Consider the following 136,471-nt stretch of genomic DNA (forward strand, 5'->3'; position numbering starts at 1 on the left):
GCCGCAATACTAGCAGGACGGTCTTTCCGGACACTGATGGCGGTTGCTGCACGTTTCGACCTCGAACTAATCCAGTATGATGCCGTTAACGCGTTTGTAAACGCAAAGCTAGACAAGGACATATTCATGCGCATGCCTCCAGGCTATCGGAAACCAGGAATCATCCTGATGCTCCAGAAAGCGTTGTATGGCCTAAGAGAGTCACCACTCCTGTGGCAAAAGGACCTTATGGCTACGCTGAAAGACCTCGGGTTTGAAACCGTTCCACATAAGCCCTGCTGCATGATCAAAGGAGCTATCATTATCTTCTTCTATATGGATGATATAGTCCTGGCATATGAAAGGAAGAAAGAGAATGAAATCAAAGAAGTAACAGGAAAGTTACAGAGACGATATAAATTAACGGGGGGAAAACCACTACAGTGGTTCCTTGGAATCGAAATCATTCGAGACCGAGACAAGAAACTTATCTGGCTATCACAGTCAGACTATATTGACAAGATTGCTAACCTATCTGAAGATAGAGATCAGCGACATAACATTCCCATGAGACGCGAAGAGCTAAGACCGTATGAAAAACAAGCTAGCATAGCGTCCATAAGGCGATACCAACGCAAGATTGGATCAATTCTATATGCTGCCGTTATTACTAGACCTGACATAGCTTTCGCAGCATCAAAACTAGCCAGGTTCAACGCAAACCCAGGTCCAGAACACCACAAAGCAGCAGACCAGGTTCTGCTTTATCTAAAGAAAACCAAATCGCTTGCCTTGCAATTCGGCGGAGACGATGAGTTCTTCGTAGCAAGCGATGCCTCGTTTGCAGACAATACAGAGGACCGCAAGAGTTCCCAAGCCTATGTAATGCGATTGTTTAGAGGCACTATCGGTTGGAGAGCTAATAAGCAAGCAACCGTTACTACTTCAACAACAGAAGCTAAGCTACTTGCTCTTGCTCAGGCAGCCAAAGAAGCTATATTCGTATCGCGACTACTTAAGGAACTTGGACTTCAATTGGATGAATCACGGATACGAATACAATGCAATAACATCCAGACAATACAACTGATCAACAAGGACATCACCAAGTTGCAGACAAAACTCCGACACGTTGATATACACAACCACTGGTTGAGACAGGAAGCTCAATTGAATAGAATCAAAGTGGAATACAGACCTACTGCAGATATGGTTGCAGACGGACTGACTAAACCGATGAGCCATACGCCATTCAAGACGTTTATCAAACAAATCGGCCTAGTGGACATCTCCAACCACCTAGAGAAGAGAAAGCTGCCCACACTGGGAGAAATAGAACTTCTAGGTGAAATGGAAAAACTGGAAAACTAAGTAACCCAGCGGATCAGTCTCTGCCTAAGCGGCCTCAACTGGGGGGGTGTGTTAGATTGACGCCTGCGTCCGGATAAAATGCTAGGAAATCTAGCTTAGTTGCATTCTTGCAATATGCTGAAACCGGGAAGAACGGGTAGATACAAAACAGAACCCCGCTTCAACCGGAATGGGTAGAATCACTCAATCAACAACATGAATCACTCTTTGCTCAATGAACCCCAGGTGTATTGCATCAAACTAATATCGTTTATCTAACAGTTGAATGCATGCCCCGATATATGCAGTGGTCCGTGTGACAAAAACCTTCAAATCGGTAATTACCGAATAGACGGTTATATAATCAACCCAATAACCCCTAGACAGTCTCTAATGAATGGAAGCATCTTTTTTTACCCCATAAGTGGTGGGCAAATTGACTGCGTGACATAGTTCCGGGGAACCGAGGACAGAAATAGCAATAGATCAATGACTGGTGGCCATTCGCTATGGCATTGGGAGTCAAATGAATTAAAAAAGCCTTTCCAGAGTTGACCAAGCTATCGTGATATTATCTTTGGTGAATTGCATAGTCGTAGCCATAACAAGTGGATTTGCGTTTTGCGAATTAGATAAATTATTAAACGACTTGTCTATTCCTGAGAATAGCAGAGCGCCTCTGTTTCTGTTTGTCGCTGCGATACACCATTAAGCTGGGAATATAGCCCGTTAAAGTACACTCACTCTTGACCATAACCTCCTATTCTCCTTTCCCTAGCCCTCTCAAAGCCTCCCATTCATTCTCTAGCATAGAAAAGAGAAGCACGTCCCACCATTTCCTCTCGTGGAAATGTGACTGCCGGTAACGGCCTTCGAGTACAAAGCCTAGTTTTTCATACAAGTGCCTCCCACGTTCGTTGAATTCCACACATCCGAGGCTGATGCAGTGGATGTTTGCTCTTTGAAAAGCCCAATCAGCAGCCCAGTTGATTGCTTCTGCGCCGTAGCCCTTATCCCGATGCGCTGCTGCAATGCAAATGGTGAGAACTGCAAGGCGATGGTGATGGCGATAATTATCCCCAGCTTCGTCATTGAGTCCAAGTACGCCGATCGGTCGCGGCTTTCCGTTATCATCCGTTTCTGGCAAACAGATAATGACGCCTAACAGGGCGTTCTGCAGTTCGAGAAGCAACGCATCGTTGCGCTTCCTGGATTGTGGCCGTAGGACGTTGGAGTCTACAAAGGCGAAACCGACTGGGTCATTTTTGATTTGCTCGTGGAACCAAGTCTTTTCCTCGTCGCTGTCGTCGATGGCACGGAAAATGAGACGCTTTGAGCGGAAAGCATTGGCTAAACCGTCCTCCATGTCGCTAAAATTGGAAGTATACTGAGATGATGGTGGCTAGACGAACTGTCGCGTTGCGAATGTTCAAATACCCTCAGACTAACTTCGAGTGTCTCCCAACCGTCAAAAATTGCAAAACAGCGACCAACAATCCATTTTATACCAATCGTGATCTGCGAACTGTCGATGACCATATTGACTCAGTAACACGAAGAGTAATGCCAAGACTGGAGCTGAACCAGCCGGAACGCCCGACACCACACGGTAAGATTTTTCAATTGAGTCACACCGAAGGTGCATGTCGACTGCAGACAATACCGTATGCAGTTCTAGCTCTGTGCTCCAACAAAAGGTGCAATGTCTTTAAGTTTCGCATCTAGCCGAGGAGATGACGGCCGTACAATGTGTGCGGTTGTGCGTATATCGATCGTTAATCGTCAACTTCACGGTAGTCGGCCTTCCTCGTCGTAATTGACTATTATTTTACTATTAATTATAATTTTATAGAGCACATTATTTACGATCCTCACTGAGCGAGAATGTCCGCACCACGACTATGTTGTCTCCCCTTTCGCTCCCCAACGAGTTTTTGGAGGAGGCTTCGAACGTCAGTTCAGTTTCGCTCTCGTTGTCGCGCTTCCCCTGCGAACCCCAAGCACGAGAACGCTTACTAGAGGCAAACTTGTCCTGCTTGTTTCCTTCATGGTCACTGTTGCTTCCCAATTCATGAGCCTCGACGTCGTCTTTGGCCATGAAAGTAGTAAGACTAAAAGGACCGCGCCGTGGTCGGTTACTACTACTGTTGCTGGCGTTGAGCTTTCCGCCCATGGCTGATGGGGCGCCGCGCTCAGAGTCGTTGATGGAAGGGCCCATTGAGGTGAACCCGAGCGAGTGCACGACCATGCGGAACAGTGGACGGAGTGTTGCTAGACTGCCAGCGGTAATAGCTAGACCCTGCTCGGTGGTGGACCAGATTGCAATATCTACGGTTGCATCTGCGGGAGCGCGAGTCAGTGTCTTGACCAACCTTAATTTGATCGTGGGGTGGATAGTGGGACTTACATAGGAAGTCTTTGTTCTTAAAATCCTTGACGAACGGCATGCGGACAACGACTGCAGCGCTGGCACTATATCGAGCATGTTAGAATCGAGTTCCTTGATGAGGGTTTGTTTGGGGAGGTCCACGAACATGCAGGCCATGGCCATAATGGGAACCAGTGCAACTTTGGTCTTGCGATCCATCTTCAGCTTCCAAATGAGGATTATGGGGAGAATGGCAAAGGTAAAGTCGCAGATGACGCTGAAGGCGCTGTAAAGGTAGGTGAGGGCGATGATAACGTCCATCTCAACGCAGTGCCCTTTGATGCTCTTGTCCCAAAAGAAGGGGATTGGTAGGCATTGCAATAACGTGACAAAGAAAAACACGACGCCGGTGCAGACCGTGCAGAACATTACGGTGTAGATGATCCAGACATCGATTTTGCGAACTGTTATTCGGAGTAGGAACCAGCCGATGGAGATTTTGGAGCAAATCATCGAAAGACAATACCACAGGTAGCAGAACCACCAGTACTATTCACTGTCAGTTTTGCCGTATGATAAAGGTCAGTATACATATGCCTTACCTTCATTGCCATTGATTGATCAGCCGGGTCGAGGTCATAGTAATGTCGTCCAGTTCCATAATGAATACCAGCAATTGCGCATGCCACGAACAGGGAGAAGAAAACCTAATAATCTCGCCAGTCAGCCCGGTTCTCAGAGACTTTGCGTACCACGAGAGCTGCAATGGAAGTTATGTATGTCGTACCATTGCCCCAACCATACAGTAATCATCGAATCCAAAGTTCTTGACGAGGAAGATTCGTGCATAGCATCGGAGGATAATCGAAATGCCGGCCGTCGTGACGAGCGTCACCCCGACGGCGAACAGCTCTGGGCCACGGTTCTCAATCTCCTCCGCCATTAGAATCGAAAATAAGCACAACTCTATTAGACCGATACGATGGTGCTGGAATCGAAAAAAATGGTTGAATGAGCGAGTCGTGTCCAACGAGTGGCTTGGCTGAGAAGAGCCGCAGAAATCCGGGCGGTTCGTTCTACTAGGTCTCCATTTCGAGAGGGACTGGACGAGAAGAGAGATGGAGGGACCTGTTGAAGATATGGCCCCCCCCATATTAGGCGTGGCAACATGAAATTGAGTACCGCAGTGCGTTTGCGGGTGCGAGTAGTCTGGCCTAGCCCTGCTGCCCGCCCTGTCATTCCTGTTAGCCATGCCGTGAGCAATACTAGCAGGCGTAGGGAGTATGGCTACCCCTGACCATCACACGCAGGTGTGTGCAGACCTGCATCATGCAGCAGGTACAATCCTTGGCAGGCTCCATTTGCCCTTGAGCAGACCTATGCCTTATTGGAGTCAGATCTTCATTGTTGGGCTGCTGTGGTGAAAGCGGGATATGAATCCTTCTGGGCCCCTTCTGTGTGACTTTGGGGCCGCGGCTGTCAGCAAATGTCGGCATATGGGTCGAACCACATATCGGGTATTGTAGCATCCCACCACCAGCTGATTTGGTCTTAGTAGCTGAACTTAGTGTCCGGTCAATAGGCCTTGTTTGGTTACTCTCCGAACGACCCACCGCCTGGAACCCCCTTCCCCGCATTAGTCCTGAAAATTGAACCTCGGGGGTTCGGTCGAGGGGTTCAACATGCTCAAAGTTGGATCCCACGATAGGGTCACAATGGGTCACCTCCTCAAACACAAGAATTTTTCCGATCCTTTTTTTACTGTTTGCTTGCCAGCTTCCCACGAGGTTAATGACAGGGAATAAGATCCATTGCCACAAGTCGATGAGAGATTTTGATATATGGGGTTGATTTGGGGGCCAATCTCACTGTCAATCGACCGCATGCGGGTAAGTGTCTTGCCTTTTGCGTGTGCATAGTGTTGCAATGACCCAACGTTGACGATATCATTTGTTTTCTGTAGGGGTTTCGATGCTAAAATCGGGTAAGAGGAGTTTTCTTGATAAGTCGTATTGGGGCAAAAGCGAAAAGGTTTCAACAACGCTTCCATAAGCCCTTGAGGGGGGGGTTCATCACGAATGGTCCCTTATAGCTGAACAACCCACGCGTGTCACACAGACATTTAGGCGAAAATCTCACTATCGTGGTGCCACATGTCGTTGCAAACATGCCAAATAGGAAACTCCAACTACCCTATAAGGGACCCCATTGAGGTTAAACATCCAGCCTTTTGTTCTCCAGTCGCCTGTCAAACTTGCGCCACCCACATAATCTGTCAGACTACAGAACAGCAACTATCTACTAAAGTAGTAAGCAGCACGCCAGCGGATGGAGACAAAACTGCTTGCGCACGGTTGTTGCTAACGCAGACCCAGTAATAAGACTGCACTGGAAAATCTTGCTTGGTGCGGACGTTATATCTGCTGGCAGGCAACAGAATATGAACCAGGGCAACGATAAGCTAAGGGGAACTGTTGAGGAGTGAGGAGTTCATGACGTTTAGTAAGATGGAACTCATGGGGAAGAACCAGAAAAAAGTGAATACCGACTACTCTCGAATCAGCAACTGATTGTCTCATCACTTCTCCACTCTTCGTTGCGGTGTATTGCAGTTCCATTTAGGGAAATCCGTCCGAACCTAGCCCATCAGCCTGTCATATCCGCCAAATTTTGTACAGGAATCAAACTTCTAATAAGATGAGATGCACAGTTAAACCTTCTCGAGCTTTTCACAAAACAGTCCTGGTAGTGCTGTGTTGCCGTTGGGCCGTCAGCTTGGTAAGACACCATGAGAAGCATTCGACTTAAAAAATTCCTGAGTGACATACCGTCTCAGTGCTGAAGAATGTCTTAGCGTACGGATTGGGAATAAATGTTTAGGTCTATGTTGAAAAAGAATCTATGGCCCAGGCCCGATCTTCGGAGCGGCCGCCGCTTCATTGGCGCCAAGGTTTCAACACAAAGAAAGACGTTCACTTTTCTCAGTACGTAAGGGCATCTTATTATCACGATTATTACTGTCAGTCAACTCCCTACGCACCAAATTCCCCCCCATGCCGCCGGAATTCATCGGACAAATACCCAACATCGCGGGTTCCCTCTGTCCGTTCCCACTTGCAGCTATGATTGCGTCAGACGTCCCCCTGTTCATGAGTACGAGCAGCGAACGGCTCTCACGGATGCATGCTTGCTGGTCCCAATTAAACCAACACTGCCTGCCTGTGCGCAGTGTCATTTGAGGGTAGCCCCCCTTTGCCTCCTAGTGGAGCAGGGCGACAGGAACCCCCCTGTATCGGATCTTCCAGCAGCAGCACCCCCTCCTACTGTTAAACCCGGACCTAGCATAGTTTCCATAAAGCAGAAATTCAGCTCGCGAATCGAAAGTCCAGCCTCTTGCTACCCTTGTCCGTGGTTGTGTCCATGTATCGTTGACGCTCCTCTGGTGACATGGCCTCCCAGATCCGGTCTCGCTGTTTGTTCCTCCATACATAATAGAGCTTAGCGCTCACGTAGATCGCGATGTTGAGACTGGCAATCCCGACCAGCACCCTGTTACCGCGGCGATATTCCGGACGGTCGTCTCGTCGGTAGATGTTAGCGCTAATGATGGACTGAAGCTGAACCGACATGTTGTAGAGAGCGGCCGACACCGTCCTCGTTCTGACAGTGTTGGAGTTCCTGCTTGCCCAACCCACTTGCCTTGAAGGAATAATTAACCTCCATAAATACTTTAGTGGATGTGCGGCACTTACATCGGATGAGGGGAAGGATAAGACAATAGGACGGTAACCAAGGCGTACGAAGCCCATCTGCTTATGTCGGACGGTATTACTGCAAGGGCAATTACACAGGGAAGTAGCCAAAGTTCGACAAAAATGCCTAGTAATGCTCGCTGGTTGATTCTTTCCGAGATCCATGTCAAAAGCAGCATCTGATTTACCAGAAGTCAGCACAATGCAATGCAGATCAGGATAGGACTGCGTACATTGATGGTTGTGGCAACTTGGCAAGGAATGCTAAGCAGGTTGGTATCAAAAGTGTCGAACCCTAGTTGTCTTAGGGTGAGAGTGAGATACTGGTCGGGGGGGCCGGCGGGAATCGAGAAGGTGAGGCCGATCGCATAGATGGGCCACAAGTCGAAGTCACAAAGCGACGCCCAAAGCATTTTCAAGGTGATAGCTTGGCGGTTGTGCATATCGCTTTTCGAGGGGTCATCTCGCAGGATTCTATTGACCATGATTTTCTCCTCATGCTCGGTAAACCAACCGTTAGGCCGCCATGGTGCTTTTGTCTGAGTAGGAGATGGCACCATGGCAAAATCAGACCATATGCCAATGACTAATGTTAGTATTCCCTCCAAAAGAAATAGCCTGTTGCCGGTCAAAAACTGTAGAATCAAAGGGGAAATGTAACTAACTTACCATCGCCATCCTTCGTAACCTTGGTAGCCTCGAAGTCGGAGAAGTCCATAGGCCAGTAGTGGTGCAATGACATCGGTGAGTCGATTCGCCATCCAGAACAGTGCTAGGCGAAAGGGAAGCTCGGTGCCTTTGAAGAAGTACGACATGTACTGAGATAGAGACGCGACGGTTAGAATTGAAAACGGAAACAGTAAAAGATCGTATGGGGAGCGTACCAGGATGACGTCGGGGATAAACCCTCCTTGAAGCATGCCAATCAAGGCGCGGGTTGCAAGGAACGAAGATCTACCATTGAGCCAGAATTGAGAGGCGCTGACAAGACTCCAAAGAATCATTTGCGCAGGAATCCAACGATCGCTAGTCTTTGATATCAGCAGAACATCTAGTCGGTAATTTTTCTTGGGATAACACTCACGGTCCAATCTTCTTACTTATTAACTGACTGGGTAGCTCGGCCAAGAGAAAAGTAACTCGAAATACTGTCTGACCAAGGTTGTAGTCATTTGTGTCCAACCCCAAGTCGTCCAAGAAATTGTCCGAGTTGGCCTGGCTGATGTTGGATCGGTCAAGATCAAGAGCGAAGAATGCAATACAAGACCAAGCTGTTACTTTCCAATCAATTCTCTTGACTAAAGGGATCTCTTCTGCCCAGGTCCAGCGGAAGTTGGGATCGAAACGATGTCGGTTCTCATACTTCTCAGATGGTTGAAAGTAAATTGCCAAGTCGGGGTCATCAAAGACAGAAGGCTGGGTAGCTATGTCATCTGGTTTGTGGGAGTTCTTCTGACGACGCCACAAACTGGCTAAATTTGAGTTTAGACGTTCAGAAGCTCGCGTCTCTGCTTGCTCTTCAAAGACACGTTGCCGAACCTCTTGAGTTGTCTCATAATCTAATGGAAGAACCGATTTTTCATCCACATTATGAGTGTTATAGTCGTGTGCAGACTTTGTGGATGACGTCGATGTATTGTTCACGTTGGCCATTGGAGTCACTGTGCGCAACGAAAGCAGTGCTGATATTTGAGCTTCACAAAAGCATGGCTGCATCTCTTTTGCATGCCGACCGCACAATTTATATCACCTTCATCTCTGAGGACGTCATGTATCTACGTGTCATTGTCGACACCGTCCTGGAGTGACCCTGCACTCCTCTGCACTCCGTTGACCATTTCCATACCTGTCGACTTGCGATATAATGCAGACATATTATGCCATCGCACCGTTTTTGAGATATGAGTTGTGGTTGGCCACCAAATGCCTGTAACAGATCTTGGCGAATGGCATAATAGCAGCTAAGGATCACTGTCAAGGAATGCCAAACGGCCTTCTCGCATTAAGTGGCATTTCTGCAACGATCTTAAAACTCAACGCAGTCGCCAAAGTCGCCAACAAATCATCTACCGAGGAACTGTCATCACAATCTCAAGGTCGCAAGCGACAATAGTGATGGCCCGTCGTGATCGTCAAGCTCAGTCCAGAGATGCAGGTTTATGCAGATAGCATTGAGTATGGCGCCCTCTCACCAATAAATAATAAGAACTCCAGGCTAGCTTGCTGATAACAGTGCCAAGAACGCATGTAAATGTTGATGGTGACATTGTGCGGGGATATGGCAAAACATCTTTCTCCGCAGCAGATGGCAGTAGATGCTTGATACTACGGATCACCCTCACACTGGCGTTAATGGCACAGGGACCTAAATTTCAATTCGAATGGGGATTTGTCATTATGAATTCTTGTCATAATTCTGGCCTGTGATAACAAGTAGGATGAGCCAGATGTATGTTAACTTGGCAGGGCTTCGTAGACATTGATGACGCTGTGATGAATTATGTCAGACAACATGCCTGTATAATAAGAATTGTATGCGTGGATTAGAAAATTCAATTTGCCAAGAAATCTTCCCGAGCTTTAGTTTCATGGACTGTCCTGTTCCTCTGTTTTTGTGGAATCAGGAATGGGAGGAATTTGTGAATCATAATCTCATTCAGTAACATATGGTTTCTACCTATGTTACCAGGCACTGACTGATATCTCACGAGTGGCAAGTGATCGTTGAGGTACTGAGCCAGCGCATAATTGCGCATTCTCGAAAGTGGCTAATAACGTGGTGTTAGAAGAGGATGTTACCTTAGCCATGACTTTCTTTGTGAGGGAAAAGGCCAAGAATCCAACAAGGGTTTGTTTTACCTAAGCAGACAAGATATGGAAATAGCAAAAAACATGGAATCGTCGAGGTTACTAGGTCGGCATGTAAGCAGCCACATCGGCACGGCATTAATTTCAAGAAAATGTTGCAAGTTTGTATGTGATCCCGGCTAGGATGGATAACGTCGAGGTAGAAACGATCTCAAACCCACGTACCCTACAGCATGACTTACAATGTCTGCCTAGTTGCATATTTTAATAGTACCTGATCACCAATATGTTCGCCTCTTTGGACATATTATAATAGATTTTTACATGGCTGAAGGTTTCCTTTTTGTATAACATCTCTGTAGCTCTTATAGTTCGATTAAAAACACTAAAAAATGAGTGGCTGTCTATGAACACACGCGTAATGTAAAGGCGGTGTCGTATGCATGTTCCAACAAATGCTATCAGCTGTCACTTGGGCACAACAACTAAACATGCAGAATGCTAACCGCTGAGGTTGTTGTCCTCTTCTATCTGCAGCAGGTGTGCTAGGGCCCAATCTTGGTCATTGGCGTACGGATCCTTGTAGTGTCCAGCTCGTCCGTTAACCGACGTGGGGTAAATCCAAGCACAGGAACCCCTACCTTCGGGAGTAAAGAGAGCCATGTTCGCCCGGATGATACCATCCGCCTGCCTCTCGAACGTAGGGTCGCCGGTCACCTTACTGTAATGGTGCAACGCGATAGCATTCAGCGTGCTCCAGTAATGGGGGAAAGTGTCACCCCACATGCGATCTTTTCCGAACCAGTGACCATCCCAATGCCGAATGGCAACATCGTGAACCCGGTAGTCGGGCTGTTTTCCGGCGAAGCGAAGGAGGACTTCAACTTGTGACTTTGCTGCCTCAAACCAAGTCTTGTCACCAGTGAATCGGTACAGCTCAATTAAGATGATGGCTGCAGGAGCCACGATGGACTGCTCAAAATTAACCTCAAAAGGAGGATAATTTGTACCTCGTTCAAGAATGTTCTCGCCATGCTTAACGAATAAGGCCTTTGCCCGTTCAAATGACTTCTTGTCACCAGACGATTCAAGAGTCCGAAGGCCCTCAAGGATAGGCAGACCAATAGCATAAAGTGATGCCCCGCCTTCAGCGTAGAAGCTCTCTAGAGTCAACATGAACCTTTCGAGCGGAGTTTTGCCAGACAGCGCGGGAACGCCGATGGATGAAGCCACCAAATGAAGTTGGAGAACCCAAGGCCAGTTATAAAGGCGTTTCCGACTACTGGTACCAGTTCCAACGGGTGCGTCATACACCCACCCATCTTTGCCCTGAAGCTTCGTGCAGACGAAGGAGTAGTAGGCTGAAAAGGACTCTTGCAAGCTACTGCTCGGGTTCTTTTTCAGCCATCTTCCAATGAGAACGCCCATACCAACACGCTCACGGCCCGCGTTACGATCCTGTTGCGTTTCATAAAAGGGCGGCGCTTCTGCTTGGTTGTCGTAGACGATGTAAGCGCCGTGGAGAAAGTCAGAAGGGTTTGTGACTTGTTGCTTGTCAACGATGAATTGTATTCGACTCTTGATTAGCTCGTCGTACTGTGGGACGGTGTTGAGAAAGACGAGGGATTCTCGGAGGTCGCTCCCCGTGCCGGTCGAAATGCGTAACGTCTTCTCGCCGAACTGCTCTGCATCATGAACATAACTGAACCCTTCGCTAAGCCGCCGAACCGGTTTTCCATTGACTTTGGTCGTCGAGTTGACGGCTTCAGGGCTGCCTCTCATTCGAATTGCTATACTTTCGCCGCTGACAAGGGTGTGTTTTGGGATGCTGAAGTGAATGAACTGACTGGAGCGGCGAGCACATTGTGAAAAGAAGTCGTTCCAGCCGGTGTGCCAGAAAAAGGTCCATTCAATGATGCTAGAGTCGCCGGGTTCAAGTATCGGGATCGACGGATGAAGAAGAAAAACGCCACGAGTATTTGAATGAGTAACCTCATCTCGGGACTCGATACTGTACCCCGATAATGAGCCCTTGGTCAGAACCAGGCCCAAATCACGGCCATGACCCCCCATTTGGCTCAGTTTCACCCATGATGAACTCCCGCCGTGCGCCCATACGTGGGCATGTGTCCGTGCTTGCAGAGCATCTGTCGTGTTGGTGTAATGATCGTTGAAAGGCGTATATATTGCTAAGGACGTCACTCCCTTCGCGGCCAGGTTCAAAGGTGAGGTTCCCCTGTTGGTAAACTCGTATGTCTCTGTGAAGGACCTAGTATGACTGTCAAGACGGCGGTTAACGCGGAGATCAAGCGGGCCGTAACAATATTCGGCCAGTGTAGCATCATGGCCGTTAGATGACTCGATGTGTGGATTGTTCCAGTGGACGCGATGGAGCAGATTGGGACCGAGGTCCGCGAACCCAAGACCCCAGCGGCTTCCCAGAGGCTGCCATGGGGCGTTTGCTGGAGAGCTGATCCAGTTGAGTGGATTATCTGAGGCAGGGTCCACAATCTCCAGGATGGCCCCGCTGGTTCTGTCGATGTGGACTGTAAAGTCACTGTTTAAAAGATCTATTGTTCGAACCATTTCTGATAGCTTCGAATGGGTGCGCAAAATAACAGGCAACGCCTTGCCGTGGTTAAACGAGAAGAATGAAAAATTGATGCTGAAGAGGACCTGTAACCATGTGACCGACAGAAAAAAATGATGAGACATCAAAATATGAGACGACTCGTGCATGCATCCGGTAAGACTCCGGTTGAATTCGGCGAGTGATGCCTGTACTACAGCTACAGAGGCTCAGGGGACAACCTTTAGGTAGCTATAGGAGGGGCGTGACTCGCTCTAGGGCGACCCCTCCAGTCCCAACACCGAAAGCCGCTTGGCTCGTACCTTACAAACTTCAATGATTCATGAGATTGACGTCCGAAGTCTCAACACCGGTGGGATGATATCCACACCTGGAACTTGAGACGGTTTTAGAGGCTTATGAGATTACCGAAACCGATGAATATAATCTTCGTCTCTTCATTGTCATGAAGTATGCATATTGTTGACCCGCCCCTGCACATCGCGACCAAGCATTCAGTAAAACCTCATGCTCTCATTGGACTCCCACACGGGTGGGAGAATCTTGAAAGCCATTCACAGCCGAATACACTTTAAGCTGATACAACGTCGAGATGAATGACTAGATGAACCTCATGGGTCCTGGAGAAGATACGATGAAAATGCAACAGGCCCATCATTTTGGTATCATAATCGTTGAACGAAGATACACTGGCTATGGAATCTGGTCCGAGTGCATCGTATTCTAAAACCAGGGACTTCTGAGTGGCTCCCAGAGAAATAATATTAAAGCCGATGATCGTCTTGCTTCGTAGCCAAAGAAAACCAGACTCATCTCATTATCGCTTCCTCATCTGATTCGGAATATCTATCAACTAAATCACTGCACTCACTTTCCTCAAAATGCATTTCTCTAACGCCTTTATTGTCTCTTGCGCCATGGCCCTGGCCAGCTTCAGCGTTGGCGTCCACGCGAGGTGTGGTCCACGCAACGGTCTCTGCAGTGGCGACTTGAGCTTCCGATGCTTCGACGTCAAGGCAAATACACCAGTGTGCTGCGATACCATCGACTGCATTGAGTGAGATGCTATTGCCAAGAAGCCAAACATCTGATGTATGTATCAAGCAAACTTTGGATGAGATTTTGCTTAACACAGCTAGGTGCTTTATTTCAACTACCTACGGACGCTTGAAGCGTCTTGTGTTCATAGCTCATCAATAAAAACCTTGTGGATTCCTTGGACTTTCTTATTCTGTGACTAGTGGCCATTCGGAATATGTCGAGATATATACATCTTCAGCACCTTTGCCACTCCAGGATGTCTTGGACTAAGCAGAGTACTCATAGGCCTGCAAAGATGGTGTTAGCAAGATAGCAAGCAAAATTTGAAGAATGTAGCAGAGATCACATACCAGATCATGCCATGCAACGCCGGCATATTCAGATTGGCTCTTGCCGTAATGCGTAAAGCCAAGCTTTTGATAGTAGGGCACAAGTCTGTCGTACGTGAGAATGGATATCCTCTCGGCTTGCCCATTCTGCTTCATGTACTCGATGTAAGACCCCATCAGCTTTTTGCCGAAGCCAGATCTTTGGTAGGACGGTGATACGGCCAGCGAGTGCAAAGCAATAGTCTTTCCGTCGGCTATATGACCAACGTCGTGCTGAGCAGTAGGGTCTGTCTTCCAAGTGGGCGGGAAAGACATGTCTTCATCCCTCACGACTCGGGAGGGTGACTTGGTGGAGATGACATGTGCAATAAGTTTGTCTTTAGCAGAACTGGGAGGGGCAGTATCCAGCACCGGTATTTCCCCTTCGAGTTTGACATCCGCATTGGTTGCAGTTTGCTCGGGAACAAAGAGACCAAGGCAGAGTTCAGGGCAGACACTAAGCCGATACTCAATCTATCAGAGGTTGAGTTAGAGATGTTGGCCACGGTGGAATACGTAAGGGGCGGCAGTGAGATTGTTACAACAAGGAAGCCACAGGAAGAGAAAGCGTCAATGTAAGTATAACTGCAAGCGTGGCTCGAGATGGCGTTGAGTCTAATCAGAGAAACAAGATAATTGCGATTCACACACCTTTTCTCGAGTTGCTGCCTCCGCTGGTGGGAACGCTGCTGTTTCAACAGCGAGGCACCGGTCGAGGTCCGCAATTGACAATGGTCGAATGTACGCCGCCATCATATAGGTGATGCTTGCAATATCTTGTTGAAGGAGTTTCTGAGTCGGATCTGAATCTTGCGGTAGCTGAGTTTTTAATTGCAGCCGAAATGGGGCCAATTGAGTTGGAAGGGAGCAAATGACATCTGACGCATCTCCTGGAAGAAAGGCGCGGAGCCCTGAGGGGTCCACCACAACCCCACACTGCGCTATCATTCAGGGCGCATCTGGGCACCAATCAGCACGTTGGGAAGCGAGTCAAGTGGCTTTAGAGTGGCTTGTTTAGTGAGGGGTAACCTTCACTTGGAGGAAGTAGAGGAGCCCAGAATACGCTGACAGCTCATGATCGTCTTAGAGTAACTGTCCTGTTGAAGACAAACTTGCCGAAGTAGACGATAAACGACCAATAACGCTTGGCCAAGAAGTCATCACATGTACGGATATTCAACAGCTATGCTCCCACGGTCATGTGCCTGGATGAGAGGCAAGGCAGGAATCAATGTGAATATATCTCTCATGAAAACTGAGAGAAATCTAATGAGTCTAGTCAAAATCTACAGACCTGTTCTAATGCTAAAATGATATGCTACACTATTCTTGCCTTGTTGAGCAATATGTCCTCTATAACTTGCTGCGCAAGTTCTTCCTCTCGTCCTTCTTGAACAGAACCTTGCTGTTGGGATAAGGGTCAAAAGTCACGCTGTTCAACGGGTTATCCTCGCTCGCTCGCTTGAACATGTCTTCGTAGACTTTGCCGTCGAAGCGGCCCAGACTGGAATCAAGCACCCAGTCATCAAACTTCCATGAGTCCACCAACCTCACCGCGTGGGGCCTGATCTCCTCCAACAATGTCATCACGGCCTTGGTCCTCGCCAGAGTGATCTGGCGCACCGTGACTGCCGCAGAGCTGTAGAACTCACTGGCCTCACGCTCGAGGGTGGTCAAGGCGTACAGTCTGAAGAGCTTGTGCAGCAAGCCGACGGTGTCCTTGTCAAGCTGCTCCGTCGTAGCCTTGTCGTTGAGCGCCTGGTGGAAGTTCTTGACCACCATGTACTGCGCATGCGCGGTGCTCAGGCGCCAGAAATCGACAAGCAGGCTGTTCCAAGACTGCTTGTCCTCGTCTCTGTGACGGAGAGCCTCGAACGTCAGGAAAGAAACACGCCAAGCAAACGCCGCGACGAGATCGTCATCGGATCCAAGCACGTCAAACGCAGCACCGATGTCGCGACGGCGGAGGAACTCGGACAGGATTCTGGTCGTGTCGTTGTTGCCGGCCTTGCCCTTCAAAACGGCACGGGCAGACTTGAGCAAATAACGAGACACCTGCTGGGTAAGCATGTAGTTATCGCCCTCCCATGTCAAGGTTGGCAGATAGTCGGCGTACCAGGAGCCGATTCCGCTGAACGAAGAGTAACCGTGGCCTCCGCAAGCACGTCGACAAACCTCAAGGCCCTCGCCAGCGACGGTTGAGCCATAAGCCTTCAGTGCACAGGATGTGGCGTGCAAATCAGCCAGCAAGTCGGTACCAGGGTTCAACTCCTCAGGTCCGGGGTTGCGGTTCGCATCACTGAGCTTGCCCGCGTTTGCCTTTGTCCGCTTCTGGTTCTCGTTGTACAGGTTGATCATACCGCGACCCGTGAAATGGAGGGCAAAGGTTGCCGCGAGCAAAGGCAGAAGTCGGATCTGCACCATGGTGTAGTTGAGCACTTGGTTCTCGCCAGGCTCATTGGCAGGCGCATCTCGGTCTTGGAACTGCCGACGCACCGCGCAGTATCGGGTTGCGATGGTGACACCCTTGGCGAGAACAGATCCTGCCTGGAGAACGATGTTTGAACGCACCCAAGTGAGAGTGCCGTAGACCAGAGAGGGGTTCGCGGGGCGACTGTATTTTCCTGTTTGCGGGTCGACGGATGAGAATCGGGCAAGCATGTGGTTGTGAGGAATCTTGACGTTGTTCAACAGCAAGAAGCCGTTGTCCATGGTGTTGTAACCAAACTTGGGGCCGATATCGCCTACGTGCACGTTGGGGAGCGGCTCGTGAGTCTGCTTGTCCCGGATCGGCACGACGAATGGATGAGGACCCAGCGCCTTGCCGTTGATGATGAGTTGGGCCATAACAACGGCGTGGGTGGCCATCTTGCCCAGGGAACCGATCCACCACTTCGACGCTGTCAAATGAGGCGAATGCATAACAAAGGTCTTATCTGAGGAATCCCATGTGGCGGTCGTCTCGAGACCTCGAACGTTGGAGCCATGGCCGAGCTCGGTTTGGGCGTAGCAACCGATAATTTCGTAATTCTCAGCAGGCTCGAGGAAGATCTTGTGCTGCTCCGGTGTACCTTGTTCCCGGAGTGTGACCAGGAACATACTGGCATGGAGGCCATATGGTGTCGGCTCACTAATGAGGTCATTCGCAACCTGGTATTCTTGCTGAGACCAGTTGTGCTCCTTGTTCAGTTGGAACAATCTCTTTCCTCTTGCCAACGCAGCCTCGATCCGGCCCTCGCGACCGCGGAAGTAGTTTTGTGTTTTATCAAAAACGGGCTCAGCCTTGAGAATGTTCAGTATCCTGTCATTGCGTTCAAGAGCCTCGTCTGTGAACATAAAGGTCGCAAGCTGGTCGACATTGAGATTGGATTTTGCCCTCTCCTGGGCGAGGAGCTCTGTTCCCTGAGGCCCAGATGGCTGGAGCTTCTTAACCCAATCCGGGGTAGTCGGCATCTTGACTGATTGATTAATTGATTGCGGAGGTGGAGCTCTGGAAAGAAGGAGAACAAGAATTTTCCGGGGGAATTGGATGTTTGTTGAATGGCACAAAATGCGATTTTGTAGAAACTCTCATCCTCGGCCGTTTCGGCTACTTTCAAAGCCTAAATGTCATCAGGGGCACCTGTCCGTCTCTCGGAGCGCTCCCATGACGCGCGCATAGGTGACGGTGCCTCGGCTGTTACCTCTTTGAGTTAGACGAAACTTGTGTCTGGACACGTAAACCGCCATTTTATCTGGGGATTCACTAAAAGTGACCCGCTAAATCTTTGGTCAAAGTCCCCCGATCATCGGACTTGCTCGGGACATCGCTACGAGCCGAGGTTTTGGTACCGTGTTTAACGCATCTACCGAGCGCTCGAGTCAAGCACTGCCCGCTGAAGAGACCAGTAATGATGGGCCGTGGGCATGGCTGTCACTGGCCATTGCTGTTCGAGACCTTGTCGTCTCTGCAGTACGGTATCCAGCCACTCCCAAGAGTCTAAATATTAGCTCACACACCCTGTTCATGAAAGTGGCAAACAGCCTCATATCCAGCTGCGCACCTAATACTTTGTCTTTATAATTACTGGTTGTTTGCATTACAGAGTCGTCTTTGTTGCCATTGAGCATTAAATGATATAAGCTGGCAGCCTCTCACCTTATAACGAAGCAACAGGTGTTCTATCAACTGCTACTAAGCCAAGGCTATATTTGCATTGGAAACTATCACTCATGGGATAGTCGAGCTCAAGCAGCTCTGATCCTCAGATACCCCACTTTATATTCAATGGGTCTCTTGCAAGGTAGCAGCTACAATTCGAATCACATGCTGCAACTTAGTTGTGTTTCTTCCAGAGCCCACGAACCATTGTGTAGGTGCATTTGACTATGAAAAGCTGATTGATCGAATTATGACTCAACTGCAGTCGATATCGGAATCGAGCTCTGCGACGTAGTCAAGAAGTTAATCGTCTTTTGGATAAGCGGCATTGAAACCATCCCTCTTCTTACCCAGCACATCGATTAAAGCCCTTGTTCGCGTGCTCTCCGGAATCAAGCGTAGCAAGGTATACTGCAACTCATGGAGCCAGTATGGCCGCATTTCCCGCCATCCTCTAGCAATGGCCCCATCGGTCCTCTCCACAATTAATCTGCCAAAGGTGTCGGAGTCCGGGGCCCCTTTGGTAGATTGAATACAATTGCCTTGGCTCCTCACATCCCCAGGTACAACGCACAAGGAGTCCACGTGCGAAGTTTCCTTGCTAGCCTCCAATTCTCTGGCTAGAGAGATACTGAAGGCCCAGTTAAAAGCTTTAGTTGCACAGTACATGACCAGCCATGGACTACCAATCATCCCACCCGAGCTGATGTTTAATATCAGCGAGCGTTGTCGTAGCCTTGGTTGCTTGGACGTGCCGCCTGTGTTGCAAAGGATCGGTAACATCAAGCTGGTCAGACGTGCCATGAACCTCGCGTTCAAATCAATGACCCCATCAATGTCTTCGTTGGAATAGGTTGACAAGGCGCGGAAAGGTGGACGAGCGACGGGGTTGGACCCCACGTTGTTGACGAGAATGGATACCTGCAACCCGGCATTTTCAATGGTGTTTTTGATGGTGGTCCGAATGTCTTCCATTGTAGCGGTCTGTGCATCCATGACGATAGTCTTGACAGGAATGTTCTCATCCATTGACTGAAGCTCCGAAGCGGCTTGAGTAACCTCTTCCGCCAGATGCCCAAGAAGGATGACACCAAATCCGTGCCTCACAAGTGTCTTTGCGATGCCATAGCCGATGCCAGCGCTAGCACCAGTCACGAGTGCGTAGGTGGGCTTAGGGCCTTTGCGTTTGTACGCAATTAAAGGAGAAGATGGAGTGTGAAAGTGAAATATAATCTGATCGACGAGTTGCACTGCAAAAAACAAAACAATCGTGAGACCAATCATGGCTAGAAGCCAGAGCCAAACAGGGATGCCCATCTGCAGTAGAAATTTCATGATATCGTGAGTTTTTCCCGATAACAATGCTGAAAAATTATGATGCAATACCGGATGAGGATGTTGAATCACGCCTGTCTGTTTAATGAACTGAATACGTGAGGAACGGCACCTTGGAAGAGGGGAAATCGATGTCAATTTTACGGCGCTAATAGATCTGCATATGCAAGGGAGAACAACAACCCACACGTGTGCACGTGATGTCAGCATCGAAAGGACCAACGGAAGTTCTCATAGGAGCTTGAGATACCACTTGGCTAAAAAAGGTCCAGAAACGAGGGATCTTACAGGGGTCGCCGATGTTCCCATTCAGCTGCCATTTCCCCCTTGGCGCCGGCTTGATGGATACTCGCGCGCTGTCAGCAAGTAGACTAGCCACGATTCGACTTGGCTACGGATTTACAAAACTTTCTCAGTTACATTTGTAATATTTACCAAGAATTCGTTTGCTCTTCGCCTACGTAGTAGACTTTTCAGAGCATAAATGCGTTCATATTTCCATGTAACTGGCGAGGAGGGCGACTTGATTATTAATTTTTCCGGGCGTTCACGATAATGGAGCTACCCGATACTTGATGGGAGGTTAGGGAAGGAATCTTCATGTCTGGGAAGACGACCAGCTTTAAAAGTTTAACAGACCAAATGAGGCATTAATATTTTCCTACGCCTGACGCATCCCACGCCAATCACCGCCTTTTTAAAGCTGTTTGATCGTGTGTGCGATAACAAAAGGAAGATAATATTGTGGTCATTCGGCATGTGGCAGTTTGATAGCTCTCCTCCCGAGGAGTTGTCAACCTGATAGAGCTAGTGGGGGAAACGAAAGATTTTTGTTCGCTATCTGCTTGTTTTTAGAAATTTTTCGGCGAAAACCTAATAGTGGACGATTGCTAGGGGGTCGCGGAAAAGGCAGGCGCCCCTGAAAAGTAGGTTGGTGATGTAGAAGGCTGGGCATTGATCTCGATGTTAGAGGTAGCCTCATTGAGATTGCCTACGCAACTCTAATAGAGATTCTGAACTCTCTATGAAAGTAGGGAAGTATAAACAGAACAATAGGTGTCCTGCATTCCACAATAGTCAGTCCGAGAACACAATTATCGTTGTTGTGGTGGTCCCCTTGAATTTTTGGGGTACGATCTTGATGATGAAAAGCAAGCCTTCAAAACAAAGGCTGTGCGCTGCTCAGCTGTAAGATCACTTTTGCCGCTATTTCTTTCCCTGCATTTTGCATAGAATCAAGGGCTTAGTATGAAGTTTGTTGGTTATTACAGTATGTGGTTGGTCACAAGCATTCGATTCATGTGGGCGAGAACCGGCACAGAACGCTCAGAATGGGAAAAGTGGTGTTGTTGGTGGAAGAACTAACTAACTGGCTAGAGGGCTGTGGAGGCTGGCTAAGACCAGTGGTGGCGGCCGTCAGCCCACGTGACGGGCCGGCGAGGCCTGCCACCCACACCCCCTCTCAGACTCCTTAGCGAAAAAGAATAATAGGAAAATACAGGAAAAGTCCTAATTCCTCTAAATCCGAGGAGTTCTTAACTATTAGAAAACTTAGTTAATTACCGGTTAGACCTAGCTAATAGGAGGCTATAAAATCCTCTAAATCCCGAAGTCTTAATATTAATAGTCTTATAGTCTCTAAACCCCCTTCTTAATCTAATCTTTCCGCTATGCTTAATAAATAAACGAATTCCTTATATTTAATCGTAACTAATAGCTTCATAAGTCTATTAATAGCTATATTAACGCTTTTAATAAGCTAGAGTTTAATACTTTTCGTAGTATAAACCTTTTATATAATCTATTTATATAAACGTCGATATAGTAGGTTTATACCTTGTTAAGTAGGTTTATAATATTATTATAGCTATTAGTATTATTAATAAATATAATAATAAGTATAGTAATAGGTTTGCTAAGTAGTTAGGAAAGATAATGTTTAATCTATTTTATAATATTATATAAATATAAGATTAATAAATTTAGCTTTATAGTATTTAAAATTATAAAAGTCTATTTCTTCGACTTTTAAGTAATTAGTATATTAATAAGGAAGATAATATAACTACTTATTAAGACTTATAATAGCTTATTATTAATAAAAAAGGTATTTATAATAATATAAAGCCTTAACTTATTAATTATAAAGATGCTTCTAAGTATAATACTAAGATAAATAGTATTTTTAAAATATCGAAATAAATACTTAATAGTATAAAGATAAGCCTTAGAAGGCTTTAAACTTACTTATAATAATTTATTAATAATATAAGCTGTTGGAATAACGATAATCACATGACCGTACGACAAGGCTGTCACAGGCAAAGGGGTGTATAGGTGGCATGACTAGCACCTGTAACACCTAAATGTCTGAGGAAGGGATCATGGTTTATTACCTGTCATGCACGACTCGTGTCTAGGTATGGACAGAGATATATCTGTTCGTACGGAAGGCAACATCTAGTTAGGAAAGGTAATCACGGAAAATAGAATCTTTGGTTCACCCTACATTTATGACAGTACGATCGTACAGAGAGCCCATTCAACACTGATCAGTGATTGCTTGGCAGTCACGAGTGATTGCATCGTGCGATCACAGATTAGCAAGAGTGAAGAGACAAGATCGAGGTTTTACGGCCGGGCTACCGGGTAGTCTCGTACGCAAGTACGAGGCGAGAAATTCGAAAGAATACCTAAGGGGTCACGCTAGGAAATCTCTTGTGCTAAGAGCCTTAGCCTAGTTGTTGTCGCTGCGGTGAGTCGTAACCGGACAACTAGCCTGAGAAGACGGTTTGTTATAATATCGTACGAGACAGATTCTTGTTGTCGCTGCGGTGAGTCGTAACCGGACAAGAATCCTATCGTGCAATACTTTAGCAAATAGTGTGCGCAACGGCACATTTCAACAACCATCCAACTAGATACCGTACGATACGAAACGGTTGCCAACATGACGACATCAGGAGAACCTGATATCGTACAGCAAGACCTCCTCCAGGAGGAGGAAAATGACTATGAGGTCACGTACGAAGACATGAGTGCAAAGAGTACTATCCCTATTAGTATATGGAAGAAGTCTACAGATCCGAAATACTGGGGAGACTTAGTCGATATCGAAACAGGACCTTCGGAGAAACAATTAACAACATACGTCGGCTACGTAATGATGGAAATCATACACCTAGACCCTCCACAGGAAGTACTTACTACGAAATTGTACGAGGACTTCCATCAATGGTCGCCATACCAATGGGACTTAGTTAACCGGACGTACAAAACCGAGTTCGCACGACTACTTAAACTAAAAGGCTTTTAACTACCTAAATCAAGGACGGTTTCAGAACAATTAGTCGATATAGTCTCAGACATAGCAAAAGGATTCGATTCTACGGACGACCGGGATAATTCCCAGACAAGAACATCAAGCCGTACGAACATTATTACACGCACACCGGTCCGAACCCCAGAGACAACTACACGTCAGACTTTAGCTGAACCAGCGATAGAGTCAATCGAACCTTCGTACGATACCGAACGAGCAAGCAGGAAGTCAAATACTCGAGATCAATCAAGCACACAGAATCTACCCCCAGGGGCAAGATATACCCAGGAGATCGAGAGCTTCCCACAGATACAGGATCGTACAACAAGTATCTATACAGCAAACAGTATTTACGATCTTCCACCACGACGCATAGTCCAGAATGGACCGTGCGAACCAAGCACGATTGCGGTCTTTCAGAAGGGATGGAAGAAAGAGAGGAACTATACTAGCAAACCGTACGATATCCTGTATGACAAGGCCAAGATTTTCATCAGCTTCTGCAGACGATTGCGAATAACAGAGGACCAATACCATGCCGTGTTTCCAGACATCTTAGCCGATCGTGCGGAGGAATTCTACCTCCACCATATCGGGCCAACAAAGAGGTGGGACGAGATTTACAAGATGCTAGATGCACATTTCAATACAGACATCAACCACAATCTCTACTATACAGATTGGACAACATTATCTTTCGTACGAGTTAAACGTGAGGAACTAGACAAGAAACCGATCGAGGTCCTCGAAGCATTATTTGATAAGTTATCTCTCGTACAACGAGCACTAGGTACAGGATTCCAAGGAGAAATTATGCTTCGCACGCAAGTTATCCAGGCATGCCGAGGCGTACCAGAGCTAGAGAACGCCCTCAGTAATCACAAGTCTGACCAGACATGTGAGGAGCTATTCTCTAACTTACGAGCCTCGCTACAAGTTGCAATCGATAGGAAGACAATATCGTACGACATTAACTTTGTCGATAGGCGGTATAATTCCAACCAGAGAAGCAGACATAAGCAACAACCCTACCGAAGACCTCAAGGACAGACGTACGAAAGACAAGACCAAGGGAACATATCCCAAGGAAAACCTACCCGTACGAACACAAGCAAAAGATGCTTCATCTGTAAGAAGACAGGCTGTTGGTCGACAAACCATTCTGATGAGGAACGCAAATATGCAAGAGACCAATACCTACAAGCATGTTATACACTCCACCAGGAGCCGTACGATGATTTTACAGCATATCTACAAGAAGTAGAGGGAGATAACCCTGTTGAAAATATTTCTGATGGTGACGATGATGATACTGGAGACGAGGAGGTTTCAATTTTCCTTACTTCAGCAGCATTCTTCCACCGTACGACAGGGGAAGACATTTTCTCAGCTCCAAAGACAGTAGAAGCAACTCAATTCGTACTACAAGACCCATATACATCAGTTTACCAAGGGGAACTTTGGGACACAGGTGCAGCGAAAGTTTCTACAGTCGGCAAGTCACAGGTCATAGCATACCTCAGGGAAAACCCACAAGCAAAAGTATCCTGGAAACCAGGGTCGGTCTACGTACGATTCGGAGACGGACGCTTAAACACATCAATCGGGACTATCATCATGGAGAATCCAATCGGACGAGTGAAGTACCATATCTTCGAGTCAGCTACGCCATTCTTATTCTCTTTAAAAGATGCAGATAGACTAAAGGCATACTTCAACAACATTGCGAATGTTATCGTACGACGAGATAGGAAACATATTCCAGTCGTACGCAAATGGGGCCATGCTTTTTTCAATCTCAGCAAAAGAGAGTCAAGTATTTTCTTTACGGAGGTACAACTAAGGCGTTTACATAGACGATTTGGACATCCTCGTACGGAACGACTATACCAACTTCTGAAAAACGCTGGACACGACGATATTAGCCAGTCGATTTTAGAAAAGGTCCAGAAGTTCTGTCACAACTGCCAGTCGCACGATCCAGCTCCAAGGAGATTTAAGTTCTCCCTTAAGGACGAGAGCTATTTCAATTACGAAATCGTGGTAGATGTCGTACGACTGAAGGACAAAAATGCCTTACATGTGATCGATACGGAAACAAGCTTTCAAGGAGCAACATTCCTAAAATCCCTTTCCGCACGAGACACATGGAATGCGTTAACCAAATGTTGGATTAACACCTATGTCGGTCCACCAGACTATATCGTACACGATCCGGGGACAAACTTCGCATCTACTGAATTCCGCAAACATGCCGAAATTATGGGTATTACGTGCGATGAGATGCCAGTAGAAGCACACTGGGCAGTCGGCAAAGTCGAGAGAGCTCACGCTCCCTTAAGGCAAGCGTACGATATCCTTCATACCGAACTCAGTCATAATACAGACGATAAGACAATCCTACAGATGGCTATCAAAGCGTTAAACGATACAGCTGGACCGTACGGAATCGTACCAACACTTCTGGTATTCGGTACTTATCCACGTATTAACAAGGATTCACCACCATCACCAGAAATCGTACAACGGGCAGAAGCCGCCCAGAAGGCAAGGAAGTTACTTCAAGGCATCCGCGCAGAGGTTGAGATCAACCGTGCGATCAATACAAGGAACGGTCCTAATATTCAACAAGTCTTATCCCTCCCTATCCAGAGCGAAGTCATGGTATGGAGAGAAAACAAGGGATGGACCGGACCGTACGAAGTACAGGGGATTGAGGGACATAATGTAACTGTGAACATGATAAACGGACCTACACAGTTTCGGGCGACACACGTCAAACCATACTATAGGGACGATACACAACCCCAGGAAGAGTCTGAACCAGACGTCGCACGGCAAATCCCTCAACCACAACCAAGGAAAAGAGGACGGCCAAAGAAGGGTCAAAGAAGGGCCGTACGACAATCCCCAAGACATTTTCTCACTCAGAAAGAGAAAGACAACTACGAGTTAGCAGTAAAACTCCGACTTGACAACATAATCACAACACCAGGATTACCGTACGAAGAGTCGGATAGGATTGAGATCGACGCGTTAATCAACCAGGGAGTCTTTACCTTTATTCAGTACGACCCAGACAAACACTCCAACATACGGATCTTTCATACACGAATGGTTAGAGAAATCAAAAACAAAACCACGAAGCCGTACGAAAAGTCAAGACTAGTAATCCAAGGATATGGTGACCAGGAAAAGGAGGAAATCCTTACACAGGCACCAACGATCCAGAGGATGAGTCAGAGACTACTCCTCGCCCTTGGACCTACCCTCGTACGAGACTTCAAGTGTCAAGGAGAACTCAGGGATATTACGCAGGCATATACCCAATCGGACGATCCATTAAAAAGAACAATTATCGCACGACTTCCCAGGGAACTCGAGGGTAAATACCCAGAAAGAACACTCCTACATATCGTGAAGCCGCTCTACGGATTAGCAGAATCAGGTCTTTACTGGTATAAGACGTACGCTACACACCACAAGGAGGACCTTGGAATGATAGAGTCAACGTACGACCCATGCCTCCTTTATACTACGACAGGAGCAGACGACTTTGGTATCACGGCAATGCAAACAGACGATACAATGAGTTTCGCAACAGCAAGTTTCTCCGTACGGGAAGAGGAACAATTGGAGAAGAAGGGCCTTCGTGCGAAGCCGAAAACAATCCTATCACATAACCAAGAAGTAGATTTCAATGGCGGCAGGATTCAGTCGTACGAAGACTACTTTACTTTCTTACAGAAAGGACAAGTTAAGCAGCTCAATACTATAGAGATAGATGCACTTGATGCACGACAACAGTACGTTTCGCAGCGGGCAAGGGGCGCATACCTTGCTTCAATATGCCAGCCAGAGGCATCGTACGATTTAGCAGTCGCAGCTCAGATCAAAGAACCAAGTAAAGAGGACATTGAAGCTCTGAACGTACGACTTCAATGGCAAATAGACAACCCTGATCGAGGTCTTAAATATATTCCACTCGACTTCGTACGAACAAAGATGTATATCTTCACAGACGGATCATTTGCAAATAATACAGACCTTTCATCACAGCTTGGATTTGTTATCGTACTTGCAGAGGAAACAGCTCGTACGACGACAGACTTTGAGATCAATGGAAATATTATCCACTGGAGCTCAACGAAATGCAAACGAGTGACTCGAAGCGTACTAGCTAGCGAACTATACGGAATGACTACAGGCTTTGACAGTGGCATATCGTTAAGCAGTACCTTGAACCGGATTCTTCGTACGCTCAACCTCCCAGGAATTCCAGTCGTGATTTGTACAGACTCAAGATCTCTGTATGAATGCCTCGTACGACTAGGAACTACTGATGAGAAAAGACTTATGATCGATATCATGAGCCTGAGGGAGTCGTACGAGAAGAAAGAAATCTCAGAAGTGAGATGGATCGATGGCAAAGACAATCCAGCAGATGCTTTCACAAAGAAGTCATCAAATTCAGCGCTCGAGCAGTTAATTACGACAAGCAAGCTCAGGATAAGAATCGAAGCGTACGTGGATAGACTTGGGGGAAAAGACGAATGACAATCAACTCGTGCGATTTTACTATCGTACGAAAACCCCAATACCAAGATCCACCACCAGATGTTAGTCTATGAGAGCCGGACCCTTGAGATCATAGATAACCACCGTACGAATGAACCAATCCCCCAATTACTCCTTCTCAATCAGCTGCGGGTTGTGAGAAGAGCCAAGGAAGCTGCCAGAGGTGCCGACACCACGACCAAGCTTGCGACCAGGCGTACGGTCGGGCTGGCGAGCGCCACGGGCGTACGGCTTCCGATAGTTAGAGCGACGGGGAGACTCATCATCATCATCGTTGTCGGAATGGTTGCTACCACCAGACGAATCGGACGAACCATCCTCCTGACCACGGTGAGAGCAACGAGCGCCGTGCGACTGCTAGACGCATTCCGCACACGAGCCATCAGAGAGGGTCCTGAGACGAACACACTCCCGGAATCGAGGAGAGCCAGAGGTCGCACACTTGCTGGCGCAAGCAGGCATCGTACGACCTCGAGACTGAATGATGATCGCGATGAAGTAACTAGAGCGTCGTATGATAGAGGCGACGAACTCTTGAACGCTCATGTTGCCAGTCATACGCACTTCAATGTCGTGCGACGGCAGGGCAAGAGCATTACGTTCATCGTTCTAGACCATGGTTAGAAAACATAAAAGGAAAAAAAAAAAAAAGCGTTGAATGAGAATGATTGTTCAACGTACGAAGAGAAGAGAGAAGAAGTGGTGTACGAAGAGGAGAAAAGGTAAGTAAGAGGAAAAGAAGAAAAGACGCGTTTTTATCATTTCAATACGGAAAGTTCTGCCTAAGTAGGCAGGAAAAAAAAAAACAAGAAAAAGTGAGGTGAAGCAATAGAGGAAGGCACGTAGGACACGCGACTTACTCAACCGACAAGAGAGGAAGGCGTACGAGACGACTTCCTACATTCACCCTTACGACACATATTAATCAAGTAAAGCTATTACGAACTGGATGTTACGACCCGTAAACAAGGATAACAGCCGAACGACCCACTTGGGCGTCGGGCGGCTAGGACAGGACATTTGTACTACATGATTGATTGATTGATTTATTCCTACTCGGTTATGAAGCCGCTCTTATGCCAGCAGCTATGCCCGGAAAGCGGGGTTTGGCAGGTAGCCGAAGCGTCGACAATGAACAGCGACGCCCCACTTCGCCCTGATGTTGCATCAGGGCCAGCTATCCCCAAGCTCCCTACTATGTTCTCTATTCTGTGTGTTTGTGCCCTCTGTTGAAGAAGTGTGTTGCTCTCCTGTCTGCTTTCTCGCTTTTGTGTTGCTCTCTAGAATGCTTGTTTTGCGTCCTCCTGCTTCGGTTCAGTTGGTGCTGGTAGCACCGTATCTGGTTCTTTGTACCTACAGTCTCCCCCCAGCGCTCAGCTTTGTCTCTTTGTTTTGTCCGTATCCTCCCGGACTTGTATGTGCCGTTTTCTCAGTTGCATCTGTAAATTCTTTGTTGCCTCCTGCCGGGTTCCTATGTGGCCTCTTGTTTCTTGCCTGTTGACCACTATTGCCCTCCACCACATTGGCCCAAGGGTCTTCCACGAAGCACAATGCTCCACTGACTCCGACATGTTCGATTACTGGGTATGAGAGCTCCCGCACAGATTCCGCAGACATTGTCGCGCGTTGAAGGGACACCAATCCTTCTTCGCAAAAGGGGCGACAGGGGACCAGTCTGTCTGTGGTCTGTAGTATTGTGTGGCATCGATCGTAGCATGCCTAATGCCTGGTGCTTTCTCCGTGCGGAAGGTGATACTGTTCTGTCGGACTCATCTTCGTCGTTGTGGGACGTTGCAAACTTTGTCGGGGGTGACAGGTGACCCAAAACCTGTCGGCGGCTGTTGTGTTGAAGTTGATTGTTTGGGCGCAGTCTTAGTGCTTCGTGTAGCGGCTTGTGGCTCGCCTGTGGTGGTGGTAACAGTGTTGTCTATTGATATGTCGTATTTTGCGGCTTGCTCTCAAGTTTTTCATTGTAGTCGGGGCGTGCTCTGCGGCCATCTTGGGCCCCTTTGGGACGTAGAATCAAGGCCGAGGATGGCATTGCATCGAAGGGGGCTCTGTGGCCGCGAGCACGCGTATTTGGGGCCGTTTTTGCTCCGATTTTCAAAAATTTCGTTCTCGCTGTTGTTGATGTTTTTCACATTTGTACTACATTGATTGATTGATTGATTCCTACACGGTTATGAAGCCGCTCTTATGCTAGCAGCTATGCCCGGAAAGCGGGGTTTGGCAGACAGCCGAAGCATCGACGATAAACCGCGACGCCCCACTTCGCCCTGTTGTTGGATCAGGACCAGCTGTCCCCAAGCTCCCACTATGCTATCTATTCTTGTGTGTTTATGCCCTCTGTTGAAGATTGTTGTCCTCCTGCCTGCTCTCTCGCTTGGTGTTGCCTTCTAGAATCCTTCTTTCGCGTCCTCCTACTTCGGTTCTGTTGGTGCTAGGCACCATGTCTGGTTCTGTATACCTATAGTCTCCCCCCAGCCCTCAGCTTCGTCTCTTTATCTTGTCCGCATCCTCTCAGACTCGCATGTGCTATATCTCAGTTGAATCTGTAAATCTTTTTGTTGCCTCATGCTGGGTTCCTATGTGGCTCTATGTTTCCATCTTTCGACCACCACCTCCATCCACCGCCTGGAGTCGGACTCAATCCGCAAAACACAATGCTCCAACCGCTTCGATTCGTCCGATTACTAAGTATGAGAGCTCGTACACAGATTCCGCAGACATTGTCATACGTTGAAGGGGCGACAATCCTTCTTCGCGGAGGGGGCGACAGGGGACCAATCTGTCTGCAAACTGTAGTATTTTGTGGCATCGATCGTAGCATGCCTGGTGTCTGGTGCTTTCTCTATGCAGGAGGTGATACCGTTCTGTCGGGCTTGTCGTCGTTGTTGTCGCGGGACGTTGCAAACTTTGTCGGGGGTGATAGGCGACCCATAACCTATCGGTGGCTGTGGTGTTGATGTTTGTTTGGGCTTGGTCGTTGTGCTCACGTGATAGCCCGTGACTCAACCGCGGTGGTGTCGATGGTGTTGTCTATTGACGTGTCATACTTTGTGGCTTGCTCTCGAATTTTTCGTGGTCAGAGCCCGCCCGCGGCCACGAGCAGGCTCTTTGGGAGCAGAATCAATGCCGAGGATGACATTATGCCCAAAGTGACCTCTGAGAGCGCGAGCGGGCGTGGTTTGATCAATTTGATGCTGTTTTCAAAAATTTCGTTCTCGCTGTTGTTGATGTTTTTCACATTTGTACTACAGGATCACGGGAACAGCGGGAACTCACTCGGCACGGAAGAACTATGGTACAAGTCACGTGACGATAAGATAAGGAAACGATCAGTGGAGCACAGGACGGGACGCTCAGTGATCAGTTGGCATTGCCAACTGATCGAAAAACATCAACAACAGCGAGAACGAAATTTTTGAAAACAGCATCAAATTGATCAAACCACGCCCGCTCGCGCTCTCAGAGGTCACTTTGGGCATAATGTCATCCTCGGCATTGATTCTGCTCCCAAAGAGCCTGCTCGTGGCCGCGGGCGGGCTCTGACCACGAAAAATTCGAGAGCAAGCCACAAAGTATGACACGTCAATAGACAAGACCATCGACACCACCGCGGTTGAGTCACGGGCTATCACGTGAGCACAACGACCAAGCCCAAACAAACATCAACACCACAGCCACCGATAGGTTATAGGTCGCCTATCACCCCCGACAAAGTTTGCAACGTCCCGCGACAACAACGACGACAAGCCCGACAGAACGGTATCACCTCCTACATAGAGAAAGCACCAGACACCAGGCATGCTACGATCGATGCCACAAAATACTACAGTTTGCAGACAGATTGGTCCCCTGTCGCCCCCTCCGCGAAGAAGGATTGTCGCCCCTTCAACGTATGACAATGTCTGCGGAATCTGTGTACGAGCTCTCATACTTAGTAATCGGACGAATCGAAGCGGTTGGAGCATTGTGTTTTGCGGATTGAGTCCGACTCCAGGCGGTGGATGGAGGTGGTGGTCGAAAGATGGAAACATAGAGCCACATAGGAACCCAGCATGAGGCAACAAAAAGATTTACAGATTCAACTGAGATATAGCACATGCGAGTCTGAGAGGATGCGGACAAGATAAAGAGACGAAGCTGAGGGCTGGGGGGAGACTATAGGTATACAGAACCAGACATGGTGCCTAGCACCAACAGAACCGAAGTAGGAGGACGCGAAAGAAGGATTCTAGAAGGCAACACCAAGCGAGAGAGCAGGCAGGAGGACAACAATCTTCAACAGAGGGCATAAACACACAAGAATAGATAGCATAGTGGGAGCTTGGGGACAGCTGGTCCTGATCTAACAACAGGGCGAAGTGGGGCGTCGCGGTTTATCGTCGATGCTTCGGCTGTCTGCCAAACCCCGCTTTCCGGGCATAGCTGCTAGCATAAGAGCGGCTTCATAACCGTGTAGGAATCAATCAATCAATCATCATTGCCAACTGATCGCGATCACCTCATGCACCTAGGTGATCACCCCCAGGTAGACAAAAAACACTGTTCAGGACTTGTATATAGTATGACCTGAGCCTGGCTCAAGGTCAGACTTCCATAGCTCTTTAGCAATCAACTTTGTGATTACCCTAACCGGTACTTTCAGCTATACCTAAGTGACGACTACTCTACGACTCTTGTTGAGGCCTTGACTGATCACCAAGACCTTTGAAGATCTACGATCTATTCGACCAGGACCACGGAACGACTGTTACTACTCTCAATCCCTGGCTTACTGTTAACACAAACCCACTGTCAGTTAGCTAGCCGTAACACTTTGATTGCTCCTGTTCAGTAAGTCACCTTTTGAGAACTACTAAACAGTATAGACAAGATGTCTTCTCGCGCTTCTGCCAAATCACCCACTCCAGGATCCTCATCCTCTTCGCGCAACCAGCCTCAGAGCCTCGCGCAGGAGCCCGCCAACACTGAGGACTTCGACATGCCGGACCTCAAGTACGACTCCGATGGAGATGGCTCTTTCACCAAGGAAAGCTACGATAAGCTCCGACGCATAATCCAGAAACAAGAAGCCGAGACAAAAGACATGCAGAAAATCGTCAACGAAAACCGACAAGCAATAGAAAACCTCAACGAGCAACTCCAGCACGCTGGACAGGCCTACAAGAAGCTGGAAGAAGACATCAAGGGGGACGCCAACCTCCGGAAGATCCAGGAACTCCAGGGGGAAATCACCACCCTCCGGGCCGCCGCCAACATCGTCACCACGCCCGTCCACGGAGGACGACAAAAGCTCAAGCTTAGTGCGCCTGTCACTTACGACGGAACCCCCGGGACCCTTAAAGGATTCCTGATTCAGGTTAAAAACTACTAGAACTTTCACTATGGAGATTTTACTAACGAAACCGAAAAAGTAGTATACGCAGCCACCTACCTCCGAGGAAAGGCCCTCAAGTGGTTTGAACCAATCCAGGAAGAATACCTCAAATGCGAGACCCTCGACGAGTACACTACCGAGACCCGCGACATCTACGCCAATTTTAAAGGATTCGAGGATACGCTCAGGTCACTCTTCCAAGACCCCGACGAAAAGCGACAAGCCGAACGAGATCTAGCACAACTTAAGCAGACTAAGTCCGCTAAAGACTACTCCGCCAATTTCCGACAACTTAGCGTTCAACTCGACCTCACCGAGGAAACCAAGATCTTCATGTTCTATCAAGGACTAAAAGACGAAGTCAAGGACGAGATCATCAAGATTGATCGACCTGACGACTTTCTCCAGTACGCCGAACTCGCCATCAAAATCGACAACCGGCTTTTCGAACGACGAAAGGAAAGAGGCGAAAAACGACAAAACCCCAACTCAGGACGCAAGTACCAGTGGCAGCCTCAGCACCAGTTCAACAACCAGCGAAACGACAATAGACCCTGCAACAACTGGAACAACCCCCGACAAAGTACTGCCTATGGTTACTATAGTGGACCAATGGACCTTAGTGCTATATAGAGAAACGATAAAAAGAACGATAGTTGGAAGAAAGATAGACAGTGCTATAACTGCTAGAAGATTGGACACCTAGCATACGAATGCAGGTTACCTAAGAAGGAACGCTTCTAACCGGTACTAGAGAAACGACAAGCAAGTATCGCTACGAAGACGATCCCTCATGAATAACTTAACTAGACTACCTGCTTCGATGACAACTGCTATATCTACTCTAGTAGTAAGGAATACGCAGGATAGTACCCCTAGAAACCTCAAGAACGATCTGGTTACGACACTACCAACGCACCTAAACGGACCCTCGCTATGGGATATAGAAGCAATAGCAAAATCGAGCGCAAGACAATCGAACAGCTCGACAGTATGAACGACAACGAGGAATTAGAACAAGACAATCAGCGAAGACTAAACCTCCTCTACGCAGGACGACAAGCTAACCTGCAGCGGATTCAACAGGACTTACAAAACCCTATATAGCAACGACAACTCGGTGCGCTGGACGCACACATCGAACGACGACAACATGCACAAGGAGATCCCGCACGGATCCGCCAAATCAACCAAGAACTGGAAGAACAGGTCGAATCAGAAACGACTAAGAACACCCCCAACGACTCGGAAACACCTCGCGATGTTGCCCGCCAACATGCCCAACTGGAAGTCGCCTTTGAAGTCGCTTCAGTCAACGACACCAGCTCTGGAGAGGACTCTGACGAAGAAATACAGTGGTATCACTGCTACCAAGACCAGCGCCGAGTCCACTATATCAAGAAAGACGAAGCATGGAAGAAACAGCAAGAAAACGACGAACAAGGAACGGACGAGCAGTCAAAAAACTAGACTCGCCTACCGAAGACAAGGGACAACGACAGGCAGTCCAGACAAGGTCCCTATGTAGCGCAACGACGCCCACGACACAACGACACGAGCATGTACAAGTCCAAATACAGCTCAACGGAAGAACAGCTACCGCCATGATCGACAGCGGAGCCCAAGGAAACTTCATATCACTAAGAACGGTGAATGAAAGAAAGATAACCTGGAAAAGAAAAGCAGCCGAAGACTGCTACGAACTCAGCACCGTTGAAGGAGAACAAGTCCAGTACGGCGGAGGACGCATTGCTATAGAGACAGCGCAACTCCCTTTGCAGATCCATGGCCGGAATGAGCGACTGAACTTCGATATTACGGAGATAGGAGACAAGTACGATGTCATCCTTGGAAGACCATGGTTATACGACAGTAACCCACGGATAGATTGGAGAACAGGCCAACTCCATTGGGACCAGGATTCAGTCACTGAGAAGCAACCACGGAACGGTGCCTCAAACGAACCTCTCAAGACTCCTGAAGCGAAGAGATTTCTAGCATACCTACGGATAAAGGATGCAAACGCCAGGACGTTATCAGCAACAGACATCGGCAAGGAAGACCGACTTCTGTCTATCCCAGAAGAATACCGGCAATACCAGAAGCTATTCGCCGAAGAACTCGAGACCGGACTCCCGGAACACAGCAACTACGACCACGAGATACCCCTTAAGGAAGGGAAGGAGCCAAAGCTAAAAGCAATCTACGGACTCAACCAGAAAGAAATGGAAGCACTCGACGCTTACCTCAAAGAAAATCTACAGAAGGGATACATCAGACCCTCTACATCACCAGCGGGATACCCAATCCTGTTCGTACCAAAAAAGAACGGCAAACTACGACTCTGCGTCGACTACCGGAAACTCAACGACATTACGATCAAGAACTGCTACCCACTACCGCTCATCTCCGAACTACGAGACCTGTTGCACGGAGCACAGTGGTTTACAGCACTCGACCTAAAAGGAGCCTATAACCTGATCCGGATGAAATCAGGTGAAGAATGGAAGACAGCGTTTCGAACACGCCGAGGACATTACGAGTACCTTGTGATGCCCTTCGGACTCACCAACGCACCCGCGACATTCCAGACGATGATCAACCACGTCTTACGAGAATTTCTAGATGTGTTCGTCGTAGTTTACCTCGACGACATCCTAATCTTCTCCAAGACTCTGGAAGACCACAAAAAACACGTACACCAAGTACTGCGGAAACTGCAAGACGCCAAACTCCTAGTGGAACCCGAGAAGAGCAAGTTTCACGCCAAAGAAGTCGAATTCCTAGGTTTTACGATAGCCCCAGGAATCCTCAAAATGTCCAAAGACAAAATCGCAGCAGTACGAGACTGGCCTACACCACAGAACGTTAAGGACGTACAATCCTTTATTGGATATGTGAACTACTACCGACGGTTCCTAGAAGGGTACTCAGACAAAAACGACCCTCTCACGAGACTCTCGAAGAAAGATGTTCCCTGGCAATGGGAAGAAGAACAAGAACAAGCCTTCAACGAGATCAAACAACAAGTCACATCGGAACCAATACTTGTTATACCAAACCCCGAGAAACCATTCGAAGTCGAGACCGACTCCTCAGACTACGCTATAGGAGGACAACTAAGCCAACGAGACGACGAAGGACGACTACACCCTTGCGCCTTCTTCTCACGCAAGTTACACGGCCCAGAACTCAACTACCAGATACACGACAAGGAACTTATGGCAATTATCGAGGCATTCAAAGAATGGAGACCGCAACTCTCAGGGACCAAGTACGAGGTCAAAGTATACACCGACCACAAGAACCTCGCACACTTCACCACATCGAAAGATCTCAACAAACGACAAATTCGATGGTCCGAATTCTTGTCAGAATTCAATTTCAGAATCATCTACCGGAAGGGCAAGGAGAACGGCAGGGCCGACGCCCTCAGCCGACGACCGGACCACGAGGTCCAGGTACCTGAGGAAACCCGAGTTATCCTCAAAACAGACAAAAACGGAGACCTTGTGCCAGCAGCCAGACTCTTAATGATGGCCAGAAGAGACAGTACCAGCACGCCTGGAAGGATGTCTCCTGAAGCCATTAGGGAGATACACTCCGCACCCGCACATGGTCACCAAGGCGTAACCAAAACGTAGAAACGCATCCGTCAACACTACGACAAAACGGCTACACGACAAGAAGTATCTTTAGCGATTAAGGACTGTGAGGTTTGTACGAAAAGCAAACCCAGCCGACATCAGCCTTATGGAAAGATACAGCCGCTCCCAGTGCCGCAAACCGCATGGGAATCCATCTCGCTAGACTTCGTCACTAAGTTACCTAAGTCCCGTGAACCGATGACCAACGTCCACTACGACAGTGTCCTCGTCATCGTCGACAGACTCACAAAGTATTCGTACTTCATCCCGTACATGGAGTCTAGCACTGCAGAAGACCTCGCCTACAAGTTTCTGCAGGTGATCGTAAGCCAACACGGAATGCCGAAGGAAATCGTATCCGACAGAGACAAGCTGTTCACTTCCAAGTTTTGGAGATCCCTGATCTCGCAGCTAGGATCCGACCACAAGATGTCCACCGCTTTCCATCCGCAAACCGATGGCCAGACAGAACGAATCAATCAGATCATGGAAACCTACCTACGCTGCTACGTCAACTATCAGCAAGACAACTGGGTTCAACTGCTACCTATGGCCCAGTTCGCTTACAACAGCGCAGTAGGAGAAAGTACAAAAGAATCACCATTCTACTTAAACTACGGATTCAACCCGACAGCCTATGGACAACCCCGACAAGGCCCAACAGCTCTGAAAGCTGTGGCAGATATCAACAAACTCAAGGAAATCCAACGAGATCTTCCCAGAGACCTTGAATTTGTGCGCGAACGCATGCGCAAATACGCTGACAAGACAAGAGTTGAGGGACCAACTCTGAAGGAGGGGGATAGTGTATACCTTCTCCGCCGCAACATCAAAACAAAACGACCAAGCGATAAGTTAGACTTCAAGAAACTTAGACCCTTTGAAATTACGAAGAAGGTATCCAACGTCAACTTTAAACTCGCACTACCCGACAGCATAAAGTGTCATCCAGTCTTTCACATTTCACTACTCGAACCAGCCCCACAAGGATCACGAACAAGCAACGTCATCATTGTGGAAAACAACGAGCCAGAGTACGAAGTCGAACGTATCATCGACCACCTTAAAGAACCCGAAGGATATCAATACCTCGTCAAATGGAAAGGATACGGACATGAAGATAACACTTGGGAACCTGCGAAGAACCTCACCAACGCAACTGACGAACTCTCCGTCTATTGGCAACAACACCGAGAACGGGAAACCACACCAGCGCCAGTAACGCCTCCCAGTCAAACAAACACCAACGGCTACCAACGGATTAGACACCCACACAGACACGTCAGACCACCAGCAGAAGCAGACAGACCGCGACAAGGAAAACCGTTTATTCGGTTAGGAACACCAGAATGCGACTAGGACCCCCCCGATAAGAAGTTTAGAGTACCAGGATTCCAATCAAGGATTGAATCCAGGTCTATCACACCAAAGCCACCCATCGATTGAACCTCCGATACGGGAGACGCCACCGGCTCCTCCTCTGTAACTTCTCGACCTTTTCGGAAAACCATTCTTTTCTGCTTACGCAAACGATCCAACCGCGCCATGGACTCGTCCAACTCGGCCTGCGCGGCACGCAAAGCAGCGGCTTTCTTTCGCAACACCTCCTCCTCAGCTACCTCTGCGTCCTCCAAACGAGCCGCTTCATCCAGTAAACGATCAACTACGACAAGTTAGCAGCACGTACGAAACGCAGGGAGCGTAGAAACGTACGAGCACAAACAGCGTCCGCCGCCGCATCACAAGACTGCCCTAAGCGAGTACACTAGCCGCAAACCTCACCACCCGGAAGAAGCTTGCAACGCTTCCCCGCGGAACGACAGTAAGAACAAGGCATGTCGACGACAAGGCTAAACTTAGCAATACGCAATGCGCGATTACGACGACGAAGAGTAGAGGCAGAACTCGATTTCGATTTTTGAACGCGACCTGACATGGTGTCAGCATCATGAGTAGATCAGGAAGCACGATTGATGGATCCCCAACCTGGGACCAACGACCTACTTATGTTGGGTCTTGAGGACAAGACCTTTGGAGAGGGGACCTGATGTTACGACCCGTAAACAAGGATAACAGCCGAACGACCCACTTGGGCGTCGGGCGGCTAGGACAGGACATTTGTACTACATTGATTGATTGATTTATTCCTACTCGGTTATGAAGCCGCTCTTATGCCAGCAGCTATGCCCGGAAAGCGGGGTTTGGCAGGTAGCCGAAGCGTCGACAATGAACAGCGACGCCCCACTTCGCCCTGATGTTGCATCAGGGCCAGCTATCCCCAAGCTCCCCACTATGTTCTCTATTCTGTGTGTTTGTGCCCTCTGTTGAAGAAGTGTATTGCTCTCCTGTCTGCTTTCTCGCTTTTGTGTTGCTCTCTAGAATGCTTGTTTTGCGTCCTCCTGCTTCGGTTCAGTTGGTGCTGGTAGCACCGTATCTGGTTCTTTGTACCTACAGTCTCCCCCCAGCGCTCAGCTTTGTCTCTTTGTTTTGTCCGTATCCTCCCGGACTTGTATATGCCGTTTTCTCAGTTGCATCTGTAAATTCTTTGTTGCCTCCTGCCGGGTTCCTATATAGCCTCTTGTTTCTTGCCTGTTGACCACTATTGCCCTCCACCACATTGGCCCAAGGGTCTTCCACGAAGCACAATGCTCCACTGACTCCGACATGTTCGATTACTGGGTATGAGAGCTCCCGCACAGATTCCGCAGACATTGTCGCGCGTTGAAGGGACACCAATCCTTCTTCGCAAAAGGGGCGACAGGGGACCAGTCTGTCTATGGTCTGTAGTATTGTGTGGCATCGATCGTAGCATGCCTAATGCCTGGTGCTTTCTCCGTGCGGAAGGTGATACTGTTCTGTCGGACTCATCTTCGTCGTTGTGGGACGTTGCAAACTTTGTCGGGGGTGACAGGTAACCCAAAACCTGTCGGCGGCTGTTGTGTTGAAGTTGATTGTTTGGGCGCAGTCTTAGTGCTTCGTGTAGCGGCTTGTGGCTCGCCTGTGGTGGTGGTAACAGTGTTGTCTATTGATATGTCGTATTTTGCGGCTTGCTCTCAAGTTTTTCATTATAGTCGGGGCGTGCTCTGCGGCCATCTTGGGCCCCTTTGGGACGTAGAATCAAGGCCGAGGATGGCATTGCATCGAAGGGGGCTCTGTGGCCGCGAGCACGCGTATTTGGGGCCGTTTTTGCTCCGATTTTCAAAAATTTCGTTCTCGCTGTTGTTGATGTTTTTACATTTCCATTTGTACTACAGGATCACGGGAACAGCGGGAACTCACTCGGCACGGAAGAACTATGGTACAAGTCACGTGACGATAAGATAAGGAAACGATCAGTGGAGCACAGGACGGGACGCTCAGTGATCAGTTGGCATTGCCAACTGATCGCGATCACCTCATGCACCTAGGTGATCACCCCCAGGTAGACAAAAAACACTGTTCAGGACTTGTATATAGTATGACCTGAGCCTGGCTCAAGGTCAGACTTCCATAGCTCTTCAGCAATCAACTTTGTGATTACCCTAACCGGTACTTTCAGCTATACCTAAGTGACGACTACTCTACGACTCTTGTTGAGGCCTTGACTGATCACCAAGACCTTTGAAGATCTACGATCTATTCGACCAGGACCACGGAACGACTGTTACTACTCTCAATCCCTGGCTTACTGTTAACACAAACCCACTGTCAGTTAGCTGGCCGTAACACTGGAATAGCGCAACCTAATTGGACAAAGGATAGGCACGTACGGTCATAAAAAGAAAAGTTGTGAGTGTTGGAATAACGATAATCACATGACCGTACGACAAGGCTGTCACAGGCAAAGGGGTGTATAGGTGGCATGACTAGCACCTGTAACACCTAAATGTCTGAGGAAGGGATCATGGTTTATTACCTGTCATGCACGACTCGTGTCTAGGTATGGACAGAGATATATCTGTTCGTACGGAAGGCAACATCTAGTTAGGAAAGGTAATCACGGAAAATAGAATCTTTGGTTCACCCTACATTTATGACAGTACGATCGTACAGAGAGCCCATTCAACAATTATGTTTAATTTTATTAATATTAAGTATACTAATAGCTAGGGGTAATACTATCCTATACGGTTCCTTACGAAATCGAATATCTTTATAATAAATAACCTCCTTTCGATTAGGTAGGTAAATATAGTAAATATAGCTACGAAGAGAATTATAACTAATAAGGAATCCTTTAATTACTTATAGTTCTATCTTAGCAAAGCGTATAAAGCGTCGAAGGCTTTTCTTATATACGTAAATAGTATAGCTAAACGTTCGGAGATATTTAATATAAGGTGCTTTATATTTAGTAGCTAAATTTAGTTTTCTCGCTATAATCTCGTAAAGGCTTAAGTTACTTTTAAAAGGTATAAGTAAGAAGTTAAGAATCTAAGTTACTAAATTAATATTATAATCTTATAGCTTTTCTAGAAGGGATATATTAATTAGCTATATTTAAGCGCTTTCGACGATAGTATAATTAGCATACTTAATAATCCTATTTATAAAAGGTATATAGGTAATAGTCGTATTATAGTAAGTACCTTCGAAGTAGGAGTTATTAAAAACCTTAATTAGCTTAAGAGTATTATTAGAAACCTAAACCTTAAGCTTAAGGCTAGTAAGACTATAAAATTTAGTATCTTATTTCTTAATAGCTATTAAGATAGTAGCAAACTTATAATTAAGTAGAAAAATAACTTAGTAGTAACTACTAACGTACATGATAAGCGAGTGAGACAGACAAGCGAGTGAGACAGTAAACCGCGACCGTCGCACCTTGACGCGACCGGCACCTTTTCCTCTACAATAAATCATGGAATCAGCTAGTATTGAAAGAAGGTTACAAATTGCCCTTCAAGCAATGAGAAATGACCCAAAACTTAGTGCTCGGGCCGCAGGTGCACTCTATACAGTCAGTCACGCAACATTAAGCCGGCGACTAAAGGGAATAGTCTCACGACGCGACAGTATGCCTAATTCACGGAATTTATCAGATTTAGAAGAGAAGACAATAGTTGAGTATATTCTCGACCTAGATGCGCGATCATTTCCTCCCCGGCTGAGTGGTGTGGAAGAAATGGCTAATCGACTTCTCGCAGAGCGCGACGCGCCTCCAGTTGGGAAGCGCTGGGCTTCTAATTTCGTCAAGCGACAACCACAGCTTAGGACGCGTTTCTTTCGCAAGTATGACTATAAGAGAGCTTAATGCGAAGATCCAGAGGTGATTCGTGGCTGGTTTTCGCTTGTGAAGAATATAATTGCGAAGTATGGTATTGCTGATGCTGATATCTACAACTTTGATGAGACCGGCTTTATGATGGGCGTTATTGCTTCTGGAATGGTTGTTACAAGTGCTGAAAGGCGTTCAAATACGAAGATGACATAGCCTGGCAATAGGGAATGGGTTACAGTTATCCAGGCTATTAATTCCCAAGGGGAGAGCATCCCGCCATACATCATCGTTGCAGGCCAGTATCACCTCTCAAGCTGGTATACAGAAACCTCTCTTCCGGGCGATTGGGCTATTGCAACGTCTGAAAATGGATGGACAACAAACGAGAGAGGTATTGACTGGATCAGACACTTCGACATTTATACAAAACCACGTACGTCTGGGAAATATCGCCTCCTCGTTGTTGATGGTCATGAAAGTCACCACTCCGCAGCCTTCGAGCTCTTTTGTCAAGAAAACAACATTATTACACTGTGCATGCCGGCTCACTCGTCTCATCTACTTCAACCCTTAGATGTTGGTTGTTTTCAGCCGTTAAAGAATGCCTACGGTCGGCAAATTGAGAATAAGATGCGGCGAGGCACAACCTATATCTCGAAGGAAGATGTTACGACCCGTCAGATGCACTTAACAGACCCACTGGGTCGGGCGGCTACGACAGGACATATGTACGTAGGATCACGGGAACAAGGGTAAACCTCTCGGCAAGGAAGAACTACGTTACAAGTCACGCGACAATCGACCAATCAGGACAGAGTCGACAGAGTCGACGAGCGACTCTGTAGACTCCTGTAAAGGACCAATCAGAAGAGAGTCGATAGAGTCGACGAGCGACTCTATAGACTCTCTAAGACATTGGGAAACGGGACTTGTATATAGACCAGGACTTGAGCATCTGCTTAAGCCTTCTAGATAGTTCTTCAGCAATCAACTTGTGATTCATCCTCGAATGACTTTCAGCTTACCTCTCAGTATTGTGAATACTAAGAACCTCGTTACCATAGTGTAAGACTGATCACCTTACCCTAACCCTACGATCTACCAGAACGACCTCTACGAACCAGTGTTAGTCTCTTACTGCACCTTCTGTTAGCAGAACCCTACTGTCAGATAGCTGGCCGTAACAGAAGATTTCTTTGCAGCATTTCACGAAGCTTTTAAGCAGTCTTTTACGAGGAAAAATATCCAGGGAGGTTTCCGAGGAGCTGGACTTGTCCCTTTGAATGCAGAAAGTGTTCTCTCAAAGCTGGATGTAAAGTTCCGAACGCCAACGCCTGAGGAGGGGGTCCCTCAGACACCAGACCCTTGGATCTCTAGGACGCCGAGCAACCCAAGCGAAGCAAGATCACAGTCTACTTTTATTAAGAGTCGAATCTCACGCCACCGAAGCAGCTCTCCAGCATCAATTTATAGTGCTGTGAGTAAGCTAGCCAGAGGGACAGAAGGACTAGGGCATCGGGTAGCATTACTAGAGTCAGAGGTTCAAATCCTTCGAGAGGAGAATGCAATATTAAGTCGGCGTCGAAAGGCTAAGAAAACACGTCTACAGAAAGGAGGAAGTCTTACTATATCTACTGGAGAGGATATACAGTCGCAAAGAGAGGCAGACACGCAACTACAAGAGGAAACGCGACGGAGTAGTGGTCGCAAAGTGAGGTCTGAGACGACTCATCGTCGGTGTGGCGTATGCGGGAATACAGGCCACAACGCGAGAACATGTCAATTTATTGAGGAAACATCCGAAGAACAGGAATCCGAGTAGTATTAATCAATCTAAGATTTCTTGTTATAGATTTCGATATTATTGTCGCGAAGGTCTGGTTTACTGTCTCACTCGCTTGTCTGTCTCACTCGCTTATCATGTACGTTATACTTATTTATAAAGTATAAAACCTAATAGTTCCTTTTTATTAATAAGAGAAGAATATTAATAAGATTAAGGTAAATTTTATTACTAATACTTATAAGTAGAAATAGGTAGTCTCGACTAATCCGTTTAGTAGATTTACTAAGATAGTAAGACTTATAAAAGAAAGCGTTAATTTTTAATATTATAAACCGAATGCTAATATAGCGGCAAGCCTTTATAATACGTAATAAGTAGGTATAAACTAGCTAGTAGTATATTAGTTTAAAAAACGGTTGCTAGGTAGCTTAGAAGGCTGTAAAGCTAATAGTAATATCTTAAGGTATATAATTTCTAATATTATAAGTCTTAATAATATAAATATTAAAAACCTAATAAACTTTAGTAAAGGAAGTATGCTATATTATATATATAAGGCTTAAGGTCTACTAATTATATTTTATATAATTACGACGAAGTTTTCTAAGGCTAAGTAAGTTAGTGTTAGAAGTATAAGTATATTATACTTCTATTTTACTTATTTATCCTATTTAGTCTTATCTAAGACTTAGTAGGACTTACAAAAGTAACTAGCTAAGAATGGCTGCTTGCTAGTTTAAACATATGACATTCAGATCCCTATGGAATACTCTCTTTAACCTTATCTAAAAGTCTATTTAGTTAAAGAAGATTCTAGTCTGATTTATAAGCTGCTTTATAAGCTAGTTGACGTATATACTTACGTATACTAAACCTAGCTTATAGCTTCCTATATTAGCTATTATAGGCGACGTTATACTACTATATAACTAGCCTAATTCTCTCCCTTAGCTAGCTATTAGTTCCTCAACCAACTCAGCTTCAATATAAGCCTATACATTCTTTACTATTAAAGCCCTACTTCATAAGTACAAGTTCCCTTACTCTAATACCCTGTTATAAGGATATCGTACTATCTACGAGATTCCTACCTACCGTTCCAACAGTTAGCTAGGCTAGAAAGGTTATATTTAATATTATAAAGTATCTAATCGTAAATAACGTTAAGGTTAGTAAGGTCTAAGGTTTAAAAGAAGATAGTACTTATACTAAGTAACTAGACTAAGGCGTTAGAAGTAGAAGTAGAAGGTATTAAATCGCTCTTTTTAGTATACTTAACGAAATATTATAAGTTATTAAAGGTTAAAGTAATATAATTAGAATCGAGAACGATATCGTCTTAGGTAATAAGGTTATTATAAGTAATAGTAAAAACTATTAAGCTAGTAATAAAAGCAAAGGTAAACTAACCTAAGATAGTAAGTAATGCTTTAATAATAGTTTAGTAAGTATTATTAATAAAAGTAAGCTAATCTTAATAGTAGCGATCGCTATATATATACTTTCTTACTTTTTAATTAACTTATCTTAGTTAATATAGTATAGAGGAATAAGATTAAATGTTACGGCCAGCTAGTGACAGTAGGGTTTCTGCTAACAGAAGTTGAGGCTACGATACTAACAATAGGTCTTGCGTCGTATACAGGTATGTCGTACTGGTAGATCGAGGGTTAGGGTAAGGTGATCAGTCTTACACTAGGTAACGAGGTATAGTAATATCACAAACTGTGAGCTAAGCTGAAAGTCATCGAGGATGAATTACAAGTTGATTGCTGAAGAACTATCTAGAGGGCTTGAGCAGGTGCTCAAGTCCTGGTCTATATACAAGTCCCGTTTCCCAAGGCCGACGTCCGCGTCGTCGCTTGCCGATATCTCGATTGTCGGCAGCCGACATGCCAAGAGTCGTATCTCTTATTCCTTTCTTATCATCACGTGACTTGAACATAGTTCTTCCTTTTCCGGCGGGGCGACCCTTGTCCCTTCCGTCGCCTGCATATATCTTGTCTCTAGCCGCTGTCCTCGAGTGGGGCTAGTTTCTCTGTTAGGCATACTTAACGGGTCGTAACACTGGCTAAGACCAGTAGTGGCGGCCGTCAGCCCACGTGACGGGCCGGCGAGGCCTGCCACCTACAATTCATTTACTAGCTTTAAAACTCTGAGAGAAGAAGTTCCCTTTCAGAATCGAATTAGGCAGGTGGGACGATAAAGCGGCCACTATGATAGCACTAATCAGAAGCACGATTTAGCATGTTAGGGCAGTTGGACTCTAAATGTTAGTCTCTATTCGGCACCATCGGCTGGAGTGCCACCGAAGGTCAATCTAATAGTGCGAAATCTTGTGAAGCATTTGATTAATACGAGCAATGTTTGCTAATCAATATCATATGATTACTAACTTCCGCTAGCAAAGGTCTTCAAATGACAATAGTCTAACTAAACTTTAGTAATGTGGTTTGAATGATGGACTGTCAAAGTTGGTGTATAAAAGGAACGCCGTCCTTTAGGGCCTCACTCTTGTTGTACCTTTGAACACATCAAACACGCCTCCGTCATCAGAAAGAATAAAACAAACATACGAAAAATGAAGTTTACTCTCGTTGCTAGTGTTCTATCTTTGCCAGGTGCTCTTGCGGGAGTTTTGGGCAAGGACAACTCTCTGGAATCTCGGACAGAGCATCTCTGTAGCTGCAAGCTGTAAGAACCTTTTCTTTGATTAAATATATGCTACCTAGCCACCAGCACACAATGCTAACATCTTCAAGATACATTGGAAGTACTGTGCTCCAAGATACTTTTCCCACAGGATCTGGTTTAATCCAGCGGAACATGTTCGTCGTGAACAGCAACAGACAATACTGCAGCGTCAAGTTTGACCGTGGAAATGAAGGGGGATGTGACAAGATCAGACAGGTTGCGGGACCTACTGGCCCTGGTTGCCCACAAAGGTTCGGCACTTTACAATGTGTCCGCTTTGACCAGTAGAGTTAGACGATACAAGGCTATATGAATATCACTCCATTGTGTTTTTATATGTACGTGTAATCTTTGCGTTGACTCAGAGTTTCTGTGTTGAGTTAGACCGTAGCTTTACTACCCTTATACTCTTTGACTAAGCGACGATAGCTATCTGCCCTTTAGGTTTCCCATGAAAATAATTATCAGACCAGTTTCAACCACAAAGCACTGAGACATGGACTAAACAGCTAAATATGATTTGAGGCTATGTCACCACCATTCTTCTTTCCATCCTGGTCATCTCATCACATATGTGGGCACTCATTTAACAAACTCGAAATTCTTCCGGAAGGGCCATTATGTGCTCGCCATGGCATGTATCGCTGCTTGTTGTGGTCACTGGAAACGTTTAAAGGGGTTCAGTGATGATTGAATATCTCTTTTCAACCTGAAAACTCTTACTGAAAAAGCCCTATAATGGTTACTGGTCTCACCTCTAGTTGTTCGATCCTACCGCACGACCAATGTACCCATTTATCCTACGTAATCTTTATTTTTTGCAAGACCCATAGGACTTTTGACTTCACCCGCTAAGCTAACACTACTGATCGACAAGGCAAATTGCGTTTCACCTAGACAGTTCTCATTCACATAGCACTCGGACACCAGGGAAGCACTTCTGGCTCTGCTTCACCAATTTTAGTGTTTGGCAGTACCATCTTTCACGCCTTTAAATCTTCTAGTTGAGATGAATGGGCTCACTGAGCACGCCTACATTGGTGTTCCGAGCATTGAAGGGAGAGACCAAAAAACCTGGGCAGATGGCTGCTGCAGCAGCGACAGAGGTTACGGCACCAACCACACGTTGTCATACAGGAGCCGTATGGAGAAGATAAAGAGCTCTAATTTCGCTCTCAATTTTAATCTGCCATGAGTGGAATGGGCATTCCTTACGTCCTGCCTACTCTTCTGTGGCTAATTAGCCAGACACCAGCTCATGATCTTAGAATCTAGCTAGCGTGGGCCGTCCGCGCCGACAGGATATGTAATGGGCGAGGAAAAAGCTAGAAAATTTGTCAAAATCCAAACAACATGGTATCATCATCAATGTGTATATCGCACGCGGGCAGATCTGGGAGCCACTTTGGGCAAGTGCAAGAAGCCAGAAGGATAAAACCAGGAGTAAGAATGTATCAGTTTTGTCCAATGAGCTTTCGGTTGATGGAAGCTGGAATATAAATAAAAGCGGCCATTCCTATATATCTGCTGTCGTCCTCAGCCTCTTGAAAGGGGAATATACGTGAGAGAACAGTGTATTCCACCAGCGGTTCGGGAATCATGGCAACCGACCTCCGAGCGCATGTCATAATATCAAACCAGAGTGGTCAGGCGTGAAAGGAATAGAGAGGGCGGATGTTCAGATCGTCTGTGGTAACGTATTAGAGCGGCCTAGATTTAGTGTATCCAATAATCCGGTGATTCCATTACTTTTAAAGTACCTAATACACTGTAGGAAACAATCTCTCATGGTGTCTGCTTTACTCAAGAAAGGTTGGATTCCCTTTAGATTGGATAAATTATTGAAATCGCAGGTCTTTACAAAGTTTCAGGAGAGAGGCAGATCAGGGCTACTCTCTTCTTAAAGCTTATTTCATAGTAAGTAAAAAGATAGACTGTGTACTTGTGCCTTATTCGGGATACTTGTGGGAAACAATATTAGAATAGCCTTGAACGTTTGATCGTTAAACGCTGAAATAAACGCTTAGTCACTACTCGCGTTGTTCCATTCATTCTGTCAACCTTTTTAACAGCAAACCCTGCTGCGGCTACCTGTGACTGGAGGGGCTGTTGTCACGCAGTCAATTTGCCCACCACTTATGGGGTAAAAAAAGATGCTTCCATTCATTAGAGACTGTCTAGGGGTTATTGGGTTGATTATATAACCGTCTATTCGGTAATTACCGATTTGAAGGTTTTCATGCACAAAATGACATCCCCGTTAGTTTTATATGGGAAACAATAGCCGGGTGCATGGGTTGAATGCATGCCCCGATATATGCAGTGGTCCGTGTGACACACCCCCTCAGAGAGGCAACCTGTTGTAGGTTGATTCTCTGTATTCTCATTCAAATACAGAAATGATACTATTCAGAACTCCGTATACTTACTACCAAATTCCAGATTCATACTGCGTTCTTCTCGATCAAATGTTCAATATTCGCCATACCCAATTGGGCGATAAAGTGGTTGTGTTTTTGGGCTGGCATTGCTTTAGTCATACCGTCTGCCACCATTTCGTTGGTTGGAACCCATTGAAAGTCAATTGATCCCTTCTGTAATTCCTGGCGAAGCCATAAGTTGTTGATATTGATATGGCGTAATTTGCTAGTCGCTTGGGGTCTTTCAGCAATCAATAGTCGAAGAGTTTGCTTATTGTCGCATTGCATGATGTATTTATCATCTAATTGGAGATTCAATTGTTCCATGAGTCGAATGGTTGCTATATATTCTCTTGTGGCTGCTGTCAAAGCAGCAAGCTCAGCTTCTGTGCTTGAAGTGACTACTCTTCGTTGTTTGACTGCTTTCCAATGAATTGGACCTCCGAATAGCATCATCACATATCCTTGAGTGCTTTTTCGAGTGACAGAGTCATCAGCGAATGAAGCGTCTGAGGCGCAGTAGAGGACTCCTTTCCCTTTGCAGTTGAACTCGATAGCGAGGTATTTGTTGTCCTCAAGATATTGTAAGCATTCATATGCTGCTTTCTGGTGTTCAGAAGATGGATTTGATAGGAATTCTGCTAGTCTCGAGCTTGTTCGAGCTATATCTGGTCTGCCAATCACTCCAGCATAGTTGATTGATCCAACCTTCCGTTGATAGTAGTTGATTTCCTCTGGCGTAGCCTGACCAGGACTTGGGACCAGGTTATCTATTGCCATAGGTGTTTGGCGTCGCTTGGTTGAGGTTCTGATCTTGAATTCTTCAGTGACCTTAGATATATAGTTGTCGAGACTCATCCATAGTTGACGGGTTTTTCGTTCTCTTATTATTCTGACTCCTAGGAAGATACTCAATTCTCCCATATCTTTCATTTCATACTCCTTTTTGAGTTGTTGAACTGCTTCTTTTACTTTGGTTTCATGCTTTTTATGGTATATAACCCCAATATCGTCCACAAAGTGGAATACTATGAAGTATTGATTGGTGTAGATACAGTCATCTTCTTGGAGTGGGATAAGGCCAAGCTTCTTGAATGATCTCTCCAGATTCTTTTGCCATAGCAGTGGGCTTCGTCTCAATCCATATAGTGCTTTTCGCAGGGCAAGACAGTATCCCTCTTGTCTGAATCCTGGAGGAAACCAAACATAGACTTCCTCATCAATTGTGGCATGTGTAAATGCGTTGACTGCGTCCAATTGAAGAGTCTCTAAGTCAAATCTCGCCACAATTGCCATGAGACTTCGCAGCGATATACCAGCAAGCGTTGAGGCATAGGTCTCTAGTTCATTTGTCGGTTGGAGATCTCCTCGAACACAGATCCTCGCTTTGAACTTCTTGAGATATCCTTTGCTGCCCTTATATGTGAATACCCACTTCAATGGGATAATTCGCTGAGTGTCTTGATCAATATTGCCAAGATCAATCATTTCAAACGTGCCCATTTGCCATAGTGATCTGTTCTCAATATTCATTGCAGCAATCCATTTGTGACTGTATTGGTGTTTGATCGCTTCACTGTAATTCTTTGGAACTGGTGGAAGTGTCTTTTGGTGTGGATTGCCTAAATCATCTGCTGATGCATCCCATTGATCTCTTCCTTTTACTGTATCCGTAGATTGCAGTGTGAAGTGGGATTCTCTTGCTCTTCTCAGTCTTTGTGATGATCTTGTTGCTTCTGGTGGCTGTTGATTTGTTTGACCAAGAGGGGCTGATCGATTGTAGATGTTGTGATTTCTGCTGCCACGAGGTCTTCCCCTTCTCGCTATGTTTGGGATTACTGTGGAGGAATCTTGTGGTATGATTTCTTCTGGTTCCAATTCTATGACTGGTGTCTGTTGTAGTTCGAGTCGGTCTGTTGAGGTTTCCTCTATGGTCTCACTTTGATCCGATTGTTCTGGAGTTGGCGATACTTCTGGAGTTTCTGGAGTCTCCCTCACCCCCTCAGTTGTTTGAGAATCTGACAGCTGTACTGTTGGTGATAGAGAAGTGGGTGTAGGTAATTGAAAATCCCCTGATTCTTTCTCCTGCATCGGTGTTGCCGGTGTTGTTTCTTGAGCGGCTGGATTCGAGGCGGGTAGTGGCCCGGTAATATTATCGCTGAAATCTTCTCCATCCCAGCCAGCTGTGTCTAGGTCTTGTTCAATTGGATTTGTGAATGGGATATCCATTTCTGTGAACTGGAATTCAAGTTCCATTTGGCTTAACTTGCTGGTATCCTCAATCCTTGGATCATACAGCGTGTTTTCGTCGAAAGTAACGTCTCTAGTTCTCATGACTTTTCCTATTGCTGGGATCCAGATTCTGTAGATATTTGTGCTGTCATAACCACATAGATAGCCAATATGAGCTCTTGGCGCAGTTTTGTTTGACTTTTCTATTCCTCTCTTGTAGTTTTGTGTCAAGGGGTAAGCTCTGCAGCCATATCGCCTCAAGTGTGCTAGTTGTGGCTTTTCAGCCCTCTTGTGGGTAGACTGTTGATGAGAGTTCAGCCAAGTGTTGACCAACCCCAATGGTGTCTGCCACTTGTGGCGTCTTCGAGGCAATCTGTTTGACAGATAAACTGCTGCTTTTGCCAGCTCTGGTGCCATCAATTCAGGAAAGCGAGATTGAAATCGAAGTGCTCTCATGATCATAAACACAGCACCTCCAGCTCTTTCTGCTGGGTTTTGAGCACCAGTGTACTCAGCTGATCTTTCAATCATATATCCATTCACAGCTGCCCATAGTTCAAACGCATTGCGTAAAGCAACCTCCCAATCTAGGCGTAGAATAGAGATTTTGATAAAGCACTGTCTCTCGAGGTATGCTGCTAATTCTGTCATAGCTTGTAGTCCCTCCTTTCGAGTACGAAGAGTTCTTATCCAGAAGAACCCTGACCAGCCATCGCTGACCAGCAGGATCACCTTCTCCCCATTGTATGCTTTGCTAAGTGTAAAGAAGTCGAGAGATAGATAATCTCCTACAGCAGTTGGCCAATGGTCTGGGTTTCTGCGGGAAATTTGGCGAGTTGCCTTCCCAACAGCACAGGCATCACATTCCACTTTTGTGATTCCTTTTATCTGTATCCCAAGAGCTGTTTTAAGTAGCTGTTCCAGTCCCTCAGCGCCTGGATGACCAAGTCTCTCATGCCACAACTTGGCTTCTGCTGATGATGTTGGGAGTGGTTGTCTTGTTGACTGAAAACCTTTGGTTGGTTTCCTTTCTACGGTTGGGCTGAATCTCACAGTCTTCTCGGTATTGCTGAACGAGGTATTGTTCAGCAGAGCTGGGCCAGCTTCAATAATGTATTGACCATATCGGTTTGGTGTTTTGAATAGAAGTCTGCCTTTTGAGTCGATAAGACCCGGTATTCCTGTTGTAAAGATGATCCCTTTTTGCTTCAGCGGTTCTGTCCCAAGGAGCGATGTTGGGTATCCAGGCACAAGCCATACATTTCTGACTTTGATCTCCTTGTTGTTGGATTTGCCGCCTTGGTTTGGTTTGATGATCATTGTGCCTTTCGCAATTGCATGTACATCTCCTCCTCCAGAGGTGAAGTCTTTTGTGACTGTGTAGTCGAGATCATGAAGTCTTGAGGAGTCGTTGCAGATGTGGAATCCTGTTCCTGAGTCTACTATCACACTGTCTGACAGTGGGAATCCTGAATAGAGACTTGCTTCTCCTTGATTGACGATAGTGACGAAAGATGAGAGTGATCCTTCTCCATCAGACACTTCTTGAGTATAGTGGGATGATGATTGTGTAGTGTTTCTCCAGTTTGAGGAAGATGTTGCTCGATCTGGGGACTTTTGAGACTGCTGATCGCTTGCCCCTTTTCGTAGTTTTTCAACTATTCTCTTTAAGTGTGGTTTCTTCTGGAGATACTCATTCAATCTTTCCAGTGCTTTCTTATTTTCTGGATTATCTTCATGATAGTTTGGGCCTCGCTTCTTAGGGTTGGCATGTTTGCAATCAACAAATCGGTGACTTTCGTTTGGGCAAGCTGCACACTTTTGCTCTCGTTTTGCCCCCTGTTTTATTCCTTGTTCGTTTTCTCCTTGCCAAGTAGCGAAACTCGTGTCTTTTAATGGAGCAGCATTCAGCCAGTCTGGGTGGAAAGTTCTCACCCAACTGCGGAAATCGTTAGCTTGCTCAATTCCAGCAGTCTTGCTGATCGAACTGTAGGTTGGGTCATCCTTGTATCGCTTTGTGAAGTCGTAAGAGGCAGATGTGTAGTAATCTGGTGCAATTTGCTTGACTGCTTTCAAGAACTCAGAGACTTGAGTAACTGGATCGCTGAGAGCAGGGATTCCGATTGTTTGGGCTTCATCCATGATTTCTCGATAGATTATGAGCCATCCTCCAAGTTTTGCTCTTTTGATTGATAGCATATGCTTGTTATATCTTTCCAATACCATTTGTTGTCTCCCAAAGTTGTCTGGCGCTAGCTGTTTTTCAAGAGCTTTTATGATATCCCTGACTGTTTGCTCCTTGCTGACTTGGCTGATATAAGTGGCTGCTACAGTGTTCATGATCCAACTGTGAATTTCTAGAAGACTTCGCCGAACCTGGTTGTATTGGTCTTTTTCTTCTTGATAGATAGCTTTTCCATAGCTGATAACGTTGCTATAGTTTGCTCGTTCTTCTTGTCTGAGGTCTTTTGGGTCTGGGAATTCCAATCTTGGCTTAGTATTAATCTTGGTTCCTTTTGGATTCACATAGTCCCAGACTTCATGAACGTTTGCCAGCATCTGTAAGTTGTTGAACCAGTGGTTCCAGTCGCTGTCAGTCTGTAGCCGCTGTGTGTATTTTGCAGTTTCCGTAGTTGAATTCATGATCTCTCTTGAAAAGAGAACTGGTCTCTCTCTTCTGATCGTTGTGCAGTTGATTTTTCGCCGTGGCCAAGATTGAGTTCGTGACTAGACACTTCTTGTTTCAAGTTGGTGATTTTGTCGATTGTTGCCTAGAGGTTTGAGGGTATATAGCCAATCTCAACGCCTCAATTCTCAACAAAACGCAAGACGCCCCCCCTGTCTAATGAACCTGCCGTTTAGTGTAGTTGGTCTAGCCACCCAACTTGTAGCTATTCGCAAGGACCGTAAGACTGGCAAGCTCCCCTTCGTGGGTTCAATTCAGGGTTGTGGAGTTTTCGCAATTTGTAAAAAGTCTTATCGGTTCCGTTACACGAAGACTATAAAGTGAACCACCTGTTCGTCTTATCTGCCCGAAGCTTTCAGAGGCATAAAATGAGCAACTAGGTGTCTCTTCCGTTTCGTAATTCCAACCCTCCTGGCTGCGTATCAGTGGTATGGTCGAGCATGAACTTATATAAGGTTCAAGTTAAGAGTCCTGGGTTCAACTCCTCAGATGTGGTAAGTCCCCCTGAGTTGAGATGAACTTTTTGTGATTTTTTGATAAGTGTTGATGATATGAATTGATGACCAGAAGTTCTTTTGTGATTGAATGTTTCAACACTTCAACGTTCAGCCTTGTGTGATTGGAATTGATGTTTTGTTTGGTGGACTTGACTGCCAAAGTCTCATGGGTCGGTAACTTCGTCAATTGAGTGCCCTTGTCTATGGCATAAGTCTGAACTGCTCCCTTCTGGAAGTCGGTTTTTCAATTGGTAATTGTCACCATGAGGTACTGGGCTCATAACTGTCACGCAGTCAATTTGCCCACCACTTATGGGGTAAAAAAAGATGCTTCCATTCATTAGAGACTGTCTAGGGGTTATTGGGTTGATTATATAACCGTCTATTCGGTAATTACCGATTTGAAGGTTTTCATGCACAAAATGACATCCCCGTTAGTTTTATATGGGAAACAATAGCCGGGTGCATGGGTTGAATGCATGCCCCGATATATGCAGTGGTCCGTGTGACAGCTGTGTTGATAACTTAGAAAGCTTCTAAGACAATTCATGTTTTTTCAAATTCTCCATGACAATGTCAAAAGAAACTATCGATCAATGTGATAACTGCTGCTAAGCTCCAGTGTTCTGAGCCTCTGCCGCTGACACCGCTAGCATTTGCCTTTCAGCATTGTTCCCAGCAACACGTTCCTCACAACCAATAAGTTGATCCTGAGGGGTCATCCGTTCAGAAAAAGAGAAAAAAAGGTGACCCGTAGCATGTCTCAAAGTCAAAAGAAGTACAACTATGAGAAGCGTTGTAGATAACTCCCTAGGAGCATCAGAATATGCCAATGCCCAGCCGAGCAAAACCAGAAGCATAGCCATAAAGCCGGTGTGCGCCCGTATGATTATGCTTACAATTCGAAACGTCCAAGGTTTCCCGCCCTGAGCCCATTACGTAATCCAATCCAAGCTGGTACTTTGCTCGCAGGGTGGTTCATGTTGAGCTTCCGGGAGACTTTGGCCAATGAGACGTAATTCTGTATTTTCCATGGATGTCCCCGAACGCGCATTGGCTTTCGAGAGCCTCTGAAGTCTAGCCCGGTAATCTATTCCACAACCACGGTGGTGAGTAGTGTATTTCCCAATGAGGTAGCTATGCTACCTTGGAAGAAAGGTTACATACTCGACGTGCTTTGCAATGCAGCAATTATAGGCAACAGCAGTAAAGCTAAAGGAGCTACTTGCCCAAAGCCCATCTCGTTTGGATCTCCACTCATACCATCAGAGGTGGATCTTTTCGCTATGACCTCCGTAATGCCATACACATTCGCCATCAACAGCCATAAAATCCTTTGCGTGAAAGAACTTTGGAATTCATGAAAGGCCCAACTTTCGGCCAATGCTAAGCGTAAACCAAAGTGGCTTTTTCGCTGTTGCACCTTCGATAGTTTAGCAGCCTGTTTCTCGTACCACGTACGGCGTAGTCTTGATGGATTTGAATGCTGCCACGTCCTAATTGTGTCTCGGATTATCTGATACAACAGGCTAATATGACTTGTAGAGCTCGTAGGTCTGTCTCTGGATATAGATTCTGTTGCATGGTGATTGTTTTGATGACTCTCGTCGCTGTTTGAGATTGTGATTTGCGCTTCACGGCCGCTATCTGCTGCCGGATGCAGCGGTCTGTTATAGCTATTTTCTTCGTTGCCATAGTCTGCTGTGTCGGAGTCGTTGATCCCTTTCGAGTAAAGAAGGTAAATTACCTCACAGGTACCATTGAAAACTGTTACTGGCACTGTCGCTGAGGTCGCAAAGGTCAAAAAGTCGTTGCCTATTGGCTCCATATGAAAGTCTGCCAGCGCACATTTGAAAAATACATGGCTGCCGTTGGACCAAGAAACAGACATTTGGACGACGAGAAAGAAAATGAGAAGAATCGAACCTGTCGCCATCATAAAAACGGACGAGTTTGGCGATGAAGCGATCTCGCAGATGTTGAACCAACATCGGAAAAACTGTCAGATGTGTGGACGAAGCGAGGCATGCTAGGGCAACCAAAACGTTGACAGAATAGATAGTTATGGAGCTATGCCCTGCCAAGGCGGAAACTGAAATGGCGACCTGTGAAACCATTATCTGGTCGCTGACAGATAAGAGAAATGAAGTAATCGTGATGATACGGTCATCCCGAGCCTCCGTGTTGACTATTCGGCTAAGGCTAGAAATTCGGATGGCTTGACGCATGAAGACAAATAGTTGACGAAGCTGTCGGGCAACATATGCGTCCACTTCATTGACTAAGACAGCTGGGACTGAATATGTTGCGAGGGCGACAATGATAGTCAACAACGCAGTCACAGAGGTTGCAATAAAGGCAATAAGCACCTGCGAAACAGTTAAACTCAATTGTCCCTTAGGCCGACGTTGCCACATGAACTTACCCCCAAGCCAACGATGTCAGTGTCAAATTCCACCAAGCCATGTTGGACCTGCTCCTCTTGAAACTCACTTGAGCATTCCATTGTCATGCAGCATAAGCTTTTCGTTCTAATACAAGAGATGATATATGCAGAAATTCGACAAATCAATAAGGAAGTGCAGTGCGGAACAGAAAGCGGTGGCCGTTGGTGGTTATGTACCTAGTGGCACGGCTTTATGGCTTTCAAATTTTGTTTTTAAGAAAAGGCTCTGCGTAACACAAGCTTTGTCCAAATACGGATATCATAGTAAGCAGCATAAAATCAAGCCCTTGTTGCCTAAAATAGTAGATTATATGCGGCCCGGCAGGTTTTCAGCTCAGCCTGCTTCTTGGTGTCTTGCCTGATGTGGCTGCCCCCCGGGGGGGGGGGGGGGGGGGGGGGGGGGGGGCCGAAAAGCATTGTGAGTAAACCTCATGAGGTCATTCTTGGGATATGACTGACCGTCAGTGTATGATGAACTAGACACCAGATACCAGGGGATTAGAAGTTTAAAAGGGTACTTTGACATTGAATGATAAGTTATGCGCAGAAACAACTCTATAGATGTTTCGCGATTTACGCTTCAGAGGACTTACATGACTTCACTGAGCTGGGCAGATGAGCATGACCATTTTGCTATACAATGTTATGTTTTGAATAGTAAGTACTTATGTGGAAGTGTCTTGTCTATGTGTAGTCGAACTATCAAATGGCAATGAATTTTTAGCACTTGATGAGACAGTAAAAGGATTAGTGACCATCTGATTCACAACAAGAATGAGAGAATACTTCTCGAGAAAGCACGCAAATTCCTTTCAATCATATCATAATGACACTATTTTCTTTAATCAATTTTATCAGCGATGTTCCTAAGAGATGTTGCTATGATATTAGGGCGTGCAGAAAATTTCTGTACTTTTGCTCAGCCACGTTTCGCAAGGCAGTATGGCACAGAGTGAAGAGGTCTGGGAAAGAGGCCAGGCAGAGGGTCTTCAAGAGACTGCGTTCATCTTCAGCCCTTTTAATCCCTCATAGAATTGGGCATCCCATTGAATATGTGGCGAACTACTGAGTGAGGCAGTACGTGGTCTACCCCCTTACATTACCCGGCGATTTCTCCTTGTAAGGCTACCTCTAACCGCTTCGTCCTGTGACGATTCTGGTCAGTCAGACCAAGCACAAAGGCTCTCTGGAACATCATTATATCTTCTGGGCAAAATAAGGAGTTTTAGTAATATTAGTTTATCTGATTCACGAGGAAGATAGACGTCTGCCACATGTTTCTGTCATTCAGCATATCCCATCGACTCTAGCAAGACCTCACTTTTGGGGGACCATTATGCCTCCTATGTCTATTAGCTCTTTTGAACTTATGTATGATTCAGTTTCATCTAACATTCAAAACTTCGAGGTGTATCAAAAGTACTGGCGATCTCCCTTAGCATATCACGCCATCCCATGACATCAAGATCAATACGGATTGCATGGGGGAAGTGATAAACTGCTTGCACACCAGAAATAATGCGGGGTAAAAGTGGCTACTAAAGTGAGTCAAAGATATTGAAAGAACTCGAGAGACCTCATTGGGATTGCAAATTAAATAGTATTAAGTTACTCCGAGAACAAGTTTACAGTTTAGAGGTCTGGGGGATCAGAAAACGCCAACTAGTCATCATAGGTCGGTGTATTATCAGAAAATCAGGCATAAAAACATTACTGGAGGGTTGTTTGTGTGATAGTGCGTCGTTCTAATCTTTGTGAGGCCTTCAGTAGGCTCCAACAGAGCGTTTAGCGATCATTTGTAGATAGTGGGTTATTCCTAAACACTCGTAAGCGGGAGTGTACGAAGCTATCCCATCGACTGCGAGTTGGCTACAGGTACATTGTGAGCCACAAATCGGTCCACAATTTCTCCAAACTCCGTGGAAAATAGGTATGGGATTGGAACGAGGTTTACACTGTCTGTCCCTGAATGGCTACAACCCCGCAGGCTATGTACCTGTAGCCAACTCGCAGTCGATGGGATGGACTTACGGCTTTGTGTGATGCTATGTGGCTTGTTAATACATTTCAGGAACTGTGTTTGCGTTTCGTTGTGCAGTTTATTTGAATGAATTAGGTAAGATGAAGGCATATTAAGCCTAAGTGTAGATCCAAAGTACTTCAAAGAGTAATCCAGCCTCAAAAGCAGCCGATAAAGGAATTTTGCACTAAAATTGATAGAGATGTGGGATAACTTGAAATCTTCAGGCTCCATTCTACAATACCGGGTGTTTCGTCAGTTAATTTTGCTTTAATCTATGCATCTTAGCCACCATGATACTTATCCACACCAACTTTAATAGCAAAAAGCCAATTATTCTGTAAACGGGAAGTGTTTATCCATCCACGGCTATCAGTCGCTTGTCTCCCAGCAGGGGTTACCGGCTTGAGTCCCACATACCGACATCACGCATCTTTTGTCATCACTTACCAGCCAGTCCTTTTGCTTCACACCCCAGGTGATCGTCCAATATCTCTGATCCAGTGCGACGCTGAAAAGAAAGGCCACGGAAATGACGGATACCATGAACGGATAAGCTTGGCGGCGTGAAATTATCCGCCTCTACACCCGCAATCCCTACTTGCAACAAGATTTCCCCGCACCCCGCGTTTGCCAAGTCCGGGGGTTTCTGGGGTACGAGGACGTGTGTCGTAGTTAGACCCAATCTTCTCCGCGGCTTCTTGTTTTGTTATAAAGCGGTAGGCTGACCTCGATCAGATGGGCAAAGAGATATTGTTTTCCTCTCAAGCCCTTCGCGAGAGTAATGTTTGATGAGACCGAGAGGAGAGTCTGCTTCTCTCACTCGTATTCTTCCATCTTAGCGTCTTCGATCTAGTCCTCGCAAACACGTTTATTCACGATGGCGACTCACAGAAGCTCACTGAGCAAAAGCGACATTGGGGTAGTCGACCACCGGCCATCTACCGAAGCCCACCTTGAAAAGGTACCCGAAGCCATCGAGGTTGGTCCCTACCGAGTGTATGGACTCTCCCGTGAGGATGCCGACTTCTATAACAACTATCCAGAAGAGAAGAGAAAGAAAGTCTTCCGCAAGGTATGTAGGGGTCCGGACTCTTAGGAGTTAGAACTAATTAGTGTTGCATTAGGTCGACGTTCGTCTGATTCCGATGCTCGCTCTGCTGTACCTCATCTGCCATATCGATCGTGCAAACATTGGAAATGCCAAGATTGAAGGCATGGTTGAGGACTTGGGCATGACCGGTGTTCAATACAATACTGTCCTATCCATTTGTAAGGAATCTGGCGAGCAGGATGACTTGTCTTGCTTAAACCTACGCATTGTCGAATCTTTGCTAACATGTCAACTTAGTCTTTATTCCATACGTTCTTTTCGAGATTCCAAGCAACATTATTCTCAAGAAAGTCAAGCGCCCTTCCACATATCTCGGTAGCCTTACCCTAGCATGGGGCATCGTCATGACCTGCACAGGCTTGGTTAAGAACTTCGCCGGACTGATGGTTACCCGAATTCTTCTGGGAACCTTCGAGTTAGTCTTTTCGAACTGTATAACTGTGAATAATACTGACAGCCTTGGGTATTAGAGCTGGATTCTTTCCCGGTGCCATTTATCTTTGTTCCTACTGGTAAAGCCTTTCTAGTTCAGCATTTTGCAACTTCCTTTACTGACTTGAAGCAGGTATATGCCAAACGATCTGTCGACCCGTATTTCATACTTCTATTGCGCAAGTGCTCTGTCTGGTGCCTTCTCTGGTCTTCTAGCAGCCGCGATCGCTGAGATGGATGGAGTCGGCGGCCTTGAAGGATGGCGCTGGATTTTCATCCTTGAAGGCCTCGCTACCGTTGTTCTCGGTGTTAGCTGTTTCTTTTTGCTCATCGACACTCCAACACTCTCTACGCGCTGGCTCGAGCCCGAGGAGATTCGATACTTGGAACTTTCCATCTTCATCAAGCAAGGTGGTGGCTCAAAGGAGGAAGAGAGTGGGCGCAAGGTCAACTGGCACGACCTCAAGATGAACCTGACCAACTGGAGAATTTACGTCCAGGCATACTTCCTGCTATGCCAGTCGGCGCTATCATATGGCATCAAGTTCACGCTTCCGACTATTACAAAAGCCATGGGCTTCGCCAACACGGAAGCCCAATTGCTTTCAGCCCCACCATATGTCGCTGCTGCTATTTCGGCCATTACATTCGCCAAACTCTCTGATCGTTTCTTCTGGAGAATGCCGTTCCTCGTCATTCCCCTTGCGATCGTCGCTATTGGGTATTCCATTATTCTCTCCCTTAACGGAGCTCTCGAGGCAAAGAAGGGGGTTGCTTACTTCTCTGTCGTCCTCGCTGTCATTGGAATTTATCCCATCCAAGCAGCAGCCGCTTCATGGAACGCAAACAACATTGCACCTGCCTCGCGACGAGCGATTGGCATTGCGCTGATGAACTGCGTCGGAAATGTTGGTGGCATTGTCGGTAGCTTCATGTACCTGGAGAGTGAGAAGCCCAAGTACCACACTGGATTTGGATTGAGCTTGGCCTTTGGAGGCAGTGGCCTCATTGTAGCACTTTTGCTTGAGTGGAGCTACAAGATGGCGAATGCGCGCAAAGCTAAGATTGCCGACGAGGCAAAGGAGAAGTACACTGAACAAGAATTGTTCGCTTTGGGAGACAGGTCGCCTTTATTCAAGTATGTGCTGTAAAGCAATTGATAGAGGACGAGGGTTACGTTTTGAAGGAATGCCAGTTTGAAGGCACATTAGTTAAATTGTTATTGAGTCTATAGGAGGAGATGTACGGAGGCTTTGCAGCGTAAATCTCAAATACTATTTGTCGAATAGTTAAATGGTTGTATCAAGTTTGAAATGTGAGCTAACTAAGCGGCTTCATTCTGCCCCTCTACCATCCACATGATATAGTGGCATTGAAGTGAATTTGATAAGCAGTTCACTAATAATGATTTGAAAGGAGCAGTCACTATTTCTAGGAATGATGTATCCTACTTAAGTCAAACCTACCTGGGTAGGAAGTGTGCCTTGTGACTTGAAGACAGTTCCAGGGGCGAGGTTGCTGAATTTCGTTGTTGCCATATATCTCCTTTCCATCATATGATTTAATAAACATGTCAATAGTATCTTCCACTGGAAAACAACTTTGTTCAGTTTCGAGAGGTTATAGACTAGTTTTCAGTGCCCCGGGCATTAAGACACCAGCCAGTAGTGAGCAGTCGCTAGGCGCCTTCGTCAAACTTTTTCAGACAAAGCGATTTTACTGAGCTTTGATTCCCATAAGCTGGCTGCCGTTGACAGTGAGGATGCACCATCTATCGCCTAAACCAGGCTTGGTTGGCTCCCAGTCAGCCATCATCGGGATCGCTTCCAAAACCCTACCAAATCAGTCCATGCCAGGGGGGTTCTGGGGGTCGTATCTTGGGCCAATTAGAAGCTGGATTGAGAAGCTGGTGTGGAGACGTCAGGCCATGCATGGGGTTAGCTCATCTGCCATCAGAATGATTCATCCTGTGGCGTTTCTGACTAGCCAATAATACTGCTTGCTTTCATGCATTGCCCCGCTTAGGGGACCCACTTTCCGATGAGTAGCTTCCAGTCGACAACTCACTAACCCCCAAGCTGTCAGCACATGTTGGGGGCCTCTTGGCGGGTAGAGAAGCATAGGGACACGGCAGGTATATTAACTATCACAGGATGCTCACTTTGTTCCGCATCTATAATTCAAACCTACAACTTCAACTTACTACACTGCGCTTTATACCCCGTACGTTAAAAAAGTACAAGCACACTTACACATCTTTCTTCGAACCTAATTCTATAATGGTGGGCGGCACAACTACTACCAGCGGCACGACTAGCCCAGTAAGACTTTCAGACCAACCAAAAGAAACACCCGAAGAGATGCCCGTCTTTAATCACGAGCAATGTCTTTTTTGCAACAAGCTCTTTGATACCTTCGATTCCAACGTAGCACACATGCAAACAGCACACGGTCTATTCATACCCGATAAGAAGCATCTTATCGTAGACTTGGAAACGCTATTCTCCTACCTTCACCTCGTCATAGTCGGCTACAATGAGTGTATCTGTTGTGGGACTCAGAGAAACTCTACTCTCGCAGTACAGCAACGTAAGTCAACTTCACCTCTCATCTTGAAGAGAGGCAACCAATAATTTGTGGCTGACGCTAACATTTCGCAGATATGGTTGGCAAAGGCCACTGTAGGTTCGATATCTCTAGCCAAGACTCAGAGTATGCGGATTTCTACGATCTTTCCGGATCAGAAGCAGAAAGTGAAGAAGATGAAGACACCGACGACACCTCCAAGCCAAAGAAAGGCGAGATGGAGAACCCTATTGTGCAGCCAGATGAAAATTCTTTGAGACTTCCTTCTGGCCGGATTATATCAAACCGCTCTCAATCGAATAACAATATTCGGCGACAACTCCTTAGATCACGGTCTCCAAACGAGCCAGAGCTATTAGAAGGAGGATCAACCAGCAATGAGAACACTGAGAAGACGGAAACTTCAACGTCATTAGTAACCCGGTCGGGCAAGGGAGGGCTCGCTCTAACAAGGAGCGAAAAACAAGAGAGCAAATTTGCTAAACAGCGCGCCACCCTTAGTGCCAATGATGAGAGGAGTATCGCTCATCTCTCTTTGCCAGAGCAGAGATCGGTGCTTGCTATCAAGCAGAAGCAGGTGGAGAAGGCCCAGCGGATTAACGAACGATATCGTGGCCGATTGGAGGGGCTTGGAAATCAATTTTTGATGACGCATTTTGTGAAGGATGCGGCAGATAAAAGAACACTGTGGAAATGAATCACGAAAATAGATACCTAATACATCATGTGATATCGTCTCCCATACCAGTTCTCTACAACAAGGCAAAGTGACAGTGATTATGGATTTCATCGCCGCTTATCTTCTCCATCGCTTTCATTTCGTATTCATCACTTTCACTTGGGTACTCTATAAAGATTGAGAGACTGCAGACTGTGAAAAGAACCTTGGGGTCAAACCTCGATCTCATCCGGCCTACAATAGATAGGGCGTCTCTAAGCTAAGTGGGAAAGGCGGCTACGGCACATCGGCACTTCCTTGTAAAGCCACTCCACAGCCAAGACTAAAAGGAAAGCTTAATTCTACTAAACACAGAGACCCTGGAAAACCAAGCCCGGTGGCGTTCGGTTACTTATCCTTGCATGAAGTGTTTTGTTCACTGCCGGATATCCGTTGCTCATCAATCTGCATCCCAACCAATAAAATTAGCTTCTGCCTTCTTCGTACGTTTGCTCAATGTTACGGCCAGCTAGTGACAGTAGGGTTTCTGCTAACAGAAGTTAAGGCTACGTTTACTAACAATAGGTCTTGCGTCGTATACTAGTAGGTCATACTAGTAGATCGAGGGTTAGGGTAAGGTAATCAGTCTTACACTAGAGAACGAGGTAAAGTAATATCATAAACTATAAGCTAAGCTAAAAGTCATTAGGAATAAATCATAAGTTGATTACTAAAGAACTATCTAAAAAGCCTTAAGCAGGTACTTAAGTCCTAGTCTATTGTTACGGCCAGCTAACTGACAGTGGGTTTGTGTTAACAGTAAGCCAGGGATTGACAACAGTAACAGTCGTTCTGGGGTCTGGTCGATTGAATCGTAGATCTTCAAAGGTCTTGGTGATCAGTCAAGGCCTCAACAAGAGTCGTAGAGTAGTCGTCACTTAGGTATAGCTGAAAGTACCGGTTAGGGTAATCACAAAGTTGATTGCTGAAGAGCTATGGAAGTCTGACCATGGGCCGAGCTCAGGTCATACTATATACAAGTCCTGGACAGTCCCTGTGTCTTGTCGCTGATCACTGATCAGGTACCGGTGAGCGATCAGTGATCGTTGGTGAGCGCTCAGTAGCTCTGACTGAGCGCTCAGTGACCCATACTACCTGCTCAGTCTTATCTTATCATCACGTGACTTGTACCATAGTTCTTCCGTTCCCGAGTGAGTCCCTGTTGTTCCCGTGATCCTGCAGTACAAATGTCCTGTTCTAGCCGCCCGACGCCCAAGTGGGTCGTTCAGAAACATCAACAACAGCGAGAACGAAATTTTTGAAAATCGGAGCAAAAACGGCCCCAAATACGCGTGCTCGCGGCCACAGAGCCCCCTTCGATGCAATGCCATCCTCGGCCTTGATTCTACGTCCCAAAGGGGCCCAAGATGGCCGCAGAGCACGCCCCGACTACAATGAAAAACTTGAGAGCAAGCCGCAAAATACGACATATCAATAGACAACACTGTTACCACCACCACAGGCGAGCCACAAGCCGCTACACGAAGCACTAAGACTGCGCCCAAACAATCAACTTCAACACAACAGCCGCCGACAGGTTTTAGGTCACCTGTCACCCCCGACAAAGTTTGCAACGTCCCACAACGACGAAGATGAGTCCGACAGAACAGTATCACCTTCCGCACGGAGAAAGCACCAGGCATTAGGCATGCTACGATCGATGCCACACAATACTACAGACCATAGACAGACTGGTCCCCTGTCGCCCTTTTTGCAAAGAAGGATTAGTGTCCCTTCAACGCGCGACAATGTCTGCGGAATCTGTGCGGGAGCTCTCATACCCAGTAATCGAACATGTCGGAGTCAGTAGAGCATTGTGCTTCGTGGAAGACCCTTGGGCCAATGTGGTGGAGGGCAATAGTGGTTAACAGGCAAGAAACAAGAGGCCACATAGGAACCCGGCAGGAGGCAACAAAGAATTTATAGATGCAACTGAGAAAACGGCATATACAAGTCCGGGAGGATACGGACAAAACAAAGAGACAAAGCTAAGCGCTGGGGGGAGACTGTAGGTACAAAGAACCAGATACGGTGCTACCAGCACCAACTGAACCGAAGCAGGAGGACGCAAAACAAGCATTCTAGAGAGCAATACAAAAGCGAGAAAGCAGACAGGAGAGCAATACACTTCTTCAACAGAAGGCATAAACACACAGAATAGAGAACATAGTAGGGAGCTTAGGGATAGCTAGCCCTGATGCAACATCAGGGCGAAGTGGGGCGTCGCTGTTCATTGTCGACGCTTCGGCTACCTGCCAAACCCCGCTTTCCGGGCATAGCTGCTGGCATAAGAGCGGCTTCATAACCGAGTAGGAATAAATCAATCAATCAATCAATCAAGTGGGTCGTTCAGCTGTTATCCTTGTTTACGGGTCGTAACATCAGGTCTCCTCTCCAAGGGTCTTGTCCTCAAGACCAGCTTAAGTAGGTCGTCTGCCCTCAGGTGGGAGGGCGCCCAACTTGCTTCCTTTAATGATGCTCACATCATGTCAGGTCGCGTCAAAAAACGAAAGGTCGTACGAGCGTTCGATTCTCGTGCGGAAAAGACAAAGCAGCGCGATTCCCTCTTGAGTCTTATCTTGGGCAATCGTACCGTCATGCCTGTTTGTTCCTCCTGTGAGGTAAAGGGTTTTTCGTCGTGCGAAGCTTCTCTTTCTGATTCCTCTCGATGCGCCGAATGCGTTCGTGGCGGCAAGTCCTACTGCGACCTTCAGGGTCTCAGTGCCCAACAACTTCGTCGGATTGGTGATCAGCATCAGAAGCTTGAGGATGCTTTGGAGAAGGCAGAAGAGGAGCGTCGTGCTCTGGACGCCAAAGTAGAGCGTCTTCGAAAGCAGAAAAAGATGTGGTTTAAAAAGATGATGCGCGCGGTGCGCCGTGGTATCGACAGTGTGGAGGAGTTAGAGCGTGTTGAGAGAGAGGAGGCAGAGGCAGAGCAGCGTCGGGTAGAACCGGTTCGTCCTTCGGCTGATTCGCCTCGTCTGCCGGTAGAGTTCACAGCGGATTGGGGTACCCTGTACCCGGATGTCGCTTTGTCGCCATCCTTGTTGGCTGAGTTTAGTTTGTTGGATTCAGGGTCGGTTGTTGAGAGGCGGAGTACTCCTGAAGCGTCTCCTGGGGGTGTTGGAGGCCCTTAGTGGGTTCCTTTAGGCGGCTCTGGGGTTCCTAAACGAATGAGAGGGTGTTTATCCCGTGGCTTGTTTGATCGTGGTGGACGGATGATGGGTTATGGTTGTCGTAGTCGAAATTGACTTTTTGGCGTTTGTTTTTCGATTCGTACTAGTGCTTGTCTTTGTTGTTCTTGTTCTTGCTGTCTCCAGTAACGTCCGAGTTCTTCCTATGCGTTTTCGAGGCTCTGAGGTGGTTCCCATGTGTTGTCTTCGTGTCCGTATCCTTTCCACTTGACAAGGTAGCGGGTACTTTTTTGTTCTTCGATGTGATCGATTATCCGTTCGACTTCGTATTCTTGTTCTGGATCTACTTCGATATAGTCCGTAGTATACAATCCCTTTGGTGCTGATTCGAGAAGTGAAATGTGAAAGACTGGATGACACTTCATGCTGTCGGGTAGTGCGAGTTTAAAGTTGACGTTAGATACCTTCTTCGTAATTTCAAAGGGTCCAAGTTTCTTGAAGTCCAACTTATCGCTTGGTCGTTTTGTTTTGATGTTGCGGCGGAGAAGGTATACACTATCCCCCTCCTTTAGAGTTGGTCCCTCAACTCTTGATTTGTTGGCGTATTTGCGCATGCGTTCGCGCACAAATTCGAGGTCTCTGGGGAGTTCCTGCTGGATCTCCTTAAGTCTGTTGATGTCTGCCACAGCTTTCAGAGCTGCTAGGCCTTGTCGAGGTTGTCCGTAGGCTGTTGGGTTGAATCCATAGTTCAGATAGAATGGTGATTCTTTTGTACTTTCTCCTACTGCGCTATTATAGGCGAACTAGGCCATAGGTAGCAGTTGAACCCAGTTGTCTTGCTGATAGTTGACGTAGCAGCGTAGGTAGGTTTCCATGATCTGATTGATTCGTTCTGTCTGGCCATCGGTTTGCGGATGGAAAGCGGTAGACATCTTGTAGTCAGATCCTAGCTGCGAGATCAGGGATCTCCAAAACTTGGAAGTGAACAGCTTGTCTCTGTCGGATACGATTTCCTTCGGCATTCCGTGTTGGCTTACGATCACCTGCAGAAACTTGTAGGCGAGGTCTTCTGCAGTGCTTGACTCCATGTACGGGATGAAGTACGAATACTTTGTGAGTCTGTCGACGATGACGAGGACACTGTCGTAGTGGACGTTGGTCATCGGTTCTCGGGACTTAGGTAACTTAGTGACGAAGTCCAGCGAGATGGATTCCCATGCGGTTTGCGGCACTGGGAGCGGCTGTATCTTTCCATAAGGCTGATGTCGGCTGGGTTTGCTTTTCGCACAAACCTCACAGTCCTTAATCGCTAAAGATACTTCTTGTCGTATAGCCGTTTTGTCGTAGTGTTGACGGATGCGTTTCCACGTTTTGGTTACGCCTTGGTGACTATGTGCGGGTGCGGAGTGTATCTCCCTAATGGCTTCAGGAGACATCCTTCCAGGCGTGCTGGTACTGTCTCTTCTGGCCATCATTAAGAGTCTGGCTGCTGGCACAAGGTCTCCGTTTTTGTCTGTTTTGAGGATAACTCGGGTTTCCTCAGGTACCTAGACCTCGTGGTCCGGTCGTCGGCTAAGGGCGTCGGCCCTGCCGTTCTCTTTGCCTTTCCGGTAGACGATTCTGAAATTGAATTCTGACAAGAATTCGGACCATCGAATTTGTCGTTTGTTAAGATCTTTCGATGTAGTGAAGTATGCGAGATTCTTATGGTCGGTGTATACTTTGACCTCGTACTTGGTTCCTGAGAGTTGCGGTCTCCATTCTTTGAATGCTTCGATAATTGCCATGAGTTCCTTGTCGTGTATCTGGTAATTAAGTTCTGGGCCGTATAGTTTGCGTGAGAAGAAGGCACAAGGTCGTAGCTGTCCTTCTTCGTCTCGTTGACCTAGTTGTCCTCCTATGGCATAGTCTGAGGAGTCGGTCTCGACTTCGAATAGTTTCTCGGGGTTTGGTATGACGAGTATTGGTTCCGATGTGACTTGTTGTTTGATCTCGTCGAAGGCTTTTTTCTGTTCTTCTTCCCATTGCCAGGGGATGTCTTTCCTCGAAAGTCTCGTGAGGGGGTCGTTTCTGTCTGAGTATCCTTCCAGAAATCGTCGGTAGTAGTTCACAAATCCAATGAAGGATTGTACGTCCTTAACGTTCTTTGGTATAGGCCAGTCTCGTACTGCTGCGATTTTGTCTTTGGACATTTTGAGGATTCCTGGGGCTATCGTAAAACCTAGGAATTCGACTTCTTTAGCGTAAAACTTGCTCTTCTCGGGTTCCACTAGGAGTTTAGCGTCTTGCAGTTTCCGTAGTACTTGGTGTACATGTTTTTTGTGGTCTTTCAGAGTCTTGGAGAAGATTAGGATGTCGTCGAGGTAAACTACGACGAACACATCTAGAAATTCTCGTAAGACGTGGTTGATCATCGTCTGGAATGTCGCGGGTGCGTTGGTGAGTCCGAAGGGCATCACAAGGTACTCGTAATGTCCTCGGCGTGTTCGAAACGCTGTCTTCCATTCTTCACCTGATTTCATCCGGATCAGGTTATAGGCTCCTTTTAGGTCGAGTGCTGTAAACCACTGGGCTCCGTGCAGTAGATCTCGTAGTTCGGAGATAAGCGGTAGTGGGTAGCAGTTCTTGATCGTAATGTCGTTAAGTTTCCGGTAGTCGACGCAGAGTCGTAGTTTGCCGTTCTTTTTTGGTACGAACAGGATTGGGTATCCTGCTGGTGATGTGGAGGGTCTGATGTATCCCTTCTGTAGATTTTCTTCGAGGTAAGCGTCGAGTACTTCCATTTCTTTCTGGTTGAGTCCGTAGATTGCTTCTAGCTTTGGCTCCTTCCCTTCCTTAAGGGGTATCTCGTGGTCGTAGTTGCTATGTTCCGGGAGTCCGGTCTCGAGTTCTTCGGCGAATAGCTTCTGGTATTGCCGGTATTCTTCTGGGATAGACAGAAGTCGGTCTTCCTTGCCGATGTCTGTTGCTGATAACGTCCTGGCGTTTGCATCCTTTATCCGTAGGTATGCTAGAAATCTCTTCGCTTCAGGAGTCTTGAGAGGTTCGTTTAAGGCACCGTTCCGTGGTTGCTTCTCAGTGACTGAATCCTGGTCCCAATGGAGTTAGCCTGTTCTCCAATCTATCCGTAGGTTACTATCGTATAACCATGGTCTTCTAAGGATGATATCGTACTTGTCTCCTATCTCCGTAATATCGAAGTTGAGTCGCTCATTCTGGCCATGGATCTGCATTAGGAGTTGCGCTGTCTCCATAACAATGCGTCCTCCGCCGTACTAGACTTGTTCTCCTTCAACGGTGCTGAGTTCGTAGCAGTCTTCGGCTGCTTTTCTTTTCCAGGTTATCTTTCTTTCATTCACCGTTCTTGGTGATATGAAGTTTCCTTGGGCTCCGCTGTCGATCATGGCGGTAGCTGTTCTTCCGTTGAGCTGTATTTAGACTTGTACATGCTCGTGTCGTTGTGTCGTGGGCGTCGTTGCGCTACATAGGGACCTTGTCTAGACTGCCTGTCGTTGTCCCTTGTCTTCGGTAGGCAAGTCTAGTTTTTTGACTACTCGTCCGTTCCTTGTTCGTCGTTTTCTTGCTATTTCTTCCATGCTTCGTCTTTCTTGATATAGTGGACTCGGCGCTGGTCTTGGTAGCAGTGATACCACTGTATTTCTTCGTCAGAGTCCTCTCCAGAGCTGGTGTCGTCGACTGAAGCGACTTCAAAGGCGACTTCCAGTTGGGCATGTTGGCAGGCAACATCGCGAGGTGTTTCCGAGTCGTTGGGGGTGTTCTTGGTCGTTTCTGATTCGACCTGTTCTTCCAGTTCTTGGTTGATCTGGCGGATCCGTGCAGGATCTCCTTGTGCATGTTGTCGTCGTTCGATGTGTGCGTCCAGCGCACCGAGTTGTCGTTGCTACATAGGGTTTTGTGAGTCCTGTTGAATCCGCTGCAGGTTGGCTTGTCGTCCTGCGTAGAGGAGGTTCAGTCTTCGCTGATTGTCTTGTTCTAATTCCTCGTTGTCGTTCATACTATCGAGCTGTTCGATTGTCTTGCGCTCGATTTTGCTGTTGCTTCTATATCCCACAGCGAGGGTCCGTTTAGGTACGTTGGTAGTGTCGTAACCAGATCGTTCTTGAGGTTTCTGGGGGTACCATCCTGCGTGTTCCTTACTGCTAGAGTAGATATAGCAGTTGTCATCGAAGCAGGTAGTCCAGTTGAGTTGTTTATGAGGGATCGTCTTCGTGGCGATACTCGCTTGTCGTTTCTCTAGTACCGGTTGGAAGCGTTCCTTCTTAGGTGACCTGCATTCGTATGCTAGGTATCCAATCTTCTAGCAGTTATAGCACTGTCTATCTTTCTTCTAACTATCGTTCTTTTTGTCGTTTCTCTGTATAGCACTAAGGTCCATTAGTCTACTATAGTAACCATAGGCAGTACTTTGTCGGGGGTTGTTCTAGTTGTTGCGGGGTCTATTGTCGTTTCGCTGGTTGTTGAACTGGTGCTAAGGCTGCCACTGGTACTTGCGTCCTGAGTTAGGGTTTTGTCGTTTTTCGCCTCTTTCCTTTCGTCGTTCGAAAAGCCGGTTGTCGATTTTGATAGCGAGTTCGGCGTACTAGAGAAAGTCGTCAGGTCGATCAATCTTGATGATCTCGTCCTTGACTTCGTCTTTTAGTCCTTGATAGAACATGAAGATCTTGGTTTCCTCGGTGAGGTCGAGTTAAACGCTAAGTTGTCGGAAATTAGCGGAGTAGTCTTTGGCAGACTTAGTCTGCTTAAGTTATGCTAGATCTCGTTCGGCTTGTCGCTTTTCGTCGGGGTCTTGGAAGAGTGACCTGAGCGCGTCCTCGAATCCTTTAAAATTGGCGTAGATGTCGCGGGTCTCGGTAGTACACTCGTCGAGGGTCTCGTATTTTAGGTACTCTTCCTGGATTGGTTTAAACTACTTGAGGGCCTTTCCTCGGAGGTAGGTGGCTGCATGTACTACTTTTTCGGTCTTGTTGGTGAAATCTCTGTGGTGAAAGTTCTAGTAGTTTTTGACCTGAATCAGGAATCCTTTGAGGGTCCCGGGGGTTCCGTCGTAGGTGACAGGCGCACTGAGCTTGAGCTTTTGTCGTCCTCCGTGGACGGGCGTGGTGACGATGTTGGCGGCGGCCCGGAGGGTGGTGATTTCCCCCTGGAGTTCCTGGATCTTCCGGAGGTTGGCGTCCCCCTTGATATCTTCTTCCAGCTTCTTGTAGGCCTGTCCAGCGTGCTGGAGTTGCTCGTTAAGGTTTTCCATTGCTTGTCGGTTTTCGTTGACGATTTTCTGCATGTCTTTTGTCTCGGCTTCTTGTTTCTGGATTATGCGTCGGAGCTTATCGTAGCTTTCCTTGGTGAAAGAGCCATCTCCATCGGAGTCGTACTTGAGGTCCGGCATGTCGAAGTCCTCAGTGTTGGCAGGCTCCTGCGCGAGGCTCTGAGGCTGGTTGCGCGAAGAGGATGAGGATCCTGGAGTAGGTGATTTGGCAGAAGCGCGAGAAGACATCTTGTCTATACTGTTTAGTAGTTCTCAAAAGGTGACTTACTGAACAGGAGCAATCAAAGTGTTACGGCCAGCTAACTGACAGTGGGTTTGTGTTAACAGTAAGCCAGGGATTGACAACAGTAACAGTCGTTCTGGGGTCTGGTCGATTAAATCGTAGATCTTCAAAGGTCTTGGTAATCAGTCAAGGCCTCAACAAGAGTCGTAGAGTAGTCGTCACTTAGGTATAGCTGAAAGTACCGGTTAGGGTAATCACAAAGTTGATTGCTGAAGAGCTATGGAAGTCTAACCTTAAGCCAGGCTCAGGTCATACTATATACAAGTCCTGAATAGTGTTTTTTGTCTACCTGGGGGTGATCACCTAGGTGCATGAGGTGATCGCGATCAGTTGGCAATGCCAACTGATCACTAAGCGTCCCGTCCTATGCTCCACTGATCGTTTCCTTATCTTATCGTCACGTGACTTGTACCATAGTTCTTCCGTGCCGAGTGAGTTCCCGCTGTTCCCGTGATCCTGTAGTACAAATGGAAAAACATCAACAACAGCGAGAACGAAATTTTTGAAAATCGGAGCAAAAACGGCCCCAAATACGCGTGCTCGCGGCCACAGAGCCCCCTTCGATGCAATGCCATCCTCGGCCTTGATTCTACGTCCCAAAGGGGCCCAAGATGGCCGCAGAGCACGCCCCGACTACAATGAAAAACTTGAGAGCAAGCCGCAAAATACGACATATCAATAGACAACACTGTTACCACCACCACAGGCGAGCCACAAGCCGCTACACGAAGCACTAAGACTGCGCCCAAACAATCAACTTCAACACAACAGCCGCCGACAGGTTTTGGGTTACCTGTCACCCCCGACAAAGTTTGCAACGTCCCACAACGACGAAGATGAGTCCGACAGAACAGTATCACCTTCCGCACGGAGAAAGCACCAGGCATTAGGCATGCTACGATCGATGCCACACAATACTACAGACCATAGACAGACTGGTCCCCTGTCGCCCCTTTTGCGAAGAAGGATTGGTGTCCCTTCAACGCGCGACAATGTCTGCGGAATCTGTGCGGGAGCTCTCATACCCAGTAATCGAACATGTCGGAGTCAGTGGAGCATTGTGCTTCGTGGAAGACCCTTGGGCCAATGTGGTGGAGGGCAATAGTGGTCAACAGGCAAGAAACAAGAGGCCACATAGGAACCCGGCAGGAGGCAACAAAGAATTTACAGATGCAACTGAGAAAACGGCACATACAAGTCCGGGAGGATACGGACAAAACAAAGAGACAAAGCTGAGCGCTGGGGGGAGACTGTAGGTACAAAGAACCAGGTACGGTGCTACCAGCACCAACTGAACCGAAGCAGGAGGACGCAAAACAAGCATTCTAGAGAGCAACACAAAAGCGAGAAAGCAGACAGGAGAGCAACACACTTCTTCAACAGAGGGCACAAACACACAGAATAGAGAACATAGTGGGGAGCTTGGGGATAGCTGGCCCTGATGCAACATCAGGGCGAAGTGGGGCGTCGCTGTTCATTGTCGACGCTTCGGCTACCTGCCAAACCCCGCTTTCCGGGCATAGCTGCTGGCATAAGAGCGGCTTCATAACCGAGTAGGAATAAATCAATCAATCAATCATGTAGTACAAATGTCCTGTCCTAGCCGCCCGACGCCCAAGTGGGTCGTTCGGCTGTTATCCTTGTTTACGGGTCGTAACACACAAGTCGATAAGATGTATATTCTGTTACCTCTCTACGATTAAATGATCACATAATCAGTTTCAAAGTCTATAAGATGTGAATTCTATTGCTTCTTCACGATTAAGTGATCACATAATCAGTTTTAGTTATTTGAATAATGCGACACCAATTAGCTTCAAACGCTTTAAAAGTAAAAGTTCTAAAACAAAGGTAAATGCGGTACCTTTTCATTTTCAAAGGAAGTAACTTAAAAATACAGACAGAGTATGAGAACAGGAACATATCTAGACTTTTAGGCTATAATGGTATCCCGGCTTTACCTAGGAATTAGTAGCGGAGAAGCCAACGGCGCCAAGAATATTTACTTAACATGCGTCTAATTCTGTCATCAGTATTTCCTATCGTTTAGTAAATAGGCTGTCTTTACACAAACATGGATATTAAACATAAATAGCTGCAAATTTCCTACCTAACAAAATTGTCTTGTTGTGCTAAGAATTTTACTAACTATCTTCATTTTCCCAAGGAGTCAAAAGTTCATTCAATCATGGCCTCTACCACATCCTCCAAAGATATCAGACAGTCAATCAAGGCTACAACCGAGGCCTTTTTAGCATCATTCGAAGACAGCGCAACCCAGGGCGATGCTGCCATTATCAATCGCAACGTCACACCGGACTGTACCCGTAGTATACTTCCTTTAGCCGTGTCTGAGGTTTTTGGTCTACCAGCAGGCTTCAGCATCGACAATGCGACATTCCAAGAGATCTTTGCACAGCATATCAAAGCCCTCAAGTTCCGCAATGGCGTCATGTCAAACTTGGTCATCGACACTGAGGCCCGCTGCGCTGCGTTTACGGCTTACCATGATGTTGTCGTAGCCAAAAGCGAGGAGTCGTATTTCTATGAGTGCAGTTTTACCTTGTACTTCAATGAGAATGGGTCTAAGATTAGGAAGGTAGTCGAGTTTCTAGATAAGGATGGAACTGTGAGAATGGCAAATGATTCCAAGTAAGATCTTCCGTGTGTATGATTACAGCGCATCCGAGATAGTCTACTGTTAGTACATTAAAAATCTTATTTCGTGGCTTAGCTATCCAGCCTCTATCCAGTTCTGCTAACCATATAATTGACCCGAGCAAGGCTTATACGGTTGATAAGGCTGAAGAGCAGTTATATAAACTAAGGGGGTTACTGCTGATGAGGGCGAGGATAAAGATGTGAATTGTCAGACCCCGTCTACAGGGTTGCAGTGGCAGCCGCGCACCAGCCTCCGGCACGTATAAAAACAGAGGTACTACCACGTTGAGCTAAACGCCCAAAAGGGTACGTAAGAAAAAGTTTCCTACTTGTTTCTTTGGCTGTACTTAAGTAGGGATGATGCGTAGACACAGCTTACGCCACATCAACCGTGGCATCCGCTTGCTGCTATCCAACTTACCGTTTTCTAAACACACCCTCTAATATCGGTACTATTTCAAGTGGATCGACCTTGACTTCCGTTAGTGCACTTAGCGACCCCCTCTCAAAAAGAAGAAGATCGGGAAAAACTGCAATATGGTGGACTGCGTAGACGAAAATAAATACAGTACTTATGTCCTAGTCCTGGGGTTACCACATGAAGCTCCGTTAAGTTGTAGAAACGAAAATGTAGACTCCCTCTTATTATTAGCAGCGTACCATAGCGGCGTTCGACCAAAGCTGTCTTCGACATTGATGGACCCCCCATTTTTATGTAAAAAGGCTACCACGCCTGTATGTCCTTTGGCTGCAGCAAGCAACAATGCAGTTCGGCCATGTTCTTCTTTGGCATCAACGGATCCCCCGTTGTCACAAATGACTTCAACAATACCTTCGAAACCATTTGCAGCCGCAAACATTAACGGCGTACGGCCGTAATCGTCTGTGATATTTACAGACGCCTCCAGCTCACAGAGAGCTTGAACTACAGCCTTGTGGCCATTGGTTGCAGCAAGAAATAGTGGTGTCTGGGAATATAAATCTTGTGTATTAATTGTCGCCTCATACTGGCAGAGGGTGTGGACCACATTGTGGTGGCCGTTGGCGGCGGCAAACGATAGCGGTGTTTGATTTTTTGAGTCTTTTGAATTGACGTCAGCGCCGTGTTCTAGAAGACGTCGCACAATCGGGTCGAATCCATTTCCAGATGCCAATGACAATGGACTTCTATGTCCAGGATGAGACTCGAGATTTGCTCCCAACTCGAGCAACATTCGTACAAAATCCTCATGGCCATTCTCAGCAGCAAATGATAATGGTGTGGAATGCTTGGAATTTTCCAAGTTTATATATGTAGATTTGTCAATGCAAATGTTGAGTGACTGCAGACTGCTTGCCTGACTGGCTCTTCGTGTTGATGCTTTTGAGCCTTGTTGATAAGCCTCATCTACCTTGTGAAGCAGCAATGTAGCAGTAGCCACGTCACCGACAAGAGCCGCAGAATGAAGTGCTGTGCGTCCAAATGAGCCTTTCGTAGTCCAGTCAAACGTTTTGGAATTAATTAGAATGCCCGCAATAGCAGCGTGCTTTTCTTCGATCGCCCAATGAAGAAGTCCTTCTCCTTTTCGATAGGAACTTAGATTTATCCTGCTCAATATTTCATCCAAATCATATTCAGACTCGTGGTCAGACTGCCCAAGGATTAACTTGGCTGAACTGTTATGCTCATTAGCCAAGGCAGCAAAGAGCGCGAATTCATGTTGTCCGCCCCTAACGTGGGTATGAGGATGATGCTGCAAGTGTAACTCCAGTAGTTTGTTAAGACCCCTTTCCGCGAGGAGGTATGTAATGTCTAAGTTGGGTGGGTAGTGTAGGATTTTGCGGTCCTCAAACAGGTTAGTAAGGTAAATCCAGTCCTGAAGTGGAAATTGCTCTAGAAAGGGTTGTTGAGAAGTGATTTCTGCAGCGAAGTCGGCATGATGGAGTACATTTCGGATGGCGTATCGAATAAATGGAAAACGTTCTGAAGTGTTTTGCTGGAGCAGTTTCGCTTCCTCCGAATTGACTTCAGGAAGGACTCTGGAAGTGTGCAGTTCGCTTGAAATTGCGAACTGGATATATGATAGACAGCATTGCTTGAGCGTGTCGTGGCTCTGATTACCAAAACCCTGACCCAAGTGAGGCCAAAGCTCTTGTAGTCCTTTGTCTTTGACAAGGAAATCCCGTACAGACTCATGGATAAATTGAACGGTTCCATCGTCTGACTTGGTGATCTCTGCTAATCCTTTTGACGAGCTGACGACACACAAGTCTAGGTCCTCGACAGTAATCTTATCGGAATCGTATATTACAAGGTCCTCCTTTGGTCCAGAGAGCATTGCGAAGTAAAACTCTGTTGGTAGCAACGGTCGCTTTGCGTAGAGAATACACTGAATGCAGAGTAAAAGATCGTCCATGTTCTCTTTATCGCGCCTTAGGATATCCTTGAACAGTTCGCCTAATTGGCCGGGAATCTCCCCCAGTTTCTTTTTTGCTGCAGAGATGCGGCCTCGTCGATATTCCTTGTTAAGGATATCAACTACCAAGACAACCCACATAAAGACGCCGTTAGCCTTTTCTAGGACTCCGATCTTGATCTCCTCGGCATCTGAACGTTGGCCGACTTGCAGTCGGTCTCTGACGTATTTCTCCAAGTCTTTTCCATGGCCAATTTGGTACTCCAGAGTGAGCTTCAAGCCGTGTTTGATGTCTAGATGCGGATAATGACGGCTAGAGAAGCAGATTTGCAGACGCACCCCGATTGTTGTAGCGTCTTCTGCAAGGCCTTCTAAGTACTCCACCATTTCCCGCACCTGTTCTTCATCGCATTCGTCAAGAGCGTCAACAAAACAGATTAGACGACGCTGATCCAGGCACATTACAGCATTTTCGAACAACTTCCGAAGAACCTCGACAGTAGGACACACTGCCAGCTTTAGTGGAACAAGATTGGTGTCGTCAAAAACCGACTGTAAATCTGGGAAGTGCTCCAGAAGTTGAAACAACAAGGATCGATATAATCCCTCTGTCGACTTTTCTAACTCATCTCCCCTAGCATTGAAGAAGAACGACGTATGTGCGGTGGATGTGTCTGGGCTTTTGCTGATGTTCCCAAAGGCGAATTTCATCAAAGTCGACTTTCCAGCACCCGGTTTCCCGCTAATCCACAGAAAGCCATGGTGATAGGACGCCTTGGCAGGATCGAGCCAATCCTTATAAAAAGGATGTTCTAGAATCCATTCGCAAGTTTTTCTTTGCGCCGATTTGATTGTTGCATGACGGGAATCAATGTAGTGGAATCGTATTAATTTCATCAGTTCGGTTCGACGAATTTGCCGCATCCTTTCGTCTGTAAATCATGTAAGCTACGCCCGATCTTTCGAGATTGAACTTACCGTTTTTAGCAGTTGGTACTTGTGTTCTTTGTGTCCGCCTGCTCTGAACGGTCACTTCAGACTCTATTATCGGGTTTGGTGTAAAAATAGATAACAGTTCTTTGACGAAAGCTGCTGCTGTTGCCGCTGCATATGGTTGCCATTGCTTGTTCTTATGGGAATCTGCATAATCACAGATTCCCCGGATCACAAGACAAGGGAAGACATCCATCAGACCAGCTGCTTCCATCTCAAAACATATGATATCAAGTTCCTCAGCCAATCTGTCCCGGTCCCTGCCACTTTTCACAACCTGATTTCCAGACGCAATGCCGCCGTAATGAACCTTGGGATCGTGATTAGGGCGCGCGGGCCGGTTATGTAACTTGGAATAATCGCACTGGCTGCAGTCCGACTGCTGATTATGTTCGTATGTGGACCAAAACAGCCTATCATCGAGCAAGCTTGGGAAAGCGCATTTTGCCAGTTGGGGATAACGCCCAACCATGGCGTTGAGGATAGAAGGCACGTTGCTAACTGTCCTTTCGTGACGAGCCTGAAGCTGAGCAATGGCTTTCAGAAGAAGAGGAGGTGGCACTCTAAGCGTGCCTGTTCGTTGGATCCGACCACCAGAGACGATTTTCCCCATGTCGTACTGTATCACTTTAGTGCCGACCACAATATCACCGAGGCGAATATCCAAGTCACCTGGCACGCCACCGCCAATACCAACCATTAGTCGAATACGAATGGATGGGAAGCTTCGGTGCATGTTACTGGCTACAATTGCCGCATTGTTGGTGCCATATTGGCCGAATGGAAGGCATGCCATAACTATGTTATGTTTGCCTATACTCCCAAGAGTGTATACGTTATCGTCGTTATCTTTTGTTGGCAGGCTTTCGTGGACCTGATCTAGCATGGCCTCACTCACAGCCAGCTCAATAGGCAGGGCGCATATCCACCCTACAGTGTATTCAACATGCTGCAGTCTAGCTGGAGATCCCTTCTGCTCTTGATTTCGAACGATGTCTTCATCCTCCTGCCATATTCTCCTTCGTTTCGGTTCGTTGGATCTTGAGTCATAGTCGCTCAGCTCACCGTGATCGCTCCTGTTGCGGTAAGCCTCAGGCCCGTCGTGCCCGCTCGCCATTCCAATTCGTGAGGGCTGTGGTCAGTAGTGGCACATCGGTCGAGACATAATAGCCGAAACGAAGTCGATGGTAGGTAGAAGCCTCGGGCGATGGGTTGGGAGCATCTCGATTGTTGACCGCCGCAGCTACTCGTTCGCTATTCATTGACTAGAGACAAGATAGCGACCTGCCAGACCAGAGTTCTTCTCGCAAGGCTGTGATCCCCAACAATGAACTTGAAGACTACAAGCATAGCCACGGCTAAGTTTAGTCATCAATCCTATCTTAGCCACAAATGCATGCTGTGCCGTCAACATGCATACTGGACACTGATACGTACTCCTTACTTTATGTGATCGGTCAGCAATTACAAATCGCACCATCAAATAGGTAATGAGATGTAGCTGAATTTGAGTAGGAGTCTTCATTATTATAATCCTGATTCATGAAACCTACTTCTGACTTGCTATTTAGTCAAACAAGAGGGTTTCTGAGGCAGAACTTGCGCTGGCTGGCAGTCTGTCGTAAGGATGCCTGACGAAAGTGTACTAGCGGTGTGGCTGGGCCTAGTCTGAAAGAGTCATCACCGGGTTGCAGCTCACTGGTTGTAACCCTTCCTTGTCAGTAAAGATTCATATTAGTACTAGTGGGACTCGGCTAATCTTTTTATCTACCTAACCCTGGCGCTTTACCTCAGGTGGCTAGTGGATGTGAATCCCCTCAGACTGGCAACAATCCCTCGTTACCACAATAAGCCCGAGCCTCTGGTACCCGGTGATGAAACCGAGCTGCTAATACTGATTGATTTGTTCACTTCTTTACATCTTTATAGGTCTTTCTTACTCTTAATCTGCGGGGCATTGCGTCCCGAGCCCAGTGCTGAACGATGGATGGAGGCCCTGTTGTCCGCAAACAGACCCCGGGCATCCAATGTAGAAAGAAAGTCAAAACCGGTTGTGTGACTTGCAGGTTAGTATCCGAACGATTTCTCCCAATGGTACATCTCAGAATTGAGGCTTTACACAAGAGTTCAAACGCTGAAAATTGCCCATACTAACTGGACAATAGAATAAGAAGGGTTAAATGCGATGAGTCCAAGCCCTTCTGCCAGAAATGTGTTGACACTGGTCGCACTTGCGACGGCTACGAGTCACCCTTTCGACTCGTTTCTACCAACACAGCCCCTAACAACACTCGCGCTGGCGGTCGTAAATCAGTTGCCACTCGTTTTCAACCCATTCAGTCTGTCCTTGAGTTGACTGAGATTGAGATTACCCCTCAGGACATTGACCTCCTGGCTCGTTACTTCTCAACCAAAACCATGTTCGACGTAAAGTTGGGATGTAATGAGGAAGCGAGACAAATCCTTCAAGCCAGTTTGACCGACGCGCCAATCCGACATGCAGTGTCGTCTCTCAAAACTCTTAGAGAACACCTCGAGGCATCTACAAATATTGTTTCGCCAGTCGTGCGGCGGACCCCGAACCACAGTTACGACTACGGTCTCCAACAATACTGCGTGGCCTTAGGCGGTCTTGCTTCCAGGCTGTCTTCTCTTGGATCTGGTGGATTGAGGTCGGCGTTGCTTTGCTGTCAGACCTTCATCAGCATCGAGCAGGTGAGGGGAAACTTTGCTGCAATGGCCCAGCACATGGTTCAAGGGCTTAGCATCATGCGCGATTACCGACTAAGGCCAAGATTCGCTGCCAGCGACGCCGCAGTCAAATTTGAACCCGCCCACTATAGACAGATGCCTTTGATTGATATCTTCATCGTCAAACTCTTCGCTGCGCCATGCAAGTTTGCTGATCTACCACCCACGACTACTAGTGGCACGGACGAGACGATGGCTGCTGTATTGACAACACCACCTCAAATACAGCCTCTTGAGTCTAGTAAGCTTCGTCTTCGCACGATTGCGCCCGATATGGCAACTGGGCTTACTAGGATTGCTGTGACGACGTTGAAATTCCTCGACAGGGTGTCGGATGTCGCATCGGGGACGGACGCTCTTCAATTACTATCCGAAAAGGCAAACCTGTTGGAGTCGTTAGAATCGTGGCATATTGGTCTCGATATCGATCTCTCGGATGCCAAGCCTCATCAATCTGAGCCCCTTTCGGTGTCGTTCCTGCGCTTCCACCACCAGATACTGAAAATTGTTCTTTTGGGAGCACTTTACTCATCACCAGGTGATGATGCCGAGATCCAAGCCGGTGTTGACCAATTGCACCGCATTGCTGGCTTTGTAGAAGAGGGATCCAGGGCTTACAGAATGCGCAACGGGGTTTGAAACGACCAGCGGTAAATACCACTGGCATATATGCGGTAGTAAATGGTACGGCGAAGCGGCGCAATATTGCTCAATCGCACGTGTAATCCCATCGTTCTGGCGGCAAATAGAACAGACTGAAGCACCCTTTGGCAAAGATCACCCTCACTCGTAGATACCAAGCCCTTTCTTCTGAAACGAGGGTACAGAAATATTCAGCATTTCTTCTAAATTAATCCATATCGTACCTAACACACTATCTACTTGCCCCAGCCATGGCTTCTTTATCAGCTGCCAGCAAGTTATGTATGGCCGGCCGGTTGACGACGCGATTCCACCATGCATTAACTGATTTGCGGCTGAGAATGAGATCTCCATAACCACAGACGAAAAGCCTCTGAATCTGCGGGATATAGTAGATGTCTACTAGTGTAAAGTCATTCCCGCCCATGTACTCCCTGCGCTGTAGGACGTTGTCCGCCACGTCGAAGAACGCCTCGACTGACTTCAACGCACCTGAGACGACAGCCTCGTCGGGAGACAATCCCATGAGCTTTTTGACGAACTTCTCAAAGGTGATTTTACCTGCGGGGTCGGAGAAGTAGATCATTTCTTCGGAAACAGCCTGGTCAAACAGTGCGGAAGCTTCCATGTCGGAGTCTCGGGGTAAAAGAGGAAACGAGTACTTCTTGGCGAGGTATTTAGAGATCACGCGGCTCTCGTAGAGGGTGAATCCATCGGGAAAAGTGACGACGGGGACTTTGCCCCATGGATGACGCTTCATGTGTTCCTCAGACTGTACACAATGGTTAGTTAATGATACACTCAGCGTAGGAGAAATGGTTTTGTTCGCCCCTCACCTTTTGCTCTCCTTTGAATAGGTTGATCCATACGAGTTCGTAATCCGTAAAGCCACCTTCGGCGAGAGTCAGGCGCACACGGTCCGTATTGGTTGAACCGCGAGCGCCGTACAGAATGAAAGCTGGAGCCATTTTTGAGGGATACAATATTTTCGATACGAGTCTTGGGCCGTTGGTGGTGAGCTTTAACAAGAGATAAATACCAGTCTATCCTGATTGTTACTTCCGGAGAGAAGCTTAACTGTGGCAGTCAATCGTCGTTTTATATCAATCGCAACGGATGGACCAAGCCTCTCAATGGAGTTACATTGGTTTTGACTGACAATACACATACGAATAGATCAAGCCCCTGGTCATGGACAACGGCACATGTGGTTGGCTGGTTCGCTGTTGCTTCCTAATCGAGCTAGCGCCGACCCCTCGGCCAGCCGTCCGGGAGTGCCGTGCCGGGCGGGGACTCTTGCCCCGCGTGATTCGGGCGGTTCGCTAGTTCTACTGCGGGCTATGCCAAGAACGCTGTGCAAGCAGCCCACTCTGTACTTTTTATTACTTTTCATCCATGCGTCGGAGTCTGGTCTAGGAGATACACAGGATTTCGGACTAATGTTGCAGAAGACAAACGATAATCTCCATCTACCTACGAAATGGATTATCAATCCTTCTCCTCTTAAGACCTTATGCTAAGCCTCTTGGAGTCACTACGAGCTGGCGCATGCCGCTCTCTGATCCAGGCAGCCAGGTCAGCCTCTCATTTGTATCGGGGTCGGTTCTTCTGGCTTTTCCGACAGCCGATGAGGCGACTCTGCTTACGCATTCGAGGTCGTCTGCCGAGCTTTTTGTCACGTCGCAAACTAGGAACGCATTTGATACCGATTCCCGGGATCTAGATAAGCCTCCTTATTAGATTTCTTCCTGCCCCTCATGGCGTGTACAGCTTATCTATGACACATTGTGCATCTCCAAATAAAGAAACCTATAGTTCAACTGTTTATGGCCCTAACCTTAGATAGGTATTGTAAAATTGATGTCTAAGTGACGATCTAAGTAAGCCAGTGTACCTCTTGTGAAGAGTATTTAGACAATTTCATTAATATGAAGAAATACTTTCTTAATTGAAAGTATTCCTTTAAAAGCAATGTAAAAAGGTCAAGTCTGCTGAGTCTCTTTGCTGCCTCTCCCATTCTAATGACCTAAGTACCAAACCCAGGGCAAAGTTCTGCCTCTTGATTGTGGTTCGCAACAAAAACGCCCGGATCCACGTGCGCGACTAGGGGAATGGCATTTTATGATGGACATCGTAATTACGGAAAGTAGGGTAATCAGAGTGACAAAGCGTGACTTACCTAAAGTACGTTGCGTAATATTTAACCGCGTGCTCAGAGAACACATTCCGCATCCTCTCAATACTGAGGTATTTGGGGAGAGTGGGTCGACTGGCGTCCATTTACGGTATACGGAACGAACGAACCAATCAGCATCATGACAGGCAAGCGCACTAAGATATAATCTTCGCTTCAGCCATAAGGTAATGATATCAAACATCACCGGGTCAAGCTCCAAGTTTCTTCGTAATTTCATCGAATATAAGAAAACACACTCCCCCCTTTTGGCTGATTGCAAACTGTTTTACTTTCAAACGCATCTCTAATCTCATCCCGTCCTGTGAATCCAGCTTTTCTTTTCCCCTCCACAACCCACTTCGTATAAGTTCTGGCACACAGGCAAAACAGTACTAGAGACTGAATAACTTCAGCCATATCCCATCATCATGCATTTCTTCCTTCTCGGAGCCACTGGGCGGACGGGCAAGCACGTCGTGTCCGAGTTATTATCCCAAGGTCATACAGCTGTAGCCCTCGTCCGCGCGCCTGGCAGCCTTCCTTCTCACCCTGGCCTCACCATCGTCACGGGTTCGCCGTTGTCAAAATCGGATATCAAAGCCGCTCTCTCCGCGGCGCCTTCTCTGACACCTTCTGCGGCTATCGTCACCTTGAACACGGTCCGGGAGTCTGAAAGCCCTTTCGCGCCCCAGCTCTCTCCTCCTCGCTTCCTGGCCGACTCGTGTGCCAATCTTTGCGAGGTTCTTGAGCAGGAAGGCATTAGTAGGATTGTCTTCATGTCCACGGCGGGGGTCGGAGACTCCTGGGCCAACCTACCGTGGCTGTCTAAGGCGTTTATGGGATGGACTAACATCAAATACGCACTCGAGGATCACAACCTCGTAGATAAAGAGATTCGATGGACAAAAATGAATTGGACTCTTGTAAGGGCTTCAAGGCTGGAGTTCGATGACCTCGAGAAGTCGAAGGAAGCTGACACCGAAGCGGATGTGGAAACGCTGGGCAGCGCTGGCATCGGAATGCGCATGGCCGACAGCGTCAGTGTTTCCAGTGCCGCGAGGTTCCTGGTCAAGGTTGCAGTCGAAGGACTTTTTATCAAAAGCGCAGTAGTAATAAGGAAGTGATTCTGCAGAGGATGTCGCGGGATCAATTACTTTACTCTTGAGAAATTGTCAAAGCATCCACCTTTGCTGTTTAGGATCCTTGCACATTGGTAACAGCCATAAAAGCGGCGATAGTACGGCCAGGTTAAAATAGAAGCACGAAAGCACAATTTCATGGCAAGGTAATACACCTTGTAGCACAGCATAGACGAAGAGACTCGACGGGTGTTATTTCCGTTGCTTCTAAACAGAACGTTCTATCCAGGAGCATCAACTTATAAAAAGAAAAGGCAGTACTGAAATTTGAATAAATGAGTTTGTTGTTATAGTCTAGTAGAACCTGTATTGTAATAGAGATACTTTAAATGACAATCTAGCATATAGCCTCTTCGTTAATAGAAGGCTTCATCATCCTCATAATAATCCTTACTATATGTTATAATTACTCTTGAAGTGCCTTTAGCATTCCGTCAATTGCAAAAGCAGCAAGAGCCTCGAGGTTACCCATGCCAAGGAGTTCCAGCATACTAATATTAAAGCCAAAGGTCGCGCGCCACCAGCTACGCATCTCGATAGCAACGAGCGAGTCCATACCGAGATCAGCCAGCGCGACAGATGTCTGGATTTCGTCCTCGGGTCGGAGTACCAGGGTGAAAAGCTTCTTGCCGATTTCGCGAGCCAGGAAGTCGACAGCGCCTTCTTCCTTCAACAGCCCTTCGTCACCGCCTCGTGCTGATTTAAGCCAGATCTTGAGGGCCTCACTCGACGACGAGCCGCCCGGCCCAGATCCGTCCTCGCCAGTTGAAATATTGCGGTACACTGCCATGCGCATGTCCTTCTTCCAAAGGGACCGGTTGCTAGAGCTAGTGAGCGGCGTGGTCGAGGCCAGGCCAAGAACAAAGTTCGTTCCCGTAGCGGGGCCCTCCTTAAGCAGCACCGATGCGCCAATGGCCTCCATGAGCTCCGCCTCGTTGATCATGTACGCTCCGGTCGTCTTCATAGCGCGGCGGAGGGTCTCGTTGTTTGAGATGACGCCGATGTCGTCGACGGCTCCAATGTCCACTGAAGATGCCGGGAGGCCCTGGGTCAAACGCCACCTGGCGAAGGAATCAAGGAAGGTGTTGGCCGCGGCGTAGTTGGCCTGGCCCGGCTGGCCCACGATGCCGGAAATGGAGGAGAAGAGGACGAAGAAGTCCAGCGAGGTGCAGTCCTGTGTGGCGAGATGGAGGTTCCACGTGCCTTGGACCTTGGGCGCGACGGCCTGCTGCCACTCTTCGAGCGTCATGCCGTCCCAAGAGCGGTCGCGGAGGACCATAGACATCTGCATGACTCCGCGGAGGCACTCTTTGCCGCCCGCCGCCTCAACAGCGCGCCGGACGTCCGCACCCTCACATACATCGCCCTTGACCAGCGTCACACGGGCGCCCATGCTGCGCAGCTCTTCGATGAAAAGTTTGTCCTCATCCTTGGAGCCAGCGCTGCGTGAAAGGTATACGAGATGGCGCGCACCGCGTTCGACGAGCCAGCGCGACACGCCCTGGCCCAGACCTCCGAGACCGCCAACGAGTAGATACGAAGCGTCTGCCGAGCCGTTGTCTCCGCCGCTACCGCCGAGAGAGACCTCTCTCTTGCGTGTGGCAGCCACCAACTCCTCCTCGGGATCGGCATCGGGGGTTTCCCTGATCTTGATGACAATTTTACCCATGTGAAGTCCCTGCTGCATGAAGCGGAAGGCCTCGCGGACCTTTCCGGCGCTGAAGACGGTGACAGGCCGGACGGGTTGAATGTAGCCGTCGTTGTAGCACTCGACCACGCGTTGAAGAAGCCTAGGTAAGTCTTGTCAGATTCTGATTTAAGCTTGGGGGGTTGGAGGGGAATCAGGGACTTACTCTTTACAGATAGTCCGCCTCTTGAAGCAAAGTTGGTCAAGATCGACACAGCAGTATGATCGATTAGCCAGGAAGACGTCCATTTCCAGTCTACCAGAGCCAAGAAGATCTCGCTTGCCGATCTCTACCATGATACCGAACTCGGCGACACATCTCCATGTGGCATGCAGTAGCTCTCCGGACAGAGAGTTGAGGGCGAGGTCAACGCCGTTTCCATTGGTCACAGACTTGATCCCTTCAACAAAGGACTTGTCTCGCGAGTTAAAGATGTGTTCTCGGGGGATGTTGAAGGTATCCATTAGATACTTCACCTTCTCCTCGCTACCTACCGTCGTGTAGATGACCGCACCGGCCATGCGGGCAAGCTGGATGGCGGCGATACCGACGCCGCCGCAGGCACTGTGGATCAGGACGGACTATTGTGAGAAGTGTATGTCAGCTTACCCTAAGTCTATCCAGAATGGGTTGAGATAGAGTCAGTAACTTACCTGTCCTCGCTGCAGACGGCCTATGTTGAAAAGCGAGTAGATTGCAGTCGCATAGACGCAGGGCATCGTTGCGGCGTCCTCGAGAGACAGGCCATCGGGTATCTTCTCACAAAGTTCCTCAGGGATGGTGATGGATGTCGAAAATGAGCCCCGGTTCAACAGGAAGACGCGATCACCAGCGCGGAGGTGTTTGACGTCTGGGCCGACCGCGGAAACGACACCAGAAGCCTCGAGACCGAAACCTTCCTCAGGCATGTCAACGATGCCGTTGGCGCTCAGCACGTCCTAGGGAGAGATGTGTTAGTCATTACGGTCTTTCTCTCTCGTGTGTATATCATAGTCATAATGGCTGTGGCGCTTACCCTAAAGTTTAGTCCGGCAGCCGAAACCTTGACCTCGACGAGGTTTCCCTCGAGTGGCGTCGAAACGCGGCGGTTCCAGGTAAGGGCCGCAAGCAAGCCAGGCTTCTTCGTGTCAAGCACGACCCTGTCTCCCGCGTCGGCGCACTGCAGCTCGTCGGCGAGGGAGAAGGGATAGAAACGGCCAGTGTGTACTACGTTGTCGACGATGGCGTACTCATAGTCGGGATCCAAAGCAGTGGGGTCGTCCTTGGCTGTAGCCGCCTTGGCCTCTCGCGCCGTCGCAAAGTGTCTAAAGACGGTCGCAATGCTCCCGGCGGAGGCGCCGACGTCGTCGACCTCACATGTGGCGAAGGCGACATCCGCCTCGGACCGGAGTGTGCGTGCGGTGCCGATGACTTGCGCGTGCAACGGGCTCTCATAGGGCGCCACCTGGCAGAGCCGTGTGATCCAGAAGATGCCGGAGCCGCTGGCAGAGGCGGTCCTGACGAGGTTCTTGAATGCCTCGTACCGTTTCTCGTCGATGCCGTCGAAGAAGGCGTCCTGTTGATCGAGCAGGGCGATGACATCTTCGCCCTGGGGTACCTCGTCGCCCAGATTCCTCTGGGTCACGACAAACCCGACCCTGCCCAGCTCCTTCTTCAGCTCGTCCACAACCAGAGGGTTCTCAGAGCTAGTGCGGCAGAGGAGAGTGACCTCACGGCCAGACGGGGACTTGGCCACAGTTTCAGCGTGCCGAATGATCATTAGGTTATTCTGCTGGAGATCCTCGCGCGGCGAATCGGGCATGGAGACGGAGACGGCCAGGTCGGCACCGCTCAAGACTTTGTTCCAGGAGGCGAGATCGATGTAAGGCTCCTCGACCCTACCGTCAGTGACGCCGCTCCACCATCGGGGCACGGCACCCATGACAAAGTTCAGCCACTTGGACGAGCCGGACGAGAACTCCTGTAGAAGCACGCGACCGTCGGGGCGGAGAAGCCGGCGCAGGTTTGCCAGGCTTTCTGAGAGCTTGGGTGTGGCATGCATTACATTTGTTGCGATGATGACGTCGTACCCCGGTTCGTTGTCAGCCGCGAAGCCCTGCTCCTCGAGCGGCTGTGAGATGTCGAGCGTCTTGTATTGCATGTTGGCGGCTGCCTTGAAGCGCTCCTTGGCCGCCGTCACAACGCCCGAGGACAGGTCGGTAAAGGTGTAGGTAGAGTACATGATTGGGCCACCGTTTTCGTACACTAGGCTGCGGAGGGCCTCAGCGGTGTGCGTACCCATACCAGCTTCAAGTTCAAGGACGCGGAGGTCTGGTCGCGAGCGAGCGAGCTGGCGCAGGAGGCGAGACGTGTCAAAGGCAGTATCCCGGAGAGCCTTGACCTTGGCGAGGCTGTCATCGGCCAGAAGAACATTGGACGCGCTGTCACGGCCCTGGAAAATGCTGGTGATACTAGAGAGAATCTTGAAGACGGCCAGCGCCGCCCCGGCTGCCGCGGTATCATGGAGAGCTAGGAGCTTGGCTTTGATGGCCTCGAAGAGAGCCCAGTCCTCCATCTCAATCAGGGAGGCGTCTGCCCTCGAAGCCTGCTCGCGGATCCAAGCAGCGTATCTCTCCATGAAAGGGAGCATGGTTTGGAGGTTCGAGAGGCGTCGCTGAGCATAGACGAGGCAGAGCTGTGTCATCTCATCGAGAGCGGGCAAATAGAGCTCGCGATCCTCGGTCTTGGGCGTATCAACAAGCGAAAGCTCGTCGAGAAAGTCAACGTGGGGGCCCCAAGAGTAGCGGGCGGTTGAGTGAGAGTCCTTGGCGCGTTCTTCAGAACCCTCTCCTGGCAGCGGCGCAAGACGAGCGCCGGACATGTCGAGAACGACTTCGCCGCCGGCTGTGAAGCACCGACAGGACCCAGTGATGGCGCCGAGACTGCTTATCTCGGCCTCAGACGACAGCTCAACGTCGGACGTGCTGCGGTAGACCTTGAGCTCCTCTACGAGGGTGGGAATTGCCATGCTCATCTTCTGAGTGTAGCCCTTGGTCGCCGCAACGCTTAGGATTTGTAGGCAGGCGTCGAGCATGATAGGGTGCAGATGGTACGGCTGCTGGGCTGCACCACCCTCGAGCTTCGGGACTTCCACCTCAGCCGCCGCCGACCGATCCAGCGTGCCTGTTCGGATGTTCTGCAGAGCTTGGAAGAATGGCCCGTATCGGAGGCCGACCTCTTGCATGATGCCATACGCCTTGCGTGTTCCTAGCGTACGCGTCATGCTGTGACGGGCATCGTCGCCGGGAACAGCAGGGATGCCGCCGCCGTCACCGCCGTCGACAGTGCGGCTGAGGGACTGGACCTGTCCGGTGCAGTGCTTCGTCCATAGAACTCCGTTGTGCGAGGCAATACTGAACTCCCACCACTTGCTGTCGAGGGAATCCGTGAGGCGAACGGGGCGCAGCGTGGTGAGCAACTCGAGGGGTTTGCCGTCTGTGACGACGAGCGCCGTGCTGACGATGACATGACGGAGGGCATAGCCGTCCTCGAGGCCGGTGATCTGGCGAGCTGCCTCAGCCGCCATCGCCATGTAGCCGGCGAAAGGGAACACAACGTTTTCGGCAATAATGTGGTCACGGACCCAGGGGGACTGCTCGACGTGGAAGACGTTACGCCACGTTGGCTCAAGATCAGTGCTTTCGGTCGTACGAATACCCAAGAGCTCGTGGTAAGGGTGCTTGCGTAGCCGCCACTCCTTGGAAGTTCTCGACTCCCACCAAGCCGTCTCCTCATGGTCCCAAGCGTACCGGGGAAGGTCGGGGAGGAAAGGGTTTGTTCCTGAGCCTCTAGGCAACAGAGAGCCAAGATCAATCTTCACATTCAGCTGATGGAGCTTGCCGATGGCCGTGAGATAGCTCTCGACGCAGTTTCGGCTGCGGATCATGGCTGACACGTAGGGCAGCGTCACTGGGGGCACGGCGTTGGCCGTGATCTGCCTCAGCGGCCCGGCCATTGCAGAGTGCGGACCGACCTCGAGCAAGACGGAGCGATTGGGTTGCTGCTGCGCCAACTCCGGGTTCTGGAGTATCTGGGAAACAGCCGTCGAGAAGAGGACGGGGCTCTCGAGGTTGCTCTTCCAGTACTCAGGGCCGAGCGATTCACTGGGCTGAAGCAGCTTGCCGGTGACGCTGCTGTAGAAGAGACAGCTGCGGGCTCCGCCAGCAACGATGTTGTGGTCTTCCAAAGCCTTGCGGTACCATTCGCCCACCTCGGCCATGTGGTAGGAGTGGTAAGCCTTGTCGATTTTGAGGAGTCTGGCCAAGACGTCCTTGCCGCCAGGACGCGACTGCTTGATCTTGGCCAGGACGGCCTCGACGGCGGGCGTGTCTCCGGAGATGGTGACGCTGTGCGGAGAGTTCTCACAAGCGACAGCAGCCGTCGTGCCAGCCAAGTACAGCTTCACATCATCCCAGCCGAGACCGACGGCGGCCATGCTTCCAGCTCTCTGCTGCATCTTGGCCGCGACACCACGAAGCCAGGCCACAATGATGGCCTCCCGGGCCGTAAGGGCGCCGGCAGCATAGGCACCGGCGATCTCACCGCTAGAGTGGCCCACGACGGCAGTCGGTCGGATACCTACAGATGCCAACGTGTCGACGAGAGCGACTTGTACGGCCGTGCAGAGCGGCTGGGACACTTCAGCCAGGTCCATGCGGCTCTGCTTCCCGACCTTGAGCAGCTCTCGCTCGATGCTCCATTCAGGCTTCGTGAGTAGTGTCTCCTTGAGGGCGGCATCAAGGGAGCGGATGGTCGAGCGGAACACCGAGTTGTCCTGCTGGAGCAGCTCGGTACCCATAGCCGGCCACTGAGCGCCCTGGCCGGTGAAGACCATGACGACGTCCGGCGAGTTCTGCGGCGCCCGGACGAAAGCGGACACGACCGAGTCGCCGCTCTTGGTGGCAATGGCGAACGCGCGGTGGGAGAGGTGCTCTCTGCCGTTGGCCAGTGTGTACGCCAACCGGGAAAGTTTGTCGGGGTTACTCTCCACGAAGGACTGGAAGTTGTCGACTGTGGTCTTGAGGGAGCTTGACGAATTCGCCGAGTAGAGGAGCAACTGCGGCTCGTCGTCGGATGCTTGTGCTTCTTGCCCCAGAGTAGACAAGGGGGATGAGGTCGAATCCAGCGGCTCCACGCCATACGAGCGAGCAGACTCGAGAATGGCGTGTGCGTTGGTGCCGCCGATGCCGAAACTGTTGATACTCGCGCGCTCGTAGCGGTCCTTGGGCCAGGGGGTGGGGTCGACTGGCACGACGAGGTTGCTCTCCTTGAAGGGGATGTTGGGGTTGGGCTGTGAAAACTTGATGTTGGGCGGGATCACGCGGTTCTCGAGGGCCATGACGACCTTGATGATGGAGGTCAGGCCTGACGCGCCCTCGGAGTGACCTAGGTTCGGCTTGACGGAGCCGATATACAGCTCACGCTCCTTGGTGCCGAAGACACGGGCCACGGCGTTGGTCTCAATAGGATCGCCGGTGGGCGTGCCGGTGCCGTGGCACTCGACAAAGGTGGTCTTGGAGAAGTCATCGATGCCGGCCAATTCATAGGCCTTCCGGATCAAGGCTTCATGACTCTCAGTGCTGGGCATAGACACGCCTTGCGTTTTGCCGTCGGCCTTTTTGTCCAGAATCAGTACATACACATTATGTTTTGCAAGAATTAGTTTAGGTACTCACGTTTGTTGCCGTTTGTTTGATGATGGCGCGCACCGGGTTCCCATCCCTCAGTGCGGCGTCAAGAGGCTTGATGTACAGAGCCGAAACAGCTTCACCACGGCCGTAGCCGTCGGCATCAGCAGAGAAGGTCTTGCAGGAGCCCTCAGGCGAGAGTACGCCCTGTTCGCTCATGGCCTGCGTCATGCCTGGGGCAAGAATCAGGTTGGCGCCGCCGACGATGGCAGACGAGCAGTCACCACGACGGATGGCGCGGCACGCTTCGTGGAGGGCGACCATTGCTGCCGAACAGGCGGTGCGGACCGTCATGCTAGGATACAGTCAGTTAACTGTTATAAGAGAGTGATTATACTACACAGGAGACTTACCTAGGTCCCTTAATGTCCAGTTCATAAGACACGTGGTTGGACAGCATAAAGTCACCAGAGCCGGTAGTACGGTAAACACCGTACGGCTGGTTCTCCTTGGCGTTCATCTCGATCCAGTCTTCGCCGAAGCTGCCGACATAGCAGCCGATAAGGCTGCCACGCCAGCCAGTCACGCCGGCGTCCTCGAGACTCTCACGGGCGACCTCCATCATCTGGATGTGGTGGGGATCCATGCGCTCGAGCGAGCCGCGGACGAAGCTCGAGAAGGCGCCGTCGACCTTTGTCAGGTCAACGTCAAGGAAATATCCGTGCCGGGTCTTGACAGTGCCCGGTCGACCTGAGGGGTCATAAAAGGCCTCGACGTTATACCGGGACTCGGGCACCACCGACTTGGCGTCGCCTTTGGCGAGCAGAAACTCCCACAACTGCTGAGGAGTATGCAGCCCGCCGGGGAGGCGACATGCCATGCCGCAGATGGCTATTGGAATGTCGGGGTTGGATTCAGATAGGGCTGGTGTGGCCGCACCATTGCCGTTGGTTAGATCGTTGAGGATTTCTACTCCGTTGGATTTGCCGATACCGTTCAAGACATCACCAGCGGGCCGGTCACCATTCAGGTAACCGCTATGTCCGTTGGATGTGGCATGATTGTGGGTGCCGTTCAGATGGGTGCCTTTGCTGCCGTTTAACACAGAGTGGCCAACGGGAACTGGCAGGCTTTCGTCAAACGCGTCGCCATTGGTTGAGGAGATAATGCCGGGTGCCATTTCAAGACACTGAGAAAGCCGTTGACCTTTAGATTTTGCTTGTGTTTAGTTCTTTCTTGCTTTTGACGCGTTGTGGTATGATGCTCGTTCGACTTAATGTATTCGTCCTGACGGCAGTAGGGCACTGTCGAGCCTTTTTTAGATTCGTCGCTTACCTTCATCATGAGTCGCCATGGCGTGAATGTTGAAGAATGAGATAACGCCATCGGCTTCCCTTGAGCCTCAGCCTGCCCTTGGCGCCATCCACCATGTTTCCGATGGCGAGCTGACACGGCTTACACATCCCATGTAGAGTTCTAGACACACGAACGCCTCCGGAACCCGTGTCCCAGGATAATGCAGGCGGCCGTGGCTGGCCATGGCCACGGCGGAAGCGAACGGGTTCCGTGTCCGAAGGATCCATCAGAGCCCATCTGTGTAGAGGATCGAGAGGCACAGCAGGAACCAATTGTTTGGGGTGGTGGGTAAGATATTATATTCCGGTAAGCGGAGACTTCAGGCACAGCGACGCGAGGGATTTTTGGGTTTAACCCAAAGCACATATGTGCCAGGCGGTCACCTACTAGTTCGTGGGGTAGCAGCAACATGATCTGGGGTCTATCATAACTTGGATGATAGTTTAAATTTCTAAGTCACACTAAAGATACCAGCGTAGCAACAGCTACTTTTCCATTGACTGAGATTGGGAACACACACACCCATATGAGGAGAACTAGCTTCTCAGAAGATGGGCAAGGCACCTTCCAGCTGATCGAATAATGCAACCTTTGTGTTACAATTTATTATCTGTATACCCTGATTACATTAGATGTGCCGAGTCACATATCGGGTACTAACGTTGTGGGAAACACAAAGGTGTCCACAATGCACTACTGTGTATAACCCATCATGAGGGGTAAACTGGGAAGAACTGGGCATAATGTATTACATCATTTCAGGGTAGTAGCATGCGCTGTAGAACCCCTATGCAATCCGTCAATCATGCATTTCTCAAAGACAGCTGTCCAGCCCTGTAAGGTTTTTGAATATTTTCTCCATGGGGGGCACTTGTTACCCCCTTGTTATCCCCTCGTTGTCACTCTTGTTTACGCCCCAATTTTTATAGGTGGATAATCTTACATGGAGGCTTGAAATGGTGTGTGCTCACACTCGGGCATGTAAGTACAAGAGAATGTGCGCGCGCGGCTTATAAGCCTACATATGCAGCCTGGCTAGATAACGAGGTGACATCTAGCCAGGCAGGTTTTTAGCGAGCTTGGCGACTAATCTTTTCGTCAACTGAAGTGGCGTACTTGGACATGTCTTCAGATTTGGAGTTTAACCCCCACTCTTCGGTCTGTGTCATCCCCCAGACATTCATAACCTCCCCCACGCCACGGGAAGCGAATAAACAGCACATTAGCCAAAACTCGTATTCGCTTGGCTATCTTACTGACTGCTGGAACCCATTGCGGCCGACGCTTTAAACTCCCACAATCCGCACGATTCTCAGTAAGCAGTGTCGTATCTTTCCTATCTTGTTGAATGCGGCAAGACTCTATTTTTACCAAGCCGATAAATTCCAATTCCAATAGCGTTAGGAACACTCTATACTCCTCCGCTTGAGCAACAGTAAATCCCATCGAGTGCGGCCTAACCACAGTGTAACCGCCCCTCTCATAACAGAGATGCATGGCGACATAGCGTCCTGGTCATTGCGATCCCATGATGTTTACCTAAAAGTGATCCCATCAGGCCCAGCGTGGTAGCAGGTACACGGCTTGCGGGGTACTGGCCAATCAGGAACAGATTATGTACAATTATGTTTGTATAGTAAGCATTTTGTTATCTAGCATTTGGAGAATGACAGGTTTGTGAATAGGCTGAGCTGCACCTGGCATGCCTAGAACCAATGGGATAAAGTTGATCGTAATAGGTCATATATATTCCCGCTGAACGCCCGCTGGACGGTAGAAACGACTAGAGCACTGCTCAAGTAGACTATTGGATTGGTTAAAAGAGCCTTCCCTATCCCCTGATCGATTCCTGCCCCTCATACATAGACTAGTAAACAATAAACAAAAACCCGATTAGCCCTACGCCGCCCTTGGCGAAAACGGTGCCTAGAAGCAGTGGATGGGATGAACCACTAAACCTAGAAATCGCCGAGACTCTCATCCTCCAGTAATATGCTGCAGCTGCCAAGGTGCCATCAATTTGCTCGCTGTGGGATTCCGGTGAGCTATGTCTTGGTGTAACCCTCATTCCATCCATCAGGATTTTACATGCATACAGATGGGTACCATCGTCTCACCGGCTGGGGCTTACACTAGATGACGCCTTGCGATCTCGGTGGGATGACAGCCAAGGGTCCATCTATGGATATGCGCCTCTTTTCGTACTGTTTGCCAATACATACGATGCCTGGGGACACGGGGGACCGGGTGGCGTCCCAAGGGTGGTTGCACCATCCAAGCCAATATCGGCGCTAAAAGGTGACTTGCAGTATGACAGGTCGTCACATTAGTCGGAGTGTAACCATGAAAATTAATGACGTCCCGTCCCGTCCCTTGTCAGGATGCTCATCCGGTTGGCCGGGCAGAACGCCCAGTATTCCTGCAGAATGTCCCAAGCGAAGTTCCACGGCACTGTGTAGCGGCTACGCGTGATATCTAATGGCTACGCGTATTATAAGAAAAGAGCCGCTCGGGTTCCGGGCTGTCCTCGATCTTCGGTGATCAGACGCCGAGATTTGAAAAAGCCGAAAAAAAAAAGTTTGCGTTGCCATCATTTGCAGCGTCCAGTCAGAGCTTGTGCGGTCATGTCGGGCAAGAAGCGAAACAGAGACGGTGTTGAAGAGGTCTGTTCATCCTGATCGTGCTCCATGAACCTACCGCCCTCAGGAAGGGGAGGGGGTTAGGAGGAGAAAAGGGAGTAGGCCAAGGCGGAGGGTTTGAATATGCTCATGAATAGTGACTGACCAATGTTCTCGCTCATACAGGAGGGACCTAATGGAAAGGACCATATGGGTACGTTGTAAACTCGTGTTCCATATCAATTCCTGATGATTATTGCGCTTGGCACGCTTCCCTCCCTTCTCCATCGATACATGTCTAAGCATAAAGACGACGGAGTGAGAAGAATGGGAACACGATGGATCCAAAGTAAAGTAACTGGTGTTAACGAGAGACTCTTCACAGCCTGTGACCAATGCCGTATCAAGAAGATCCGCTGTGGTAAAGAGCGGCCTCAATGCTCCAACTGTAGCCGGCTCGCCATGTACTGCGAGTGGTCTGGACATGGGAAGAAGCCAAATCAAACAGTACTGCTGTAAGACTATTTCCTTGACCTCTTGCCGTGTCATTGTCTGGTACCCCTTCTGTTGGCCCTCATCAGGGGACAGGGGCGAGAGAACCAACGACACGGAACCAACCTTTGTATTATTGCCAAGGTTTTGAAGTTGCCTAACCGAGAAAAATCTACGTGCAGTCACCAGTCAATCGCGACCATTGACAACCGGCTTGAGCGTATCGAGGGAAGAGTCTGTGGCATGTACCAGCTGCTGCAACATCTTGGCCCTCACTCCGCTTCTGGTGCTACTAGACCTTATGGCGGAGGCGGCGGCGGCTCGATGCCAGAGACCGACTCGGGCTACGGATACCTGCCCGGCATGACCTCGTCCAATTTCCCGGGAAACTCACCGGCATGTACGCCGACACCCCCTGCGGTGTACCATATTGCGCATGGTCCACGCGGCTACGAGCGTTACTTCGGACCCACGTCCCTCATGTCCCTCTTGCACAACTTTGACGATCTCCCGCTGCTGCAGACGACCGACAACAGCAGCAACAGCCAAGCAAAGATGACCTTGACAGTGACAAGAGCGGAACCACCGGTTCCGGTAGCGGCAGCAGCAACGAGAGAGAACCCAGGGCCCCTGACGGACGCCGCGGAACGCGTGAGGCGGCTCGTATCGGTTCACCGGGAGCGGCAAGCAGCCAGAGATATCAGCAAGATTGACGGAAGGGTTATGGTAAAAGAGCCCTCGATGCTGATCCTGGTAGCCCTCGTCGATCCCTACTTTCAGTTATGCAATCCGCATCTCCCGATATGGACAAGGGCCGGGTTCCGCAAGCTGCTAGACGCAGCGCAGGAGAATACCGGAGCCCCCCAGTCCACATCTTTGACCTTTGCCATGTGCGCTAACAATCTTGTTCTGCTAACGCTCACCGCCATGGCCCTTCATGGTCAGGCGACTGGAGGCAGCTCCAGGGCTTCCAACGGCACTATTGACGTGGAGGTTATCCAGTCTTACATAGAGAACGCGAGCCGAGCTATGTTACACATTGGACAGCTTTTGGAACCTCGCTTGGTCAACGTCCAGGCGCTCTTGTCATTGGTTAGTCTGCAAGTCTATCATATTCCCCTCCCAGATCCCCTTCCCCGTCATCCCGTCTCCCAACCCCGCTCTTTGACAATCTTATCAAGAGAGGACTAGTGCTGACATAGAGGGTGCTTCTTTGTGGAAAATTAAGTGTGCCGTGGCCCAGGTCTGCCTCCCGGAAGAAGTCTTCAGTCTTGCCTTAACCCTGGCAAACCAAGTCGCCAAGTCGATGGGTTTGCACCAGTCCCAGGGTTGGAGCTCCAATATGAGCCCAGAAGAGGCTGAGGAGAGAAGAAACGTCCTCTACTGCCTGTATTGCCTGGACAAAGCTGTGTCTTGGAACCACGGATCTGCACCCAGTGTGGGTAGCACTGCCGGATTTCTTGCCGGACTCGCAGGTACGCAGCAGGGGCTGTCTGATGCAGTCAGTAGCGGCGGAGACGGTAGTGGCAGCAGCGCTCTCTACATGAGCGCGAGATTCGCTCTGGCTCAGATCGATGATAACCTCTACACAAGTCTCTACGGGCCCGATGCGGCGGCTGCCACGCAGGGTTTTGAGGGTTATTTTAGCAAAATCAACCTTGAGGGCTTCGAAGCCAGACTCAGGCACTGGAGAAAGCTTTACGATTTCCACAACGATACCGGCGGTGGTAACCACATCTCTTTCGCGGATGACGGGGACGGTAACCGGCTATCGCATGTTTCCAGACTGGACCTGGAGGTCAGCTACAGCCTTACGCGTATGCAATTGCTTTCGCGCTTCGTCGAAGACCCGGAAGTTTGCTCTGCGCTGCTCGACAATGCCCGCAGCTGCTTGGTCTCGTTGCAACGATTGTGGGCTGCTACATCCGACCCAGGCCACTGCTTTAGCTTCGCCCGGTAGGTCCAGTCAATTACCATTTTATCAGGATATAATGAGTGCTAACAGATCTCACAGACTAGTTTCGTCATTCCCCCCGGTGGTTGTATATCGACTCGCCCTCCAAGCTGCAACCTCTGAGGGGCCTATGAGCGGCAGCGATATTGAGCTACTGGGCTTCCTAGCCAGCTCATTACAGACGATGGCGTCGATGTTTGGGGTCACGGACTCGTATACCTCGAAGTTCTCCGCCTTCGTCGACATCATGCTAGGTTTTGTCCACGACAGCCACCAGCAAGATAGAGAGCAGCAGCATCAGCGACAACAATCCATTTCCTCTCATCATCAGCAATATAGCCCGGCGGCAAGCCAGCAGCAACATGAACAGAACGTAAAAATAACACACCAAACAAACGCGTCGATTCACAGCTTTCCCATGTCATATGATGCTTTATCATCCTCCTCCAAGAAGCAATCTCCTATAGCAAGCGAGCCGCTGCAGGTGAAAAGCCGTGATTCTGCGATCGCAGCGTCTCCAGGATCGGCTGCAGAACATGTAACAGACGCAAACCGTGTAAACATCGACGTGGATAAGGGTTTGATGACGGTACCGGCAGGTCTGCTTGCGAACGGCCGGGACGAAGAGGCTCATGAGAACTATGTAAGTGGTGGAGATCTGGAGTCATTGATGGAGTATTGGTGTCACCAACAAAAGATGTCCGGTTCAATGGTGTTTGGTGAGTTGGACAGCTCGGAGATAGGGGTTGACCACAACACTTGGCAGTGAGACGCAATCTCCATGATAAGACGAATCTTTGAATTAGACTGTGTGGCAAGATATGACTGTACGAAAATGCAATCCCATTTATGTACAAAGGAAAAAGGAGTTTTTGCTCGGATAGGTTATGGACGTATACATTGGTCGCGTTTAGCAAAAAATGGCTCTACTAGAGTTCACGAAACTATGAATGCACATTCATTAAGAAGCTACTTTAAGAATGATTTATACCAGTCAACACCATACTATGAAAGTCTCCTACTCGTCAATTGTTTACTCATTGGATAATCGACATGATGTGTAGTAAATAATTCAAAAAGGGCCTCAAGTGCTTTTTAATGATGCATGTATGTATTCAGGATTGAGATGATTCTATCCAAGATAACCATCGCGGACAACAAGACTAAAAACGAGTCATATCCCTGCTAGCTGCCACTGACCTAGACTTAAAAACCTTTGCTGCCGTTAGTGCCGTTTGTGCCATTGGTACCATTCGCGCCAGCAGTATCAGCGATGAAAGAGAACACAGTGCGCGCAGCCTTGGGAAGCTGGCCAGCGTTGCCGCTCTTCTTGATGTCCAGCATCTCCTGGGCCCACTCGCAGATGGCGTCGGCGACGCCCGTAACCTCCTCCTCGGAGTTGGTGGCTTTGAACACGAGACGTACGCGGCTGGTACCCTTAGGGACCACGGGCGGGTCAATGGGGAACGCAAAGTAGTTGAGCAGCTGTAGGTGCAGCGAGAGGAAGTAGTTGTGTCGCGCCTCGGTTATGACGGGCACAATCTGCGTCTGGAACGGCCTCGTCTCCCAGTCATCCGCCAACGGGACACGGAGCACACCGGCATCGTTGGCCGCCTCCCAAACCGGGTGGCTGGTGATGGTACGGAAGAAGAGCTTCAGGAGGTCCTGGAGACGCTGTTGGGCTGGGGCTGTCTTGCCGCTCTTCAACAGGCCATAGCCGGAGCGGATAGCGGCGAGCGTGGGGAAAGACGGCGATGCCGTGAAGAATAGAGGCCGTGCATGGTTGACCAGCATGGTGCGGACTGTCTTGTTGGACAGAATGACGCCTGTGTGTCGCTGTTAGATAATTCTTCTATATGTAAAGTCAATGGATATGATGATAAAGCTTACCGCCTGAGGAAGCCAAGGCTTTGGAAAAGGTATGCAGCCGGATGGCGATATCGTTCTGCAGCCCGAGCATACCAACCAGGCCGATGCCCTTGTCGCCGACGATGCCTGTGCTGTGGGCCTCATCAACGACAAACTGGGCATTGCCTTTCGGGAAGAGCTCCTTGACGATGTCCACCATCTCGGCAAGAGGGCAGACGTCGCCGTCCATGCTGTAGATGGTCTCCACAGCGATGATGATGCAGCGCTGGCCGCGCTCGATCATGGGCTGGGAGTCACGGACGGCTTCAAGGGTGTCGCGGAACGAGTCCACGTCGTTATGGCGGAACGAAGTCCGGCTGAGGGCACTGCTGCGCGACATGCCCTCGTGGACGCTGGCGTGGACCAGCTCGTCATAGACAACGGCGTCACCAGGCCGCGGAATGGTTGAGAAGATGGCGCAGTTACCCTCAAAGCCAGAGTTGACGACAAGGGCCGACTCGGCGCCGTGGAAGGCAGCGATCTCTCGCTCGACGAGCTCAATGTAGTCATTGTTACCGTCTAGCAGCCGGGAGCCAGTGCTGCCCAGCTTGAAACCCGGGTGACGCGCCAGCTCCTCGAAAAATGCGGTTCGCAGCATACCGCTGGCTGCGAGTGAGATGAAGTCGTTGGACGAAAAGTCAACTTGATTGTGCCGCTTGCGGAGCGTGATGAGGTTGTGTTCCGTCCGCCGCATGTCGAGAGTCTCCTCAAGGTTGCGCTGGAAGACAGGCGCATCCTTCATTCGAGGGCCCTGGAGCTCCTGCGCCTGAACCCATTCAGCCAAGTGAGGAAGTGTAGTAGCCATCTTTTCTGAGATTTGAGGGCTTCTGAGAAATTTAGAGCCAACAAACACGAGTAAGTCAAATGACAGAGATGTTGGGTCGGACTTTGAACTGCGAAAGTTGATTCTGAGCACCTGCAGAAGAACACTCAAGAAGAAAACGACCTGTGGTAGGTAGACGAAGAAAGAAGACAAGGGATTGAGCTTGAATGCCGTGTTGTGATAATGGAGCTGAGGAGGTTTAGTAAAGCGAACCACAAAACATTTATCAATGTTGGTGAATGCATCATATCGCAAAGTACGAACTGGTTTCGAGAAGGACCTATCACATAGTGTCACCTCCTAGTCCCAGGGCAATCACACACATTTCGGTCGGGATCTGCCAAGTCCATCATTGGGAGGGCTGAAGGGGTTGCCACCAGGACCTGCAACGCTCATGTAGCAAGGTTGTTATTTAGACCGGGGCCCGACTCGGGCGGCGGAACCCGGTATGGGTGTACAGCTCGGGTGTAGTACTCTATGGTCAGACTTTAGCCGCCAGATAGGGTCCGACGTAGCATTGAGTCTTACCGACAAGGCTGCTGTGCCGCCTTGGGCTTGCATGGCTGAAAATGCTTGGCTACTGTGATTTCGAAAAGGCTGAGTAAGTTCTTAGAGAAGAGAACCCAGAGTTACATGGTACGAGACCAAAAGTAGAGATGTGCATATCAAATGGCATTGACTAAGAACGGGGTGATGAGCTCAAAAAAGACTATACCAGACTACTTAGGATTGGTTCGATCTCATACTCAATTAGCGATGTATCTAAAGATCTGGTGAGCAGGTCGATTTACATTTTCTATAACGCCGCCGATCTGGAAAGATGATAAAGTTTAAAATCTCTTTCATTGAAGAATAAAAAAAGCCTCTATAAGAGCTCGAATGTTCATAATTTCAACCAAAGGGGGTTACGATGTAATATTCAGGTTCAGTTTTTACATGCATTTTCTCCCGGCTCACATTACTTGTTTGTTTGTGTCAAGCTGTGCATCACCATCTCTACACATCCATGAAAAGCTACTTCTAGCAAGCTTTTGTTCTAGTTAATGCTACTTTAGGATGGTGAATTATAGATGAACATACCCCACCATCCTCCCAAAAACATAGAAAAGCTACCAGTGAAACACAATGCCAAAGCTCTCCAATCTTTACCTTCCATCAACACAGGGTGCATATCACAAATGTTGTTCCGGTTAGTCTCACTCCACATGTTCACTCTTGGCAACCTTTCCGACCTCCCGGAACTCGGCAAACTGCGGTGTAACGTTCAAAGACTTTGGTCCCCTGTAGATGGTCCCCATCGTGCGGTCCCAGAATGTGAACCAGAGCGCGTAATTGGACTAAATTAGAACCCCCGTCAGCTTACACAAGAACTTGAGAGAAAGTGATGTGACCGAAAGTGTCGTTTTCGATATGAACTGACCTTGATTCCCCATGACTGGTGGTGCACTGTGTGGTAAACAATATCGCTGCCCGTTATTCCCCCGAAAAGGATGATAGGGTCCCAAGGGAAGCGGTAGCCGGAATGGTCGTCAAGTGTCTTGAGCACACTGAGCGTGAAAACGGCCACGCGCTCCCATGCAGTGAGACCAACGACTACGCACGTCAGGCCGGGGCCGAGAGCGTCGAGAAGAAAACTCTCAAACGGGTGTACATAAGTCGCCGCGTATGACCATGGGGCGTTTAGGAGATGGTGCCACAAATGAATCTTCTCTGAAATCATGATTCTCGGGTTAGTTTCTATCGTTTATTCAACGAGAGGAAAGGAAATTAAAAAATAGGGGGAGCAAGTAGACAACACCACTGACTGTATGCCCATTTCATATGCAATGCAAGATGCACCCAGAATTGCCAAGTATCGTACACAAACATGGCCGCAAAGATGCGCGCCACGGTTACGAGGGAGTAAGCGAGCGAGGTGAGAATGGGCGACTGAACGATGGCCTTGGTGTCCTCGATGCCCCTTATGGCCTCCTGAGTGATGCCAAATGGGTCGCCAGGCTTTTGGCTGTTGAGTTCCGGCTCAAGGGCAAGACCAATCCAGCCGACGGCGATGATGATGCCCTGATTCACCAGTACGCCGCGCACAACCTCAAGTTTAGTAACTTTGTTTTTGGTAAACTCATCGGGCTGTAACAGCCGGTACCGCTGGAACAGCCCAAAGGCGTCGAAAGACTCGTACATGAGTGCCACCACCCAGTGAACCGCGAGTGGGACAATGATAGAGAATTCCGCTGGGCCCCATGTTCGCGGGTTCAGGCTGGGGAGATTTTGGTAGAAGCTGTGTAGAATTTCCATCTTTTCGTGAATAGGCTTAAGAGAGAGGGCTTTCTGATGGCTAGAAATTAATGGTGAGTTGAGGTTATGTCAGGGAATTGGTTTGGGCAAGTCATTAAACAGTGAGGAAACAGAAAATGCTCACAAGAAAAAGGGGAGAGAGAAAACAAAAAGCCGCCTGAGTCCGTTGCGGCTTACACTTGATACCGTCAACGTCCCGGGGCCCGGCCCGTTTCTTCATGCATGATTAGATGCGGATTGTAATACGGTCAGGGTCCCCCACGGCCGGTCCACGGGCGAATCGATAACTACAAATCCTTCGTCAGGCGATAATGTAGCGATATAGTCGTCTTATTTTCTCACCTCACCCCAAATATGATTTATTTGGGTTACCAAACTACAGTACTCGCGAGGGTGTGTAAGACGGTATCCGGATTCCGGACTCCAGACCCGTGGTCGGGGTTAGGGTTACACGACATCCCCTCATGTCCTTGCGTAAGATGCTACCCTTGGCTAATGCAGAAGCGGGATCAATTTAACCCTGTAAGAGTCACATCAGGCAACGAGCGGTATTCCATGGACCCCTAGAGGGGGCGGGGTACTGGCTTTTGAACGTGGCCGCCAGTTCCTTTGCCATTGGCACCGCTCGCCTGATCTCTAGGTTAGTCTCCATTTGCAAGCCATAGATAACGACGAGTGTGTTCATCTGTAGGCCCGTTTCCATGATATTGTAGATTATAGTTACTTGTTTGCGAGAAAGGTTTCTTTCTTGGGTGTTACCGTGGTCCATATTCTTTGTCTTTTTCCATCTTGTCACTTCCCATCATGACACGCAACCAAACCACATTCGACTATGAGGCTTTCCTCACGCCCCCAAAACATGGAATTGAATCGCCCCAGCCGCCGCGTACGCTCTTGGGCATGGACGACGCGCGCGCCTCTGTCGTTGTCCCGTTGCTGGCCTACTGGGTTGTGTCAATCTTCTATGAGACGGCGCACTACAGCGGCTGGTTCGACAAATACCGCGTCTACCCAACTGGCGAAGAGAAGCGGCGCAACCTCGTAACGCGCTGGGAGACGCTTCGCGTCGTAATTGTCATGCACGTCGTGCAACTCGTCTTTGGGCTCGTTATGGCGAGCATCCTCGAGCCTGCCGACGGCGCTGTGGCGGGGGTTTCAGTATGGGGCCAGTTCGGCAGCGCTGAGTTCTTCGGGCTGGAGATCAAGAGGCGCCTCCCGAATGTAGCTTCAGTCTTGAGACCAGAGGCGCTGTGGATGATTTCTCACAGCTTTCGGTGGGCTTGGCTGGGCCTCCGCCAGCTCATAGCCTTCTTCTTGTTTGACACTTGGGCGTACTGGGTGCACTACTTTGAGCATATGATTCCGTTCCTCTACCGTAGGTCAAGCCTGTAATATTGGACAGTTCCCTCAGCCGAACGGGCTTCTTGGGGAATGGCTCGACCGTTGACTGATTCCTTGGGCCCCTACAGGTCGCATTCACTCCGTCCACCACTACAACTACATTCCCTATAGCTACGCCGCATCCTACAACCACCCGATTGAGGGATTTTTCAATGACATACTCGGCTCTTATCTTTCCAGCCGGCTAGTAGGTCTCAGCGACCGCGAGGCTATGGTATTCTTCGCAACGGCGAGCGTCAAGGCTGTAGATGACCACGCCAGTCTGGAGCTGCCGTGGAACCCTCTCAATCTTTGGGGCTATATCTTTGGCAACGGCATGGTCCACCATAACATTCACCACCAAGTATGGGGCCTCAAGGTAAGAAAACTATCGTGCCGTTCTTCTATTTCGACACTTTTGTCTTTGTACTTCTCCATTAGAATCTTCATTGTATTTGAGACTGACAAGCGCTGGTTCTACTATGGCTTTTGCAGACCAACTATGGCCTTTACTTCACCTTCTGGGACCGAGTGAACAACACCATCTACAAAGGCAGCAGGCGGCTGTCTGAGGCAAAGGAGAAGTGGGCGGCACAGCATAAGGAGGAGACTGAAAAGAAGGACAATTAGTTAATGATGCTAAAATTGACGAGTTGTGCTGTGGTGACACCGGCTTAAACGGATGTTTGCTGCAAGTCACGTAGGTCTACAATGGCGCATCAGGCTTCAAGTTGAATCAGGGATATTAACGATCGAAATGTTGGATACTATCATTCATGAATGTCATTCATAGGCGCAGATTATTCTTCGCAAGTTTTTAACCGGATAGAGCACAGTACTCAACTCTCTTATAGATCGCACGAACGTTTAGATGAATATGAATTACAGTGCTATGCAGGGCATTCGGGACAAATCCTATGTAAGAAACATGAGAAGAAGCTCGCCTTGGAAGTCTGTTATATTCCTAGTGTACAAAAGAAGCCTACCAGTCCACTCAGGGCACTAGGTGAAACTTCATGACCGCTCTATCAAACATCAACATCGAGGCTCTCGGCCTCGCACAGCCTCTTGTAAATACCGCCCAGAGCAATAAGCTCATCATGTGTGCCCTGTTCCACCACCCTGCCGCCACTGAAGACGTAAATACGGTCTGCGTCCTTAATAGTGCTCAAGCGGTGGGCGACGGCCACCGTGATCCTGCCGCGACCCGAGGTATCCGCTTCATCGCCACTAGCAGCGCGGCGACCCAGAGCACCCTGCACCACTCTCTCTGACGCCGTGTCCAAGGCTGACGTCGCCTCATCGAGGAGCAGCAGTCTAGGGTTCCGGATCAGCGCCCGTGCGATGGCAATGCGCTGTCTCTGCCCACCCGACAGCTGCGATCCGTTGGTGCCGCAGGGCGTTTCCGTGCCTTGGGGCAGCGAAATTACAAAGTCCCAGGCATTCGCCGCCCGGAGCGCGGCCTCCAACCTCTTCTCGTCGACATCGGATCTTGATGTTTCCGCCTTCAGAGGCAGGCCCAGCATCACGTTCTCCCGAATGGTGCTCGGGTAAAGAGTCGCCTCCTGTTGCACGAGGGCCACGCTCGCTCGGTAAGCCTCTGGGTTGATCTCAACCAGGTCCTGGTCGTCAATCCAGACACTTCCTGAGACAGGGTCGTAGAAACGCTCCAGCAGCGCGATGGCTGTGCTTTTCCCACACCCAGATGGACCGACCAGGGCCACAAATTCTCCAGAAGAGGCGACGATCTCGGCGCCGCGGAGAACGCGAACATCCGGACGAGCCGGGTAGCTAAACTCGACGTTGTCAAGATGGACACGATCTACGTCACGGGCGGGCGTGATCGATTTGTTCTGGGGCGTCTCCTCCACCGACCGTTCCAGAGATCTCACCCACAAGTAGTAATCGGCGGCGGACTTTCCTTGGGTGATGCCTGAAAACAACCAGAGTGTTAAAAAGACAGAATGTGTTTTGGTCTGCGTATTAGACTTACTGCTCGTATATGTGAACATGGTGCCGGCGTTTTGTCCGGCGTAAAAGATGCCCATGAAGGACACGAAAAATTGGTACAGCGATATCTCACCGTTCCTCAACAGCGTACACCCCCACCAGAATCCCAAGCCGAGCACAAAGTACTCGACGGCTTGCGTGAAGGAGAACCACAACATGGCGTGCAGCAATGGGCGGACTGACGTCTTGGTCGCCGCGTCGAGCTCGTCGGTGTATCTCCGCAAGACGACCCGCTCGATGGCGAGGCTGGACACCGTCCGGATTGCCAGGATGGCCTCGGAAGCAATGGCCGCGCTCGCAGAGAAGCGTCTTTCGTTGTTCCCATCCATCTTGAGCTGCAGCCGGATCCGCGCGAGTCCGGCAGCCAGCAGTGGGGAGAGCCCAGCGAACACACCAACAAGCCCGAGCTTCCACGACGTGGCTATCGAGAGGCAGCTGCAGGCCAATATCGTCATTATCGTCAGAAGGATGAGGACGATGTTGATACTCATCAGCTCGATCATGGCCTATGACGCACAGTTGAATTAGCAACCGTAATCGATGGTGAAAGAAAATTGCAAGCCCTCAAATACCAGACTCACCTGAGCTGTGGAGTCGAGGCGACCGGTCAAGGCTCCGACGTTGTTTTCCAGAAGATCGAAAAACTTGACATCCTGCTTTAAGACGTTGTTAAGAAGATTCCGCCGGAACTTGTGGTTCATTGCCTGAGCCGCCGAGTTGGCAATCCATCCCGTCACAAAGTAGATGAACATGGCCGCGAGGCCCATGATGAAGAACATGAGCGAATAAAAGTTCCCTCGGTCACGCATTCGGTCAGGGGGGAGGTTAAAAACATCCATTATCTTCCCCATTAGGAGAGCTTGTCCAGGGAGCGCGGCGGCTTTGTGCTTGCAGATTAGTAAATGATGGAAGGTTATGTTATGATGGTGAAAGTCAATAAACATGATACTCACATCCAATCAAGCATCCGATAAAGATGGAAATGAAATACCACTTGAGCTCCGGACTCTCGCGGATGAGCTCCCAGACGTCTCCGAGTATGTTCTTGCGATTCGCTGCTTCGAAATTGTACTGTGCTACTGCTGAGGCGTGTGCTGGTTGGGGATTTTGCCCAGAATCCTGTTTCTCTCCCATGGTCCTATACCCCTCTTTCACGACTCCTTTCTCATGAATCGTATTCTCAGACTCGGTGGAGACGTCTTTCATTTTTTGAATCTCGTTATCGCCTGCCGTCAGCTTCTGAGCCCGCACCATGCGCGCGTAAGCGCCACCAGCGGCCATCAAGACCTCATGGGTACCCTGCTCGACTATGGCTCCCTTGGCCAAGACGACGATATTATCAGCCCGCCTGACAGTTGCCAGCTTGTGCGCGATTACGATAGTCGTTCTTTGCTTGGAAGCGTTGTCGAGGGCCTGCTGCACAACGCCCTCGGATCGCGGATCGAGCGCGCTGGTGGCCTCGTCAAGGAGGAGAACACGCGGCTCCGAAACAATGCTCCGCGCGATGGCGATCCGCTGCTTCTGTCCACCGGAGAGTTGTCCGCCACGCTCTCCGATGACGGTGTCGTAGCCATTCGGGAGCTTTGTGGTGATGAAGTCATGGGCGTATGCGAGCTCGGCTGCGCGGGTGACGCGCTCACGCTGATCAGTCAGAGATGCATTCTCCCAGGGAGTGCCGACAAGGCCGTGAGCTATGTTCTCAAAAATAGTGCCGCTGAAGAGAACAGGTTCCTGCTGTACCAGACGCACATGTGTTCGGAGCCAGTTCGGATTCAGTTCCTCGATCCGCGTTCCATCCAGCCTTATGCTGCCCGAGTTGGGACTGTACCATCGTTCAACGAGACCGATTATGGTGCTCTTCCCGGAACCGCTGGCGCCCTGCATCACGTCTTGTCAGGCTATGGGGGTTCCAAAATGGCAGCAATTGGCTGGGGCTCTGCACTTACCACAAGAGCCGTCACCTTTCCAGCCGGGATGTTCAGCGAGAATCGGTCCAGAACGGTGACTCCCGGACGAGCCGGGTAACTGAAGGTAATGTTTTCGATCTCGAGCTCGCCACGAACGGTTTCTTCAGGAGGTTTCAGGCCCCCTTCGTCGAACGGATCTATGTCGGAATTGCGATCGATGAGGACGAAAAGCTGGGCAGCCGCCGTGGCAGCCTTCTGAAAGGAAATCATGTACGGGGCAACAACAGTCACTGTCAAACTGGCAGTGAGAACAGACATGATGACACTTTTTACATGCGAAATGTGGTCAGCAAATGCAGCTTTTTGGGGGGCGGATCAAGAGTGCTTAACTCGAGAGTAAAACAACATACGTAAAAACGGTGCCCATGTCGTCGACCTCTCCACGCGCTATCATCTGAATTCCCTGCCAGAAAGCGAGCCCCATGCCGGAATAGACGATGAAGTACTCGAGGCTGAAGAGAACTCCGTAGAGGGGGCTTTTGCGCATGCCTAGTGCTTTGGCCTTGTCGAGGTAGGTCACGAAATGGTCCATGAGACGAGGCCGTATGCCGAAGGCGTGAACGGTCCGGATGGTGACGAGGACATTTTCTGCAAAGGAACCAGCCTGCGCAAAGACTTCCAGCTGGCTCACCTCGATTCTGGACTCGAGGGTGGCGCACGTACCCAGGAGGACAACCAAGGTAGGAGCGATACCGATGAGGATCAGCGTGAGCTTCCACTGAGAGGCAAAGGCGATGGCAAATGCGGCGACAGCGGTCGCTGCGGCCTGGAAGCAGACCATGAGTTTCTCAGACACGCCGGACTGAACCAAGTTGCCGTTGGTCGTGGCTTGCATGGCAACGGAGCTGAGCTCCCGGTCGAAGAAGGCTACCGGCTGACGCAGGGCAGCGCGCAAAAATTCGGCGCGGAGGTTGCGGACGGCGTGGTATGCGGTATGGGTCGAGAGAACCGTGTAGATGTAGACGCAGGCCCAGCGGGCGAGACCGATGTAGACGAGTTGAAGGCAGAGGGTCGATACGCGCGGGAGGAAGTCATCGCGGTCCAGAGCCCCAGAAGTGAAGTCCAGAATAACTCTGATTAGCTGACCCATGACAAGATTTACCAGAGCTAGTGCAGTGCCTGAACCGAATGCCGCCGCGACAGCGATGGCATTGAGGGCCATCTCGGTTCGGCGCAGGTAGGAAAAGACGCGCTGCGCGAGAGAGTCAATATTGCGACAGAAGCCTGGGACCGTTTGAAAGACGACTGCTTGTCTAGTTCACATACTATGTACGCTTTCATTGGTGGCATCGTTTCCGGTTCCTGCTTGTTCGGGCTTGGAGACGGCGTCGAGGGATCATTGCGATGCGCTGGCCCCGGCCCGGACTCTGTTGTCGTCGTTCCCATCGCAAGTTGATCGTCGCTGATTGCGACCTACTGTCTGGGATGAGAAATGCCCCTTTCAAGTCGCGACGTCCTGATGTGATGTCAGATGAGTTCGTATATTTGATAGAGGGCAAACGGAGAGACAGACATTGATGAAGCTGATGCGAATGATCGGGCTGGGCTCACAGATATTCCGGTCCAGATGGATCTCTCCCGAAATTAGCGACATGGGCGAGTTGTAGGAGGATGACAGTAAGCTTGCATATGTGAGCCTGGAAATTCTTGTTGGTTCGAAAAGTTGGAGGGCGTCCACTAACAATAGCAAGACTTCTGGAATCCGGGCCCCGGGTTCCGGAGGAAGCCCCACCCCAAAATGATATGAATAGATTATTTATTAACTATGCCAATTATGCCGCCCGACTCAGTATCTGATATCAATGCAATTGCTATCCTTTTAGATTAGAAGATATAGGATAAATTTACGAACAGTCATGCCAATAGCCACCATAACGTGCCAAGCTGAAAATGCCTTGGCGAGCGCGCCTAACCCAGGTTACATAGCATAGTAGATATCCAGGTACTTGACAGGAATTCGGTGGTAAGCTAAGGCATTGAAGAACAGGTACTATGTCATGCCAACGGCTTAAAAATAACCGCGCAGCCTCGTGGTTTCTATTTCTAGACTTCTCTACCCGATACGCCCGTAAGTAAGACATCTTCGCCCAAGCTTAGAGACTCTCATCGCACATGGAGTCATTGGCAGATTCATCCTCCTTTTTCGCCTTGGCAAGTGCCACTACATCAACCCAGTTGGGCGGTAGACACTGCAAATCTGCGCCAACTTCCTCAGCATCCAGCCCGAACCGTAACAGGCTCTCCTCAGAGCACCACTCTCCCGTGCCCATCAAACCGACGGGAATCTTTCCGGGCGTGTCCTCATCAGCAACATCGGTTTCCTCCTCCTTGCTGCCAGGTGCGGCAAAGCCAGCCGGAACACTGATGCTAGGGACGCCGCAAAGGTTGGCCAGCCAGACGTACTCCATCGACTTCATGGTCTGGTCGCCGTCGCTCACGCCATAGACGAGCTCGCGCTCGCTGCGGATAGGCCAACCTGCGCAGGCAGACGCCGGCGTCACTAGAATCATTCCTGGGTGCTGCTGCCAGAGCCACGCGAGGTGCCGCATGAGAACGTGCCGCAGCCGCTGCGCAAGCTGGTAGTCCGATGCTGGCGTCGTACGCCCGAGCGCCAGTAGGATCCGGTTCGCTGGCGACAGTCCCGCCGTGTCCCTCACGAGCGCCGCCGCATCCGTCAATAGCGTGACTGCGTGCGCCACTTGGCCCTCGTGCGTGAAGGGTATTTCAACCGGCACGACGCGGTAGCCCTTGCGCTTCACCAGCCTGTCGATGAGACTCCGACAAAGCTTCTGGACCACAGGACTGGCCTGCGCAAACCACGATTCGGGGACTCCGATGACCTTTGGTCGAGTGGCATCGTCGATTTCAAGGGTTCTTCGACGCGGCGTGGTTGCGCATCTGGGGAAGGAGTAGGGCGATCGAGGGTGTGGTCTGCTCATCGCGTCGTAAAGAGCAATGAGGGATCGCATGTCGCCAGCCATGGGACCGTTGACTGCGGCATTGTTGCTGTGGTTTTGGCCGGGTAGAAAGGAGAGTCGACCATGCGTTGGTTTGAGTCCAAAGATGGAGTTGAAAGATGCGGGGATTCGAATACTCCCACCTCCATCGCTACCCAGTGTGATGGGTAGGAGCCCGGTGGCGACGGCATATGCAGATCCCGAAGAGCTTCCACCTGGGTAGTACGACGGATTGTATGGATTTCTCGGCGTCCCATATGTGATGTTGTAGCCGGCAGTGTCTGGAGCACTGCAGGTCAGCTATAAGTGTTCCCATCAAGGAAAATAAGTATGTGCCTCGACCGACAAAACTCACCCATGCCGAATTCATGTAAAGAAAGCTTGCCCAGAACGATAGCTCCTGCGTCAATCACCTGTCTCACACACCAAGATGTTTTGTCGCCATGATCTTCGCCTTCTGCCCGTGGCACATGGAGTGCGGTGTAGTCATTCGGAGACCCCAGGGTCGTTTTGTAGCCTTCCATATCGTATTCGTCCTTGACCGCTGTTGGGATGCCGTCGAGCGGACCCAGAGATTTCTTTTCTTTGTACCTAAGCGTGGAGGCTGTCGCCGCCGCAAGCACCGACTCGGCGTTGACCTCGAACCATGCCACAGAGTGCTCGCCTGGCGGCGACGTATCGCGCCTGATGAAAGGTAGGATAGCCCGGGCTACGTCAAGCGGTGTCAGCTCACCCGAGAGATACAACGACCGGTAGAGTGCGACTGTGTTTTGTCCTCCTCCAGACGGAACCCCATGAGGGACAGATGACTCATCGTCGTCTCCGTGCTGCCGAGACGCAGGGCTCTTCAATCGAATATCTGAAGCGACGGAATCGTCTTCAAAGGGAAACACGGTGGGATCATAGCGGGGTTCGGTCAAGGCGATGTGGTCCCAGATTGCACGCAGACATCCGAATCCAGCATTTTCCCAAGCCTTTGTACGGATAAAGCCAAATCGTTCAATACTTTGATGCAAATATCAGTACTCTTCCTCAGTACACAGCAAAATTCAAGGCGGAAATCAAGCATACAGAAAGGCTGCCGCCAAGAGTAACCATCCATAGATTCGTGGGTTTGGCTTCCTTTGCGGGCCGGGAGGGGCTTCGAGACTGGTCTTATTGTCAGCGCGAAAATCTTGCTCGGTAAATTGTACCTGGCTTGACACGTCTTACGCGCGAACGGGTTCCGGGTAGAGGAAGAGGCGCTTTTGGGGGCCTGGCGCAGCCATCATGGCTGACTATGGCTGTGTGGTCAGGCTTGAGGCGATCAGGGTGGGAAACGCAAGGTTTTGTTGCCGGAAGTGGATTAGAAAAAATTCAGATTATGGGTAATGCTTTGTAGCCAAGGGGGAAATAAAATTGGGCTGCTCCCTTTGTGATTGTGTATTGTGTGTTTGTTTTGTTTGTTGTGTTTGTTGGCTGTTGGCTGTTTGGCGTGCAGGCGTAGTACTTGGCGCTGCTTACGCGGGCCGGAGGTCCCATCCATTAACCCCCAGTAAGTCACGTGCCCTGGCCTGCAGTAAGAGGCTTCCCGGAAACTCAATACGCAGGGTGAAATTTGTCAAGGTTCCAATTCATTCACTTTTTCCACCAAGAGCTTTGTACTGGTAGTTTCTCAATGACCGGGCTTATCATCGGAGCAGCTCCTCAAATGTGTGGGGCCGGGTGGGACCCGTGCTGGGTTCCGGATCCCGGGCTCCGGTGATCACCTCCATGACATCGGATGTCATGCAAATTGTAGATAACATAGAAAACCCAACATTTCTTTCCACTTCTTCACTGTTTGGTCCTATTAGTAGCGTTGTTCCGGCAATTCCAATTCTAGGAAATACAGATAAACAGCAACATGTTGACCCCATCACGATCGTCGAAGATGGAAAACCTCAGGGGCAGAGTAAGCATATTCAGCACTAAAATATCACTATTACTTCTCTTACCTCACGTCTAACTTCTTCGGTCCCTTTCAACTAAGAAAACCGTGAATAACTAGGTAGTTTTCGTTGCCGGTGGCTCGACCGGACTTGGCAAGGCTATCGCCATAAGCTTGGCTGCCAGAGGTGAGCTTGTTTCCCAATGGCATTAGAGCATAAATCAAACTCAGCTACTGATATGAAAACTGTTTCACTATTCAGGAGCCGATGTCACCGTCTTTGCTCGGAGGCAGGTAGAGCTCGACAAGGCACGCGTCGAGATCATCGAAGCCACCATCTTTCCGGACCAAGAGATCCGCGCTGTATCACTGGACTTATCAGATGCATCCCAAGTAAGTGTTCCACAAACTCTTCTAATGAGCGGTTTGATCTCATAACAATGATATTTGTAGTGCGAGCGCATTTTTGAAGCCCAACCGCGACTCCCCGACGCCCTATACTGCGTCGCTGGTGGCTGCGTCTCCGAGCTGGGTTTCTTCACTGACGTTCCCGCTGCGGCTATTGACAGCTGTATGAGAAAGAATTACCTCACCAGCGCATATCCGTCCCACGCACTGCTCCGGCTTTGGACGCGTGACGACCGCCGTCAGAATACTTCCTCATTAGCGGCGACTACAGTGCCAAAGCCGAATCCGAAGCTGCGGCAAATTATTTTCATCAGCAGTGCTGCCGCATTCGCAAACGTTCCTGGCTATGTAGCGTACACACGTGAGTAACATTTTGACATTTTTCTCCTTAGCTTATACTACTCTACATCATTTTTCCACTAAAATATCCGCGCTAAAATACCCACCCCCACAGCCGCAAAATGCGCTCAGCGCGCTCTCGCGGACACGCTCCGACAAGAGACAGCCATCTACTCGAACGCGGCTTCCCAGTACACGATACACTGCGCCTTTCCAGGAACGGTACTCACCGACACATTCTTCGAGGAACAGAAGAACAAGCCGACAATTACCAAGCGGATGGAGTCGACCGACGGCGCTGAGGACAAGCTAAGAGCCAAATACCCGTCGGCCCACGACGTAGCCGAGGCCATCGTGCATGGCACCGCGGATCGACAGGGAGGAGGTGATTTTTGCATTTGCACTGACTTCGACACTTCCGTATTATGGAGCAGCATGATCGGGCCTAGTCCCAAGAGAGGCTGGGGCATGTTGGATTCGTGTCTGGGGTTTATCTCGAGCTTCTTCGTGTGGCCCATCTTGTGGAGGTCATGGAAAGCTATGTGTACCGAAGTCGGTATATCTAGAGAAAAAGGAGAAAGCTCTAGTGAAAGTTCGGACATTTAGAAAACCCATCCAAGATGAAACTGACGAGTGGAAGTGTAAGTTGAATTCAATTTAAGCCTGATATTTAAGCTACTTTCTGCGTTTTCCGCGCTTCACGCGCCTCCCAAGTGTCTAGTATAGCAGTCCAATACTTCTCCTCATCCTCCCGAGCGTGATTACAGTGCCCGCTCCCTTTGAACCGAACCACCATGCTCTGGAGCCCCAGAAGCTCATCACTCTCCCGAGCATGATCATTGACGTCCTCCCACGCAATGAGGTCATCCGCCTCAGAAAATACATACGTCCGTGGTGCGTCTTTGACGTCCCACAGTGTCTCATCGTTCAGCGCCTTTCGTGTCTTTGAGATGACATTGTTCTCGGCCCCCATGAACACAGTGATTGTTCCGTAAACTATGCCCAATACTACAGTGCCAGCCGGGAGCCCTATGGCACGAACGGCTTTATTTGCGGGCAATGACCGCTTGAAGGCGGCGACATTGGACTTGAAACGAGGCTTGCCGGGCGTGCTATCGAAAACATAGGCACCTATGGGTAGTCGACAGCCTGTGGCAGATAGATATGCCTGGGCAAGGCAGACGGCCTTGTTCGAACCCCCCTCCGAAAATGCATGCAGGAGAATTGCAGGCTGCTTGGACTGGGCGGTATTATGTCTCCGAAGGAACTCGATAGCCGGCTTTAGCGCCGCAATCTTTTCTTTGGTAGAGCGGATGATAAGATCATGTATCACTGTCGTGATGATCATGATAGGGGTATCTGGATACACCTCATTATATCGTTTTGTGTACTTGGCAATGTGCCTTGGGTCTGCACCAGTCCATGAGGTGAGAAGAATGAGACCGGGGCTTTCTGCACTAGTGCTGTCCATAGAGGAGGTGGAGGAAGCTGATGAGGAGGGTTGTGAAGCTTCTTGATAATATATCGATGGCGCGAGGGCTTTGAAGCCTGGCAGTGCCCGACGCATTGAAGATTTACTCATGTTGATGAGTTTGACTTGTAAAGTTTATAAAATTTAAATGGGAGAACAGTATATGACAGGTTTAGACAAAATGTAAAAAAGTCTTTTCTGTTGGATATCCTTGACTTAAAAGTCTGCGTGTTCGATATTCCTCAAGAGAGAAGCAAGACTCAGAGGAAGGGTTACCATGACCTTTTAAGTCAAACTTGAAACCAAATCGCTAAGGCCAGAGCAAAAGTAAAGATAACGGTGAACAGCAAAAGGGGCATCGCCACCACTTCCAGCCCACGATGGCCCTCAACAGTCAATATCAACATATTGCGCTGAAGATAGCACGGGAGCACTGACTTCCAGGGACTGACTCTAACGATCCCGAGAACCTGGACCCGGGTCAGCCACGCAGGACGCCAACTGGGTGCAGAGACGTGGCGCCTACGCTTATCCTAAGGATGGCAGTTAGTAGAAAACTCAGCTCAGCTTTGGTCGACCAACAAAGACTGCAGCCACTCGTACTCTACCCAATAGACGGCTGCCATGGGAACCACGTAGTAGTAAAAGCATGTTCTTCGCATAGGTTGTTAGCTAGGCATATAATGAGGCTCTGCTAGCCCCGACAGAAGCAAGCTAGTTTGAGAGGGGGGGAAGGGGCTCGGAAGGGATTGCGACGGTTGTCTGCTCGGTTCTCTATCTATCCACTAGTATCTAGGGGCTGAGGGGCTTGGGAATGACTTGTCTAATGTACAGCAAAGGTTGTCTTACATTGTTCGAGCCGTCTATTGTTTATGACAGGAACAGCATGGCGGGGAACCTTATTCGTAAGTTCTTGTGACGCCAAAAATCTTTAGCAGATGAAACTAACCGCATCCTACCTTATCTCATTGTTTGAAGTACACCCCTTCCTTTCACGTTTGGGCCTGCAGAGGGTACCGGCGATCTCTTTCGGAGTACAACGCCAACACATGAACCAGGGCGTTGCTTTCAGTGTATCTATCTCGTCGAGGACTGTTGCGCCACAGAAACATAATACGTGGACTTGTAGCCAATCAATAACGAATGTGTGATCTTTTCTCTTGCGGAATTTGGAAAAATATGGGTCCATTTGTGGCTTGCATTGTACCTGTATCACTCGGGTAATCTGGCCAATCCAACCCCAGCATTGACCTGCCCCAGTTTTGTTATTCTTCCAAGTCTGCAATGTGTTGTAGATGTTCGCTGTTAGTGAAGATGGCGTCTTCCTCTAAGTTCTCGGATAGCATATTCATATTGTAGTGCGTATAATCTACCCACTCGATCTCTTCTTAGTACCGCTTCCGGGACAAAAGTATCTTGTATGCACGCACTTTCACTATGGTCGGATTCAGGATGATTTACTCGTTTGAGAGCTCTTGTGGAAGGGAAAAAAATGGAGATCAGTCTCCCGAATTCTGTGACTATACGGTAAAGTACCACATCGTATGAGCGATATTTTGTCTCGCCCACGCGGCGCTGGAAGCAAAGCTAGATCAGTGACAAAGTTGGTTCCCATTGTTCGGGGAGAGCACGTACACGACTTCTACTCCCTGTTTTGCCTTTGTTAGTCTACAGGTATTGGGCAACAGGGAAATCACATGTGAATTTAAGCGGAATCGCCTCCTGAATCTAGAATTGCATTTTCATTTCACGGATGCATGATGAGGTCTCCCCTGGTTCTTAGCCGAGTCTGTTTCAGCCTCAACTCTTCAAGACCCGAGACATGCTGCTTTAACTTCCGGCCAGGCGCGAGCCGGCCGCTAGAGCTAGTGATTTAGGCTCCGGTAGTCAACTCCCGTCTGCTCTCATCTGCAAACCCATGGCGAAAAAGACCATTGTAGGGACGCTAAGAGAAGCGGATCTCTTGTGGCTCAAAAGGCCATGTGGCCGAGACCGTTCTCGTCAGTTTGTGGATCGGCAGTCTGGGCTATCATGGGATTCTGTTAGGGTCTGAGCCACCATTAGCCACGTTGGCCTAGATATGGAGATTGACAACATCTGAAAGGTATTGTCGATCCTTCTCATGGTTGATCATCTGAGAGATTTATCGATATATCATGGACCAACGTTGCACATATTGCAGCCCTACCCTCAATTTGTTTATAAATCTCCACTCAAGTTTGTGAATCTGGCTTCTCGTGATCTTGATACTATCACCGAAATTCACCTTCAGCCTGATCACCCATCTTTTTCAAACCGGTCTCATCATGTCAGATTCCCCATGCAAATCAACTACGGCGTCGACAGACTATGTCGTCTCACTACCTGTTTCCTCTGCACCGACCCTGAACGTAGATCAGACACAAGTACCAGAGCCGGAATGGACACCAGGTCGAGCAGAATATGCAGTTATGGCCACCATATCCATCATCTCTCTCATGGTGGCTTTGGATGCCACCATATTAGTCCCGGTGCTACCTGTAGGTCACCCTTGCTTTGCTTTTCTTTCACACATATCCTTCGCATCAACACTCTCTGGAGCAGCAAACTAATACGGACCGTGTTCTCTAGGAGCTGGCTCACGACCTAGACGGATCCGCCACCGACGCTTTCTGGGCCGGCACCTCATACCTTCTAAGTTGTGCCGTCTTCCAGCCTTTGATCGGTGCCCTCTCCGATATTTTCGGTCGCAAAGAGCTCCTTCTTGTCTCCCTTTTCTTCTTCACCCTCGGTACCCTGATCTGCGCCCCCATTGCCCATGACTTCACTGCCATGCTGGCCGGACGGTCGCTGCAGGGCATTGGTGGCGGCGGCATCATCACTATGGGTCAGATCATCTTCGCGGACATTGTCCCACTGAGATTGAGGCCCAAGTATTTCACTTTCGTGCTCGGCGCCTGGGCTCTTGGGAGCGTACTGGGTCCTTTGATTGGCGGGCTGTTTGGGCAACGCGCAACATGGAGGTGGTGCTTCTATATCAATGTGAGTAATGATTCTCTTTTTTGACCCGTCGACGTGGGTTCCCTCAATTTTTCTGACATCACTTCCCGCTTAATAGTTTCCCTTTTGCGCTCTCGGCTTCATCATGGTGCCGCTCTTTGTCCGCCTGTCCACGGAGAAAACTTCGCTTATCTCCAAGCTTCTCCGAATCGACGCGGTAGGCAGCCTTCTCTTCATCGGCGGCATGACCAGCTTTCTCATCGGCATCTCTTGGGCCGGCGTTCAGTTCGCCTGGTCCTCCGCAGCGACAATTGCACCCATCGTTGTCGGTGTCGTTGCCGTAATTGCTTCTCTGTTCTGGGAGAGATATGGCGCGGTAGAGCCCTTCTTGCGCCCTTCTCTCTTCTACTCCTGGTCCGCGGTGGCTGGCTACCTTTGCGCCTTTTGTCAGGGCTTCCTCCTCTTCTGCGGCCTGTACTACATTCCATTCTACTTCACCTCTATCCGCTCTGTAACGCCCACCCAGTCAGGCATCGACCTCCTACCAGTGACTTGCCTTCTCCTTCCCGGTTCGATTGTCGTCTCTGTGTTGACTTCTCGTCTCGGCCGTTTCCGCTGGGCCGTCTGGTCCGGTTGGGCCATCACTTCGGTAGGCTGCGGCTTGCTTTTGTTGATGGATGAGAACACAACGACCGCGCTGTGGGCTACTTACTTGGCTGTCTTCGGCATCGGAAATGGTATGGTGCTGACGAGCGTCAATGTCGCCACTCAGGCCATCAGCCGCGTCGAAGACTGCGGTCGCGCCGCGTGCATGTATGCCTTCATGCGCACGCTTGGCATGAGCGTCGGCGTTGCTGTCGGAGGTACTACTTTTCAGAATGTCATGGCAAATCGCCTTCGGGAGCTTAGTTTGCCGGAGAAGATCGCCTACAATGCTGAGGCGTTCGCACTCGAGTTGGCCGCCATGGCCTCTGAGGATCCGTTACGGGTCGGGGCGATGTCGGCTTACCTGAGGGGCTTTCGTGGGGTGTTCTGGGTTATGACAGCGACTGCTGTTTTTGGCTTTCTGACCAGCTTGGTGATTCGCAAGCACAGCATGGATAAGACGCTTCAGTCCAGATTTTCACTCCATGGGGCGATCAACAGAAAGTCAAATGTTCCGTCTGTGAAAAGTGACGCGACCGCGCAAGTTTGAGAACAAATTGTATTTGTTGGCAAGGATGTCAGAGCAGCATGTTGTTTTTAGTACATGTATTAACGAAAATATACCCATACCCGTCTGTCACACCCATATGATAACTGTTTAACATATCGGGCCTCTCTGATTGTTACGACCCGTTAGATACACCTAACAGGACCCACTCGGTTGGGCGGTTATGACAGGACTTTGTATGCAGGGCCACGGGAACAAAAGGTAACCTCTCGGAACGGAAGAACTATAGAACGGAACAAGTCACGTGATGAATCATTCTAGGTCAGAATGATCCAAGAAGAGTTGGGGGCCAACGGATCATGTTCGATCAATATGATCTCCAACGACTACAGACAATACGTGTAGATAGACTCCTATATAGACCAGGACTTGAGTACCTGCTCAAGCCCTCTAGATAGTTCTTCAGCAATCAACTTGTGATTCATCCTCGAATGACTTTCAGCTTACCTCTCAGTATTGTGAATACTAAGAACCTCGTTACCATAGTGTAAGACTGATCACCTTACCCTAACCCTACGATCTACCAGAACGACCTCTACGAACCAGTGTTAGTCTCTTACTGCACCTTCTGTTAGCAGAACCCTACTGTCAGATAGCTGGCCGTAACACTGATGTAGATGGCTTGAGATACCTGTAGCATTGCGTCCGCATACTACGAGACGTCTTCTACCTCTAGACGTCGCCCAGAAGCTGGGAAGGTATAAACGGTTCTTTTCTTTTTATTTTGATCTTCAATACCATTTCATTATTTATAATTCTTTCCGAGATAGAAATTGATCCACTTTCTATAGCGTTATCCACTACCTCGTAGCCTAACTTCCTTCCTTTTATTCAGAAGACACAACTTCCGTAACTTATTTAAGATCTACCTTTTGAAGCTACATTCTAAAAACCTTTATCCGCTACTATCGCTCGTGTCTATAATCTATGCAATATCCAATAGTTTTGCTACAAGACAGTTTGGTAAAAGCGTACAGGGCCACGTGATATTTTTAACTGCAATTACAATCCCTACATCGCCGATATTCATACGAAACAAGCATGTGCTGGACAGAATCAAATAAATAATAGGCAAATGTGCTGGTGATCTCTATTACTCTCTGTTTATATTACCAACGCCTTAAATCAACCTTTATAGTCTATTCCGGAAGGAAGCCGACTTTACATGATCCAACATATCTTAATTTTTAGGTTATCATTATCCCCAGCTATTCTTATGGATTTTTTCCATTGCAGCTTATCAAATTAATGCTTGATTCAACCATATATTATGAAACGTAGATAGGTAAAGGAACATTAAGAACTAATATGATTACCTGCGTTGAATCTTAGGCCAAAAAATTGCTTGATGTTTGTGAGTTATCTGAGAGGTTTTCTCGAAACAAGGCATCATATTCAACTATCCAACAACTCAAAAGCAAAAGCTTTTGGGCATCACACCGCCGTATTGACTCCTCAGAGATGTAGAGAGTCTTTCGGAGGAGGGAACAAGATTACAAGACTGTCAAGTTCAATGGCGGCAAAAGCCTTCTCAAATCATTCCCCACATAAAGGCAGTATGGATTTGATAACAAGAAATCTTAGTTTCGTCGGGCTGGTATAGGGGAAATAAGAACATTAATTGAAAGGGGCTACAGTTTTCCATGGATATATAATATCAGCCGAGTTCATAAAAGCTTACAAACGCACAAAGGAATTCTATACAGCCTGTGGCACTGCCAGCGGCGAAAACTTTCAGGGCCTTAACCAGTTGAAGTAAGAAATGGTAATTGTCATTGAAGCTGTTGAACGGTTACACATTCGTACAAAGATGCCACCATTGAAACAAAAGTTTTTTCCCCGCATACGTAATAGTGAATTGTGACTCAGGCCCAGCAGTAGTAAGAGCTTAGGACATCGTTGAAGTCGGCAGGAACCAAAGGATACGGACCCCAAAGGCTATAAACCTTCCCAGAACACGCCTCATCCCTAGCGAAACACCATGCCAATTAGGACATCTGTCAACAAGAAACTACCAGACGAATAGAAACGTACCTATAGAAGAAACATTGATGGTTCTGTGTGTCAATCGAGCTAACAACGTCATTCCAGTCTGCCGGTACTGCAGCTAAGAGCAAGCAGAGGAGGTCAGTATCAGCGATAAAACCGACAACATGCAATGATACAGGCGCGGAGAACGATAGGAAATCGAATAAAGTACTGACTGCAAACATAGGAGCTGAAGAAGAACTGCTGGCAATTTGAAAAGTTGGAGTCCTTGCAGAGCTTGATATTGCCATCGCGAGCGCGAAGCTCTCCATCTCGAGGCGACATTATGGGACTGGCAAGAGCCAACGTCGCAAATCCTGCAATTGAGATAATCTTAGCAGCGAACATGGCGTTGCAATTGGTCATGGCAATGGGTCGTTTTTCAAGGAACTGCTGGTGACATCGTGTTCGAAAGCGCTGCAATTGTGTCTGCCGAAGCTGACTTTATAATAACAGGTGGACTGATAACTGGCTGAAATACTATTTCCAGTAATCTTTCCCCGTACGCAAATACGTCTCATTTCTGAGTTGTGATTTGCTATAGTTGACTGGGGAGGATAACCTCGTGTATGTAGGTATAGGCGGAGAAAGTTACTCAAAATGAAGGATAACTTCTTTCGGAAGTTCTGCGAAACATGGGACTAGCTGAAGTCCATGACCTAAGCGGGAAGGATTTCCCAAGAAGGATAGCTAAGGTCACATCGCGTGTAAATGAGGCTGTGTGGCAGGATCAAGACTCCCTGTGTTAAGGGCATATGTCCCACATATATGTCCCGCTCCACAGAGCCGACACGGAGTAAAAGCCCACATACCCTAGCTTGCGCGTGACAAAAGAGTCCGCACTTTATAGTCTAGTACAATAAACTCATCAACACTCAGGACTTACTACGCCGTGAGCTGAGGTAATTGGAGGTATTGTCACCGAAACTGATGGCTGTATGAATGTGGGGATTCTTGTCACCCGCCTGGCTTAGGTAGCCTCCTTTCCACATCTCTAGGGGTTAACATCACAGACAATCATCCAACAATGCAATCACATCTAGGTCTTGTTTTTCTCGCATAATCCCTACCCAAGTGATCATACCGAATTTCTTTGGGGCTACTATTTTATAAGTAGTTGTATCCACCCCAGTTCCAGTAGAGAATGAGAACCACTATGAGGGTGGAAACATGATGTATTAGTGCATTGAATCATATCGAGTTGCTTCATATGACATTCGATTCTCAACCTAGAGACTTAGGTACTGAAGACTCGTCGAAAGCCGTATTAAGCACACCGTAAAAACAACCATCAAAGGCAAAATCATGCCTTTCCCGTTAACCATTAGAGCCGCTGGACTGATTGTCATTTGTAGTTGAGTTTGAATGTCTAGAATATCGTGTGCTCTCATATGAAGAAAACTTCCGTAAGCATTCCCATCAAGCAAGCCGAGCCACTGCAGATGTATGAGCCCATGGTCATTCCGATCAGCTTCTTTACGTAGCATCTAGCCCCTTGTAACATGTTTTCCAGCCTCCGCTATCTACCTGGGCTACCACAGCGGCCAGAACAAGCTAATCGTCTCTGTCGAGGAGTCGACAGGGGTTAAGGGTTGATGTGTCTTCGCAAATTGTCGTGGCAACTGCCATTTATGGTCGTAAAAATACATATTGAGGGAATTCAGGCCAATTTCTGATGAGAAATTTCTTTAGACAGCTTTAGAGAGTGCCTGCCCTATCGATTCTGGCTGGGCCATAAGGGCTTTCGTCAATGGCCGTTAATCCGAGCTATGATGTCTGTTTTTCTCGTTAAATCAGGGGCTGAGATTCACCATACATCTATTTTCTAAACAATCTAAGTATGCAAATTGTACTAAGAAGCTATGTCAACATGGAAAATTCCATCATCAAAACAGGAGATGCCTGGAGGTGAATCAGCAGCACTTAGATATCAGCTCAGCTTTAGAGAAAAAGACGTCACGATGGCTGTAGACATCCGGTTCCGCCGTGCCACACCTTGGCCGCGTGTTCACGTACGTACTTCGCTCTAGCGACCGTAGTCTCAAGCGTCCCTCGATCTGCTAATTCACAGAGAGATTACAAACCGGTTTGATCAGAGCTGATGCTGTCCGCACTGTGCTCAGTCACCACAAGAGGTGGGTGGATCTGAAACCGGCTTGTGGGCATTGGCAGTATTTGCATAAGTTGCCATGTTTCTGACCAGTTCCCGTTCATGAAGAGGAAATCCCACTAAAGGTAAACAGAACAAACAAGCAAATATCACAGCACTCTATAGTATCTCGAGAACTCATTCAAGTCAAAGATTTCCCTTTCCTACTGCAACATTATAAAAATCTACTTGGTATTTATCAAATTTGCCTATACGAAAGCTTATTAGAAACTTGTAACCTAATTAGAGACGGGTTCTAAATATATTTTCTATTAGATTAAGTCTAGGCTGAGATTGATAGGGCTTCATAAACCTTCATTAATAATTCTGAGACAGCGGCAGACGCAACACACCAGTCATACATACCATAAGATCAGAGTAGCTAGTCACTCTGAGAGATAAGTAAATAATACTCGAGCAATTTCTATTAGCTTAAACTTACCCCTTAGAAAGACTTAGGAAGATAGATAGTTTGTTAGATGAGCCTCTCAGACTCCGTTGGCGCAGGCGTGTGAAGGAGGAGCCCCATTGCTGTAAAGCTAAATAGATTATGCCTTAGACCATGGAAACTTACTCTTATAACTATATCTTCCACACAAAACTATATAGGTGATAGTCTTAAATCTTTGGAAGAGTCTTTATCAACAGTTTTCGTTTTCTTTCACCATTCTCTTAACAACCCCGACACCGTAAACAGTAGGTTCAACACCAAAACACTCCAATCCGCCTGCTAACAATAGTAGGCAAACCTCGACTTGTCTTAACTCTATACTATAACAAGATGAAGCTCTACATTGCGGCTGCATTGACACTTCAAACTATTAGCGTTGCTGCTCAGACAAACGCAATTTGTCAGGGTTTCGACGGCGCCACACCAGGAGACGCCCAATGGGCGGCTCTTAATAGGAAGGCTGACTTACATTTGGGTCCAAAAGGACTCTGGAACGGACGTATCGTAACCTGCAGGGACTACGGAGGGCGTGCCCGAACCGTCTTTGCCTTTTGTCGCTCGGATTCATATAGAGAATATACGACAAAGTTGGAGAGGGGTTTTGTAGCTTGTGGGTCGCCAGGTTGGAAAGGCTGTTTTGTCTGTTAGTTATGACTCATCGCAGAGAACGCAAGGAAATGCAGATAAGTTAGAATAATAAGTAAGGAGAATAATCCTTTATATTGATTAGGTCTTTAAACTGTGGGTAAATTGTTTGCTTGCCTTCAAGAGATAAGCCCACTATGTTAGTATAGTCTAAGCCAATTTTTAAAATATAGCCAAATCTAGCACAATCCATTAGGAGATTTAGTAAGTAAGCAACATAAGTTTTATTAATGTATAATGTGAAGTAACTGTTAATTATGTTCATGAGTAATCCTATCTTAAATCTATATTTTACTAATCTCAAAGCCTACGAACCGTGTTAAATAATGTAAAAGTTTTATTTAAGTACTATGAAGATGATTGTATTTAAACTTAAGATGCTAGGAACAAATACCGTCTTAGACATTGATTTAGTAAGCTAAACTACCTTACTATTTAAAGATATGTCAAATTCATCTTTGAATCCGACAAGCTTAATATTCAGAATAGAGAGCGCTCGCTCAGCGATTTCAGCAGTTCATATGGATTGTGTTAGGCGATCTTAGTTACAAGGTGCATCACTTATACACCACACATGTTCTCCAAGATAATTAAGGTATATGTGCTAGTAGTTGGGTCGTATCTATCATTGGGAATCTTGTCCGGAGACGTACAGCCGGGCGAAGCTGCGTGAGCAAATAACCATGTAAAGCCTGTAATTGTTTCCTGGCGCAAATGCGGCATCGAACATATCCGTAGGCCTCAGAAAGTTGAGAACGAAATTGTGATAACAAGTATAATGATTGAAGCGACAGTTATCATAATTATAGCAAAACTCGCACAGGCTGTAGAAGTCAGCGAACCCGGAACCACTGACGCAAGAATCTGACGTTAAAAGAGAAACAAAAGGTACTGTAGACGTAGGCTGGAGACTGTTGCAAACATCCTTTGGGCAATATCCGTGGTTTCACGCATACGAATATAAGTCACTGAACGTAGACTCACAGCTAACACCGGCGTAGCCCTTGATACCGGGCGTATTAGTGAGGGTAGGCTGTTTGCTCATTTTTGTATAAACACGGGTGGTTCTTGGACAGTATTCCAGAACACCTATGTACGTGCAAAGTACCTCAAGTAGGGAATCCCCCTATCATTGATGCAAATCAGTTCTTTGATGGGCGATAGCGTGACAGCTGACGCCGAGGCGGACTAGGCGCTCACGATGAATCCGTCTTGCCGGGCGGAAACCTCAGCAACCACTCTCCCGTCAGGCCAAATCTTTACCTGTATTGACCCAGTGTGTCTACTGATGAGGGGGATTTCCTGTAAATGGCCGCCTCCATCCTCCGGTCTCAACCTATGATACCAGGTGATGAAATATCGCCAATAATCAAATAAAGCGCATATGGTTAAGACCTAACGCAAGCAAAGCTAAGCTATACCTCCGTAGATAGCATGTCGACTCTGTTGTAGCCAGGAGGATAAAATTACTGTTTGCGCAAACGGCACCAAAGATAGAGACGGGCAGACCTGGACAACGCAAGCTAGTCTCTAGCACCAAAACACTAATTTCCTATAAGCATTGCTTAGGTGTGAAATGACAGTCATCGGTGTGTTCTATTCTCGCGAAGGGTGGTAGCGCAGGCCGCTGCCTCTAGCGCACGCGAGGCATAGATGTCGATGCGTTTTCCTTGAACGACTCGGTTTATACGTGGCAGGGGACCAAGGTCGCCAAGAGCGTATGGACCAAGTTTAACAACTCAACTTTAACAGCATCAAGTGCGATGGCAAGAGCATCGACGGTACCAACAACTCTTCATGTTACTAACTGGAACTGGGACATGATATGTTGATAGGCCGAGTCTCAAGACACACCCTGGTGCTTGTACTAGCTAGTGTAATCGCGACGGGAATTACAGCTTAGAAAAGGTTTACAACACAAATACGTATATACTGTAACTCTCAAACACCTAAAAGAAACTTATATAACAAATATAGCCCTTGAGGAGTTTCCACTTGAGCTTCGAAACGAATAGCGGCATTGATAATCAACTTACAATCAGGCCAGTCGCTATTATTGAATACAATGGGGCCTAAAGAAAGCCTAACCTTTGTTATCCATAACATAATCATATACTACCTTGTCCTGCCATAGCACTTCCGTTGTATTAGTCCCATTTATGACCTGCTTGTTTTCTTTATAGTAGCTGATTATGCTGTGCTCCCCCTCTTCCTCCTCCCCTTGGAGGAGAAGGCAGTAAGAAGCGTCCTTCGGGCCTAAGAAGTACTCCTAGATGCTCCCTTACCTGCGCCCCATTTCCTCCCTGTATCTGCCCCGGCCAGTGACAACTTCAACATCCACCTGTTCTCGCCTGAGTAGGCAAATATTGTTGTTGTTTTGAGTAGACCTCATCAGTCTTATAGACAGACAGGCGGTCAGGTACCTTGCAGATACAGGCACCAATGAGTCAGTGTACATGATAATCATACGTAGCTTGGGTTGAGCGGTATCCACAGTGCTGTTACTGTCCCCGTGGGGAAGTACCCTGCTCAACTTCGGGCTTACAGAGCCCCCCATTCCCATGATCTCCAGGACCGTTTAATTACTGCTGCCAATCTGCAACATCAATAGCAATGTAGATCATGAATTATAGCTGGCACAATAAACCCTGATATTGTCTGCACCTATTGTGCACCATTCCATCTTAGTTGTTGGGATAAACGCTAGTGCTCACACTTCGACAATGGTGTTGCCCTTGTAGTTTGTTAATATTGACGTGCTCGCGACGATAATAACCATAACAGCATCCCGGTCTACTCCGGTGGAGATAGATCCAGACCTGACGATTTGAGATTGCTTAGAACTGGCTGTGCGACTCTCTGCCGATGACCAGCAGCTTGAACCGGTTTACACTCGTCACAGCAATACCTCCGTGGCAGCCGAGACCTATAACAGATTTTGACTCAAGCCCACGGCCTCCTCTGTCAGTCTCAAACGCCTGGAGAGGGATCCTGGCGTCTCCCTCCAGCGACTTGGTGATCTGTGAACGTGACTCATGAGATCCAAATAGCCCCACACCTACTTCCAAGGTACTACCGGCCCGCTTTGGGCAACATCGTCTGAGCCGCCGCTCGGGATACAGTCCGCACAGTCCAACACTTCTCCGACTGGCTTATTGAGTTTCCCCTGTTGTGCCAGGATCAGGATCACAGGAATGCGAGAGAGTAAAGCCCTACGTAAATGTCGCCTAGTACGCAGAAGTCAAGGAGAATTAAATAAAGATGAGAAAGAAGTCGCCAGCGATGCGTCGGTGGTGCAGGGATACTAGCCGTGTCATTTTCCTTACGCAAGGGCGCCGGTCAACGCAGCGCGGGGGTTTGCAGCTTGATTGACGTCTGTCTAGGTAGTTGTAATCATCGCGAAACTTTGCCTGGCATGCCGCACTGCGTTAGAATTTACACAAGGAGGAGGGAGAGACTTAGCAGAGAGAGATTGCGCATCGCCGAGCTATTTATCTACAGCCTAGACGGAATCTTCCATAGCCTCTGGGGGCTGTGTTTTTTCTGCGGCTTCTCTCAAGGGTCCCGTCAGAGACGCTGAATCCCCGCGGCGTTAATGTGGCCGATAACGTAATCTTACAGATTGCGCATCTGTCCAACTAAGACGCTGGGCTTTGAACCGTGTTCCTAACCTAGGACAAAAGAAGGCGAGGCTTCTGTCTTACGGACTCGGTTCCAAGTCTTAAGCCTGGAGACAAGGGTTGCTCTAGAATTGGATTAAGCAGCTGACGATGAGAAGCGGTTTGTGAGATGTGTCTATAATGCAAAAGGCATATTAAATATCCACGTAGTATGTCGTGGCACGGTTCAGTCAACAAAAGAGACAGGTCAATTAGTTGGGTATTCCATACGTGAACAATGTTGCCGCCAAACTGTCAATTAATCGCAAGTCTAGGGGTTTGAAGCAAACTTTCGAACCGCCGCTTGCTAAGTTCCTTGGAGGCACAGTGATCTTCCAGGAGAATAACACAGGCAACGCGAAAATGAAATAGGCGAGAAAGAAGCCTATGAAAGAAAATAGAGAAGGATATAGTGGAGCTTTTTCTGGTGCGCTGATAAGGCTCACTCTAAATTGTTTATTCTCTAGACGTCTTTCGCTAATGAGACCGCCATATGCATAGCCAGCCACCTCCAAATACTATCCGACAAGACCAAACCCTAGATACAGCCGGCGAGACCTTGGTCACCTCCACAACACGTTTTCATAGGGTAAGATTGAGGAAGCACTCCAGCCAGATTGTTGGCATAGCACTGTTCGCTTTAGTTATACTTGCACATCACGATTCCGCAGAGAAACTTACGTAAATCAGTCTATCATTGAGTCTCATAGCGGTGTAGCCTAGTTTTGAACAGCAGCTTTTTGTTGTAGCCTCATTGTGACATCTGCAATGATAGGCAGCATCGGCGCTAAAACAAAATTAATACAGGGTTGTCTAAGGCAGCTTGTCAAATTTACCCAATGCTGAGGGTAGCAATAATAGCTAGTAGGCTTGGAATATGCATGTTTGCTAGCGTAAGGATGCTAGTTTATCAGCTGAAGAACAAAAGTAAGATCACTCGAATGGAGATTTGGTGAAGACATAGAACGAGTGTGATTCCGGAGAAGATTTACACGGCATTTATAATCTTCAACTGATGTCGAATCCCTCATAGTGCTGTCATTGTGCTCATTCGGAAAGAATAGTTACCGTAATCAATTAAGCTCCAGAGTGTCCCTTGGCACTCCATCTATTGATTACATCTTCCAACTTGGATATTCTCGCTAGGTTACAGACTTCTGTAACCCCGAGTCAGGAACACTGCTGCTGTTAGAGCAACCGTATCCTCGAGATTGATTGGCTGATAAAAGAGTGTGCGCTGTTTTGATTCGTCAAGCGATTTTCACAGTTAGACGAGTTGCATTAACAGCAGCGCTGCAGAGTAGCGCTTCAAAAAATTACACTTTTGCTAAGCCCTTGGGTCCATACACTGGGCCCACATGTAAAATTATAACCCAACAGCTGCTTTTTCTAACTGGGGCCGCTGTGTTTTTCCACACCTTCTAGAAATGGTAATAAAATCCACCTCTTAGTCATAAGCTCCACTATGTCCCTAATATGCCAATTTGTACATTAGTGTACGGATAAGAATTAGACTCCTACACCCTAAGAGTGCTTGAGTTACTTTACCTTAATATATGGGCTCTTTTAAGTCTTTCTATAATGATGCCTAGAATACCTTCCCTGGCTAAGCCAGAAAAATACGTGGTGGTATCCAAGATTGACGCAGAGCAGATAACGAAGCCGAAATCGGATCCGAAATCGAAACCGAAAGGAGAGGCAAAGTCCATAAAAAAAAAGACAAAAATAAAGGCAGGGCTAAACAAACTTTTCGCTAGACAATTTTCAATATTAAGACCTGTTTCTAGCGAGCAGGCAAAGGCAAAAACACATACACTAAGAAATATCTAGCCTGACCAGCTGACACTCTCCAAACACCCGCATTAGAAGTATCTATTTGCTAGCGTGTAGCCGAAGACCCACGGAAAACCCGATATCCTTGGCTCTCGTCCCGTCCCAACTATTAAACGTTCGTAAGTTCGGATGCTTCGGGCGCTCCGGACGCTCCGAAATTCACTTCTCTGTCTACATCGTGTTTGAGACCAGATTGTTAGGGCCATGCACCACTCTTGATACTCTAGAAATTAGCATAACAGGGATCTCGCTGGTTCTGTAACCAGTAATGATAAGACCTGATGGTGCTAAATAGTGGCATAATAGGTATCGTTAGTGGAGCTCTAAGGAATAGACGTAGTGTTAGGCGATGCAGTCGTCTTAGACTTCTTAACCGATGACTGGGGTCATGGGGACAACCAGGTTCGGCGCCTATTTGGTAATATCGCAGAGAAAAGGTAAATATAAAAGTACCCATATTAACTCTTTTCCTTATTGCATTACTGGAAAATACATGTTAACTTCTTTTTTGACATTTGCCTTCATTCTTCATGTAGGCTTTAGGCAACCGGCCGCCTAAACCGCATCTTCATGTGGTTTAACCTCCAAATCGTTCATCATCGTAAGTTTATTACTGGGCTACAGTCTCTGGCAGAAGACTGTGCGTTGTATGGTGCTCCATGTCCCCCGGTATCATCCAGAGCTCTCATATCCATGAGGCAAACGAGCTCGGTCAGGTCGGACCTAATATTCTGAGACTTCAACAACTATAACGATCTTACAAGTGTGGGTGCTGTTCAAACCACATTCATAGACCTCCCTTGTTCTCGTATTTTGAGAAAATTGCTAGCCATGCGATCCCAATCTTGAAAACTCTCTCAAGAGTCTCCTCTTTAAGGAACTAGAAGGGCTAGCTTTAATAAATAAAAAGTTTTCAGGAAGATCTAACAAACAAAGGGAAATCAGAGCCAGTGTACCCGGAACGGAACCACCGCTTCATCACAGCGCACAAGCTTCATTCAACTGGCGGTGTGCTGAGAGTGAATATCGCCATAGTCGATCCCCCTCTCCTCCCTTGCCATGCCGCCTAAGATGTGGTGAAACGCAGCATATGCTGCTAGGTCACGTTGTATAGTCTGTGACGTCTGCATCTGTGTATGAGTAAAGATAGGCAGCTATGAGTATTTCGGCCTAGCTGTCTTGCATTTTATGCATGATTAACTGGATTCTTAGCCATAAAATCGCTACACTTGGTCTTTGGCAACGACGACAATGCTCGCAACATCATTCGAAGTGTGACATCGATGGCTGGGTTCTCGAACGTTGAGGAAGCGAGTGGAGTTGACATTCGGTCATCTCTTCTGCGCATAGAATTCAACAGAGTCCAGGCTCTCTGATCCACGCTAAGGTTGGATGTGCAAGAGGAGGTGGCGCTTACTTCGGGGGGAATGTAGAGTTATGATGGTGAAGGAGGTTGGGGCGGAGTCTTTGCGGGGATGACAATAGTTTTCAGGTGCCAACGTGTCAGTAGCTCACTTTAATCCGTCACAAACACGAGCGCGAACATGACTAGCTTCACAAAGTGCACATCGAACTTCAAAAAAAAAAAAAAAAAAAAGTGGTCTTTCATATTTGCCATGGAGCAGGTCCTTGGCGACCCGTCGAACCCTGCAATGCAACATCTCTTTTGCCGTCTGCCACGAGAGCGATAGTAGGTCCACCCTTTGCTCTGGATGCCACGCCATCTTGACTTCTCCGTTGCATTTTCATCAACGGCGCCTTGGACCTTGACCCAAAAAGCCCTGCCTCTCAAGATGCCGATTTGTTCTGTTTCCTCTGACAACAAACAGCGTACCGACACCACCCTTAAGACGGCGGCCCCTGAGTGACATTGACACCAACATGAACTCTAATCCACATTATGTTCCGACACATTACCAAAGACCTCTTTGAAAGAAAGCGTCTGGAAACGTCCACTACCCCGTCTTGACCAGGACTCTGTGCCGAAGCCATATGCTTGCCGCTGAGGAAGATACTATCGTTACTTTGCTGTCTGAAAGCTGCTAAGGCAGAGCCAGGGTTCGTTGCCATCATAATTCTGTAACCGAAACTGAACTGTCCTCTCCCCTCCCTGGAGTAGATGCTTACGCGTTGATTGACAACAGATACCGCACGCTTCGCTCCGAAAACCATAATACCCATCTTCTCAGTTTGCTGGCCGCGATCACTGATGCTATAACCAAAACCCGACACGAACAATCTAACGCCACCCACCTTACCTATGTAAAACCCTTCCAGATCTGCTCAGGACGCAAGAAGTATCTGAAGTTGGCCTGTTGGGCAAAGGCAAGCCACGCATGCACTCCACATCATCCATCTGGTCCGTTTGCCCACCCATCTAGGTGCCTACGATCAATATATACCAGCTATTTTGGTTTCTCTGGCAAGCTTCAATAGCATTCAAGTAGGCCTACACCTGCTGCATCGGCAGTTATATTCAAGGTACGCAAGTCTCTCATCTTCTCTCGACCGTCTCTTATCAAGGATAGAAGATCACACGGCTTGTGAGTTCACATGTTGGTTAGTGACTGCGACAATAAATTCGACCAACTCAATTATCTTGTCTACATTCTAGAAACTTCCTTAACAAAGTTGCTCGCCCTCAAGACTGTCCTTGCCGACCGCAGGCTTGTAGATCGTCACAGCTGCCGTACCCTACGCATCGCTCGCGTGATTTGAGCAGCGCCTTGTACAGCTGCTATTACCGCCTATTCAGAAGTTGATTTCTGTATAGAATGAAGTTTATGTCGAAGTCGACGGTAATCGGAAGCACAGGCGGTAATTCGCGTAGTCTATCGTCTACTTCAGAGGGTAACTTGTATTGTTCGCTTTTTTGTTTCATTCTAGAAATTTTTGAGGGCAACTTCTTCCTCTCAATAGTCAGTGGAGTTGCGTCACGATACCTTGCCAGGATGTTACGCTGTCTTTACATGTGATTGATTCAATAAAATACCCTGGTACTGCCAGGCAGTTGCCTTCTTTTGGTATTGAACCGTTGAAACTCTTCTTTCAGGGCCAAAACACCAGCTTGAATGGTAGTCATATAATTTTACTACAATCCTTTCAAAGAAATGCGTAACATTTTTAAGCTCTATACCTGGTAAAGGCCGTTATATCACAACAGGATGGCAGGTGTTTTCAAAACTCATTAATCTCTAGAGTATCGGAATCATAGCAGAGTTAGGTAAGGAGTGTTTATTGAATATATAGTTGTCCGCGAGGGCGTTTATCGGTTCAAAAGTCATGACTCCCTTCGGGGCGTAGGGAATGGTCAAATGTTCATCCGTCTTTATTGTGCAGGGATTGATTTCTTCTTCAGATCGTAAACCGAAATCCTGGGATGTTCTCAATAGCGATTCCTTCCTTGTCAGCTTTAATGTTTTCCTTTGTAAAGTAGCAGGCCAGCATGCATGTTACCGCGATATTCAAACCCATGCAGCCGAAGCTCGCGTACATTCCTGGCCGATAGCCCGGATAGTCTTCCTGCCGGAAAACAAGTGACCCGATAATGCCGCCAATACCGCCAAACACTGTTTGAACAGCTACTGCAAATTGCCGCTTCTCGGGCTGGCCAATGTTATTCGATAAAAAGGCCAAAGCCGATGGTATCGCGCAGTTATTGCCAGTGACCGCAAGGAACAGCCCTACCAGACGTGCTCCGGTAGTGTTGCCCCACCCAACGAGCGCAAGACCAATTATCACGAGTGAAGAAAATCCGATGATAAAGGGACTGCGTCTCTTGAATTTATCGGCAAGGATGCCTGAGCCAACTGATACAAACGCAGAGAATATGTACGGCGGTGTAGTTAGTAGCTGGCTAAGCGCAGTGTTGAATCCCAACGAGGACAATATTGACGGGGTGAAGAATGCAAACGAGTAGGATCCAGCAGTGGGTAACATCAGCAAAAAAGCCATGGCGTAAACTTTCCAGTCCGTGACTGCGGCGATGAACCCCCCGTAAGTAGTTTCTAATCCAGAAGTCGCAGAGTCGTCAACACAGTCTTGGGTTAGGCGCGTCCGAACAAGTTCCTGTTCCTCCGAGGAAAGCCACGATGACTTCTCTGGAAAGTTGGCCACGAAATAAAAAATAGGCAAGGCGAGGGCAGCCGTGATAGCTCCGGGAATAATAAAAATCCACCGCCAACCCCGGAGTCCGCCTTGGCCTTCCATCAAACTTAGGGCGTATGAAAAGATCCCGGTGAAGCCAGCGATTACGGATCCGGAAACAAACCAGATGGATAGCCTCGATTGAACTTCATAGCGCTTGTACCAACACGATATGACGAAGATGCATGCAGGCTTATGCACGAATTAGTAACTTACCATGAGGCAAACGGCGGTTGGATACTTTACATTGAAACCACCTTCAAATATTCCTAGCAAGACGCGAAGGGCAACTAGTTGACCATACGTCTGCACAAAGCCGAAACACATAGCAACTACACCCCAGGCAAAGATCATGCCACTCAGGTAGAACCTTGTGCCAAGTTTTCTGATGATCGCATTGGATGGGAGCTCAACCAAGATGTAGGGGATGAAGAAGACCATCAGGGCCACGGAATAGCCGTTATTCGTGGCGATTCCTAGGTCCTGCTCCAGACCAGAGATTTTAGCTGCTGCGATTTTTGTACGGTCTATCAAGGAAAGCCCGTACGTGAGGCACAACCATGGTAAGACGCGTGCGTCGATCTTCCGGATAAGCCTTTTCTCATCCACGCTTGTCGAACTCTCAATTGCATGTTTGATATGGGCTGAACTCGGTCCTGTCGGAGAAATTGAGCTTTCGTCAATTTTGACATCTTGGCTGTTACGCATGATGATAATAGAAAAGTCAACAAAAATAACCAAAAAGCTTGATCTTATATGAGCTGTAGTTGAAAGCAGATATCATAGCTTCTTCCGAGGACGGCAGATAGTCTTAGTGTCGATTTTAATGGGAGCTAATCTGGGGAAATCCGGGGAATCTGGGGAAATATTGGGGTCAACTTCAGTTTTATGGCTCGGCAGTCGGTTGTAAACTGTCCTTACTCATGTCGCAAGCTAGTGGCTCTGCCGGTATTCGCTCGGTTCGGCATCAGATGTTGTGTCAAAAGACTTCGGCAAAATAGAGTAGAACAGTCGAGGCCAATGCCATGCATACAACCTTTCTGCACTCGTCATGTGGGTAAAGCCACAGCTGGTAGGTATGATTATATTAGCATAACGAATTTTTGAATAGAAGAGGGGTAAACGGAGGCTAAAAGCCAATATTACCCAATATCTCGGCCCCGAGGGTTAGCATT

At 48.4% G+C, this 136,471-nt stretch overlaps 38 protein-coding genes across 38 annotated transcripts; 19 read left to right on the forward strand and 19 right to left on the reverse strand.

The window, feature by feature from the left end:
• Window positions 1-2,089: 2,089 nt before the first annotated feature.
• On the reverse strand, window positions 2,090-2,695 carry CTRU02_210334 (GNAT family; the record flags this gene model as incomplete). Its single annotated transcript, XM_036729792.1, has 1 exon — window positions 2,090-2,695. One exon carries the CDS (start codon window positions 2,693-2,695, stop codon window positions 2,090-2,092), a length of 606 nt encoding a protein of 201 aa, XP_036578634.1.
• A 492-nt stretch (window positions 2,696-3,187) lies between these two features.
• CTRU02_210335 (uncharacterized protein) lies at window positions 3,188-4,640 on the reverse strand (the record flags this gene model as incomplete). Its single annotated transcript, XM_070205427.1, has 3 exons — window positions 3,188-4,246; window positions 4,300-4,404; window positions 4,485-4,640. 3 exons carry the CDS (start codon window positions 4,638-4,640, stop codon window positions 3,188-3,190), a joined length of 1,320 nt encoding a protein of 439 aa, XP_070061075.1.
• A 2,422-nt stretch (window positions 4,641-7,062) lies between these two features.
• On the reverse strand, window positions 7,063-9,102 carry CTRU02_210336 (major facilitator superfamily transporter; the record flags this gene model as incomplete). Its single annotated transcript, XM_036729794.1, has 6 exons — window positions 7,063-7,396; window positions 7,450-7,628; window positions 7,683-8,067; window positions 8,119-8,267; window positions 8,334-8,475; window positions 8,534-9,102. The coding sequence occupies 6 exons, from the start codon at window positions 9,100-9,102 to the stop codon at window positions 7,063-7,065; spliced, it is 1,758 nt and encodes a 585-aa protein (XP_036578636.1).
• Window positions 9,103-10,758: 1,656 nt separating this feature from the next.
• Window positions 10,759-12,996, reverse strand: CTRU02_210337 (six-hairpin glycosidase; the record flags this gene model as incomplete). The annotated part of the gene is made up of 1 exon (XM_036729795.1): window positions 10,759-12,996. One exon carries the CDS (start codon window positions 12,994-12,996, stop codon window positions 10,759-10,761), a length of 2,238 nt encoding a protein of 745 aa, XP_036578637.1.
• Window positions 12,997-13,764: 768 nt separating this feature from the next.
• On the forward strand, window positions 13,765-13,908 carry CTRU02_210338 (uncharacterized protein; the record flags this gene model as incomplete). Its single annotated transcript, XM_036729796.1, has 1 exon — window positions 13,765-13,908. The coding sequence occupies one exon, from the start codon at window positions 13,765-13,767 to the stop codon at window positions 13,906-13,908; it is 144 nt and encodes a 47-aa protein (XP_036578638.1).
• Window positions 13,909-14,154: 246 nt separating this feature from the next.
• On the reverse strand, window positions 14,155-15,009 carry CTRU02_210339 (GNAT family; the record flags this gene model as incomplete). The annotated part of the gene is made up of 3 exons (XM_036729797.2): window positions 14,155-14,175; window positions 14,239-14,730; window positions 14,908-15,009. The coding sequence occupies 3 exons, from the start codon at window positions 15,007-15,009 to the stop codon at window positions 14,155-14,157; spliced, it is 615 nt and encodes a 204-aa protein (XP_036578639.2).
• Window positions 15,010-15,609: 600 nt separating this feature from the next.
• CTRU02_210340 (acyloxidase) lies at window positions 15,610-17,709 on the reverse strand (the record flags this gene model as incomplete). The annotated part of the gene is made up of 1 exon (XM_036729798.1): window positions 15,610-17,709. The coding sequence occupies one exon, from the start codon at window positions 17,707-17,709 to the stop codon at window positions 15,610-15,612; it is 2,100 nt and encodes a 699-aa protein (XP_036578640.1).
• Window positions 17,710-18,700: 991 nt separating this feature from the next.
• CTRU02_210341 (short-chain dehydrogenase) lies at window positions 18,701-19,732 on the reverse strand (the record flags this gene model as incomplete). Its single annotated transcript, XM_036729799.1, has 1 exon — window positions 18,701-19,732. One exon carries the CDS (start codon window positions 19,730-19,732, stop codon window positions 18,701-18,703), a length of 1,032 nt encoding a protein of 343 aa, XP_036578641.1.
• A 4,616-nt stretch (window positions 19,733-24,348) lies between these two features.
• On the forward strand, window positions 24,349-24,459 carry CTRU02_210342 (uncharacterized protein; the record flags this gene model as incomplete). Its single annotated transcript, XM_070205428.1, has 1 exon — window positions 24,349-24,459. The coding sequence occupies one exon, from the start codon at window positions 24,349-24,351 to the stop codon at window positions 24,457-24,459; it is 111 nt and encodes a 36-aa protein (XP_070061076.1).
• A 212-nt stretch (window positions 24,460-24,671) lies between these two features.
• Window positions 24,672-27,611, forward strand: CTRU02_210343 (uncharacterized protein; the record flags this gene model as incomplete). The annotated part of the gene is made up of 3 exons (XM_070205429.1): window positions 24,672-25,106; window positions 25,227-25,327; window positions 25,397-27,611. The coding sequence occupies 3 exons, from the start codon at window positions 24,672-24,674 to the stop codon at window positions 27,609-27,611; spliced, it is 2,751 nt and encodes a 916-aa protein (XP_070061077.1).
• Window positions 27,612-27,740: 129 nt separating this feature from the next.
• Window positions 27,741-28,394, reverse strand: CTRU02_210344 (uncharacterized protein; the record flags this gene model as incomplete). The annotated part of the gene is made up of 3 exons (XM_070205430.1): window positions 27,741-27,989; window positions 28,038-28,241; window positions 28,314-28,394. 3 exons carry the CDS (start codon window positions 28,392-28,394, stop codon window positions 27,741-27,743), a joined length of 534 nt encoding a protein of 177 aa, XP_070061078.1.
• Window positions 28,395-29,354: 960 nt separating this feature from the next.
• On the forward strand, window positions 29,355-29,789 carry CTRU02_210345 (uncharacterized protein; the record flags this gene model as incomplete). Its single annotated transcript, XM_070205431.1, has 1 exon — window positions 29,355-29,789. The coding sequence occupies one exon, from the start codon at window positions 29,355-29,357 to the stop codon at window positions 29,787-29,789; it is 435 nt and encodes a 144-aa protein (XP_070061079.1).
• Window positions 29,790-31,303: 1,514 nt separating this feature from the next.
• Window positions 31,304-31,672, reverse strand: CTRU02_210346 (uncharacterized protein; the record flags this gene model as incomplete). The annotated part of the gene is made up of 1 exon (XM_036733549.1): window positions 31,304-31,672. The coding sequence occupies one exon, from the start codon at window positions 31,670-31,672 to the stop codon at window positions 31,304-31,306; it is 369 nt and encodes a 122-aa protein (XP_036574757.1).
• Window positions 31,673-32,511: 839 nt separating this feature from the next.
• On the forward strand, window positions 32,512-33,012 carry CTRU02_210347 (reverse transcriptase domain protein; the record flags this gene model as incomplete). The annotated part of the gene is made up of 2 exons (XM_070205432.1): window positions 32,512-32,650; window positions 32,705-33,012. The coding sequence occupies 2 exons, from the start codon at window positions 32,512-32,514 to the stop codon at window positions 33,010-33,012; spliced, it is 447 nt and encodes a 148-aa protein (XP_070061080.1).
• A 3,848-nt stretch (window positions 33,013-36,860) lies between these two features.
• Window positions 36,861-38,021, forward strand: CTRU02_210348 (reverse transcriptase domain protein; the record flags this gene model as incomplete). The annotated part of the gene is made up of 1 exon (XM_036733547.1): window positions 36,861-38,021. One exon carries the CDS (start codon window positions 36,861-36,863, stop codon window positions 38,019-38,021), a length of 1,161 nt encoding a protein of 386 aa, XP_036574755.1.
• On the reverse strand, window positions 38,018-38,402 carry CTRU02_210349 (uncharacterized protein; the record flags this gene model as incomplete). The annotated part of the gene is made up of 2 exons (XM_036733546.1): window positions 38,018-38,326; window positions 38,376-38,402. 2 exons carry the CDS (start codon window positions 38,400-38,402, stop codon window positions 38,018-38,020), a joined length of 336 nt encoding a protein of 111 aa, XP_036574754.1.
• A 3,256-nt stretch (window positions 38,403-41,658) lies between these two features.
• CTRU02_210350 (transposase) lies at window positions 41,659-43,684 on the forward strand (the record flags this gene model as incomplete). The annotated part of the gene is made up of 4 exons (XM_070205433.1): window positions 41,659-41,869; window positions 41,909-42,030; window positions 42,076-42,594; window positions 43,037-43,684. 4 exons carry the CDS (start codon window positions 41,659-41,661, stop codon window positions 43,682-43,684), a joined length of 1,500 nt encoding a protein of 499 aa, XP_070061081.1.
• A 2,790-nt stretch (window positions 43,685-46,474) lies between these two features.
• Window positions 46,475-46,630, forward strand: CTRU02_210351 (uncharacterized protein; the record flags this gene model as incomplete). The annotated part of the gene is made up of 1 exon (XM_036733545.2): window positions 46,475-46,630. The coding sequence occupies one exon, from the start codon at window positions 46,475-46,477 to the stop codon at window positions 46,628-46,630; it is 156 nt and encodes a 51-aa protein (XP_036574753.2).
• Window positions 46,631-59,523: 12,893 nt separating this feature from the next.
• Window positions 59,524-61,340, forward strand: CTRU02_210352 (MFS transporter; the record flags this gene model as incomplete). Its single annotated transcript, XM_036733543.1, has 5 exons — window positions 59,524-59,718; window positions 59,771-59,915; window positions 59,995-60,172; window positions 60,228-60,269; window positions 60,323-61,340. 5 exons carry the CDS (start codon window positions 59,524-59,526, stop codon window positions 61,338-61,340), a joined length of 1,578 nt encoding a protein of 525 aa, XP_036574751.1.
• Window positions 61,341-62,468: 1,128 nt separating this feature from the next.
• On the forward strand, window positions 62,469-63,472 carry CTRU02_210353 (uncharacterized protein; the record flags this gene model as incomplete). The annotated part of the gene is made up of 2 exons (XM_036733542.2): window positions 62,469-62,778; window positions 62,850-63,472. 2 exons carry the CDS (start codon window positions 62,469-62,471, stop codon window positions 63,470-63,472), a joined length of 933 nt encoding a protein of 310 aa, XP_036574750.2.
• Window positions 63,473-65,979: 2,507 nt separating this feature from the next.
• Window positions 65,980-66,630, forward strand: CTRU02_210354 (uncharacterized protein; the record flags this gene model as incomplete). Its single annotated transcript, XM_036733541.2, has 1 exon — window positions 65,980-66,630. The coding sequence occupies one exon, from the start codon at window positions 65,980-65,982 to the stop codon at window positions 66,628-66,630; it is 651 nt and encodes a 216-aa protein (XP_036574749.2).
• A 5,008-nt stretch (window positions 66,631-71,638) lies between these two features.
• On the reverse strand, window positions 71,639-72,139 carry CTRU02_210355 (reverse transcriptase domain protein; the record flags this gene model as incomplete). The annotated part of the gene is made up of 1 exon (XM_070205434.1): window positions 71,639-72,139. The coding sequence occupies one exon, from the start codon at window positions 72,137-72,139 to the stop codon at window positions 71,639-71,641; it is 501 nt and encodes a 166-aa protein (XP_070061082.1).
• Window positions 72,140-74,382: 2,243 nt separating this feature from the next.
• Window positions 74,383-74,850, forward strand: CTRU02_210356 (uncharacterized protein; the record flags this gene model as incomplete). Its single annotated transcript, XM_036733539.1, has 1 exon — window positions 74,383-74,850. The coding sequence occupies one exon, from the start codon at window positions 74,383-74,385 to the stop codon at window positions 74,848-74,850; it is 468 nt and encodes a 155-aa protein (XP_036574747.1).
• A 577-nt stretch (window positions 74,851-75,427) lies between these two features.
• Window positions 75,428-79,361, reverse strand: CTRU02_210357 (PFS domain-containing protein; the record flags this gene model as incomplete). Its single annotated transcript, XM_036733538.1, has 2 exons — window positions 75,428-78,183; window positions 78,230-79,361. The coding sequence occupies 2 exons, from the start codon at window positions 79,359-79,361 to the stop codon at window positions 75,428-75,430; spliced, it is 3,888 nt and encodes a 1,295-aa protein (XP_036574746.1).
• Window positions 79,362-80,227: 866 nt separating this feature from the next.
• On the forward strand, window positions 80,228-81,634 carry CTRU02_210358 (uncharacterized protein; the record flags this gene model as incomplete). Its single annotated transcript, XM_036733537.1, has 2 exons — window positions 80,228-80,310; window positions 80,410-81,634. 2 exons carry the CDS (start codon window positions 80,228-80,230, stop codon window positions 81,632-81,634), a joined length of 1,308 nt encoding a protein of 435 aa, XP_036574745.1.
• Window positions 81,635-81,869: 235 nt separating this feature from the next.
• On the reverse strand, window positions 81,870-82,605 carry CTRU02_210359 (Glutathione S-transferase 1-like protein 1; the record flags this gene model as incomplete). Its single annotated transcript, XM_036733536.1, has 2 exons — window positions 81,870-82,409; window positions 82,474-82,605. The coding sequence occupies 2 exons, from the start codon at window positions 82,603-82,605 to the stop codon at window positions 81,870-81,872; spliced, it is 672 nt and encodes a 223-aa protein (XP_036574744.1).
• Window positions 82,606-84,241: 1,636 nt separating this feature from the next.
• On the forward strand, window positions 84,242-84,937 carry CTRU02_210360 (nad-dependent epimerase dehydratase; the record flags this gene model as incomplete). Its single annotated transcript, XM_036733535.1, has 1 exon — window positions 84,242-84,937. The coding sequence occupies one exon, from the start codon at window positions 84,242-84,244 to the stop codon at window positions 84,935-84,937; it is 696 nt and encodes a 231-aa protein (XP_036574743.1).
• A 421-nt stretch (window positions 84,938-85,358) lies between these two features.
• CTRU02_210361 (KR domain-containing protein) lies at window positions 85,359-93,486 on the reverse strand (the record flags this gene model as incomplete). The annotated part of the gene is made up of 6 exons (XM_036733534.1): window positions 85,359-86,742; window positions 86,806-87,221; window positions 87,294-87,578; window positions 87,656-92,293; window positions 92,355-92,661; window positions 92,720-93,486. The coding sequence occupies 6 exons, from the start codon at window positions 93,484-93,486 to the stop codon at window positions 85,359-85,361; spliced, it is 7,797 nt and encodes a 2,598-aa protein (XP_036574742.1).
• Window positions 93,487-97,135: 3,649 nt separating this feature from the next.
• On the forward strand, window positions 97,136-98,732 carry CTRU02_210362 (C6 transcription factor; the record flags this gene model as incomplete). Its single annotated transcript, XM_036733533.2, has 2 exons — window positions 97,136-97,864; window positions 98,001-98,732. The coding sequence occupies 2 exons, from the start codon at window positions 97,136-97,138 to the stop codon at window positions 98,730-98,732; spliced, it is 1,461 nt and encodes a 486-aa protein (XP_036574741.2).
• Window positions 98,733-99,932: 1,200 nt separating this feature from the next.
• On the reverse strand, window positions 99,933-101,439 carry CTRU02_210363 (class II aminotransferase 8-amino-7-oxononanoate synthase; the record flags this gene model as incomplete). The annotated part of the gene is made up of 2 exons (XM_036733532.1): window positions 99,933-100,552; window positions 100,617-101,439. 2 exons carry the CDS (start codon window positions 101,437-101,439, stop codon window positions 99,933-99,935), a joined length of 1,443 nt encoding a protein of 480 aa, XP_036574740.1.
• Window positions 101,440-102,653: 1,214 nt separating this feature from the next.
• CTRU02_210364 (Sphingolipid C4-hydroxylase SUR2) lies at window positions 102,654-103,752 on the reverse strand (the record flags this gene model as incomplete). The annotated part of the gene is made up of 3 exons (XM_036733531.1): window positions 102,654-102,794; window positions 102,878-103,167; window positions 103,263-103,752. 3 exons carry the CDS (start codon window positions 103,750-103,752, stop codon window positions 102,654-102,656), a joined length of 921 nt encoding a protein of 306 aa, XP_036574739.1.
• An 804-nt stretch (window positions 103,753-104,556) lies between these two features.
• On the forward strand, window positions 104,557-105,762 carry CTRU02_210365 (Sphingolipid C4-hydroxylase SUR2; the record flags this gene model as incomplete). The annotated part of the gene is made up of 3 exons (XM_036733530.1): window positions 104,557-105,127; window positions 105,222-105,530; window positions 105,602-105,762. 3 exons carry the CDS (start codon window positions 104,557-104,559, stop codon window positions 105,760-105,762), a joined length of 1,041 nt encoding a protein of 346 aa, XP_036574738.1.
• Window positions 105,763-106,160: 398 nt separating this feature from the next.
• Window positions 106,161-110,271, reverse strand: CTRU02_210366 (ABC transporter; the record flags this gene model as incomplete). The annotated part of the gene is made up of 6 exons (XM_036733529.2): window positions 106,161-107,065; window positions 107,126-107,648; window positions 107,724-108,022; window positions 108,096-109,020; window positions 109,089-109,374; window positions 109,460-110,271. 6 exons carry the CDS (start codon window positions 110,269-110,271, stop codon window positions 106,161-106,163), a joined length of 3,750 nt encoding a protein of 1,249 aa, XP_036574737.2.
• A 931-nt stretch (window positions 110,272-111,202) lies between these two features.
• CTRU02_210367 (Fatty acid amide hydrolase 1) lies at window positions 111,203-113,334 on the reverse strand (the record flags this gene model as incomplete). Its single annotated transcript, XM_036733528.2, has 4 exons — window positions 111,203-112,347; window positions 112,422-113,071; window positions 113,138-113,215; window positions 113,279-113,334. 4 exons carry the CDS (start codon window positions 113,332-113,334, stop codon window positions 111,203-111,205), a joined length of 1,929 nt encoding a protein of 642 aa, XP_036574736.2.
• A 644-nt stretch (window positions 113,335-113,978) lies between these two features.
• Window positions 113,979-115,328, forward strand: CTRU02_210368 (short chain dehydrogenase; the record flags this gene model as incomplete). Its single annotated transcript, XM_036733527.1, has 5 exons — window positions 113,979-113,999; window positions 114,096-114,162; window positions 114,238-114,368; window positions 114,429-114,744; window positions 114,838-115,328. 5 exons carry the CDS (start codon window positions 113,979-113,981, stop codon window positions 115,326-115,328), a joined length of 1,026 nt encoding a protein of 341 aa, XP_036574735.1.
• Window positions 115,329-115,392: 64 nt separating this feature from the next.
• On the reverse strand, window positions 115,393-116,304 carry CTRU02_210369 (indole-diterpene biosynthesis protein; the record flags this gene model as incomplete). The annotated part of the gene is made up of 1 exon (XM_036733526.1): window positions 115,393-116,304. The coding sequence occupies one exon, from the start codon at window positions 116,302-116,304 to the stop codon at window positions 115,393-115,395; it is 912 nt and encodes a 303-aa protein (XP_036574734.1).
• Window positions 116,305-118,499: 2,195 nt separating this feature from the next.
• On the forward strand, window positions 118,500-120,367 carry CTRU02_210370 (major facilitator superfamily transporter; the record flags this gene model as incomplete). The annotated part of the gene is made up of 3 exons (XM_036733525.2): window positions 118,500-118,712; window positions 118,804-119,214; window positions 119,291-120,367. 3 exons carry the CDS (start codon window positions 118,500-118,502, stop codon window positions 120,365-120,367), a joined length of 1,701 nt encoding a protein of 566 aa, XP_036574733.2.
• Window positions 120,368-125,343: 4,976 nt separating this feature from the next.
• Window positions 125,344-125,661, forward strand: CTRU02_210371 (uncharacterized protein; the record flags this gene model as incomplete). Its single annotated transcript, XM_036733522.1, has 1 exon — window positions 125,344-125,661. One exon carries the CDS (start codon window positions 125,344-125,346, stop codon window positions 125,659-125,661), a length of 318 nt encoding a protein of 105 aa, XP_036574730.1.
• Window positions 125,662-136,471: the final 10,810 nt, after the last annotated feature.

The sequence above is a fragment of the Colletotrichum truncatum genome, assembly GCF_014235925.2.
Source record: "Colletotrichum truncatum strain CMES1059 chromosome Unknown Contig_0006, whole genome shotgun sequence".
In the NCBI taxonomy this organism is placed as follows: Eukaryota; Fungi; Ascomycota; class Sordariomycetes; order Glomerellales; family Glomerellaceae; genus Colletotrichum; species Colletotrichum truncatum.